The sequence below is a fragment of the Buteo buteo genome, chromosome 7, assembly GCF_964188355.1.
Source record: "Buteo buteo chromosome 7, bButBut1.hap1.1, whole genome shotgun sequence".
In the NCBI taxonomy this organism is placed as follows: Eukaryota; Metazoa; Chordata; class Aves; order Accipitriformes; family Accipitridae; genus Buteo; species Buteo buteo.
The window spans coordinates 5181794-5295563 of NC_134177.1; the positions used below are offsets into that span (position 1 = coordinate 5181794).

At 38.6% G+C, this 113770-nt stretch overlaps 3 protein-coding genes across 5 annotated transcripts; 2 read left to right on the forward strand and 1 right to left on the reverse strand.

The window, feature by feature from the left end:
- Positions 1-12862: 12862 nt before the first annotated feature.
- PDCD10 (programmed cell death 10) lies at positions 12863-25998 on the reverse strand. Of its 3 annotated transcripts, none has more exons than XM_075031346.1 (8): positions 25845-25998; positions 18896-19110; positions 18177-18230; positions 16694-16811; positions 15904-16030; positions 15444-15522; positions 15045-15127; positions 12863-13347 (listed from the first exon to the last, which is right to left on the reverse strand). In XM_075031346.1, the coding sequence occupies exons 2-8, from the start codon at positions 18989-18991 to the stop codon at positions 13266-13268; spliced, it is 639 nt and encodes a 212-aa protein (XP_074887447.1). In that variant the 5' UTR covers positions 18992-19110; positions 25845-25998; the 3' UTR covers positions 12863-13265. The 3 variants fall into 3 exon arrangements, with proteins under 3 accessions (XP_074887447.1, XP_074887449.1, XP_074887448.1); XM_075031348.1 differs by lacking the exon at positions 25845-25998 and adding an exon at positions 25762-25781; XM_075031347.1 differs by lacking the exon at positions 25845-25998 and adding an exon at positions 23936-24093.
- Positions 25999-26202: 204 nt separating this feature from the next.
- Positions 26203-77260, forward strand: SERPINI1 (serpin family I member 1). Its single transcript, XM_075031349.1, has 9 exons — positions 26203-26277; positions 52925-53192; positions 54946-55176; positions 57840-58034; positions 58899-59103; positions 67032-67129; positions 73276-73362; positions 74632-74721; positions 76551-77260. The coding sequence occupies exons 2-9, from the start codon at positions 52943-52945 to the stop codon at positions 76625-76627; spliced, it is 1233 nt and encodes a 410-aa protein (XP_074887450.1). The 5' UTR covers positions 26203-26277; positions 52925-52942; the 3' UTR covers positions 76628-77260.
- Positions 77261-92577: 15317 nt separating this feature from the next.
- On the forward strand, positions 92578-105388 carry LOC142033264 (uncharacterized). Its single transcript, XM_075033145.1, has 9 exons — positions 92578-92616; positions 93165-93334; positions 94846-94890; positions 98678-98828; positions 99881-99974; positions 101024-101142; positions 102059-102201; positions 102891-103088; positions 105089-105388. The coding sequence occupies exons 1-9, from the start codon at positions 92578-92580 to the stop codon at positions 105198-105200; spliced, it is 1071 nt and encodes a 356-aa protein (XP_074889246.1). The 3' UTR covers positions 105201-105388.
- The last annotated feature ends 8382 nt before the right edge of the window (positions 105389-113770 follow it).

The window sequence follows — 113770 nt, forward strand, 5'->3', positions numbered from 1 at the left end:
GCTCTGCCAGGGGGACAGTAGGAGCAGAGACAGAATAACACACGCTGTGTCTTAGTGGCTGAAACCTGAAGTCAAAAGGAAACAAAACAAAATCATTTTTCTCATCATGATGTATAAAATGCCTTCAAGCCAAATCATGAGTTTTCTTCTACTAGAAATGTTTTAATTCAGACTTATAAAATAAATCAATGCCTAAAAATTAAATTTCTAAATGTAACATTTTTTAGAAAGAGTAAAACTTCCTTTTGCAACTGTTGACCTAAGTAATCTTGATTTCTTTTTTCAAGTAATATTGCCTCCATATACACACTTTTATTTTGCTAGTTAAGTACAAACTTGGATCCATTTTTACAGCTAGTTTCAATCATTCCAAAGCAGCACTTTTTATTCCAAAAGAATTTTGTGGTCGAAGAAGCTCACTTAGCTTTACACGAGAACGGAGCTTCAGTACCTCCATTCAATATATCATCACACACTCGAGGTCACAACCCCCTTCCGAGCAATTTACAATTTATAAGACCTCTGTAGAACGATAAAGGGAATTGCCATTGTCTTATACTCCTGGAGTACATCACATACATGTACACAATGAGTTTAGACTATCCAGGTGCTTAAGCATTTACGCCAATAGGACCACCAGCACTATCTCTGGCTGGCTGCAGCCAAATTATTCGCTTAGAAAAATCAGAAAAGCCCAAACATCCCCCCTGCCACAGACATGCACACCAAAAATAAATAAAAAAGAAACTACGGTATTCAAGGAAAAGGAGAAGTGAATTCCTGGCCCAAGCCAGCGACCAGCAGAAGCATGTGATGGGTACAGTGCAAATATTCGTGTGGAAAGCAGTCACTCAATAGCCTTTAACCCTCTTCCCTTAGGTATAGATAAGCCTTGGGTATTTATAGACTTTATCTAATTTCCTGTCCCCAGACTCTCCCGCTCAGTTACACAATGTCTTCCAAGAACTCGAATTCCACGTTAAGGCCATTTAGGTTCCTTTTCCTTTTAAGGTGTTCAGAAGAGCACACGACTTCTTCCTCAAATAAGGAGGAACCCCTACTTTTAGTAGCTAACACAACTGTAGTCATCATAGAGTCATAACAATTTGATCATACAACTGTATCAGCTTCCAGCTGAAGCAATTCTCTTTTTATCTATCCCAAATATTTAAGCAGAGATTCATAATCTCTTTTCTGACCTTGATTAGATTTTGAGCAAGCCAAACCCTTAATCTCTCTTCACAAAAAGATTAATCAATTCCCTTGATCTTCTTAACTGCACTTCTCTGGTTCCATTTCCATTCAAGGCAATCTTTCTGAACAGAGGTAGCCAGAACCACACACACACTCTTCCAAGTCATCTTACCATTGTCCATTATAATTACAAAATACTTCTATGACTCTAAAAGTGTTGGGGATGCCTCATCTACTCTGTTTCAGGAGCATAATCATGGGATGCTTTCTCGCAGCTCTCACACTGGTGACCACAATCATTCTTCAATCAAGATATACCCCTGAGATGTTCTGCATGTAACGAATATGCCTAGACTTACTAAGATATGAAAAAAACCCACCATTCTGCCTCTTTTCCAGCGTGGGACTCTCAAAATGTCATCTTCAGGTCTACCGGTGGTCAAGCTGCTCAGCAGCGTTGCTCTGTAGTAAAGAGGAAAAAAATAGTAATTGTTAGTTACTACAGGCATGCTACATCAAGAAAGTATTAGGGCAATGATTTCCCAAGATATGCACCACAGTTATTTTTTATTTTTAATAGACACAGTTTTTAAGCCTTGATTAAGCAAAACCAAACAACCTGGCATACTGTAAGCACATATTTAACCACAAAGACAGTATGCGCCAAAACATCTTCAGAGCTGGGTCTGTAAATCTAACCTACAAGGCTGCTTAATGTAAAAACTTTTTCTCTAACCCTTCTGACCACCATCTTCCTCTCACTTTCCTCTTTTTCCATTCCATACTTCTCTGGTCAATTTGTCTGAATTACAAAAATGTAATTTCTAAATGAAATTTTTAGATTGATTTGTACAGCAGAATTGCTGCCATCTTCTGCAAACAGCCCCTGAAGCAAAAGATTAGATACGTTGTTTTAACACAGCCAATTTGCCCTGCTCTCCACTGTTTTCACCCTGGTATCAGCATGTAATGCTAGCCAAGGATTAGGAAGAGATATAGTATATGTCCACACCGCAGCTTGAAGTCAAAGGTCAGTCTGTTCCCCACCATCACCACCTTACATCAAGAGATTATTTTTTTATTATTATTTTGATTAAATGTGATACTGCAAGTTATATTACTTTTGTGTGTTTGTCTGTGACATTCTGTCCTATCTTTATCACTGAAATCAAACAATAGGACTTTTTCCTCTTACAAAGGCAGGTTGGTCTATAAAGAAATGACATAACTCAATAGTTTGAACAAAAACAACCTAGTTTCTACTTACGTTAAGCCAGTGATCTTTGGCAACTCTTTCCTTTCCTATTCTGTGAGTCATACTGTTTTGAACTCCAAGCTCTTTCACCCCTAATTTGTCTTGTATCTCTGCACAAAATGAAGCGTAACAAGACCCCACTCAGAACTGACAACTTTCAGTATTACAATACAATAAATACTGTACTTCTGAAATAAGTCTGAAATAGACATCACCTAGGAATAATATTTTGTAAAGATTAAGAGCTCCTACTGTATTCTTAAAATAGAAAAGATGCCAAAGAAGATATTTTGTTCAAGCTCTCTATCCTTAGAAAAAAGACGAAGCTTGGAAATTCTACCTACGACATCAATAAGACCTATTCAACCATACAGGGAGGGTGGGTAAGACCCCCTTTTCGGCTCCCATTCCTCTCTTTGGCAAAAGGGAGCTAGCAGATTATACGGCAGCCCCAGAAGCCTTGCGTGTGGAATAAAGTAGACCTCTCCGCCAGCATTGCCTCGGAGGAGGATGTGTATTGGGGTACTTACTGATGCCACCGCTTGAAGCCAGGAGAGGACGAGCCCACGGGCAGTAGCAATAGGTGGCTGCAAGATGTCCAAATAACCTCAGGGGCCACAGAGCAGCACAGAGCTGCAGGGAACCGTCGATCAGTTCCACCTGGCACCTCCGCAGGTACTGCGGTGAGGAATGAGAAATTTAAGATACCTTCGCATTTTCCTGCTCTGGGAAGAAAACATGCAGTAGACATTTTAATGAGATAGTAAAGATTTTCACCTTCCACACAACCATTTTCTAGAAATTATGACTGTTCTCCCCCAGTTTTTGCTTCTCTGATTTTCTTCTGGCAATATAATCCATGCAGAAAATTATCTGAGCGCTTTAGCTGAAAGATACTGACTTATTTATTTTACCTCAATTCTAAAATATTTAGAGGATACCATCTAGTTTTTGAATGTTCCTGTACTGTAAGTGATTTGCCTTTGCTCACATTAAAATGTTTCTCATTCTAAAGACTATGCGGCACTCTAAAATGTGACAGACTCATTGGCTTGCAAATCTTTCCTTTATGCTTGGGAAGTTTTATTATTATTACAGTAATGTAGCTGAAAGCAGGGCCCCATTGTGTGTACTCCTTAAATAATGAACAGGGAACTGAGGCACAGAGAAATTAAGCACATTGATCGAGGTCAGACAAAGGTTAGGATCACTGGAACCACAGCTCCCATTTGAGACAAGACCCCCCTTGTTCTCCACCAGTCTTTGCTGTGGTGTCAAAACTGCACTGAAACTAGAGACAAAACAACCGATCCCCTGCTTTTAAGAAAAAGGGACCACTTATGCCAGCCGTACAGCAGAAATAATGAGAAAAATGAGACAAATGCATGCACAAGTCCAGTATAGACTGGATACACATGGCCCCACATCCCTGTTCCTCCAGGCTCTGTCCCAGCTATTACTTTATCATGCCAGAACAGGTATGAATTCAAGCCGCCCACTAGGTCCAAGGGATGCTGGCTGGCAATTCACAGCAAACATTTCCAGTTGTGTCACATGGCAACATCATAAGATCTGACTCTATTCATTTAAAATGGGAAATAAATCTTGTGGTGCCACAAATTTGCTGGCAGCGTCAAGAAAAAAAATGTTTGATTTTTGAGAAGAGTTAAGAATAGGGACTAGCTATTCACTGGGTGGTTAAAAGATATTAAAGGAGTTTTATATTTATTTTTCAAGCGCCACACCGATGGCAATTCTGACTTGGGTATTGAATACTGTAGCACAAAAGAGGGGTTCTTCACAATAAGCAAACCGGCCCTCTAACAACAGTGATCCATGGAAAAAGGAAACTGGATCCTCTCTGCACCTGCAATGATACTGGATTTGATCTTCCTTTTCAACTCGAGTTACCTATTGAGTGATGTTCTACACATTGGGAAAAGTTGATATACTTTGGATATACAGTTACATTGTGTTTGCAAAACGAAGATACAGCTTTATTAACTACACGCATACCAAGACTATGTTTAAGCTAGGAAGCAATGGCCGTGAGGTTGTGAAGAAGCAGTAGCAGGAGTTACGGTCATGCTAAAGCCAGTGCAGATTTCCCTACACACCAACACTTCCCTAGAGAAACAGGCTTCCGACTCTGCCACGTCTACAAATCTTTTAATACTGACAAAGGCAGCTCTCAGGAATAATGTTCCATTGTCACACTTTTCATAAGAAAAAATTCAGTCGTTATTTTAATACTTAATTACAGAATTTCAAACATAGTCTTTCTAGTTTTCAAGTTCCATTCCTGATAGCATGAATTCTTTTGTCCAACTTTGAGTTCTTTCACTGAGATGCATCAGCAGAAAAGCAGCCTTTTACTGCAGAGACTGAAAGACAGAAAATTTTAGGTATATCATCTGTGAGAGATGTAGATTGTGTGTTGGCTTTTTGAACTCCTGTATCTCAGGGATAAAATTCACACAAAATTATCTCTTTGCTTTCTGTTGCTAGTTCAGCTACAAAAATCTGAGGTACGCAGCAGCTTTTACAATTCCTTTGCTTCATGGGAAAGAGAGAGAATTCAGCAAAGCAGCGACAGTCTCGCAATTGATCCTAAACATAACCACCCAAAACATGTAAAATCCCCACACATTAAACTGTGCTAATACACTATGGTCTACAATGTGTATACCATATAGTTAGACTCTACCAACGGTACAGTAAAAGGCAATCAGAAGAGAAGCAATGTCATCCCAACAACCAGTAAGTGTATACAGTATATATAACCAAAAATCTTATCCAGCTTCCACTGTGAATAGCCACACATTCATGAACTCAGATGGAAACATCTTTAGACATTATTTAAAGATATAACTTGTAATCATCATCCCCTGACCACCCACCCCTCCCCCTCCAAAGGAAAAAAAAAACCAAACCCCAAATGACTAACACTCACCACTTTGGATAGTTTTCACAGGTTAAGAAAACAAATGTAAAGGCCAAGCTTTTCATTCATTTCTACCACATTGTTCTCCTCCAAATAGCTTTTCAGAAGCATAGAAGCGACAAGAAATTTTGCCTGCAAGGCACACAAGTAGCAGAAGGTACAGGTTTTGAATTAGCTTTTAAGAAGTCAGAAACCCCACAAAGCTGCCAATTCCTAGAATTTAGTTCCAGGTACTTGATTCCAAGAGACAGACAATCTAGAGATGAACAGAAAAAAACCAGTAGTTTGCAGCTGGACCCCTCCCCTAGTAAAATCCATTTACTTTAGGCATTTTTGATGATGAACTTTTCCACTTGTTCCTAAAGTTAGGCTCAAAGGACAGTGACTAATAGCTTAGAAAAGAACTGAAATTGGAGCTTGCAGTCTGAACACACAAAACGAAGCCCAGTGACTGCTGCTATGAAAATAAATGGCAGTGTGTAGGTGCACCTTGTACAAATGAACTCCATCCATTTTAAGCAGCCTCAAAGGCTACAGGAGCAGAAGAGTCTGCAAACAAGTAAGAAGTCTGTGCTGAAAGTTACGTCCCTGAGCTTGTTGCCTCAAGTGCAACCCAAGGGACCCAAGTGCACTCTTTAGCCCACCTGCCCTCAACCCTAGACCCAGAGGCCATGGGTGCTTCCTCGAAACCCAAGAGCTCTACTGAGACGCAAATTTGCAGCCTGTAGAAATACAGAATGATTTTTGTACCAAAATCATTAAATAGTCAGGAAGGTTTGCACCCAATTCTTCTGACATTTTAGAATTGCAATATATATAATGTGGAGGAAGACATGGGAGCTGTTCATTATTTACCCAATTCCTGAAACAAATCAAAGCAACATCAGCTCAGACTGGGGGGGGGGGGGGGGGCTGTTGGTTTCCCTCCCCCAGTAAAGACAGCACAAGAACCCCGAGCATGTCCCGCTGGGCTCAGCGTCCTTGCAGATTAAGCGCTGGTACAAGTTTACACATCACACTTGACACCTCAGTAAATGAGAATTGGCCAAATGGCAGGTTTGATCTCTAATTATTGCAGCACGTCAGCCTTGCTGTTTAATTTGTGTCTAAGAGACATGATTACAACAGGTTTTTTTGCACCTCAGCTGTATTTTGCTTATGCATTACTCTGCTAATGTAAGTTGCTTCCTTATATTGGCAGAGAATTACAGAAGCATTATTGCATGTTCATGAGAAAAAGCTCCAGATAGAAAGAGGTCAACAGGCTGAACTTCACTTACTTTGGCATCATCAGCAGTTGTTATTGCTTGTATTTCATGATATAAAGGTCTCTTATGCTGGACGGAAAAAAAACCAAAACATACTTAGCTTTTGTGTCTTGGTAATGGGGACATTTGTTTTCTTTTTGAAAAAAAAAAAAAAAAAAAAAAATCTCAGTTCTCATTCAGGTATTTCTGATAGAAAATATTGACTTGTACAAAGCTTTACTGTTAAATGTTTGCTTTGGTTTTGATATTTAAAACCACATAAAAAAATGCAACTACAACTCAGCTCCAATTATATTTGCCTTTGCCCCTTAAACATCATAATTCTTATCGAATAGACATAGATAGGATTTCTTCTCCCATTACCTGCAGCCACCAAGGCTCTTTGTGAGGTTTCAGAGGAGCTTGTGTCAAATTTGAGTTTGACAAAACTCGGATAAGCAGCAAAGCTGCCCAAATACTAGTGCTGTGTTAACTGATCACAATTTGTCTACAGCTGTAGTGTCACACGCATGGGAATTTTCCTTAGACACAGTTATTGTAGAGGCTGTCTAGATTCAGAGGAAGCTTACAGCTAAGACTGAGTTTTGCTTCTTAACCTTCATAGGCAATATTTATTATCCTTACTAGATTACATACTTGATAGGAATTTCCAATCTTCCATTCCAAACCACTTAAGAAAATTCTGTTTGTCACTCATTAAGCAGATGTAGAAAACCACACAAAATTATTAATACCACATGGCTACGCAAACAGCAGTGAAAAATGGTTACCACATTTTCCTCGATAAGCAAGGCAAAATCCTTCCAATTAACATTTTAATTAGAAAATTCACTTGCCATGAAAGTGCCCTGCATTTTCTTAAAGGTTATAACTCAGTCTCCTTTCAAATTCTTCCACAGCATTTTTCACTGTGGCTCTATCAGAGATTAGATACCCAGCAGCAAAAAGGGAGTTTAAGTGAATTATATTTGTAGCTCATACTTTATTCTCTTTTCTTTAAAACTTCAGGCACTCAGGCTTCTATTTCACCCATCACTTGTCCTTGGAGACTAGTGCAGCTTTGGGGAAAAAAGCAATTACCTACTGTGAAAAATCTAGTAGTTACAATTATGAAATAATAAAATGTCAAAGACATGTCTAATTTAGATAGAGGTTTTAAACTTTTTAGTTTAGTGAAATACTACAAAATATTCTCTAAAATCATTATATCTGTCAGGTACAATGACCCCTTTGACTGTGATACCAAATGCAAATTCACAAACATTTATACAGCGTATCTGAGTGTGCATTAGAAATCAGCAATTGAAAATCTATTTTGCTTACCTTGTCACCAATAATGGAATTACAGCACTAAAACACATTTCCTTCTTGAATACAGTTAGTAAGTAGAACGCTTTTGTCTCTAGGGCGAGAAAGGTTTAACATTCACAACGCTCAGTCTTTTGCTTCCGTTCCTCTTGGTGCTCACAAGTGTCACAGTCCCTGGCAGTCCCTACAAAAACAACTGAACTTCCCTCCACGGCCACCTTTGGTTACTGGTTAAAAAAGGAAGCACCTATGAATCTTTAATAGCAAGAACCAAATTCCAAAGGAATAGCAACAATAGCAAAGTCTAACCAAAGACAAACTTTTAACTGAAATTCTGACCCAACTAATCTTTACCCAACAATGCATGTTTTCTGGAACGGTAGACTCCTAACTTGCAAATTCTTACTGCATATGCTGCCAGGTAAAGTCTCACTAATCTTAACGCCACTTGACCTGTAATAAGAAGCACTGCAAGATGGCAGAAAAGGGGAAGAGATTAAACCCTTTATCACATAATTGTATACTCTGATAGTCCAGGTATCATTACCACAGTCCGAGCTTTCTACGTGTGCAATGCAGGCACAAACACTTCTCGCACCTCAAATGTTGCGGCACTCCTCATCCTTACAACGGCCATTGGAAAAGCCACGTACTTGCACAGATCTTGCAAAAATAGCTGTGAAGACAACATGCAATATATGCTAAATTAGAGAATTACACATGATCGCCTAGAAATCAATCCTGGTGTAAACGCCTAGTGAAGAGCTTTTCTCCCACACGCTACGCGAGCCCTTGGCACGACAACGTGCTGCCTACAGTCCCTGCAGCACGCGTGTTCTGCATCCTGAGCTGTCACAGCAGCCACGGCTGGACGGGGGTGAAGAAGGACAAGGTGCACAATAAGAACTAATGGAGATGTTTATGCCACACAGCAAACAATTGCTATGCATTGTACCTAGTCAAAAGCATTTTGCATTGTCTCAGAATTCAAGCGCTGTGTCTACAAAATCATAACCAAGCCGTGAGGCAGGAGAGGGACAGAGAATCTAAGAAGGGACATCACCTCCACAGAAATCTCTAGATGAGCCCAATCCTCCTCCTTCAGCTTGGAGGCACCATCTACAGTGAATTTTGTTGCAAGGTTCAAGTTTGTATTACAAGCACAAGAAAAAAAAACCAAAACTGTTTTATCAGCCTCAAAGGAGCAAATTTAGCATTGCCTAATACCTCTGCTCCTTTTAAAGAGAACCAAAAACTTGGGATTATGTATCTTTATAAAGTGAAGCCCGAGATGGTATACAATTCAGCCCAAAACCAAGCGAAGAGGAGGGGAAAAAGACCAATTGGTTGTGGACAAGGTTAGTGAATTCTTCATCATAAATTAAATTTATGCAGCATGTTAAACTTGAATATTTGAAGGTGGTTTTTTTTCCTTTCAGACTGTTTTAAAATGACATCTAGCAAGAGGAATGAGGACAAAGAAGCTGGCTTTAAAATAGACCTTGACAGATTTATGACCAACATTATCTGGTACTTTTTAACTTCTGGAACAGGAAGCCAAACTTGATGACCCAGGAGCATCTTTCCAGTCCTAATTTTTAGTACTAAGTTTGCGGCTAGGAAGTGGTTCTGTTCCTGAAGCATACTTCCTACTAGTCTCTTTTGAAAGCAACATCTGCCCAGAAAAGTATGAAGAAAACCAAAACAGTGGAGTGAAAAATGACAAAGTGAACAAACACATCGAATCATTATGCAAAACTAGAAGAGTTCCCACACCTCACAAGCAGAAACTGCCTGCAATACCTTTTTCAGAAGGCACTGGTTAGTCCTGTGGGAAGATGAGCCAGGCTGAGCGCGGCAAAGCAATATTCTCAAGCAGAACAGCCAGTGCCTACTCCAAAGGTAAGCGATAATCACTGCTGTGCCAAATCCAGTTATTAGTATTGCACATATTAAGCTACATTTATTTTATCTCTCTTTCAAAATGGAATAATCTAAAACTTAGATTTGTGACAAGGCTGTCCAGATAGCCTTCTTTTCATTCCCCACCCAATTCAGAGAAGTGTACGCAGACTCTTTGTAAAATAAAAAGATCAGATAACACCTGCAGAATAAACATGGCATGTCGTCCCTTGACATACAGTGAAAGATCTGAAAAGAACATTAAAAAGGAACACTTCAGTGGTAATCTAGATAAGACCATGTGAAAAGATAATGTTAATCAAGACTGATACTGTCTCATCTTACTGTCTGGATAAGTGGACACCAGAACACCGTCAAATTTCATACTTACCACTTTATGTCAACTGAAGATAAAGCTTACACTGAGCGGGGCACCTGGCACATCTTACAAGACTTGTAAACAAAACTTTTTATCAGTATTAAAATGAGAAGCTTTTAACCAGAAATAAGTCAATCTAAGCTTTTCTTCATTTCTTTATAGGCTGGGGAAGATCAAAACAAGTGATTAAGACATTTCTTTGCTTCATTAACAAATATACAAAGTTTTATTTTATTAGATTGGTTTTCTGTATGTTAACATTATCATATCAGTTATAACCCACATTCACAGCAGAAATTTTCTAATAGCATTTTGTAACACTAACTGCTGTATTAGAAATCCTTAAGAGAAACTTATCTTTAGCTACTCAGGTAACTTGAATAATAAAGTGCAAAACCACAATAAAATTTGACAGACATACGCTCCAGCTCATACTCAGTGGAAAATAAAGTTTGTAAGACCACTAGGTATGGATTCACTGCACACAATAGAAGAGTGTGGCCTGAAGACATCAGTTTTCAAGTTTTCCCATTACCAGTCATTGATTATAATGAATAATTTTCCATTACTTTTAAGGGTAACAAAAAGAAATCACAATAAGATTACAAATAAAACAAAACATTGGCCAGGCTACCTGAAGCTTAGCCCTATACTTGGTACCTTTGACCCAATAAAGGTTTTCAGAAGAACTGATGAACAGGAACAGTTAATTTCTTAATAGCCTCTTTGATTTTAACTTCAATGAATCAATTAGCAGGACATAACACAGCATTTTGTTTGGGACCCGTCATAATTTTTTTCATTTTTTTTTTTTACTGCACCTGCAAACATAAACATGTTATTATTCAACTAATGATTGCCAACACTAGCTACTGTCCCTCTCAATCCAAGAAGATAGAAGAAAAATCTCAGAATTTTATTGGAATTAAGTCCAATTCACGAAGCATAACCCAAGCTTGCGTGTCTCTCCTTACAGCCACTGGTGCAATCTCCCCAGTACCAAGTGCTCTTTTCAAGACAAATGAAGGATCAGAAACTCTGGGTGCCTTTCCTTTTCTTCTACCTGACTAATTAGTTTACATTAAGCCTGCTGGTGCTACCACTTAAGTTAACATCATCAACAAAGACTACTTAACTTTTTTACTTACAGAATTCAAAGATGGAAATTAAGTATAACTCTAATTTAGTCAGACTGCCTCCTTAGTAGCTGCTAACGTTGCTTCTCTTCTACCACTTTCCAAGAAAGGACAGTTTAGCATGCCAAGCTTTAATAAATAACAAAAAGTTTTAACTACAAACTGTATATGCATCCCTTTGTCATGTTACTAAGCTTGATTTGCTAGTAAACACAACACACCACTGTCAAAACAAAAACCAGCCTGAACAGCAAGCTTTAAGGACCATGTCCTGTTTATAGCTTCATGTAACCAAGAAATTCACAACATACATTCCCAATAACTCGTTTTTACATAATACTCTCCTTCACATTGTTGTATTTCACTATAGTCAGTGCTTTCATCAAAGAAACATTTCCACACACAAATATACAGCAGAACATCCAGTGCTATTTTGGAGGGCTGCAGATGGCATTTTCCCCTTTTAGATCATTTAAGCAGATAACCAAATTCAAAGACCCAGCTGTTGTACTCTGGGTAAGGCACTTGCCCCAAATGAGCTATACAGCACCAGGCCAGTGTGCAAGAAAAGTCTGAATGTACCTTTTCTTCATCATCTATACCTAAACAAGGAATAGTTCTGTAGCAATTGTGCTCTCTCAGTCCGAAGTGACCCTCCTGCAACAGCTTGTGCAGCTTTATAAACTGCTTCACATTCTTCCCTAAACTTACTAGTTATGGTCACATAAGTTTTTTGAAAACTTTCAGATGTTTATTCTATAAAGACCCTATTTCAAAATAAAACTCAAGGTGCACTTCAAAGGAGCATGCAAAATATTCATTAGAACTTGTGAAATATAACCATGAAATCACAATGATAAAATTTTATCTGTCTATCAGCAGTTCTTAACCATCTACATAAACAAGTTATTTTTTTAATCGAGGTCTCACATGATTTCAGTCCCTGAAAAAAAAAAAGAAAGTTGCCTTATGGCATGCATAGTATAGACATTACTAGTGCTACCTGGAAGAGTTCTATCTTCTCTCCCCTTCCCTCCCAAAAAGGTACCAATATAAAACCCAGTTATCTTAATTTTTTTAAATTCACCCTTTGCTGCATACTCAGCTGCATATATTTAAAGTAGTTTTCCACTCAAAACCTTAGAATAGTCTAGGAGTAAAAGCCTGTTAACTCACCACCAACAGAAGATTAAGAAAGAAGTGAGATTTAGTTTCTATCAAAACCAAAAGCACATCTCACTTCTGGGGTTCTTCATTATTTTGTCAAAGACATTTTAATAGAATTATTCTGATGTTCTGGTCTAGCATTAGATCACAAACAAAATCTCAGTTTTAAGAAAAAACACTAATTTTATACTAATTTGAACTGCCAGTAGCTTTAAGCACCCACATAATTTTAATTTTTCCATTTAAGGAATGTTCTGCAGTTCTAGAAAGATGAGTTACGCATTTTTGTTCACATACAAAAAGACAGTCTAACAGATGTAAACTATTTATTGAATATTTGCCACCAATATTGTTAAATACATAATCTTGCAGTTTTCCGCTTTCAAGTTAAAATGTCAGAAACAGAACACCAAATATTTACAATTCTTATAAGGAATGTTACATAATGACACATTAAGGCGTAAATTCTTTTGGCTTATAATTCTGAAAAGAATGATAATAGCAAAAAGTGATGCAAAATCTTCATTGTGAGATTATGATTAAGCTACAATGTTTTACAAAAATATGGTGTAAGATGGCAATAATCCCATTCAAAATCCTGCATTAGGCCCCTCAAGGGGGGCTGATAATTTATACAGTCAAAACTTTAAAATTTACATATAAAGGTACCCTATCCACCATTGAAAAGTACAACTCTCAACATATACAGTTTTCAGGCCACAGTTTTGAAGGTCTGGAGTATCAAGTTGGTTTGATGAATTAGTCGGTTGGCACTTATGAACACATTTATTGCCCTGTTAAAAGAGAAAGATACCACTTCAGACACTTTTAGAAACATGCCATTCAATAAATACAGCATTAAGTTTGGGCAACTAAATATACTGGCATCTAGGCTCTATGCAAATTGGAAGCATACTGATATTCTACCATATCGTGATCTACCTGAATCTTACTGCTGGCAAACAGATAGACTTATTTGCATGGCTAATCCCAGAAAGACTATGTTTATTGGCAGGAACTTAAAGACTTGGGCTCTCAATCATCATTGACATTTCAATCATTTAATTCTGGGGTTTTAGCTAACTAAGAGAGAGACTAGAGCAGATGATTGTTAAACACCTGTTCTTTTGAAAGCTGAACACTTCATCCCCTAGTAATTTCAGCATTTGTGACTCCTTCCTCAAGAAACACTAAGCATGCGCACATGGAAGCAACATACTATTTATCTTTTTATTAAGAAAGACGTGTGGGGTCACTGAGTTTTTCAGCTCAGTAATGACATCTGTGACTATTTTGTTTAGTGCTGTTACCTTCTGGTGGGAACTGGGTATCTTATTCAACACGCAGTTCAGACAGATTTAAATTACTTCTGATTTCCACAAGGAAATACAAGCCTTACCTGGTATTTCTTGCAATATCAATAATACCTAACAGACTTTAAGCTTATGCCCACAATACGCAGCACAGTATTCACTTCACATAGAGCTAAACAAAGCTGGTCTCTTCCAGTATAGTTGGGGTATGTCTCAACATATCCAATCCTTTCCTCATTTTTTTCAGTCAAAATTTTTTCTAATTAACTGCGACTGCTGAGACCTAGTTCATGTGAAAACTTATCTACACATCTGTTCAGTAATCATAAAGCTACCAAGGTCTAAAGTTCTCATTTTGGTATCATAACCAAACTTAGCCCCAGTTTCAATAAGGGGGGGGGGGGGTGGGGAATGCTTTGGTAGGAACAAGGTAGTATTCACAGCTCAAGATTTCCCTCTCCTTTATTAATGTACCATCTCCTGGGTGCTCTTACAGTCTTTGCCAAGCTCAACAAGACCAGACATGAAAGTTAGTTCTCATCTTTAAAACCGTAGCACATAGAACACTTTGTCACTGTCAAAATCTGAGAGGGATACAGTCTTCATCCAAAACAGTCTCTACAGTGAAATACAGAAGAACAGTGACTTGAAAACCCAAGGTGAGGACCTGAAAAAAGCCTCGGTTTCAAGGCTAAAATGTTCAAACATAAAAAGATTAATCAGCTGCATAATTCCAAATACTGTGAAGTACTATAAAGAAAGGACAATAAAAATGTAAATCAAAGAAACACTACACAGACGTTTAGCGTTTGCAAATGATACTTCAAATAGGTAGATTACTTTTTTCAATAAAGCATTCATAAGTTTTTGTCCTTGTATATACACTAAGAAAAACCACACAGGGCCATGAAATTTAACTTCACATATTCAAGTTCAAAGATAACACTGTACATGGGTGTTGTACAGTGGTGCAGTTTAGCAAACTTCCCTTTCCTCAAAGGCATTACAAAAGGAATAAAAGTATTTTAAAGCAGCCGTGATGGTCTGAGGACACAGGTGAGGAAAAAATTGGGCAAGTCCTGAATAAGGCAGCTCATGCCCCAAAGCTTGTCCTATTTTCCCCTGTTAGTCAACAGGGCCTTTCATTATGTAAAATGTTAGTACAAAAACATACTTACTTTCCATCTTTAAAATAAGTTTTCAGAGTATCACTGAAACTTTTGGAGTATTTTACAAACTCTTTCTTTTGGTGCTCAAGTGCCTAAGAAAACAAAAACACCAGGAGCAGAGTCTTAGTTCTCATATTGTTGTGTACAGTGAGAATCTCGACATTAAACCGGTAAGAAAGTTGGCTAACGTTACATTAGGTATAGAAATTTTGATTATTTTTTTTTTAGGAGACATGCAGAGAAATTGTCCTTTTCCTATAAAACTGGTGTGACCTAGCATACAACAATCCTGTTGTTAAAGTATTACGTCATTGACCAGTTAAGCTCTCCTATTCATCCTTTCATCAAAACGATATGCTTCCTCTTATACTATTAAAAATATTGTATAAAAAGAGTTACTGCACATACCCGCCGGTTCTGATATTGGTATTTCTTGAAGACATTATTTACTGTGTCAAGAAGTTCCTTTATTGCACTCGCGATGTCCCTATTTGGCAATAAAAAGATAGTTGTAATATGCTTAAGCTATTCTATTTAAATGTTGGAATTTAATCCCCTTCTAATAATCAAATACTTCTTAAAACAGTCTTTACAGAATAAGCATCAGACAGGATGTAGCAAGACCAAATGCAAGGAGCTAGACCAGTGACATGGGAATTCAAACTAGGAATCAGCAAGTTAAGTTCAGTCTAGTACCGTGGGGCTCTCATTAAAAATCCTCAACTCTGTCCGCCCATTTATAAGCAAGGATCAGGCTCCTTTCCAATGGGAACAGTGTTGTTAGCATACCCTACAGCATTTGAACATTCAGATTTAAATAAAAAGTTTGACAACTCAATCTGCAGAAAAATACATACACAATACTTACTTGATTGTCTGAAGAAACCTCACTCTGTCATTGATCTCATCAGGAATCTTACTAAGAATCTGTTTAAGTGCTCGTGCCTTTTCATTAAGATCTTGGAATTCTGGTTCTGGTCTTTCAATCATATACTCTAACAGGAAGAACATATTTAAAGATACCATTAGTTTTTCCTCAAGTCTCTAGCGACAGCTAAAAACACTACTTCCAAGTGCAGCAGTATTGCAATGTTACATTTAAAGGTGAACAGCAGAAAAATAGCCATAAGCAGAAAAATGCAATACGCTCTGCATCAACAGAAACAGAGTACAACATAATCTTTGTCACTGCAAGTTGGAAAAAGAGCCTATCTTTCTTTAAGTGAGACACTGAAGACACTATACTAATCAAATGCAGTATTAAAATAACTTAAAGCCTACTGTATACACCCCTTCTCTGACAGTGTAACTACTGCTTTTACTTTGAAGCAGAGAAAAGGAACGTGAATATTATACTCCATATATGCTTTTTTCTGGTTTTTAGTATTGCAAAAGGTGGACTATGCACCCACATAATATAAACATAATTCTAAACATTAATTTTCTTTCTCTTTTTATTCAAGTATGTTTTTTAGGGAGATTTAACTTCTCCAAAAGAGGTATTCAAAAAATGCAAACATTATTCTACCATGCTGAAGAAAAAAATCTCTATTAAGAAACAAATAACCTCTTCTGAAAACAGGCATAGAGAAAAGCATGTTCCTAGTTAACAGTGTAATTAAAACCACACTTATTCAACATAAGAGGTAAGATATTACCTTCTACATCATCAGCTGCCATACGCAGAAGAGACTCTGTGAAGTTCACATCCACACTTTTTTTCTCCAGAATTTTCATAATGATGTCCTGTGTAAGACCTGGATTTTCTTTTTCAGCCTGTAGGGCAAAGAAAATTTTTATTCTTAAATATGCAAGACATATTTGCAAGCACAAAGGCAGATTTTCATGTAACTTGCTTCATATACTGCAGGAGTTTTGCTAGAAACTTTAAAAGTCTAATGGCTTTAAACTAGCAGATTACATTGAAAACCATTCTTCCACTACAACATCCATTTTTCTTGGATTACATGAGTGGTTTTGTATAAACAACTTTTCAAATAAGCCTTTCCACTCATTTCAACCTGAGTAAGAAAGTTTTCCATGAAATTCTATATTTTTTTTATATTTCCATAAACATTAAGCTTTGAGACAAAGATATTGTATCCATTCGGATCTAATTCACTCAAACACAGGTGCTACTCCCCCGTCTTCCACATGACATTTTATAAATGTGCCTCTTATGAATCACATCATATGCTCAAACATCATCTTGGAATTGCTTCTTCAAAGAAAACAAAAACAAACACAAACCAACCCCCCCCAAAACACCCTTTTGATTGATGACATATTTAAGTAAAGCTAGACTAACACTGGAGGTATTCACACTATCTATGTTGCTATCAAAAAATTATGCTGTGTTGAATGAGGGTGTGTTGTCTTTTTTAGCTAGCACTACCATTTCTACTAATATCTCAATTTGTACATTATTTGCATTCAGCTTAGCTCCTTACCACCAGTCATAAAAACATTTAACTTGTACGAGCTCTAGTTAAGACTTAAGACTGTCTGGGTACACTCAGATTTAAGTGTAGAAACAGGGAAGTATTACTTAGTTGCATAGCTCACATGTTAAGGTATGTCACGTCTACAATTATTTTTGTTTAAAGAATTTAAAAAAATACAGGAATATGTGTATTTTCATTCTTCAGGAATATAACAGAAAAGTTAGAAGAATCTTTTTTTCCATTTACTGCTGGATGCAAACACAAACACTGAACTTATCCTCAGCCACAAAAAAATCCCATTACCATTCACTTTGTAAACCATTTTCAAAGTCTGTTACATGCCTATTTCTCATGAGCACCTATTCTACATAATCTTGACATATTTAGACTAAGTTTATTATCTTATTACCTTCACTGATGATTCTTCATTTAAGCTTTTGTACTACATGGACAAGACAAGATTCTGTTTGTTTAAAACTGCTCAATATGCTTGTATCATTCAGATTTCTACTCATAACATTTGCAGACATCTCAAACTTACAGTCCATGCAATTGTCCACTTTCCTTTTAGGCTATTGGATTAAGGATGCAGTCTTCAAACACAAAGACACAAAGAAACACAACAGCTGGCTTTTTAGCTTCATCATATATGGTTTACCTTTTAAACAATCATTCTTCAATACAAGTTACTTCTCACCTTAATAAAAGCTGCTCTCAGTGTCTGAGCTGCAGATAGATTTACTCTTTCTAGCTGCAATAAAAGTTCAGAATTATTAGCAATTCTAATGTTATCAGAACAAAACAATTGAAGTACTCATGCCTTGCTTTATATAGCATAATGAAAAAGGGAATTGATAGCAGCATTCAAAATTACTGGTCTCATCTGAGGGAGAGATAGTATAAAGTTTACTCCCAAAGGAAAGACTTCCCCTCAAAATAAAAAACATAAAAATCAAACATGACACTGGACAGATTTTGCATTTATCCAGCCTACAGCAGAAGCCTGACAGAAGCTTTTGAGAACATCTTGACAATCTCCGATACTCGCAGAAAAACAAATATCCTATTAAATTATAACCATTAGCAGTAAAACTGAAATGTATCAAGCTGTTCACAGGTACATGTTCAACTGTACATTACTTCCTGCCATAGAATGCCAGACCCAGCATTTTTGTGAAAATCCTCTGTAAAATGTAAAAAAAAAAAAAGATCAGGGCCATGACAACTAGCAGTCTTTGACGAGCATGATATTGTACTCATGGAAAGAAGGGTAAAACAATGAAGGGTAAAACAACGCACAGAAAGAAGATGGTGTTAGACGCAAAGCTTTCCCAATCAAGATGAGCAACCTGTTACCGTGATCATATTTCCCAATGTAAAGGGGATTATTACATTCTAAAGCAAAATGTAGCTTACCTCATTAAAGACAGGGTACATAACAGCATAGAGAGGCATGGAAACCATAGAAGTGGTCTCTGCTTCATTCTTCATCTCTTCCATTGTCATCCTCATTCAAAGACCCACTTCTCAAGGAAAACACTATAGAAGCAAAAAACTCCTCATTCACTGAAACGTTTCTTCTTTTTCCTCGTTGTGCAAGAATACTTGAAGAACTTGAAAAATATATCGTCCTTAGGTTGTGCAAGAAAAAAAACAAACACAAACACACACAATTATGAATGCTCGTGACTGACAGGTTCTAAAAATGAAAAGGCACAGAACAATGTTAGTTTGTTACTGCCTAGAAACTAGGAATTATTTATGACATGAGTTGAGTAAATATGGAATGACTACTTCATGTAACTTAAAACCCTAATTGAAATCTATTACGTGAATAGATATTTTAAAGACTAAGGTACTACCAAAAAAATTTTACTTCAAGTTATTATGGAATTAATTTTCCTGAAAGAAGGGATTTTATTTGATATGTATTACAAAAATCTTGCCACCACTAGTAAGCAGCAGCATAAGATTCCCGACAACTCCTGTACAGAAAAAGCTTGAAAAGTGTTACATGCTGTAAACTCAAAACCCATACAAATGCATTATGACAATTAACATTAAGACTACATATAAATATTCCATATTTTCACATACGCATCAAGCTGTGATTCTGCCAGAGATCACTGCCTACTTTCTACCCATTTGAATTCCAAATACTGCATCTTTAGTTTTACATAAGCAAAAGTCTTAAGTCATGTTTCCACTCAGGGTGTGTCAACAGCTATGTTAACTCAATGGAAAATTATTGTTCCAGTAACTGAACCTAGGTTTTGGAATTTCTCCACCCAGACCAGCTCATCGTATCCAACACGGAGAGATCATTGCTTAGACCCAGAAATTATGTGGAAAAGAAAAAAGGTCACCCCACAGTTCATAAGAAATCCTTGTTACAGCATGCTAAATTTTCTTTTCATAAGATATTTTAAAAATATTTATACAACATAATTGAGTTTAAAGACCTAAAGCCCAAGTTAGGAATAAAGATACACAGAAAGATATTAACGGTTTTAATTTTTAGATTTGCTTGCAGTAATTAATGCACTAGAGGAGTTTTTTTCCTCCTCATAAGCTTCAGACATCAGGCATTTGTATGTTCGTGTACTGATGTTATTGATATTTTAGTAAGAAGTGAAAAAAGTGAAATTTTTAAGAAACAGCAGAAGCTACTACAGTAATCAATATCACTTCCTAATAGTTTGAACAGTTTAAAAAATGCTCAGATATTTCTTCAAGCTGTATTTCTCCTTATGCTCTGCACTGGCTAAAAAAAATCTTCAGGCTCTTTAAATAGAAGAACAGATATCCTTTTTTGCCCACAGCAGATATATAGTAGTTTAGTTATAATTATACAAGTGAAATTTGTTATTGATTACAGTAAGCACAGAGAAGAACTTGGATGACTACAATTACCATGCATGTCTCTGAGTATGTGATTAGGCAGTATGAACATATCCAAAAGTGAGAAAAGTGAAGAACTGGTCACACCACAGAAACAGCCAACAGCTAAAACATGATTTGAAGAAAAACTAAACATGACTATAGTAACAAGCAACAGCTCTTTATACAAGTCTTCTGATATGGACTGCTTATTGCAAAATCTCATCTTTGTTTCTCTTACTGTTCCAACCCTTCAACATGACATACATGAGCAGATTCCTATAACCACAGAACAGGATTACCGAGACTTTAACAAGGGGACTGTATAGATGAGAGATGTGCACGTGGATGGAATGGCAAAAATCAGGACTCTCACATTTTTATCACCTACCCGTAGATATTTTACAGCTGTCAAGCACATGGAAGAATACAAGTGAATATTTTTCATTCCTCAAAAAGTTGAATATCTTTAAAGAACTTGTTTCAGAGTTACATAAATGCATGCAAGGTCTACTGAAGTGGGGGGGAAGGGAACATGTCTGAACAAGTTTTCACTCACAATTGCAAGTACAAGCTGCCCCATTTATTATACATGCATATTCCCTGCACTAAGACTCTGGCACGTAAGGGGCAGAGGGGATGGCGAGCTGTTTGTTTTACTGCTTAATTCTGCGTTTTTGAAAGTTCAGTAAAAATATATATTCACGCAAGATACTACACTAACAAGCAACACTGAACACAACATTCACAGATTAATTTACTGCAAGTTCTTATCTAGGAGTACTGTATTCTCAACAAGAGTAAGTTTTTAAAACAGCAAAATTGGGTCATTGAACATTGTTCTAGTCTACCTGAAAGATTTCTGATCACAGGAAGAAGGGCAAAAAAGGACAAAATAACCATCAGATATAATTACTTTGTTTTTATGGGTTAGCAGTATCCACAAAGAAAAGGAAATACTAACTGAAATGATGGATTTTTATGATGATGAACACCTATTACACTGCGGACTACCATGAAGAACTTGTTTTCTTCTGAAGAGCCATAAGCTATTGTTACTAATCCACAGTACAGTTAAACCCCCCATATAAAAACAACTATACACCATCTATTACCTCTTTACCAGACACTGACATACTTCAAACAAAATACAAAACCTTGGATTTACATTAACACAAAGGATACAACTGTTGCAACTGAAGACAAGAGGTAGATTTAAATATAGACACACACAAGAAATACATGAGAACATCAAATATTTTTGTTGCCAACATATGAAAAGAAATATATTCAATACATCACACTGGTCCTTCATGACTGCAGAAACCTTCCCATGTTCCAGAAGATAAACTAGGTAGTGTCGTGCTGTCATGCAGGTATCTGACTGCTAACGTTGCCACGCTATTTGTCTTTGCAGCTAGGGATCAACCTCTCCACATCTTTCAGATGTAACTTAGATGCACTGCAGTCTTTGCTAGTGTTAAACAGCAGGGATAAAAATCTTCACAAAAAAACCCACGTTTATTTGCATTACAGAAAGATAGTTTGTCGTAGCTGCACTAAACCACATACAAGTAGTACTTTTGAAGAAGGCCTCAATCCTGATTATGGACCAAATCCCCACGAAAACTGAAGTTTCTGTTCTGTTATTCAGATCAATTATTAGGAAGTCCACTAGCCTTCAAAAGTCTACTGGCCTGACTAAACCCAAAGTTTAATGCCCATTATCATGCAGCAACTAGGAACTTTCAGTATTTCTTTTGGTATGTGATCAAAAGCAGCCATCTGTATCACTGCCAAGCTTTATGACAACACTGTCTTCTAAAAGCTTAACTTCAGTTCACTACAATCTCAAGAGAGTCTTTTATGTGAGACAAGCTTACCCTAGTTTCATCTGCCAATTGTTTTTTTGTATTCTCAAAAAAAAAGATGGAATAAGATTCCATGAGAAGGTGATCCATTAGAACAGCACAATGTAGTTGTGCTGTGCAGAAAATCCTGGCAAATTGCTGTAAGATGCAAAAAAGGTGTTACTCTGCTGGCAAACTTGTTAATTGGTCTGAGGGGGAAGACAAGGTGAAGATGGTAGGTTACTGTCAAATATTAATCTGCATGCAAGTCTGATCTTTTTTTCTTACAGTGATCCCACAAATTCAAATCTGTGTATGTGCAATTACAATCATGCATCATGCTACATCAGATGAAATCAACTGTTGGAGAGAATGTACAGAATGATATAGGGAATTTAAAGAGAATCTAAGTTTGAAATCTACGCTAAGATGCCAGTTAATGCAGTCCTGGCTGCTCAGTCTTAAACCATCAAACACATCAAGCTGTATTCTGAGAGGTACTAACATAGAGTATATACTGTCAGTATAAATCTTAGATTCTAACCTTTAAGTTCCAGCACTAAAATATTATCCCAGCTATTCAGCAAACACTGAGAGAACTGGTACATTTTAGATGAGGAATAAATTTGGAAGGATTCTTTGATAGACCTATTCCCCCATATCCATCCAATGACATTTTAAATCACTCAACTGAACTTTATCAGAAAAAAAACTATGTTAAGATAAACTTCCTGTAAGCCAAAAAGGGTAAATAGCAAAACTTACCACACTTCCCAAAACTACGGTTATCAGTGTCTAAGGTGATAATTTGCTTTCTCTAATCTGTGTCATTTACTGACACACTTTTGGTCACGCACCAAAATCAAGTGGCAGAACTGCAGAGCTACTTAAGAACATAATCATCACAGTATCACTACAGAGTGCAGTGATCTTACCCAAACACACATCTGCTCATTGGCCAGTGTGAAAACAAGCAAGGTACCCATGAAAGAAAGGTGGTGGTTTAACACTATCTTTTGAAACAGTGTTTGAAGAGAAGAGAGAAGATTCTCATGATTTCAACAGAAACATTGGGTATCAATTGGCAGGATTTCAATCTTCAGTTAGGTCATCAGTAGATCTACCTATGGCGCTGCGGTTGTCTCTATTCCCTTCCCCAGGCTCCACCTACCTTAGATCTGGAAAACTTTAAGCACCTTGACGTTAATACTCTTTTTTAGAAAAGTACTGAAGAGGAACAAGGCCCAAGGCAGTGACCTACCAGAATGATTATTTCAATGGTTGGCTTCTAGCAAAAATTACAGCTCTATTCCTGTTAGAAAAAATGCTATCCTTACTGCCAAGAAGGTCTGCTCCACTTTTTGCAGTGAGGATTCAGAAGAGGTTTTACCTTTAACCTGATTCAAGACCCCTGAGTTACCAGAAAAACTAATTTAAGTTCAGAAGAAAGAGTGGGGGAAGGGAAATAGCTGCATGAATTCTACCCTGAATTCAGAGGCAAAGAGCTTGGCTCCTATGTGTAAGACCAATGTGCATGGGAGAAGGGAGTTTAGGTAATTTACTAATTACAGTTGCAAATTTCACAGAAGAAAAGAAATTGCAGAGTATGCCCTTTTAACTACACCCATACCCCACACATAGCTTGGTAACTAAGTTTCCCTTATTAATGGTCACTTAAAAGAAATAAAAAAGCCACACTCCTTTTCCTTGTCAGATGGTAACTTACCTGCCAGCACTGTATTTCAATTATAGATGGCAATTATTTCCCATTGTATAACTTAGGCTACATGGTACAAAGTTTAAAGGCTTTGTGCTTCAGATACAGAACTACTTTCCTTCTTTTTTTAAAACTGAGGTGACTTCATGGCAGCGTGGTTGAATTTTCTGGAATTAGCATACAGATCAACTGTTATGATAACAACCTCCATATTTTAAAATCAGTAAAGATAACAAGAAACTTAAAAAGGTACTCTACTGCACTGATTCCATATTCTACTAACTCTTACACCCAGCAGTTTCACTGAAGAGTTAATAAAAGGAATGTCACCACAAAAGAGCATTGAAGTTTTAAAAGTATCTTTAAATGCCTCTCTCTAGAATAGAGATATGCAGTTTTCAAACATCTCCATACACATATAATAGCCACTTACAGTTGAGTTCACTCTGACAAAGCATAACTGCTTATGCATTTTATTATTGGAAGAGCAATCTGTATGACTAATTCGTAAATCACACAAACTTGCAATAAACTCAAGATGTCTATTTTTAGAATCGTATCAACTTAAAAAAACAAAATCCAGGCTTGCTCTGAAGTCAGGCTTACAATTAGTTCACGTTCTTTCACAGTGCTGAACTACAAAATGGAAGTGATTTAGTCTGTCCTAATACACCCAGCTTTTGTGCCTGCCTAGCACATGAGAAACTATAGCCTCCTGCACTGCGCCCCAGTTTCACTAGTTAGCAACATTAAAATCATTATACAGTATAACTGAAACAGGTCACGGCTCTTAGCATATATAATCACAACAACACATCCCTGTTTCTTTTTTTTCCTCTTTGGGAATGTGAAAGTAAAGCTATTACTCTATCAAACACTAACAGGTAATTCAGTTTCAAACATACAAACGCATCCAACGAGTAAACAAATACCAAAGGGCAATTAGTTCCTCTGATAACAGGAACAGCACAAACATGGGCCAGGCTTTCAGCCATCTACCGGTGCCCCAGCATGTGCAAGCTACAGGAAAGGAACCAGCCCAACTCACCAGTTCAGTGAGCAGCTTAATGGGACACCCAAGCACTGAACGTCTCCCCAGACTGCTCGGTTACCGAGCCGAGCACCGCCCGGGGTCCCCGCTGTCCCTGCCCGGCACTCTCGCTGTCCGCCGCGGAGCGGGGGGGGGGGGGGGCCGGAGCCGCCAGGTTTGCGGGAAGGAGCCGAGATATTTTTTCTCTCTCCTCCACCTGAGAGGGCACTGACCGGGCCGCCGGAGCTCACCGCAGCCACCTGACAGCGCTCCGCTCCGACCTTCGGACGAGCTAAAAATAATAACACATCCGGGCCTAGGCTTCCCAGGGCCGGCCGGCCCTCCCGGGGCGGCCCAGGCCGAGGGGCCTCAAGCCGGGGAGCCCCACCACCACCAGCGCCTCCCCGTTCCACCCCCGAAGAGGGGAAGGCCCCAAACCACCGGCGGGGGAACGGCGGGTCGCGGGAAGGACGGGGAGAAGGACAAGCCCTCTCCCCGCCGCACTCCAGCCTCGGGGAGAGAAGTAAACGGGTCAGACGCCCGGCAGGGCCGGACCCTCTCCCCGGCGGGGAGGCGAAGGGACACTCTCCGCCTTTTTCCTCACACGGCGAGGCCCGAGGCCGCGCTCACCTGCGGCGGGACCTACCGGCGGTCCCTGCCCTGCCCTGTCCTCCTCCCCGCCGCCCCTCAAGCCAGGCCCCGATGCTGGAAAGAGTTTTACGCTTCTAACGCGGCGCAGCCCCGAAGGGCGAGCCAGGCCCTGCGCAAACACACTAGCGGACACCACCCCCCCCCCTTCCCTCACCGCCTCCTCCAAACGCGGCCGCTCCTCCGCGGGCACACGCCGAGAAGGGAAAGCCAGCGGCGAGGCACGGCATAGCACCTCACCTCGCCTCGCCCCGACCCACGGAGCCCTCGAGTGGGCTTACACCGCCGCGCAGGAAACGCCTGCGAGAAGGAGGAGGAGAAGGAGGAAGCGTCCGCCGCTGTTACCACACACCAGGCGTTGTCCGGAACTAACCGGCGGCCGCGCGGGCCCCTGGGCTCTGTAGTCCGCCGCCCGCGGACTACAAGCCCCACAATGCCACGCGGCACCCGGGGGGGCGGAGACAGTGGACGGGATGGGGAGGGGGGGAGAAGGAGGCGGGAGGGCCCAATAGGAGCGCGGGGCCGGGTGGAGGAGGGGGCGGAGCCTCGGCGGGGCGGGGCGGGGCGGTGAGACTAACCCAGGCGCTGGCGGCGGGGGGGGAGCACACCCGCGGCGGAGCGCGGAGCGGCGGGTGCGGCGGCGGTGGTGGGCAGCGGTAGCAGCACCGGGCCGGTGAGTGCGCTAGCCTGGTAGTAGTAGGAGGAGGGTGTGAGCGTGTGTTACAGGCGGCGGCTCCGGTTTTATCGCTTAAACGGAGCGAAGCTTTCTATCGCTCTGTTTCGGCACGCCTGTCCGGGTAGTGGCTGTGAGGAGGAGGGGGCGCGTGGCGGGGGGGGGGGACCGCCGGTGGGAGAGGCGGCGGCTCGCGCCGGGCGGGAAGGCGCCGGCGGCGGCGTTGGCGTTCCGTTAGCGCCTGAGGGGAGGGAGGCTGCGGCGGGGAGAGGAGGCGTGTGGGAGCCAGAACTTAAGGCGGGGATGGGGACACACACGCACACGCACATCCCAAACCCCTTGAGGTGTTCAGTCACCCTTTGTCTCTCCACCTGCCGGCCCCGGTGGGGAGGAAACGGCTCCCGTCTCCCGAGGCGCCCTCAGCCCCGCTCACCAGCGTCTGCGCTTCAGCACCGGCACTTTGTTTTTCAAGTTATACTGTGGTAAGTGTCGCAGCAGTAGTTCTCAAAAAGCCGTCCGTGCCGAAGAAGGTGACGTCGCGCAGGTTTGTGTGGCTTTTCTGGTCGCTGCCCAGCCGGAGCCGTGCTTCTGAAGCCCTTTTTTGAGGAGCTTCTTCTCGTCTGTGGCACGCTTGTTCTGTCAGATCGTTCAGTGCTCTGCAGGCTGTGTGTGTATACGGAGTATTTGGGGGTTTGGGCTATTAAAAAAAACTAAGTAAACTTGTGTATTATTTGTCGAGGTAATTGTGTTACTGGTAAGCTTTAAGATTCAAAGTTTTAAATCATATTTAAAATGAGTTCAATTGTTAAAGCATTAACTTGGTTTGGGATTTGTGTCTGCATTTCTGATGCATCAGTATTAAAGCTAGCTGCTTTTTTTTAAGTACTGCTCAGTATTACCTCATGTTAATAAGACACATGAATCCCAATGCAAACATGTGAATGAGTAGCTAAAGTATTAAACTTGTCAAACAATTGGCTGTAACTTCTTGCAGCAGTGAGATGGCAAAGTGGGAAGACTTTGATGTCTGTCTGTGGGAACAGACAGATCATGTGCGTTTATGTGCGTATGTTGCCGGTCTCCATCACCTTCGCGTAGGTGAGCAAGAAGACTGCGTGGGGAAAAAAAAAAGAAAAAAAAAAAAGGCACCTGGATTGTTATACATCACTACATGTACTGAATTTTGTCCTCCTCGCACCACCTTATTTTGTTTTCATCAGACCTATGTATGATGTCTCATATATCAAATACTCCACACATCTTATTATTAAAGGGCTACTTAAAACCTGCATAGTGTGTATGAATTGTATATTATTAATCACCTATGATCTCTGATTCCCCAGTTCTTGTCTCCTCATTGTTTATGTGATCAGTACTTCAGTCTAATGGAAAATGATGCCATTCAGCTTAGGTGAGAGATGTTTACCAAAATGTCATAGCATAGGCTGAGCCAAATGCATGTCTATGGGATTTTATCCTTTAGTAAAATTAGTACGTTTTAAAGTAAGACTACAAAGCTGCAGTCTTACAGGTGCTAAAACTTAAAATAGAGTATGTTATCCCTCCATCAATTTTGTGATACTTTTCCAGATTCTGTCTTTTAAAGCAGCGAGCTCTTGGACCAGATTCATACTTTCCTATTTTGTGTCTACTTTATTTTTAAGAGTTGTTGTGGCTTGGTTGAGTGTGATGAGGAATAACTGCTGAGGGAGGGAGGGAGGAGGAATGGTTCTTGGCTTTTCCTTTCAAGGTATGGGTTGTCTACAGAATTACACAGGGCAGCTAAAGAGGTAATAGAAGGTGAAGGCTTGTGGCGATGTTAAGTTTGCTATTAAAAGCAGTCATGAGTTCCAAAATTTATCTTCACAAGACTGTCTATCTTTTATGTTCACATTCTCAAGTCAAGTTTGAGATGGAGTTTGGGTTTTTAAATTTGCTTTGACTTTGTCTCCCCATCTACCATTTTAAGTGAATGATTTGTTCACAGGTGTGTGAAAGTATTCATGAAGTTGTCACTCATCTACTTTCATATTCATTGTTGAAACCACACAATATGCTGTGTGTCTGTTGGCCTACTGAACACTTTGGCTACAGCGCTGCCAGCTCAAGTTGATTCCAAAAATGGCTTGGGATTAATGCGCCTCTGAGCTGTTAAATGACTCGCTTCCTGCAGGAGCGTGCTGGTGTGGTGTGGTTTTGTGTTCATTCTTAAGACTTGGATCCCTTGTTACCTCCTCTCATCTCTTCCCCTCAGATGGAAGAATGCGTATATGTTCATACGTAGTCTAGCAGAGTCCTAGGGATGCTACATTGTTGTAATAACTCTTTTGAGAATTTATTCTGTAGATGTAAGTGTCATATTTATGCATAGTTTAATTAAACTTCTAATCTTACATATCACAAAATGTAGCAGGGGAGAGGGGTTAGTGCTAGTAGGATTCTTCGCATCAAGATCTAGCTACTCTTATCTCTTTGAAGTCCTCTTCAACTAACATATCTAATGGGGTTTTTTTCTCAAAATTTCAAATTTTATTTTGGGTTGTTCATCATCCATGAAGATGCATATTTGGTGTGGCAGAGAATACCTTTCAAAATAATTTCTAACAATCCATGTTCTGTGTAGGCGATATGTTACTCTGGCTTTGTAAAACACAGGCTGAATATGAATTAATATAGGGTACAGTCTTTAGGCTGTCCTCATCTTGATTATGCTGTGTGTTCAAAATAATGTTAAAAATTGGTATGTAAACATGGCTTTAAAAATTAATGTCTGGTTTTCTTTATTTTATATACACTTGTTTATACCTGATACAGTCAGAATCTCTGGTTACATGTCAGTGTAATGGGCAGATGGTAGGGAAAGATGTTTATGTAGTCAACTGTGATTAGTGATAACTTAGTATTTTTCCTCAAATACATGAAAGACCAGAGTAGTTAACTTCAATTTGGAAATATATTTAAAATTCTTGGCTTTAATTCATGTCTTTAAAGCACTGCTAGTCTTCTGAACTGGGTGACAAAAGGTTAGCAGAACTTGAGGGTAGGGGGAAATAATGTAACACTTATTCCTGCACGAGGAGAGGAAATACTTTCTGAATCTTTAATTATTGACTTGACAGAACAACATATTTTCTCTAAACTTTGTAAAATTGTGCTGGATATAATGAAGCTAGCCACTTCAAGACAAAAAGTTAATCCTACAATTCAATAATAACTGTAAAGTTTTGGACTTATTTTCCCTCTGCACTTGGTATTTAAAGCAGTACAAAGTGACAGAGATTTAAGTAAACTGTATCCATCACATTAGGAATATACTTTTTTTTATACTGTAAATACCTTAGTACAGTCATTAGAAAGGGGGTTTATGTTGGAGAAGGTATCTAAACAACACAGTAATGCAAGAATTCAAGTAGGATGAATTCCTATATGAAATATAGGAAAAAGGTAATTGCATATTGTACTAAACATAAGTGTAGATAGGATAATCTATGCATTTTGCTAATAAGTAAAGCTATCCTACATTGCATTATTTTAAAACTAAAAGCTTCAATTTCTTTTTTTCTGTTAGTCTCATACACATGCACGCATCCCACTTCTTGTTGATCCCTCAGCCCAGCCAAAGTCAGAGGTTCCTGTTGGAAGTTGTCTGGTGATTCTGCATTTAAAAGTATTAACCCGTTAACCACCTTTGTAGTGTGGTCACTGCCTGGCTTCACTTGGCTGTGCAACAGTAGTGCTCTTTTCTGCCTGTTTGTGTTTTGGGTAGTTCTGGAAAGCATCTTGTTTGGTGGCCTTAATAAAGTCTGTATGATAAAGACTTGTTCTTATGTGGTGTGATTAAAATACCAACTGTGAGGTCATGTTCTGCTTTGTTTAATATACTTCAAAGTTAATGATTATGAAAACTGCAGACTGTGGCTAATGTGATAAAAGCTGTGTGTTATCTGCATCCTTTTTGGTCTTTTAGAATCGTTGCAAGGCAGCTGTAGCTATGAGATGGGCGAAGAGAGAATTTCTTATTGATACGAGCAAATGAGTTAAATATGTGTCTGGCTTTTGGGTTAATAAGGTTTGACCTCCTGTGTTGTAAAGGATTTTTGGTTTAGCTGAGTGTTTAAATATTATGATAATTCTTGAGAAATATTTTTTCAGATCTCAAGACTATTTGAGGAAGAATCAATTGTAACAAGTAATACACTGTATAGACGAAGAAAGTTAAAATAATGTGGTTGTATTCATTTTAACAAAATAGCGAGCCTGTTAATCAGAAGATATCTTTCCACTGATGTACTTCAGCCCTGCAGTCTTTTACCGTTACATCTAAACAAATAATTGCTTAATGTAAACTATTTCTATTTTGCTGTGTATGTCTGACAATTCTAAACCCATGATGACTTGATGGGGCTAATGGACAATTGGCTTCTTCCAGGAAGATCAAATCTGTCAGAATTGAAACTGAAACCGTACTTTATGTGCAGTGGAATTTCTTAGATATATGAAAATAAGCACTTGTTGGCTAGGAATGATCTCTCTAAACCTCGGAAGGACTTCAGTTCCTGTGTTCTTCTGTTTTAATCTATTTTTGTCATCCACGTTTCTGTATGCATAGTAAGTTGGGGGGACTTCCTCATCTGAGAAGAGAGAACTATCCTTTCCCTTCTAACTTTTTTGAACAACATATTTAAGGCTTTGCTTTGCTTTTGGAATTCTGACTGAATTCTGAGAATTTTGCTTGGATACCACAGGAAAGCCAAATGCTTTAACTGCCTTCGCAATAAGATAACATGCCCAAACACTTGCTCACTAGTTGCATTTTCATCTGATACTTTTTAAGCAGTGATGCTGTTCCAGCCCTTGATTCTCTTATAGAAGTTTGGAGTAAGCTGGAGAACTTGGACATCTACTTTTCAACATGATTTTTTTAACTGACCTTGTCATGTCAAGGTAATGTTAGGAGCATGGGTACTTTGCCAATGACAGCCTGTCTGAACTCCTCACGATCACTTAGCCACTGGAGATTGCCTCCTTCCTTGGCAGTATAGCAAAACATTGTTTCTCTGCAACTGTTTCTATGTCTGAGGTAATGTTTGCTGCCCCAGTTTTCCCCATACATCTCCGTTATGTAAGTTGTAGTTAGAAAGAAAATAGGTTTAAAGATTTAAGACATCTTTTTTAATTGGTACACTAAAACTGCCCTTTTCAAATGCTTTTCTTTCCACATTTAAATTAAAGCAGTTCTTGGAGCATTTAATGATTGTGTACTTCGCATAGCAATTTGAGTTCACTGAAGCAACTCATGTTTTCTTTCGTGGACATCTTTTTTCAAAAGAAGTGTTTGCTCTAGTTTCTAAACTATTTAAAGCTATTAATCAAGACCTAAGACAACACAAACAGCTTACTGTAATATCAGGTCTTCAACTTGAGATCCTGTTGATGTAGAAGAAAGATGCCTAGGTCCCTACCCAAATTGCTGTAAGTATATGTAAAGCCTGTAGGTTGAACTATAACCTTTTCATCTGCAAAGAGAAATATGAAAAGTGGGAGGAAAAAAACAGGGAAGCCAAGTTATTTTTACTGTAAATATGTCAGTTTATTGACTTGTTAATTTCAGATTTATTCAAAAAAGCAGGAGGAGGAAACAGTAATGTCTGCCAAAAACAAAGTAATTAGTGGGAGTTGAAAGATGTCTAATGATTCTTACAAGTACTAAAGAGGAATAAACTGGTCTCTTATTAAACTGGATATGGACTTTTAAAACACTGTAGTATTCCATTTTGTCTTTAAAAGCATGTGCACTTACATATGGTGAATAAAAACCTCTTTAATAAAGTAACATTGTTTATTCACAGTAATGTTACAGGCAGCAAGTGTTTTTGTTACTAAAAAAAAAAAAGGCAAAAAAACTCAAAGCTGACTCCACACTTCTAAAATCAAGGTTCAGATAACATTTGACAAAGCTGACGTTTGAGTTGAAGATGACAGAAGAGACTTCTAGTTTAATGCTTAATGTGCCTGCTATACTTTCACAGTCTAGCATGAAAAATAAAGTCTTATTTCATGACTGCTTGCACTATGGACTGTTGTCTTTTTTCCTTGTCCTGTGACTCTGGCTGTGATTAGTCTGGTCACAGAATTCAAACACATCTGTTCTCCCAGTTCTCTTCATCCAAAGACGCTATTAGTGAAGGTCTGCAAGTTGAGGAGCTGGGAAGAAGAGGACAGCAGTGTCCAAGAACCTCTTAAGAGAAGTAAGGCAAGGTGTTGAAAAGAGCAACCATCTAGCGCTTACACTGTCAACACAGGAGATGCAGAGCTGAACCCTTTTAATCCAGCACTGGTTTGGTCTTTGATTGCTATGATCTCATTTTCATCCTGCAGCAATGTTGACGTAAGTATTGCAGGGTAGGGATTACGTGTTGTCTGTAACTGGTAGGAGTGAAAGTCTGGAAGGAATGTCTCACCTTTGCCTTAGGTCATTCCTCTGCATCAGAACTGGACCTTCCCTCTTCATCTGCTTGCCTGTTCCATGTGTCTCCCTCAGTGCTCAGGCCTAACTGTAGAGATCTCCCTCTGCATGCTCTAGCACTTCCTCTGCTATGCCTGTGGGGCTCTGTGCTCCTGCGGTGTGTGCATACAAATCTTTGCTTCTTTCAATCTTCAGGAGGCATTGCCCACCCCTCCTTACTTCTGCCATCTGAAAATGCTGTTGCAAGGAAGCAGAACTGTGAGGAGTACTAGCTGTGGCTTTCTCCTTAGAGTAAGCAGGAGTAGTTTCATTACTACCAGTTCAAACAGAAACTAAGTGGTCTGTGAAGTATCCTGCCCCCATGTGAACTTGTTCAGATGTGGGTTGTGTTTTGGGTTTGTGTTTTGTGGTTTTTTTGTTTGTTTGTTTAGCCAGAGACATGAGGTAACAATCTTAATAGAAGGATGATGCCTGATGGGACTAAGCAGCCTGAAACAATGTTTGTGGTGCTTCGTAGCTTTAAGTGTTCTTGTTCTTCCTGGGGTCAGGTTCTGAAGTCTCGGATGCCATGCATGCCTGAATGCAGCTCCTCAATTCACTGTTACATCTGTGGTCACTACATGCTATAACCATCCTTGTTTTCAATTTCCTGTATGAGAGTGCCTTCAGTTAGTCCTCCCCAGCATCTCTGAGGTGTAGCACATGTCATGGTAGCACAAAAATCCATGTGGATTTTACAGCTTTTGGAGTTTCCCCTTGCCCAGAAGCTACTTGGTGTCATCTGTAGCTGGCAGTTTTCACCTGCCGTCCCTACTGTGCATGTGTTGAAATACTAAAGAAAGCAGTGTATTAGATCTCTGAGGAGATAGGAGGAAAAATAAGTGTCAAAAGAACAAGTAAGCCGAAACATAGAATCATCAAAGAATCATAGAATGGTTTGTTTGGGTTGGAAGGGACCTTAAAGATCACCTAGTCCCAACCCCCCTGCCATGGGCAGGGACATCTTCCACCAGACCAGGTTGCTCAAAGCCCTGTCCACCCTGGCCTGGAACACTGCCAGGGATGGGGCATCCATAGCTTCTCTGGGCAATGTCTAATTATGGGGGATAAATGTCTAATTATGGGGGATATGGAGCAGCAGGGTGTATAGAGAAGATATCCATGAACATGAGTAAAACAAATTGACTGTAAGTAGATTTATTTTGAGGAGATGATATGCATGAAGCGAAAAAATGCCATTGGTAGTTTTTCATATATGAACATGAGGGAGGAAAGTGTACATACAATATCAAAACACAGTACACTTGTGAATTTGACATAACTGATACCAGATCTTCATATATGAAACGACAGCAAAATACCGTTTAGCATGAAGAGGACAAACTTTCACTCAATCTCAATGAAAATAAATTATTGAAATGATGGAAGCATATTTTGCAACAAGAACACAAGGATATCTTCTATTTGGAAGGAGAGGAAAGCAACATAAATTCAAATCTGCTTATAAGAATTGTTACAAGGAGCTAGGTCTAATAGGGTGTCATCTTACCTGTAGTGAAAGGCCTGTGGAGGCAGATTTCTGATAATGTGTGTTCCCGCTATTTGTCATTTCAGGATTGGTAGAGACTAATTCAATTGATATGCACCATTCTTTCCTAATCCTTACTTATGTAACCATTCTATATTTGAGTTATTACTTCATTTCTTAAGAAATATAGGGCTTTAGAAGTACCCCCAGAAGTATTGCTGAAGCACCAAGAGAGCAAGGACAGAATTAAATTTTTGCTTTCAAAGGCCCTAGGATTGTCCTGGGTAGGCTCAGAGAATGCTACACCAATGGACAGGATAGTTTTAAAGGAAGAAAAAAAAAAGCTTACTTTGTTTTAGATCCTTTGGTAGTGGACAAGTCATTTAATCTATACATAACCTCTGTTTCTTTAATGTAGAAGGGAAACAGACTCTTCTACTCATAAAATAAAATCCAGTAATGAGTGTGAGGCATCTAGGTATTAGTTTGTTAAAGGGTAAAGGTCTATTTGGATGTGATTAATACTTTTAACAACCTTAATGTATTGTATATAAGCTGTGTAAGCAACTAGGTGGTTATATAATTAATCAGCCATGGTGGTCTTTGCTATCCTAGAGCAGTTTGGTATAGATTTTTAGAGATATTAGATTGTTCGTTTTACTTACTCTAAGGATAAATGGTAACATTTATCATAGACTTCCCATTTTTATTTTGTAAATCTTCCAATACAACGATTGAATAACACTTTGAAAGCTAACAATTGCAAATCCTAGATATTGTTTGACTTGTGCAGGTATTTTGCACTGTTCTGATCAAAGTAACAAATATTGTCAGTAGATTTACACAACACATAAATGTTATCTATGTTCAAGGAGGCTGTTAGAATACAGCATTCATTTGGAAAATATTTGAGATAATGTGTCATTCGCTCTAGAAAAATTCAGTGTTGAGTTGAATTTCAGTCAAGGCTGTGAAAATACTTGATACCCTTTTGAAACAAGAAATTGTGCCATCACTGAAGTCTTGCGAGGCTGTGGATACGACAGGAAACAGCATATTAACATGAAATTTCCATCTTTGTTTCATGCTTAAATGGAGTAGATCTCAAATCAGTTCATTCAAAAAAACAGCAATTTGGAACTACTTTACAGAGCTCACTGAGGCAACGTGCTCTTGCTAGTTCACTTTAAATAAGTATTATGGAGACTACTGCAGACTTATTTAAATTACCACTAGTTTTATTTTCTTACATTTTACCTGGTTGACTAGAGAAATAACATTTTTCTGACTGTCTTCTGGCTTATACAAAATATAGTTAATTAAGACATGCTATACTTTCTCCCCAGAGTCAAAGTGTAGTGTTCAGCTGGCCGACTTGCATGAATAATCCATCACTGTGAATTGTTAATTTAGAAGACAAGCTATGGTAATTGACGTCTTTATGCAAGCTATGGAAATGCTTAGGGAAATCACTTATTTTTCTTGTTGATACATTTTTTTAATTTGTTTTAGAATATTTCTAGGCCTGAGTAGTGTTGGGCTGTAGCCTCTGAGACAGATTCACCTGAGATTAACTGTTTCTGTGGGAATGTGATCTTTTTCTTGGTTTTGAGTAAAAATCTGAATATTCTTATTCTGGAAAACTCTTAAAATTGTAAGACTTAACCTTGGGCTAATCTTGTGCATATATACTGGACGAACCACTGTTTAAGTTCTGCAACTTTCTAGTAAAAAGGCCTGGCACAGTGATATTAGCAGTAGCCTTTATGTGGTAAAAATGCCTTTCAAAAATCAGGACATTGTTATATCTGATAATTCAAACAGGGATTGCAAGCACTAATACATACTGTGTAAGTTGTTATTTAGACCTTCCCATATTCTGATATGTTGGAAGTGATTACCTGATGAGTTGACAGCACATTTCTGCATCAAACTAAGTATATCAAAGGCTGATGATATGTCTATTTTGTCAGAAGACTTACACTTGAAGGTAATTTAGCACACAATTCATAAAGTTTGTTTATATGGTCAATTATACTCTGTCGTGTCTGTATGGCAAGAAAAGTTACCAATTCTGTTTCCTTTGTAGGAATCTCTTAACTTTCACAGATAATTAAAATATTAGGGTTTGCTAGTCTATGGTGATACATACCAATAATTTTGCCTGTCTTCAAAACAAGAAAGATCCAGCCAGGTCAGTATTCGAATGGGAGCTGAGAGCTTGGTGGTAGTAGCACTTATATACAGTAGCAGTTCAGAAGCGGAGTATTGGTAACCCATGATAAAGGTGTCAGGTTGCTCAGGTAAAATCACAGAGTGGCAGTGGGGTTTGTATTATTACAGATCAAGGTAGCTTCATTTCTTCTTTTATTGCCAGTTTCTTATATTTGAAAATAAAAAGTCTATTCCATCTCCAAATTCCTCATGTATCAGCAACCAAAGATGTTTGTCTTCATTTTTTTTGTCTTTCAACTTTGTACATTGTATTGCAGTTGCAGAAAGGTTATGTACTCCTCCTCAAACAAACTTTTAATTTTTCATTACAGAAGAGATTTTTATGAACTTAAAGTTTTTAATGTGTGCATGCAGATTTCATATATGCAAAGAATTGAAGTCTTTCAATTTACTTTAATGGGTCTTGGACTACAAGTACATAGTACTGTTATGTTTTGTATTGTGTAGAGGAAACTTCTTAACTACTTCTCGTGTGCTCAGTAACTGAAATGCAAAGTGGATCCTTTCTACATATAGTCTTTAAAATGTAATGATTCTGAAAACAAGCAAGCATATGGGTTTTTGTGTTCTTTTTTTACCCTGGAATATTTACCTCCCATTTAGGCACCAAAATAGAGGCTTGTTTTATCTCATGTGCTTGGCTCCTCCTGTTTGTTCTCAGCTGAGCCCTGGTGTGCTGCACTCTCAGAAATTCAGGCCTGAGATTTGGCATTATATATGGGAATGAAAAGAGAAAATGTTCACAATAAACCGGCATTTGAGCTTAATTCAAATAGGCTTTGCCACTTTGGTTCAGTTTTATAAAGTATGAGAACTATCATATTGCTGGTAGCTTCAGTTATTGAAAAATGGTAATCACAACTTTTATAAAATGAGATAAATGATGTTTATTAATGCTTCCTGTGAACATACAGTGACTTGGCCCTAGCACATTAAGTACATAATTGGGTTGTGTAATTAACTTTTTTCCCCTATGGATTGAGCAGCTAAACACACAAAACTTACTGAGTAGCTCCAAAATATTTTTATAATATTAGTTCAAGCCAAGGGAAAAAATCTGTAATTTTTCAGGCCTTTTAAATAAAAGCAAAGATGCATAGTGAACAGAACTTTGTTCCTAGTGGGGTTTATATGCCAGCCATAAAAGTCACAAAACAGTGACTAATTCTGTCTTTCCATACCTGACACAGAGATTTGAACCTTACTTGCCCACTTGGCCAAAGAATTCCAAAATAATTGAACCAAAAGAAATTTTGAGCTGTACCTTTCCTCGTTTTCCCTTAACAGTTGTTTCATTTTGCATAGAACATAGATCAAGAGCAGGTTTATATAGTCTTTTTCTCTTGCTTCCCCTCTGATGCATCTTCCATGTGAGATCACTATTCATTAGGTAGATAAAGTCCTTTTCAGCACTGTTTTTCAGTGTGTAAGAGGTACATAGTTTTATGGTTCTTAAAATGGGGCCATAGAATGTATATGGGTGGGGATGTATGTGTGTGCATATGGACGTATATGTGTATGTATATGTATCTTTTTCAGAGTGTGGAGGATGGAAAAAATGTATGCTGTACACAAGAACTTTGAAACTCACTCCTCTAGTTCGTCTGCTTTCCCAAGTAACAGTCAATTGTCTCTCAATTCCTGACGTGCTTGTCTAACCTTCTTAAAGGGATCTGGTGGATATGGGTAGATCTAGAGACCTCCCCAGGCAACCTATTGCAGAGCTTCGTTGTCTTTGCCAGAAAAACGCTATTGTTAAAATCCAGCCTGATGTTTTGCTGCTACAATTTGAGACTCTTCTTGTCCTGTTCACTATCTGTACACAATCAGAATAGTATTTTAATTCCTCTTCTTTTCTTCTCCCTCCATGATTGATATCAAAGATAGAGACTGAAATAAAACATCCCCAAACTGGCAAAATGTGAGCTTTTAAAACCACATTACTTTCATACTTGGCTACCTCAGCTGGCATTTTTGTTAGTCCAATTAAAAAATAAGCACCTGCCTTAAAGAATTCATAGCTGGACTGTTGTCACAGTCAAGCTTAGGAGAAGATTACTTAGACATGGAAGATAGTTCTGGTTTTTGAAAGTTCATAGTAACCAGCTGGACCTCTTTGACAGTTCATTAGCAGTATCATAAACCAAATACACTGAGACATCCACAGTTTGATCAGGACATTGCAGGGAATAATTTCTAGTATGTGTACCTGGATAAAGTGATCTCAGCAATTGTTCGAGGGAGTGGTGAGTTGCTGATGTCAAATAGCAGGTAAGTATGATTGCAGTTCCCTTCTTGAAACAATTCAGCAAAAAGACAGTGGTGAGACCTATGAAAATCTGAACAACCTGAGGACTTTGAGGTAGTTAGTGCTCTAATTTTGTAATGTCATGGTCTGACTCTTTCTATATAAACAGGTTAAACCAGTAGAACCTTTAAAGCAAGTACAAGGAAATGTTTGTTTAATAAGGCCACAGTAAAGATTTTTTTTTTTTCCTAATGCAAACTCATTGAATGAGAGTGTAAGCAGTGTTTGAGGTTAGGGATCAGCTGTGGCTATTCAGGCTTGTAATTACAGCTGTGATAAGTGTGTTTTCAAGTCTTGCTGTGCTGCAAGTTTTCTTAATCCATTATTTTACTAGGCCTTTCATTGCCCCTCCTAGTACATCGTAAGAATTCCTGAAACCCTGTGAATCATGGGAAAACAACTGTTAGGCTATTAATATTTGGCTATATAGAGACATAAATTTAAGTCTTACCTAGGCAAGTGCGTGGTCATGTCTGACATCATTAATATTGTATTTAGTAGCCACAGTAAGCATGTAAATATTACAACTCTATCCGCAGTGAGGACTGGATAGCTTAAAGTCTAGCTTTTTCATTTAGCATTGGGGAAAAAATGCGTAGTGAACTTTTAGTCCATTATTATTAATATGCTCAGTTATTGTGGACTTTTGGAGCGGGAAAAGACATGTTTAAGGTTTGGTGTTTGCTGCAATTGGCTTCCATATATTTTTATGAAAACAAGCATGAAGCTGATGTCTCAGCTGATTACTCTTTGCTCTTTAAGCCATGCAGAAATCCATGCCATTGTCAAACACGATTGGACACTTGATACAGTTGAGCTACTTTCACCTGTACACAAGCAGTTTACTGCTTGAAACAACAAATCTATGAGGGTTGTTCCTCACTTAAAGAGAGCCTATATATTCTGCCTTAGATGACTTTGAACAAAGAAGAAATAAGCTTAAAAAGAACTTTAGGTGGATAATTTCATACCCTAAGTAATGTTCCCTCTTAAATTCTACCACCATACTTGCTTTTCTTCCTCTAAGAGATGAACTAGCTATAATTCTAAACAGTATCTTATGTATCACAGTGATAAACTTTCTGATTATGAGACAGAGGTGGCTGAGGTATACAATCTAGTTTCCACAAGGTGTGAAGTTGATCTGTGTGCTTCTTCAAGGATTAACAGATTCTTTGTGCAATTACATATGAGCTTTTGCCCATTTACACATTGGGGTGTATTTGGATCCGATAGAATAACTGGTCTGTGGTGAGTAACTAAAAAAATGTGCATGCTTTGGGCAACACTTCTCATACAGCTGCACCAACTCCAGGAGGTCTGCATGAGGCAAGGCATTCTGGTTGACTGTTGGCTAATGAGTTTGCTGCTGAGATACATTGATTGAAAAGTAAAATATATTTTCTGCTGTGGCTGTGTTAATGTAACTGGTTGGCACAAACTGGGTCTAAATTCCTTGCTTTGAGGTACAGCTGTCCGCCTTGCCTGTTTAACAACTGAATTTAGACATAACAATCAGATAACATGTGGAAAGCTTGAAAATTGAGATCTTATAAACAGGCACAAGAATTCAGGTTAGCCTATTTAGTTTTCAAAGCCACGCTAATTAAAAAGATTAACCTAATTTTTAATAAGAATGTGTATGCTACCCACCAATGTAAAATATTAGACACGCATGAATCATAGCTTATAATACAAAAAATGGGAGTAGTATTATAGTCTCTCTATCAAAAGGTAGAATTAATATTAACTTGCCACAGGAAATCGTAGAGGAAACACCTAAGACTTGCTGGAAGACAGGTAGTCTATTTTTGGGAGGGGAGGCAATGAGGTTTCAACCCTCATTTCTCATTCTGGGTGTTGGAAAGGACTTGGTTACTTTCTGTAAGGTATTAGAATTTTTGTATTATAAAAACCCATTTAAAAATCTTAAAAGAAAACAAACCTACGAAAACTCGAACACCAACCAAGCAAAAAAAAACCAAACACCCTCTGTACAACATACCACAAATGTGTTCATATAGCCACAGGGAGGTTGTATAGATGTGAGCCAGTGAACAACAGAAGTGGACTGTTTGTTCAGTGCTTCATGATTGCTCTTGTTATTTGAATTGCTTTAGCATTTAGAATCAGATCTAACATGATACAAACTTTTCTGTGTGGGAGAATAAGGAAGATTAAGACAAATACAGCTCCCTATGTGTGTTGCTTAAATGGCTCATCATCGAGAGGATACTTGGAACAGCATCAGTTCTCATAAACACAAACCAATGAGGCTTAAACAGTGTATCCGCAGAAGTGCACTTCAAGGCCAGATTCCACCTTCCAGGCACAGCTTGAATACTGGACTCTGAACTGAGCTGTTTTGTCCATGGTGTGCCAAGAGGGATGTTTCAACAGCTATAGGTCTCCAAGGCCATGATAAACAAAATGATTAGAACAAAAATGTGAATATTTTCCTCATTCCCCCCCCGCCCTGTAAAATGAGTCTTGTTTTTTGCCTCTAACTGAAGAAGCTATATTTCTTGGTTGTTGTACATCTTCTGTTGTGGATAAGATACTTGCACAGCAGGGATTGGGTTTTTTCTTCCCTGTCTTTCCACTTCCAACTTTCCCATTTATCCCTTGAAACTGCTGCTGTTCCAAATATTCTCTCTCAACAATTTCAGTAACACATGCAGGGCACTGAATTTGCTTCTTGTCTTCATATACTCTGCCAGCTCACCCATTTTGAACAGTATGAGGCTACTACTGTTTCCCTTCTCCCCCCCTTTGCCCCCCTCCTTAACCTGGTAAGTTCATGGATGCTCATGAAGAATTAAGAGGGAGGAAGGACTTGAATGATGATGTGGGGAAAAAAGCGAGGATTTTAGTATCTGTCCACTATGCCATGCTAGCTGGTTTTTCCTTCTGTCCAGATATTATGTGAGTCGATCAGTTGCCTGTATTGGTGTCTGTAACCAGACAGATGCCCTGCTTGCTTGCCTTTTTTTTTTTTTTTAAGATATTTACAGAGCTGCTCTCAAGTGGAAGCAATATAAAATTGGAGTTCTGGAGTTGAAGAAATCATGGAGATAAGAGAGAAAAGTGAAAATATTTGAAAATACATGAAAACTACTAGCAGAGCAGATAGCAATGATGCTGAAGCCTAAGAGGCAAGAACTGGAACTGGCCTTAGGGCAGGAGGAAGGAGAAGTTTAATTTTCTTCTGTACGTGGCCTTTCCATGCTTCTCACTCCTTTGGGAAGATCAGTGATCAGCGTCCTTCACATCAAAAAGAAATTCTTATCACATGCCTTTTTGAGTGTTCTACCATGTGAAGTACAGAGTGAAAAATCCTGTTACTAGCTGAATTTTGCATCCAGATTATTCTGCAATTTTTAGAAAAGAAGTCTTTATTTTGTAACATGTTAGAGAAATATTTGAAGTGGTGAAGCTTACATAGTAGGGCTAAATTTTTATATTGGAGTTACTGATTTTTTGATGAAATGTTCTTGTTCATTGATTCCATTTTGCTGGTTTGGAAGTAAACACCTTCTGAGTGACTCTTCTTTCTCACCCTTTTGTCTCTGGAGTTTTTGTGCACGACCAGCTTTACAGGCTGTTTTCATTTTGCCTTTTGTATCAACTGTGGCTCTGTTGGTCAGGCTCAGCACATTTGCCAAAACAGCTCTTCCAACTGGTTTTAAAAACAGGCTTTCGTAGGTCCTGTCCAGCTTCAGCTGCTGTGCCAGGACAGCTCTATTAGCTGGATGGTAATGGCCTGGCCACCTCTGCCAGCACAGTCCCCTGGCTGGCTCCAGAGCAGCTGCCAGCACGGAAGGTGCCAGGGCTGCTGGGGCGGCTGGGGGAGATTTGCTGGCTGTCAGGACTGTGGCTGTCATGACAGTCTGCCTGATATATGCAGTTGCTTTTAAGAGTAATTGTAGCTGGCTGGAAGCTCACCAGTGGCTGAGGCTGCTGCAGTCTTGCATCTTCTGTATAGAAATGGGCCGAGAAGCGTTAGAGAAGCTGTGCCCATGCATTATAAATAACAATCCTTGTCATTATGAGTTTGTAATTAATCAGGGTATAACCTACTTTTAATGCTAGGGTTAACTGCTATTTTTTTTTTTCCTAAAGAAATCTGTATATCTTGTTACTGTCCTGCAAGAAACTAATTCTGATCTAAGTAGTTTTAACATAAGTGAATGACTCCTCTCCTGGCAATAGTGACATTACCTAAATGTAAATGGAGCCCAATGTTGACTGCAAGTCTGAAGCCTTGTTTTGTAGGAAAGCAAGCTGTTTTCTATGTCACACTTGGCATTCAGTTTATGAAGTGATAGACTCCTCTTCTGAAATCCTGATACATTTTAATTAACTTTATTTATCTTCTTGACATAGTTATACCATAGCCTGATCTTTTTTCTTCTGAAGCCCTTGTGAAGGAAGCTGAACAATGTATTGAAGTATGAACTTCTGCTTTGAACTTTTTAAACAGTGTTTCACAGCTAATATATACCTTGTCTATTTAGTTGTTTTGGGATGATTTCAAGACTATCATTCTTCATAATATTTTGTTGAAGGCATTTAAAAATTTTCCTGAGTTGGTTGGTAGGCTTTTGAAATGCATTCAGCAAGTCTTCTAAGAGACACAATTTTAAGGTACCTTTGATGCAGTATTCCCTATTCCTATGAATCACTGAATAGTGAAGGGTTCCTGTTTTGTTTTTGTTTATCCCTAATTAGTTGTCCTTCAGTCCTCCCACTTTTGAAGGTTTAAAATTGGCTGTGAGAGCTTGTATAATGCCAGGCAAAGTATATAGTCTAATGTAACATATCTGAAGTGACTATGCATAAATACAGAGTTGCAAGAAAAAGTGTATGGCACCGGAAACATTGTATTCCAAACTCGCTTGCTGTAAATGCTTTCAGAATATGTATTATTAATATTTTCTGGTTCTGCTGAAGCTGTAATATCGTAATGCATTACAGCAATGTCTGTGACATAAGTGACAGCTTTCATCACTTATAAAACTACGCTCCAGTACATGCAGTAACATCGCCTTTAGACTTAAACTGCAATGATTGCATCTGGCAGTTGCATATGGTGAAACTTAGCTACTGCCCTTTTAATTAAATTATAGTTGGGAGCTTGCTTCTGGGAGCTTGCTGATCAACTGAATTTCACAGTAAAATAACAGAAATGTGACTTATTGTAAGTAAGGGAATTTGCAGGACATGCAAGAGCAGGCAAGAAGTTGTTCTTGCAGCTAAAATAACTGATGGCAGTGCACCGTCTCTGTTGCTTCTGATAGAAAACGACTACTACGGAATCAGGGCACACCCTTCCTCTCCCTTCCTTTCCCAAACAGCCCTAAGGAGATCTGAGGAAGGAAACATAATGCTACTACTGTCTCATTTGGGGTATCTTCCCTAGATGGCTGCACTGTGAGTGGAGTACTATGCTGGCCTCTTCATTCAAAAGAGAAAAAATTCCAAAAGTGGAACTTGTCAGAATTGGTTCTTGAGAGCCTCTAAGACCCAACTTCACCTCCTGTGTCTAGGCATTGTCCCTCCTTCCATAGTAAAATCATGTCAACATCTTCACCAGAAGACCAACACGCATGAGGGTAACCTCATTCAGAGTGGTGTATAGGACTGACAACCATCACGGAAACATTAATATATTAAAAAAAAAAAAAATCAATTTGTGTCTGGTTAAGCTGCTTCTATGGAACTTGACAGGTAGGCCCCCCCCTTTCAGTCTATTGAAAGTAGATGCTATGTAGTATTTCAGTCTCTAGCCTTGAAGGTCTCCCTAGTCAGGCTTTGTTGACTTTCTCAAAAGGGCCACGTGCAGACTCCCAATTCTGAGCCTTTAGAATCTCCAAATTCTCTAATAGTTCAAATTTTTTCCTTCATATAGCTTGTTTGTTTTATGTTTTCTTATTTATAGCTTTTACTTTTGGGGACATATTGTAGCTGTCACAAATAAAAGCACTATGCCAAACAATTTCTAAATTTTTTTTTTCTTCTAGGCAGAAGAAACACAGAAATTGTATGCGGGTCCTCACAATTGCAGGCCTTATAGTAGCTGTTTTTGAAATAAGACCACCTTTTCTTAATTGTCTAGACATGGATTTAGATGGTTGCTTTAGGCTATTCAAATTTAAGTATTTTGGACATGGCTTCTCAGCATCTCTTTTTATTTTTTAATTGGAGCTGAGGGATTATGCTTGAGGAAGCTCAGTTAAGACAACTTTGGCTTGCATAATTGCCTCAGCAGGTTGGTGACTCAGTGCCAAGCTCTATGAAAGTTTAAAAACATTTGGGATTTAATGGTAGAAATAGTAAATATGGAAGTTTTCAGCGTACCATTTTCCTTTCAGGTTTTCGTGAAGCTTCTGGTGTTATGGGGCCATTTAAAAATAAGGAAATAAAGAATCCTGAGGGGCATGCCTTGCTGTGTGTTGGAGAGCAAGATTTTAGTATGGTCCAAACACTTCTTATAGAATGACTCTTCTTTGTCTTAGTCACTATATACTAGAGGTTTAAATACCCCAGTATTTTATCTGTTGTTATTGTGCTGCGTTCTAATGAAATTAACCTCAAGGTTTCCTGCTTCAGAAGGCAGTGACTCTGTAATTGACAGATGGTGATAAAATCCCATAACTTTATTACCAGTGTTTGCACAGATTGATATATGGATGCTGTTGCACATCTCTGAAACAGATTCAAACAAGCTTAATGAATCTAGATGTGTCTGTAGAGTCCCTGTTTGACAAGGTCATATGTTCACGTAAGCTAAGGATAAACATTTTTTAGGGATAAACATTTTTTGCGACACAGAAGATGTAAGCATGTACCCTAATATGAAGCAGTTGACTTGCTGGCTAAATGTAATGCATGTCATAGCTAGCAGTTATGTGCTTGCCCGGTGTCAAGAGGCATGTATGATTTCATGTTATTGTCACCACTTCCAATAACTAAACTACTTCTGGTAACCGAAGTACTTTGTAGATACCTTCATGTACTGCTTGCACTGTCCACGATGGCTGTAACTTCAAACATTTTATGGACATCTAGTTATTCTCCCATTTGCTTGGGTATATATTCTTCTGGCTATAAGCAATAGTACTTCATGAATTGCCTATCTGTTGCTCTGAGAATTGGTACTTTCATTTACCTCCTATCACCTTCAGGCAGGCTGTCCTGTATCTCAACTCCACGTGTAAGCATGCCCTAGTGGATTGTGTAAGCAGAGCCATATAGCACTTGGTAGGATGTAGATTTCCCATTTAGATGCTTGATTACAGCCGTTAGCCTTTGCACTGCTGTCCCCTGTATACCTGACTGTTTTCACTTGTTATATAAAAGAAATTATTTTTCAGGTTAAGCCAACTCAGGTTATAGCCTTGTTTCACAGTACACTGTCTGTCATTCCCCAGTGCTGGAGGGAAAGAGCAGCTGAATGAATGGGAGCAAAAGGACAATGAACAAAGTAAGCAACTGATGGGAGGAAGTGCCACATTACTTCTGTGGGATTTTCTAGAGGTAAAACCACAACATTCCAGGTGTTAGAATACTTTTACTCCAGTAATGCTAGTTGGATATGCAATTTTTGCCCAATCATTAAATAAATAAAAATCTGAAGGGTTGGATTCCTGGACAAAGCAGAAAGGATGGAAAAAACAATTCTTACATTGTTCTGCGGTACAAACTGATAGAGTGGATTTGTAAGAATCTTGAGATTTGTGGTAGCAGCCGGGTTCTCCTGTTGCTGCAGGGCAGCATGCCCGAGGCAAGCCTAAACAAGTCCAGGAGCTCTTCCTTACCACTGTGTACCTCCTTTGCACATCCTTTGGGGTAGCCATGACAACCACCGCCTGGTCCTGGTGAACAGCTAATGATCTTGCTAACTGCTCAGTGCATCTCTGCTCAGCTGGTGTTCACTGGTTTCTTTTTGGAGGGAGAGTTGTGTTGATTTTCTAAATTGTTATTATTACTTATGCAGTACCTCTGTCTTTGATATTGTATTGTTTTATATGATTGCCAACAAGAAATCATGTAGCGTAAAGGTGCCGCCAGCAATTATTGTGTTTACTAACTGGCAAAGCGGTAACGGCTAAATTTCACTAAACTTGCATCCTTTCGTATTTAATCTGTCACAAACATGATACAGTTTTGGTTGGGTTTGAGGGGAAGGAGGAAGTACCCAGCACATAACGTTGGGGTTTTTTTTCCTCTGGCCAGCAGGGCTTGCTCCCCAAGTAAATTCATCTCTCGCTTTGTAAAATTGTTCTGCCAGGCTTCTGTCTGTTCCTGCAGATGCTCTTCTTTGCAGGAGAGAATGTGATCAGTCTTGTTTCCACACTTGCTTTTCTCCCCAAGCTTTTCTTTTATATACTGATCAGAGGGAATCTGCAGTTTTTCTCATTTGTGCTTCCCACACCTTTGGTGTTTAGCTTGCATGTAGCCAAGAGTAATCTTTAAAGCAACTAATCTTTGTTTAGTCTCTGTGTGCTGAGGAGCTAAGGCAATCTATCACAGCTTTATTTTGTAGGTTTTTAAAGCCATTAATGAGTTTATAAAACCCACAGTCTGTAAAGGTGTAAAAGACAAGGAAATTATAACCTCTTTTTTCAACCTGTCTGGCATGTGCAAGGTACTGGAATTCAACCTTTAACTGAATTTTTGGCACCTTCCTAGACCGAGTCCAATTCTCATCATTTCAAAGTTCACGGTACTTCATCGCTGTGAACTCAGTTTGAGTTTGTTGATATGATATCTCTCAAAATATCTTGGCTTACAGAGGATGCTTGCCCCTTTTGCATTTTTCTGAAAGCATATGTAATGAACTGAATAGTTCAGAGTTTGTGGGTGTGAGGGGGCGATGTTGTTCTACTTCCTCTTAGTCATTCCAGCCTTATGCTTGGGGAAAGGCAAGAACTATAGTTAATCAGTCCTGTATTCTAGCCTATGAATGTTTTTCTTCAAACGTTATTAAAACTGGTGTTCCTTCTGCCCGGGCACAGGAGTACATCTGTGCTGGCCAGAGGGCAAACGAACAGGAATGCTGCCCTTAAAGTGAGCTGGTTGTGACCTGTTGTGGAAATGCAGTAGGTTGAATTTCAGGACTGATGAAATCTCTACAGAAGGTTTCTGAAATTTTGAATTAAAAGTTTCCTGGGAATTGAACTTGTCATGACCTCTCAATGCAAGTATCTACTGAATGACATATATCTCAAGACTCTTTTTTATTAACATGTGAGGGAAGTGACAAAAAATAAGAAAAAATCAGAAGGAGGAGTGCCTTTCATTGAAGTTGTCTCCAAGAAACTCTTAAACCCTGTACAGAACAGTGTCCAAAGGCAAAAGACGCCCCCGGACAAAACAGGTGTGTCTATGTACCCGGAACAGGAATGCCAGAAGAATCACATAGGAATGTGAAACTGAGTGGAGTTGGTGTTAAAATAAAGAAGCGTGTGTATGTTAAGAGAAGCTGATTTACATTGAAGTTGTGGTAAAAGTCACCAAATAACACCTGCACAGGCATAACTGTCCAATAAGGTCTCATGGGGAGGTACAGGTGTTTCTCCGGTTTTTGAAGCAGTACTGCACTGTTTATTGTTCTGTTGCTGCTTTTTTTCCCTGAGAACAGTTGCAAGCAAGAGCTAAGCTAATACTCTGACATACCTCTGTAGCAAGCGATGATTTGTGATGCACAATTGTTTTTCAAGAAGAGGCTATTGCAAGGAGAGTGTTTCTCTATTCGCACTGATTCTTTGATTGCCTGGTGGGAGAGAGTGTTGTTCGTGCATCAATTAAGATAAAATAAAACAAAACCTAGATTCTGTCTGAGACTGGCCCTCAAATGGGGAATTCATGTCTTTGGTCTTACTTTCACTCCTCAATCACATAGATGTTAATTTGAAAAGCTTTTTTTCATTTGTATAGGTAGCCAATAAATGCAGAATGCACAGAGTAACATTTGAAACTGATGGTTCTTGATTTTTAAACATTGTTCAGTGTGGACTTGGACTCCTTTTCAGCTGATACAGTATTATTTAACTAGATTTCATTGATGCAGAACAGCAATGACAGCAATGTACTGCTGATGACTCTTCCTCAGAGTCTAAAAAGACTGACTAAAAAGTTTGATGATGCTCATGGGAATTGTTTAACTTCTTGGACATATGTTACATAATGTTCAGCTTAATTTCCTTCACTTAAGATATGTTTGTGAATAAGGTACAGTCAATTTACAAAATGCTCTCTGTACTGCTGCAGAAACAAAACAGAGTGCCCTCGACTCTTACTGAAGAGAGATGCTGAGAACACGCTGCACCATAATAGGTGCTCAGCTGTTCATTGGATCAAGACCTGCTGCATGAAGAGGCATGAGGAAGCATAAAACCAAAAGTAATATAGCCTAAAGTAAGGCAGAATCAGAGAAGCAGTAACTGGTATGACTAGAATGATAATTAAGAACTGGGTTCCCAGTTGTCAGTAGAACAGTGTATGCTTGTACCAGAAGTGCAAGAAGAATTGAACCAAAGAATTTACCACAGACATCTTGGATTAGATGGATAAGATCAGACCATTTTCATATTGGCTGGCAAGGATTAATCAGATGTGTGTTCTGTTTTACAGCCTTCTCCCTGCTGACCGTTACCTACCATCTGACCATCTTCAGTTTGCTTTAAAACATCTTCCCTTGCATTGTACTCTTATTCATACATTGTGAGAAAGCCGTATTTTCACAAGTATCTTAGGAGAATGCTGCCAGCAAAAGAGCTGGTCACATCCTCTGCCTATACCTGGGTGCTCGTTCCCACCTCCCTGGCTCTCTTCCTTTTCCCTGGATGTGTGTATGGGGAACTTCACTGTGAGCTCTGTTGGAAAACCTCTCAAGACTAAAAGTGATGTGGAAGGGGCAGGAGGCAAATCTAAATTGTTTGGCTTTAATTCATTCTGACTGGGAACTTTAATTCTGCACAGCTTAACCTCTTGCATTGCCATCAATAGGATTTAAGCATGTATTTAAAAACTAAGTTTAAGTTTGGTACTTTCTCTTGTAAGAGCATTTCAGTATAAATTTTATTTGTCCCCATCTATGTACTTACTCTATGTTCTGTCCAACTAAATAATTAAAAACATTTTAACTTTTTTATTTCACATGACGAACTTTTCCAGAGTGGTCAGGAAGAAAGATTACTTTGATTTGTATATAATTGGGGGGGGAGGGGGGGGATTTTAGCATTGTCTGATACCAAATATTTTATTAGCATTCAGTAGTCTAACCTACATGTTAAGCACTTCATTAAGATGTAAAAACTTCCTCCCTCCTTCCCCCCTGCGATTATTTAAGCCTGTCTGGCAATAGCACATATGACAAATATCTGTGATGGAGTGCTGAATAGCTGCCTCTGCAAATAAAAGACTGGGGAAATTCTCTTTTTTAAAATTGAAGATTATCTCACATCCATTGTAACCTTGTCAGGTCTCAAAGTGAGCTTAAACAATTCTTGATACGGAGGGGGAAAGCTTAGCTATCTGTATAATTGCATCCGCGTTGAGCAACACAACTTGTTTGCTTAGATTAGGATGTGAGATTCCCCAAATTTGCAGGCCAGTTTAAAAGCTGTGATGATGCTTTGGGTTCATCCTCAACAAAAGAAAGGTGAGCTTCTGCTTATCTAATTTTTTAAGTACCGTTCTTGACACCGCTATAGACCACCTGCGTGACGTAAGTTTATAAGCCTTTCTTGCCTTTTACAGCTTTTAGGATGAGAGAGTAATACCTGGGCTCAGTCTATCACAGTGATGTGCTGAATGAAGTCTTATGTTATGTAACACTGGGAGAGAGGCATGCTCTGTTTTGGGTTTTTTTTCTAAATAAAGAAATCTAGAATGCCCATGATCCCGAAGAAAACAGAGAAATCCAGTTATTTCCTATAACAGAAACTTTAAGATCCTGAAGTCAATAATTAATAAATGGGCAGGTTAAAAAAAAAATTAACTGCTATTAAGAAAAGCGATTATTGGGGATGTTCAGGGTATGTTGATAATGTTTTGGACAATAAAAAGACTGTCTCAGTGTTTATGAAATAAATAGTGATTGTCATGGCTCAGACTGAAGTGTTCTCCGTTGGGCAGCAGTGAAGTGCTGGATGGTTTTATAAGTGTACTGAAATATGTAGTCATCAAGTAATAAGCACAATATGAAGCTGGTGCTTTAGGCTTATATGACTTATTCTGTGCCATTCTTAAATAGAATAAGAGTCTTCGGTGGAGATTTTGATATCTTGCTAAGAATCAGAGAAAGATTGATCAGGTAGTCCAGAGAGAGGAAGTGATGCCAGCATAGAGGAGGACTTTTTAGAAACTGACAAGAGGGGCATATTTCTTACATATATGGAAGCAATCATCAGAAAGGAGATGTGGGGCAGGGGAGAAACAAGGCTCTAGCTACTGTGTCTCACTAAGAGTCTGTCCTTTTCCCCTAAAGCACGTGTGATTGCTGCACTGGTTCATCTATTTAAATTTCTCAGTGAAAAAAAAACAAAAGGCTGATCTGTGGCTAGGGGACAGGAAGAATCTTAACTAGTGACTGCATTAGTTGCTGCCAACGCACGTATGTGCACCCTGTTGCTTTTTATATTTTCTCAGCTATAAAATGTGAGTAATAATGCTTAAATTATGTATCGTTCAGTGTTGTGCAAGTTAATTAGATAATGCTACATAGTCCTTTGAAGATGAAATGCATAATATAAATGTTGTATAAAGCTTACTAAGGGTCTTTGTGTCAGGTAGGTAGAAACCCATGGTAACTGCAGACACAGGAGAACTGAGAAGCATAAGGCAGAGGCACTTGGGCTGGCTGCATGCAAATTGACTTCAGTCGAGCAACAGAATAGCACATTCACACAAATTTGTCCCATGCTGGCAAGGCCTGCAGACTGGCACAACAACATGTAAACACTTCTGGACTAAAGCTTTTAGTCTTGTACTGTCTAACCTACTGCTTCAGGAATCTTTGCTTTGTTATGTGTTAGAAGTACCATAAGTGGCAAAGAGAAGGAATTGAAATGCAAGCTCTGTTGTCTTGATATTTCTGACTTGAGACATTTGGCAGTAGCAGGTCAGATGCTAAGGTAGCATGAAGTTTAAAGGGAAAAACGGAAGGATGGAGACATATGTACACCGCTTCAGGAGCTGGAATTTTAATACCAATAGTTGTGCGATGAACTAAACTGGGATAGAGTGAGAACTGTTGCTTACTGAAGCGTTTTAGCAAAGCTTAGAGGATGGATTAGTCAAAAGCATTAGTGCTAACCTTTTTTCTGTTTAGTTTACTTTCTTGTTTCCCCTGTTGGATCTTTCTCACTGGTGTGTACAGGAACTTTATCCCCTAAAGATCTCTGAGCAGGTGTTGTCTCTTAGCTAGCATAACTACCCAACTTTTCACCGTTATTTACTAGCAAAAGGGATTTCATCTGGTAACTAAAGCATGACTGACTTTTCTTTCAAAGAATTTTTGGCTGCTTGCCATGTGTTTTGCAACTGAGCAACATCATGGTACGTTTCATTTGTCACTGGTGTCAGCAAGCTCTCTTACAGTGCTTGAAATAGTTTTACCAGTTTGGGGCTTAGAGTGACTTAGATGAGTAAGTTGCATCTTACTGGAAGGTCAAATGAAAGAAATGTGGATTTATAGGTCTCCTTGGTGAAAAAGTACAGAAACACATGCCAATTCCAGATCAGCATTGCTTAACAATGACAACAGCAAAATTAAAAAGTAAAAGTAGGAAGGGTGTTGCTATGTCTTTGAGGTCTTTTTCTGTAGAAGCCATGTTTTGTTAATCTATGGCTGAAAGATTTCAAAAACCTATAATTACATAATGAAGTGGGTTATTTTTTCAAATATAGATCATTACTTCACTTTGAACAGTATATGTATTAGTGTCTCCTCCAAATAACTGAACTGTGCCTTGAACTCTGACTAGTTTTTTTTCCACACAGATTTAAGTCTAAAACATTTACTATTCTTTTTTTTCTCAAGTTGAATCTTTTATTACTTAAACAGGGTTAACTTTTATTTTCTCTAAAACTTATCTTGCAGATCTTAGAATCTCAAGACATGTATTTCCTTGGACTGTTGTCTTTGCTCGTTTTGCAAAGCAAAGCCTTCAAGACAAATTTTCCTGATGAAACCATTGCTGAGCTTTCTGTGAATGTTTATAATCAGCTGCGAGCTGCAAGAGAAGATGAGAATATTCTTTTCTCTCCTCTGAGCATTGCAATAGCCATGGGAATGGTAGAGCTCGGAGCCCACGGAACCACTTTGAAAGAAATTCGACATTCCTTGGGTTTTGACAGCTTAAAAAATGGTAAGGCCTTTTAATCATGTTTTACGATGGGGCTTTTTGTCTTAAAGAAACAGATGGCAATGCCTGAACAACGATGGAAGTGGCTCGGTCGTGTCCATGGGTTATTAATCAGTAGGCTTCTTGGCATCCTGTTTGATGGCCTGAGCATGCTGAAGTGTGCTTTGGAGGATTCTGCATAAGCTGAGAGGTGCTAACATACAACCCTGGCTTGGCCACCTGAATCTTAAGCAATTGCAGTTAACTTGATCTTGCTTTCTGTCTGCAAAATAAGCTTGCCTTTGCCTTTAGAGTTATAAGAAGATTTTTAGGAACGTTCTTTTTAGGGATTATAGTGAAACCTGAAAAGGAAAGCAGTGGTTCCAGCAATATTGCTTATAAGAAAGTAAGAAAATCTTAGTAATTTAACTGGAACTGTCTCTTACTTTGACAGAACTTGTTTGGTTCTTGTAGGTAGAACCTGTAGGTTGTTTACCCTAATTCTATGTTGCTAATGTTCTGTCTGCATTGCATAATGTTGCATACAGATATATAAGCTAATTTAAGAAATATGAAAGTCTTGATTGTTTCAGCACAATATGCCATGTGTTCCCATCAGCCTTTCTGAGAAACAGGATTCACTTATTTAGCAGAGAACAATATTACCACACCGTCCTGTTTGTAGTATGGGATGAGCTAAGTCATGCATCTGGATGTACTGCTGTGCTGTGGAGTGCCAGCACACTCTGTTAGTGCAAGCAACTGCAATATGACTGCAAATGGAGGGGTTGAACAAATGGCAAAAAATGACTTTGAAGAGGCAATTTCTATGAATTTTGATATCAAAGTAATTGGTTTAAAACCTGAATGAGATTTCTCATTCATACAATGTACTGGACTTCTAAGTCTTCAGTGAAAGGATCTTGGGGAGGAATTTCTGAATACAAGTGTTTGAAATGTGTTCAACAGTACCACTGTGCAGACAATGTCTCTCTGTGGAGACCACAGCACATATAAAACATTGGTAAATTATCTCTTAGCTATAATTGAAGAAATTATGCAGTTGATTCGAGCTGGGCCGTTCACTGTTCTTGCATATGAGTGATATTCAGTGAAAGTACTCCAATGATTTCTGCATGGAATATATCATTGCATTCAATTTTGAAGTTTTGGCGTTGATTTTTTTTTTTTTTTTAATTAGGAATTTCGGCTTCAGGTAGATGATACAACAGTACAAGCTTCCTATCTTAAAGCAGACTACTTTAATCCTACTCAGGATTCCTCATTACCCAAGCAAATGATTCTGTCTACCCCATGCAGGATCCTGGGAAATTCTAGACCTGTTTTTTGCAGAGAGAAGTCTGTGGGGAAGTCCTTAGCTTCAAAACTTTAAGTTCATTTTTCCTTAAACAGCTGGGTTTTAGGCTGTAACAAAAATTCTGTTAAGGATTTGTGGTGGCAAGACATACAAGTGTGACTCGTAAGAATGATATTTTAATTACTCTTTTAATGTTAAAAGGATTAACATTGATAGCTTTGTCTGTGATGGGATCCAAGTGTGTCGTTAATTGTGCTAATTATAGGTAGTAGAAAAAATAAGCTCTAAATAATATGTTCTGCCTTGTAGATTGTTCTTTCAGCTCTGAAGGTATGTGTAGGTTTAGAAACAAGTTTATTAAAAAAAACCCACAGCTTCTTTTTTTTTCCCCATAAAATGTCTTTGTGAATTTCCAGCAGAAAAAACATGGAAACACTGAAGCTGTTTTTCTTTCCTCAGGTGAGGAGTTTACCTTCCTGAAGGACCTTTCTGATATGGCAACTACTGAAGAAAGTCATTATGTTCTCAATATTGCTAACTCTCTCTATGTGCAGAATGGATTTCATATCAGTGACAAATTTCTACAGTTGGTGAAAAAATACTTTAAAGCTGAAGTAGAGAATATAGATTTCAGCCAAAGTGCAGCTGTAGCTACCCACATCAATAAGTGGGTGGAGAATCATACAAATAGTAAGTCCACGTCATTCTTCTATATACTTTCTGCAGTAAGTGTTTGTGTTTCCAAAGTTATACAGTGTTGTTGAATTGTTGCCTTGGCTTTTATCTGTTCTGTTTGAGACTAAAGTATCTCCTCCCATAAAAAGAACTCTAGCATCAGCTCTTTGTGAAGGTTTTTTTTTTTTTCCTGTGAAGGAATGATCTGTCTTAAGTAATATTAGCTATTGCTAATCATATAGTAGTATCTGTCTGAATATTTTTCCCCATCTTACTATGTTGAAGTACCTGTAACATTTATTGAAGGAGAATGTTTTAATAGTAGGCTTTTTAATAGTATTTTAATATTGATTTTGGTATTAAATTACAAAAAAAGAAAAAGTAGTACTATTGCTAATTGCAGTAAAGTTGTCTACAAAGGGGTTATTAGCCTAGGCTTTGGATGTATGGAGTATTGCTAGTTCCCTGAGGAACTCAAAGTTACAAGGTACTTAGAAATTAGAATACAAAGAAATAAAAAAGATAATTTTGAACCACAAAATCAGACCCTGTAATGTGATCTTTCCAATGTGAGGAAACTAGATAGCATGTTGAGAGAGTAGTTGATTTCAGGAAGACTGTCAACAGAGTTTCACAACAAAAATTTGCAGCAGGGGAGTAAGCACAAAAATCACAGTTGTAAATAAGCATATTCAGATCTGTATGTTATAGTGCTTGCTTTGCTTGTGGAATCCCAAAGATGTGACATTTTCTGAATACATGCAGAGTCTCAAGGTATGGGAGCAAAGTTAGTCCCCTGTTGTATGGATCAAAGCATAATCTTATTCTAGTTCATCTGACACTCTGGAAGTTGGTATTTTAAGAGTAATTCAACTGGGGCCTGACTCTAACATCAGTTGTACCATTGTAGGTTTGAAGGTACCAGAATCCTCTGTAAGGAATTAACATGTCCCCATGTAGTCTGAGCATTTAAGAATCCATAATGCTTTATGGAAATGTATGGCACCAAAGTGGAAAAACACCTCATATAATGCTTTTATTCCATTTTGGAAATGATCTGTTTTTTCTAAGGGAAAATTGCAGCTATTATATTCATAGTAAATTCTGCCCTTTATCTCAAGCTACAGAAATAGAGGCAACGTAAGTGATGCAGCAGATTGCAGTGTTTTCAGAGAAATGTGGTGTCTGTCTGAAGGAAAAGTAAAATTCTTTCTTGTAGAAAGAACAGCAAGTTCTCCCGCTTAACACTTGCCACATGTGCTGACCGAGCTCATAACCATTGCCCTGGAAGGAGCTGTGCAGAACTAACAAAGGTGGCTGTGGGTCTCAGTGTTAGGTTGCAATAGTAATGGTCCCTCAGCCTAGTCTCTGACCACTAGATCTCATTCTCTCCTGCCTGCCAGCTCTGACAGAGGAGGCTCACTTTCTCATTAGGAAAGGGGTACAAGACAGGCAGGTTTCCAATTCCAGCATGTTAAGCATGATGGGAGGCTTGGAGCAGAAAACATAACTGTGAAAGTTTCTCTGGCCAGAAAAATTCTTAACATTACATTAGTGTATTAACAAGATGTGGCTGAAAAATATAAGGGAATATGATGTACCAAATAGGAACAGAAAAACTTTTTAATTTTTCCTTTTTTTTTCCAACCACGGAGAGTGAGTATGGCAGTATTGGTCACATCTCATTTCTAAGAACGTTCTAGATAAAGTGAATTACAAACAGCAACCCAGAAGAAATACCGCCTATGGTACACAAATTTCACACCAGTTTGTTAGTCAGTGTCATATGCTCCAGAAAGCAGAATTAATTTGTGTGTTAAACCATGGATTAAGAAGTAATAATCAGACTGAGGAGTGTGTTTATTTTAACACCTTGCATTGCAGTATCAGTTAAAAATAGAAGTGAGCAAGGAAGCTGTCTGCAGTAGGCTGTAATTCTTCAAGAATAGTGACAAATCTGGTCAGTGCACCAAATTTAACAAACTCAAAATTATTTTGCTGAAAAGCAAGCCATTTAAGATGAGCTAAAGCAGGTAATGTACTGTATTCTGATATAAATGACTTATTTAGGAGTAGGAGCAAAGCAGCTGCCATGCTCAGCTGACATACCTCCCATGAATAGAGCAGATGCTAGATGTTTTTCTCTTTTGCTTTTCAAGAGCTAATGTCAGTGGAACAAATGCTGTGAATTTATGTGGGTTTTTTATGATTACTCCTTACTTTGAAGTCAGTAGGACATTACTGAAACTGAATGCTTCCTTCAAAATTGGCCCAGGTGAGGTTCCAATGAGTATTCTTATACACTTCAAATTAAGCACCCATTTAAGTGCTTCTTTGGATTGGAGCCAAAGTTTGTAGAAGTTCTGACCTTAAGACAATTGTGCTGAACTGTATTATAGCACCAGTGTAAACATTCCTTATGTGACCCCTTTTTCACTTGGTTTCATTGTGGGATATATTTAAGTAGTGATCAAGAAACAGTTGACTAACATGTGCTTGATGGAAGGGTTTATGCACCTACACTGTGATTTTAGGTTTACAAAACACTGGTAGTTTAATTTGAGATTTAATGAAACATCTGAATTGGAAATTACATGTTAGCACAGCTTTTTATTTTCTTGCATTTTTCAAGCTAAGACAGCTTTGACATGCAGACTGACAGTTGGTTTTCTTCTTAGATATGATCAAAGATTTTGTGTCTTCAAGAGATTTTGGTGCTCTAACTCATTTGGCTCTCATCAACGCAATCTACTTTAAAGGCAATTGGAAATCACAGTTCAGACCTGAAAATACAAGAACTTTTTCTTTTACTAAAGATGATGAAAGTGAAGTGCAGATTCCAATGATGTACCAGCAGGGAGAGTTTTACTATGGTGAGTTGGACCTTTAGCAATTTAAAGCTAATAAGTCTTCCCTTAATAGGTTTGTTGCAGTAACGCTCATTTGTACTGTTGTCAGTTCTTTCACCTAGAATTTTAAATGTGGTGTTTGTCCAGTGAAGGGATTCTGATTTTGATGTCTTTTCATAATGTGCATGCTTGTGTATTATAACTAGATAGCAACATTTATAATGACCTCTTTCCTGAATACTTCTTTAGATATGTGTTTGGTGCCACATGGTGGATTTCAGAATGTTTATCTATTATATCTAACCTTTTTACATTTCTTGTGAGCTAGTCCTGCTTCTCACTAAAATATTTTTCTTGTGCTGTGCTAACTATGAAAATGAATAATGTTTGCTCATTACTGTTGTAATATCCTTAGAAAGGTAAAATAGGGGTTCTTTGAACAGTAGAACTAATGATTGTTTTTATCCTGAGCTTGAACTCCAAGTCGGTTCTACAGTGTCTAACGTTGGCAGTATTTCACTCAGTCTCATCATTGAAAAATTGTCTCTGCTGAATAAAAAAACCTCTGCCCATTTCCATGAAACTCTTGGCAGCCTTAACAACTTTTAGACTTCTCTGTCTAACCAGTGGAAGTTAGGTAATAGGTTTAGTAGTGTGATTATCTACAAACTGTGATTGCATAAGCTTGTTTTCTTCAAGAAAGCAGATGTAAGCCTCAAATCTTGTGATGAAGAAACCAATATAAGTTTTATACAGAATAAAGATGGTCATTTCTAGTTCCAGGATCTAGTAAATACTGCCTAATGTTAGCCTTTTATTTTTCCCCTATCTCCAGTGAAGACAAGAAAATACTACTGATAGCTTTTTATTGTTGTTTTTCTCTTTTAGGAGAGTTCAGTGATGGCTCCAATGAAGCAGGTGGTATCTATCAAGTCCTGGAAATACCATATGAGGGAGATGAGATTAGTATGATGATCGTTCTTTCCAGACAGGAAGTTCCACTGGTCACATTGGAACCCCTGGTCAAAGCCTCATTGATTAATGAATGGGCTAATTCTGTAAAGAAGCAAAAAGTGGAAGTGTATTTACCAAGGTGAGAATATGCTCCCATGTCAATAGAAGGGGAAAGACTGCATTCAAATTGATTGGAGTAGCAGAGTAGGTAAAACTTGAACATCTTGATCAAGTCTGCAGTTATGTAGCACCCATGCAAAGGTTGCTTTGACAAGAAAGCCTAGGGGGCATGCAGTACAGGATGATGGTTGTTTGAGCAACAGATGAGCACTGCATTTGCATCCCTTTCATATGTAAGCTCCAGAAAGGAGAATTTCATCATCAGGAATATATCTACCTTGAGTGATGTTCAGAGTATTGCAGGACTCATTACTGCTAAGTTCCGTTTACACAGGAGCCATAGAAATATTGCAAGTCAGAATTAACAAAAGCTAAAATGTATCATTTAGGTCCTAATTAGATTTCTATGTGCTGCTAATTTAAAAAGTTCTAATGGTGTGTGTCTGTGTATATACAAATGGTTGAGTGTTGAGAGGTAATTCCAGTCAATTTGTGTCTTTTGTCTTTTTTCTTAGTTGTAATAAGTGCTGGTTTCTTTTTCCTTAGAGGAGCAATAGAGTAACAAGACATTACTACCAGAAGGGATGAAACTTCTGTCAGTTCATTTATAGATATAACTTGTGTGTGCTCAGTGACATATTTGCTGACATATACCACTTAGTAATCTTTCCTAGAATTCTGTTTCATCTACCTTTGAATATTTTTCATGCTTGCCCTACACTTGACTTAGTAACAGAGTTGTTTACTACTAAATGTCACTAATAATGTATAGTTGGATCATGCTGTCCTTCAAGTGATTCATAACAATTTCACTGAAGTGTTTATATAACAATATGGCACAAGTTTGATGTGGATCACTTCTACTTATTCTACTTTTGTGGCACTGTGCAGCGGGTACATGGCAGCCAAAAAAATAAACTATAGTGAATCCTTTTAATCATTAAAGTAGTTCTTTGTTTTCAGGTGACTTGGAGATTTGAGTTTGTTATATTTCACATGTAAAGAGATGGGCAAGAATCCCTGCAGTTAATCAGCTTCCTTTCCAAAGCAAAGACCACTTTCAAGAAGCTAACTGCAGCTAAGCACAATAAAACAAGGCTAGCCAGGATAAATTAGGTTGAGATGGAGTGGTGCTGTCAGCATGTCCTGATTCCAGCTCGAGATAGAATTCCATTTCTCTTTAAAGCTGTTACACTTGCAGCCAGAGTGGCAAGGCAACGGCAGCATTTTGGGGCTATTTTTCTTTGCCCCACAGTAAGAGTTCCATTTTTTTCTAAGAAGCATTTCCTTTGAAGAAGCATGGAGAGCAGCAAAGAGCTGTGTTGCAGATTTTATACAAACTGAACATACTGAACACTATTCCTGTGGGTTTTGTTTGTTTTTCTCTTGGAGTTTTAGATCCCAGGAGCTTTAGTATTAACAGCCCCTCAGAAATGAGGGGAGGGCTGTTTCTCCTAGGCTATTTCTCCTGCAGGCTTGGGCAAACATTACCTAGATGTTAATGAAAAGTAAAATATGAGGATTTTTCCATCCCTTAAGCTTTCCTTTTATAACTGGAGCATTTCACAGCCTGTGCGTCAGGTGCTAAAGTTGGACATCTTGTCTCAAAGAATTTCTAGAGTGCGAGATCCACAATAGAAGTCTTTCCCCATTGATTGTATAGGGAATCTGTGAAAATTAGCTTCCAAATTTAAGAAGCTTAGGTATCTAAAGTTAAATGCATGAGTGTCATTGAAAACATATTAATTATGTTTATGACTTGACTTAAGTTTATAGGTAGTTTTGGGGTTTAGATTACTTTTAACCAAAAGCAGAGACTCTAGGATTCTCTGTAGCCATGTTCTCAGAAGTGAGTTTGAGGCCTAGGTTTTCTGTGGTCATAATGTCCTTATTTATTCCATACTCAGGCTAGTTGTTATGCCTGTCTCTCATATCCAAGAACCTCAAAGAACTTGGTAAACACTGGTGAGTTAAGGCTGTACAAAGGCAGAACAGTACAATGAGGTGCTATTACCTTCACTATTTTCAGATTATAAAAGATAACTATCATGAGCTTGAAATTCCATGTAGTAATACTGCAGTTTCCTTACAAAAATTCCAAAGATTAATTGCATGTTCCCAAGGTGTTGGATTTCCATTAGGGATTCAGAGGTGATCTACAGGATTTTATCAATGCTCTAAATAAACACTTCATAAATATTTTATGCTCTGACTCAGAAAGGCATGTTATGAAATGTGGCCTGCGGGCTCTGTCCTCTGAGAAATTGAAAGCAGCAGTGGAATAAAATTAAATTTTTATATCCTGAAAGATGCTATCCAATTATAAAGTGAACATTTTTTAAACTTATACATTTGTAATAAGACCTGAATGACTAGCCAAAGCAGAGTTAATCACAGCTTTCCAATTTCTGCCTACATTATCTGTGTGCAAATGAAATTGTGTATTATTCCTCTTAATAGCAAAGGAGAGATTTGTACAGAATTGTTAAATTATACTTTCTCATTTTCATTTTCAAATCATTGTTTCCAGCTTAACCCAGACTAAAGTGATCAACATTTTAATCCACTTTTTGCATAGGAGTGAAACAGACCATGAATCTAATTTACAAAGGTGTCTCTCTAACGTAAATTATTTGAAGAGCATAGGAGGAACTAGTACCTAATAACACTGCTACAGTCTGCAGATCTCCTCTTACGGATTGTTCCAGTATGCCCAGCTCTTTATAAAGACTTTCTTGCTTTTTTGTACTTTTAAAATACCTTAAAAATGCCTTAGATGGCATTGAAATTGTAAGTTGTTTTAGCTGAAGGGGTTTTTTTCTCTGAAAAAAAAAAAAAAGAAAAACCAAAAAAACAAGCCCCCAAACTCCACAAAAACTAAAACAGCAGCAGCAACAAAAACCCCAAACCAAAAAAACCCAGACATTCCCCCTTTTTTTTTTTTTTTTTAACATGCTCTCTTGAGTCCCCTTTTCATGAGGAATAGGCCAGTGCTGATTGTTCTTGAGATAGTCCCGGAAGAGGCATAAAACTGTCCCACTGAAATACTTACTTAGCCAACTTCTGCAGCCCATATTTAGCCCTGGATAGAAGGACCTTGCCAGAAAAAGAACCATAATCTGCCTTGCATCACCTGGTCAGAGCAGTTGTATGGAGTTTTTGATTTGTTTTTGCTGTTGGGGGCAGGGGGCTTTGCTTGCATTGTTTCTTTTCAGGCTATTAAATCATGCAGGCTAGTTCTAGCACCTCAGGACAACCTAGCTGAAATTCCAGCCAAAATGTTGGAATTTTTATCAGTTGGCAGCTTCGTATTGTAGACTGCTTGCTGTGTTAAAATAGTGATTCAGATCCTGAAGGCCTGTTCTCCAAGAAAGAATATTGTTGATTTCAAGCAATGGAGCCATTCCTTTGTTTGCTTTTTTTCTGCAGAATTTAATGTATTAGAGCCAATCTGAAAACTTGGAATTTCTTGCTTTTGCTTATTCAGAACTCTTAGTAATTTTTGAGATTATAGCCTTTGGGATGAATCACACTAGGCTCTAGTTCACTTCTGTTGTATAACTAGGTGTACCCTAATCCTTCTTGATTCTGTGGATCCTGACTGTCTAAGGACTTAATGAAAAATTCAGCATTTCAGAAGGGTTGCACAGCATCACAAAAGATGAAGCCATCTTTTTTTTTTCTGTCTTGAAAGTCTCTAAAATAGAAGATGGCCTGATACGGTATGTTAAAGTTAATGCTCTATACAAAACCTAAAGGTTCAGATATATAACCAAGGAGACTGTCAGTGACATAAATGCATCCTTTTAATCTAATTCTTGTGTAAGTTTTCAATTTCATGAAAGTATCATCATTCTCTGCTAAACTCTCCAGAGAACTGTTTGTTAGTTTCTCAATCTAATTCTACTTCCTAAGCATCTCACTCTGTCCTTCATTTCATGTAGGAGAGATCCAAAGATGGTGGAAGTCAAGAGAATTATTTTTGTTCAGCTATTTGGCCTGCATTTTATGTGTAGGAAGTAGAGAGACTTTACAAGTGAACATTGTAAAAATAAATATAGAGCTAACTCACAGCTTCACTTCTCCTTGACTGTGGCCAACAGCTGATAGGCAGAGTCAGTATCCCTTATTAATATCTTTCTGCTCAGTGCTATCTAAGGTGGTCTGTAGAAGGATATATCCATGAACGTGTGTGTTGGTGAACCTTCTAGAACTGTTTAAATACAGAAGCTCTTCTCTTTACTCAACAGACCAGTTTTTGTGTTCTTGTCCTATGGTGAAAATACCTCATCTTTTCTTCAGTGTCTGTTTCTCAGACTTTCCTTTGTGGTTTTTTAATGCTCCCAGCTGAATTATTCCATGACTTCTGATACTGAAGTATTGAAATTGATTTTTCATAGTATTTTTAGCACCAGAAACACCTAAAAGATTGTGGTAAAAAATATGACCATCTGTTTCGTTATATGCGACAAACACTGTGCATAACCATGTGTCAGGGCTAGTATCATGTGGCTTGGCATTTCCAAAGTCTGGAGGTACAGCAAACGCCTGGCTTGGGAAATGAGACTGAATGTCTCTTCTGTGTTCTAGGTTGTCAGCTTTGATTTTTGAATACCTATATCACTGTCTATAAGGAATGCAAAGAAATCCAAATATGACTGGAGGATAACTCATACCAAATGTTTACGTCTGATTGTGTAGCCTGAAATTAAATTTCAAAGCGTAAAGCAGCCCTATTATTTTTCAAAGGAGGCTAGTTCTGATGCCAGCTAAAATATTTGAAATATCATTAATAGCTTATCTGTAACTCTCACCGTTCTTCAGAGCATGTGAGAAAGGAGGGGAAATACTATTTTGAATACTGGATTAGAGTGGGTTTTTACCATAAGACAAACTAAAAGGGGAGAAGGGAAGTAATTAGTTTTATTTTTGTAAAGGGATAGTTTGGTATTTATACAGCTGATGTGATGTTTTCAGTCTACATTATTTGTCATAAAAAGCAGGAGCTCACTTCTATAGATATTGTAGTGACCCTCACTCATCCACCTGTTCAGTATTTGCCTTTCCAGAGGTTTCAGTCAGGGATAGAGCCTCTGTCCAGTAGTTAAGTGACTGCTGCTATCCTTCATGTAGGTATTCTTTAGCAATATAATCAGTCAACTTGTTTGAATTTTCTTTTTTCAGGCGCATATTCAGTTGAGACTTTATGGTTTGGGTGGGTGTTTTTTTGTTTTGTTTTGTTTTTTCCAAAAACATCTCCCAGACCTCTTCCTTGATTAGTATGCAAAAACATCTTCTGTCATGCTTTTTTTCTGGGTCACAATTCATTGCTTAGCAGATAAGTGTGTTTTCTGTCTAGTGGTCCAGAGACTTAAACCCACCTGATTTCCATTTATATCCTATAGTGATTCTCTGCAGTTGGAAAAAATGCTTTTTTTCAGTTATTTTTCTTATTTGTGACCTCAAATTTTGCTTTTCATGCAGACTTTTCTTGCTACTGTCGTATCCTGATATTCCTTACTAGTTTGACATTGCTAGTTAATAGCTAAATTGTTTTGAAAGCTTGATACGTTTAATACGAACTGTGGTGAAATAAAAGCCAAAAAGGGAAAAATACACCACTCTGACATTTTTATAAAATGCATTTTAACATTAATTTGCCTTTTCTGCATGTTTGTAAGGTACATACAGTTGGATGTATTTTTCAAAATGTTATAGTGTAGTTTTAATATAGAAGAAAATATTTCTGGGTTTATTCACTCTGAATTTATTCAATGTTCACAGACAGGACCTCTGTACTGTTTAACTCTAGCATTAGGAATCAAGCCTCAATTAATCTTTCCTAGGGTTTTTACTGGAGTCTCTAAAATAGATCTGGGCATACTTTAAGTGTGTAGGAGAGTAAAACTGGTCTGTAGTTTTGGAGCCTAGAAGCCAGGGAAATTTGAATGAATGAGAAACTTGTAGATTTGTCCCTTAGCTTAAAGCTAAAATTGTGCATAAGGACTTGCGACCTCCCTCCCTCTGTAGTTTTTGACCAGTCTGAGTGTCCACAGCTTTCTAAGAGGAGAAGAAAGCTAACAGGACCCATTTCCTAAAATTCTGTTGGCTGTTTTCAGGTCATCTCATATGTGTACCTATATCTCCTCATCTCATTCATTAAGATAATGCCACTTACTTTTTTTTTTTAACAAATGCTGCCACACTGACTGCAAAATATGCCAGAACACCATGGGAAGCTTCCTCCAGTACACAGATCTTTGTTGGTCTCTTCTGATTCTTTTGAGAACTACCAAAACAACAAAATCACAAGTATCAGTTCTTGGGTTTTTATTCCAGGCATACCCTGGAATTTGTCTGGACAGGGTACATGAACACTTGTGATGCCACCAGTGATTTATCAATCCTGAACTATCTCCAGATCTTTTATTAACTTGCATAAAATTCTTCTCTGGGTAATGACTAATATCTATTCCATCATAGATTTTTGGCTTCTAATGACATTTTTAGGTTCATTATGAATGTAGATAGTGTATTGGATTTTTCTTATTCTGCGTAAATGTAGTAAGTGAGGAAGATCCACTTGACTCTTATCCAGTTGTCTTTTGATGTCCAGATTATTCTCTTTTAAGCTGCCAAGGCTGGTATGTACCACGGTATCATACATCTCAGCTCTTCATGAGCTGTTTGCTGCTCAGAGTTCTGGGCTATAATTTCTCCTGAAAAGAACATGTTCTTCCATGTAGTTGAGGAAGTTTAATCCTGAAAAAGGAAATTGCACAGAAGCACGTATTTTATTTGGTTCTAGCACAGGTAAAATCCATCACTAAGGACTGCAGGGTAATTGCAGAGTTGTTTCTGACTGAATGGCTTGCTGGAGAAGCTGTAACAGCACCTTATGGACTATCTGTTTTGTGTTGTATAGTTATAACCAGTCACTGTCAGCATAATGTAAATCACTAATAATTTGTTTGGTCATTCTACAGAAAACCCGTAACTCACCCATACCAAACGTTTATAGTCTCTTGTGTTTGTCTGTAGACTTCTGGCATTTTGTGGTTGGGGATACCATTCTTTTTATTATTCTGACATATTTATTTGTTTCTCCAGCTGTCCAGTCTGTTTCTGGACATACATAAAGGACTTGAGTCTTTTTTATGTTACTGATGACAGGCTTAACTCTTATAACATTTGAAAAGCAGTCTTTGTAAATGGAACAAGCTTTTTGCCCAAAATCTTGCCCTCTGGATAAATCGCAATTTGTCCTTCTAGCATAGTAACATAGCCTAGAACATGACTTTGCAAGCTAACACTGAAATCCTGCCAGGTTATACTCATGTGCATTTGCACTAACTATTTATTTTCCCTGTTCTTTACTTACAATTAAAACCCAATTAAAATTTTGCCACCAGAGTAATTAGAAGCTGAGTCAGAAATGCTTTATATTCATGTTCATAACTGATGGTCTTTGCTTATACTGTTTAAATAAAAATGGAGTATCTTTCTTACTTTCTTGCTCCTTCTTTGCCAACAGCTGTCTATGAACTTTGTGCTGTCCTTTTCCTTATTTGATATTCTATTCTACTATGTGTAAAATTAAATTCAGTTTTTATAGTAAACCTTCTGTATAAAAAGTAAGCTTTTACATTAGCTACTGCATAATTTTGCACTGAGGTTTTTTTTGATCAGGGTCTATACATACTATTAGCATATTTTTTGATTGCTTCTGCATTAGAAAAAAAAAAAACTAGCTGTGAGAGTAAACTAATTTGTTTGTAAGCATTTTTTTAGACGGTGTCACTATACCATACTACTACTGCCCAATCTCCTACTTTACGTTATTTACCTTGATGTTTCAATTGTCATTCTCCGGAAATTTTAACCTTCTAATAACAATAAGTACTGCTTACATCTGGGCTTCTTGTAATTTTCTATTATGTTCTCCAGGTTCACAGTAGAACAGGAAATTGATCTGAAAGATGTCTGGAGAGGCCTTGGAATTATGGAGCTGTTCAGCAGTAGTGCTGACCTCACTGCGATGTCTGGTAAGGGGATCTTGTGTTGTCTCTCAAGGTATATGCAGAAGTACTAAAATCACCTAAGGATAACCAACAAGCTCTTCAAAGTGTTTTTATGGAAAAAAACCACCCAACCTGCTAGCAATTTTTTGATCCTTTGTGATTTTTGCATCATGTAAGAGTATGCTTACTATAGAAGCAGTTGGGGCAGGGGAGAAATTAATCAGGGGGTGGGATTTTTGACCTGGGGAGGTCCATTATGAGTATTTCGGAATTGGATCTCGTTACAAATGTAGAGAAAGTGTAACACTATGCAAGAGGCAGGTGCACATTAGAGCAATATATGGCTTCAGTGCCTTGATGGCAAATGGGATTCGCACAACAAGGGGGTTGTCATCTTTTTATCTCCAGAGGCTATTTGTTTGCATCATTAAGCTGTTATACAATTAGTCATCTCCCCAGATACCTGCTGTATAGAAGCAGCAGAGGAAAGAAAGAGTTCTGAGATAAAAGCAATTTAGTCACATATGCTGCTTGCCTATTTCAATATGTTGTCAACACTTTATTTTCAGAAGGTGAAATACCCAATACGTTTAGAAATTGAGGTGGAAATGAGATATTTATGCTTTTAATAACACCTAAAAGGTATTGAAGTGGCACAAAAGGCAGTAGAGACATCTTTGCCTGAGAAGTTTTCATTTTTGCCTGACAAAAGTAGCCACTCAGGCAGTGTATTTAGTATGGTCTGTCTGGAGCTGAATTTTGGCAAACCCATTTGTTCTCTATCTAGAAGCATGTCCCAATGTAACATTGCTGTCATTGTTCTTGTAATTTATGTTTATATACTGCTCCCTGTATGGTGGGTTTTGGGGGTGGGTTTTTTTCCTCTATGGGTTACTGCCTAATCAGCCAGGTAAATCCTTAGCTGATGGGAAATACCAGTTCTTAATTGTCTGTCTCTGGAAACAATCATACCTGTGTGGCTTATTGAGAATAGTGGTAATGAAGGCGAACTCTCTCTAAAAATTTACAGCAGAAATGTTTGTGATTTTTTATATCCTTTTCACTTTTGCTAAATTTGAAATATTGTTTACAGTGTATAACGTAGCTTTTTCCGCTGTTTTGCAGCTTTCACTTTTCCAGTGAAACTGTGAGAAAAGCTAGAGTTAGCTAATGTGAAAAGAATTTGAATAAATGAAAAATCCTTCTTTAAAGAAATAACATTTTTTCTGAAGAAAAACACCTTCAAATTCTCTGCCACCCCAAAGAAAAGGAAGCTTTCCAATAAATTCTGGTCTATATACATAGAAGTATTTACTTGAGGAAAAGTACTAAGGAGAATGGAAAATACATAGGGGAGATTGAACCACAAAGGCAGTGCTTGGCTCTTATTTAATTTCATGTGAAATTCACCTATGTATTGGGGACTAATTCTGTAGTCGAGAGGTTAGCAGAAAGATTGGAACATGCTTGTGTTTTAATCCATGTGAGTAATAATTTGTTCAAAGTTTTACATTTTTGACAATTGTACTGTACAAAATCAAAATGCCATGTTTTGTGCGACTGAATTAACTCCTCTGCCATTTGAAGATTAACTTGTTTATTAAGTAATGTAGAGCAGTGTATAGAGAGAATTCCTGAGTTTTACTGTAACATTCTTGCTTTTCATTTAAGAGGGCATGGGCCACCAGGTGATGAAAAGGTCATTCATAAATTAAGAATAAGAAAACATTTTTGAAGTAATGTCTTTATTGAAAACCCTGCTGTTGATGCTATGGAGATGAAATTTTGAGTAATTAAAATACAGAATATGTTTCCTATTTCCAATTTTCACAATGTAAAACGGGGAGGGAGGAGGAAGGGGAAAAAAAAATCATGAAGAAAATGTTGAAAGCTTGCTTTTACAAATACCTGAATAGTATGTCAGGTAACAGGAAAGTTGAAGCCAGAAGTTTGCATGCTTCTCAGCATCAGCCCTCTGGAAAATTTGACACTTCATAAAGTCTTAAATGCAGATATTTGAACAAAATGTTTGTCTGGACACTTTTAATTTAGGAAGATACAAATCATAAAAGAAATCTTAGGAGATTTTTGAGAAATTCTGTTGCGTTTAAAAATACTCTCCTCCCCCTCTCCTATTACTCTTGCTTTTATATTAGTGTCAAGGAAAGCCTTCTGCAATTTCAACAATGGCCCTAATCTTGTAATCAGATCCAGGCACAGATTGTTGAGTTCAGTAAAATTCTATGTGGGTTTAGTGGATATAAATCAAATGGCAGGATTACAGACTTATTTTTCAATATTTAGAATTTTTTGCTTTTTGCACTCAATCTGAAAAATGGAAATAGATGAGTCAGCTTTACCTTCTGGGATGTCTGGATTGTGAGCAACCAAAGAGAAAGTATTAATCCAAATGCACATTTTAAAGGTTACTCTCTTGCAGAAATTAAGTTCCTTGTCAATTAACACCGGTGAGTAGGAGGACATTCCTATTTGGCTGTCTAGTTGCATGTATTCTGACTCTCATTTTCAGCAAAGACTTTGACAGGTGTTATTTGCATCTCTGATTCCATCAGGTGTTCAAAATAACCTTGAAACAACTTCTAGGTTTGGGGATTTCATAATTCACATAGCACATAAACTTGCTACTTGAGTATTTTCACACCTCTTAGGACTTACCCTTGAACTAATTTCAGTACTAAAATTCTCCTCTTTCAAATGATTATAATATTTCTTAATGTTGTATAATGCTTTAAATGGCAACTGCTTTTAACCTCAGGGTGACGTGCATTTCAGTGAGCACTAAAGTGATCTTAATGACTTACTTTCACAATATAAAGTAGTTAGAAGAGCATCAGTCCAGTAAATAGCTCTTCAAAGTCTTGACTGAGGTAGGTATAATTTTTCTGGGACAACCTAAGCTAGAAATGCCAATAAACCTGCATGCTTTTTTAAAATGAGACTTGCAGAGCAACCAGTTGGTAGCTATGAGTAGGAGTTTGCAAGCATATGGAGTGTGATGACAAACGAAGTGTGATGCTAACGGAGTTATGTACATTAGAAGTAAGCTTCAGATTACTCCCACGCATTAATGAGTATCTAGGCTAGGTCCTGCAGAAAGCTTAAACTTTGATACCAGATCTCCGTGGGACTTTTCTAAGAAGCTAATAATCAAATCATGTTGGCTTTTATGAAAAAAGCTAGAGAAAAATGATGTGATAGTAGATACTCAGGTAAGCCCCACCTTACCCACAGTGATAGCCATAAAGGAAAGGTGTATAATAATGACAAGATGTGCGTGATATTGAAGTATTGCAATCAGTGATTTGACAATCGCAAAATAGAACAAAGAGAAGACTGCCTGAACACTCAGTGACAACATTATGCTTCCATATGAGAACAGATTCATTCACTTTGGGGAGAGATGAATGAGAGGGATGTGATAGTAGCAATATAAAGAGAAGAGTGTAGAGAAAGTAAATTGGGATGTGGAATTGCTCTTTTCACCATCCAAGGACAAAGATATCCAATGAACTAAAAGGCAACAAATTGAAACCAAACAGAAAATATTTCTCTTATGGTAAACTTAATCACAGAGATCTTTGCTGGGTATTCCTTGAGGTCATGAGATTGGTAGGATTAAAAAAAAAAAATGCTTCAGAGCACTCAAAGCTTTCTATACTACATTGAATAAAGGCATTCTGTATATTCTGTGGATTAGAAACTTAGCTTAGGGTATAAGGCACATGCTGGGTGAGAGGGTATTTTTCTCTTGTAACTGGTGCTGTAGTTTTCATCTGTAAGGCTTCTTGTATCTTGTTCTGAAGCAACAATAATACTATAGCTGGCACAGTGGGCTAGACTAATTGGACGTACTGGTCTCATCTGCAGTGGCACTTATAGTCATGTCAACTTAACAAAATATCATTGGATTTTTTTAATACTCAGATCCTGAATACATTTACAAGTAGGCCTACTGTTATACCTGATGGTAAATGTTAGCAGAGTTTATGCTGTCTGAATTAGGGTCTATAAGCTCATCAGGTGGAGACCAGTCTTCTGAGGTGCTAAGTGTTCTGACCAGAAATATACTTTGGAGTGCCATAAGCACCACCAGGCTATGCAAAATAAAGCATTCAGGATGAAAATATGGAGTATTGCTGTGAATATTACAGGTCACAGCAGCAGGCTTAAGTGCTGTAATAAAAAAAAACCCATGATTGAAATATGTGATTAGGCTAAATGGGCATTTCTTTGTCTGTTATAAAACATAAAAATTTATTTGGGTTTAAGATAAGGAACTCCAAATCAGCCTTTTTCTATAAAGGCTACAAAGTTACTGTTTTCTTTTGGTATGTGCTGTATAGCTCAAATGCTCAATAGAGCTTTAAAATGGAATCAAGCAAGGATAGCAAAATACAGTTGCCTAGAAGGTAGAATTTGCAGAACTGACCAATAAATTTGCCAAGAATCCTGTTAACTGACATGTTTACAAAGGCAGCACACACATAATGTGAGACATGCACAACAGGACTTACTGATGTGCATGGATCTGTCACCCTTTTTGCCTTGCATATCTATCCATTATCACTTACGTAAATGTTCTTCTACATCCAGTGTTTGTTCTAAAACGCTTTTTGAAAACTTGAGTCTTAATGGGTCCCTAATGAATGGAAGCTTCAGGGGATGATTATTTAACACTTGACTGTAGTATTTAGTTAGCTTGTGATTTATTTTTTACAGGTAATGCTTGAGGCTTAAAGGTGATGTTAGTGTTGGAATGCAACCACATTGTGTTTTCAGGTGGCCTTTCTGTTAACAGTTACGGAGACAAAAGCTGTGAGAATTGTACTTAGTGTTCAAGATAAGTAGATGCTGCACGTCCCATGTTTTGAAGTAACACGGTGGAAACTTTATCCTAGCTTTCAAGATAGTATTACTGAAGGCTTAGAACTGAAGCCTAGAACTAGTACAGTATTTAGCAATTTAACCTATGTTTTCCTATGCACAATCCCAAGGGGAATGATTTGGGGCTTTTGTTACTGAGTTAAGCAGCTGAACTAGGAGCTTTGCTTCAGTTCTGAGTGTAGGTAGCAGTAATAAGACATGCTGGGGAGAGACATTTTAAACTGCTGTCTTCTATGAGTTTGGCTTGCATTAGTTACTAGAGTTAGTGGCTATCGTTGTCACAGCCAAAATAAATGGGTAACAATTAGATCAATAGTCCCAACCTTTCCCTCCTTATTCAGCCTTCAGTTAGAGTTTTGGTGTTGAACATTTTGTGAAGGATCAGAAATGCAGAAGAGTATAGCTGTCTCACTGGAGTGGTTAGATTAGATTTTCATGGTTGTGTATCTCCCTGTTGAGAAAGCTTTTATTCCTTTCTTAACTGCCAGTTGTGCTCTGTCATTACTGCGGGTTTTATGCAGGTACAATAAATGTATATCTAATCCTTGTTATGTCTTACTGATGAAACTTAGTCAAACAGATTAAATGGTGTTACGTGCCTTGTTTCCTGCAAGGTGCTGAGTATTCCAATAGGTCTGATCGTTTAGCCACTGAAGAAAAGTAATGCAACATCCACTGACTTAAGCAGGAGTAGGCTTGGACCAAAATTAAAAGACTGACAAAGAAGGATGGAAAACAAACAAGACTGAAAAAAAACCTAGTTGCATGGTGGTTTTTGCAATAAATATTTATCTTCAGCTTCTTTCAAATATAATGACAAGAAGAAAGAAAATACCTAATTTTCCTGGAGGAAGTCTATATTGCACCTAATGCAGAAATAAAATTATTTATGTATAAGTATTTGCCATATAACGTCATAACCCTTTTTCCCAATAGTTGCATTTAAAATCTTGTGTTCAAGGATTGTCTTTTACTGTGTCTGGTATACTGGTGCTCTAGGCAGTGCCAAGCTATTTTAATATCCATAGTGTAGGAGAGCACTACAAATTTAAGCGAGGTAAATGGTGCTGTTAAGGTATTGGCAGAAGGTATTTTAATGCAACTCCAATGCACAAAGCTCTTTACCCTTCCCTCTGTGGTATAGAAGGTGGATAATAGCATTGGGGTTTTTTGCAGTGTTTGGGGTTTTTGTTTTGTGTTTGTTTTTTTTTAAATACTGTAGTCTTACTGTTGAGCCACTCAGAATGTTTCCTTTTCCTCTCCAGATAACAAGGAACTTTACCTTGCAAAGGCATTTCACAAGGCATTTCTAGAAGTTAATGAGGAAGGATCAGAAGCTGCTGCTGCCTCAGGTACCTAACTGAAAAGCAGAACTAAATCAAATGTCTGGTTATTCTGTGTTAATTAATTTTTGAAAGCTGACTTGCTGTACAGCCAGGAAAGCTAAATAGCATGTAGCATGAAGACACAGTACTGCTTTTCAGGGAGAATTCTGGAAATGAAAAGTGTTAGCATTTTTTTAACATGGTGTGTTTCACAAAGAATTTTGAGCATTCTGTGGAAAACCTTTTGTTCCTTTTTTTGCTTCTGATTGTCAGGAGGGTACAGACTGCAATTTATGTTTTCTTTATGGAACTTAAGCATTGTAATTTTTTTACCTGCTAATTGAGATGGTCAGAGGTATTCGATCCAGAATAGTTAGAAAGAGTTGAGAGTTGTTGCAATTGCATCTTAGTAAGCTTGTATATAGAGATGCAAGATTGGAAGTACTGAATGCAAAAACATAGCTGGCCCCTCTTAATGCTAGGAGGCCAGGTGGTTGGTTTATTTCATTAGCACATGCTTTTCCTGAAAATAAATTACATTAGTTGCCAATATGTATGGTTAGGTGATTTCTAATTGCCTCTACTTGTACCAGTCTTTGAGGAAAGGAAGAATTACTTCCCTGGTCATGAATATCAGTAACTGGGTTGAATTGTAACATTGATATGGGCAGAAATTACTGTCATGCATGAGGCTTTATTAACAGTGCAGTGAAAATGTAAAAGTAAATGAAACACTGGGAAATAATAATAACATCCTGGAGAAATCCATGTATCTCCAAATAAAAATAAGAAAGAGCCAAATTCTGCCTGATTCCCAGTTAATTTTACTTTCAACCTCTGCATTATTTAAGGACTCAAGCTAAAAGCTGCAAGATCAGCCCATTTAGTTGTTGCATATTCCATAGTTATTAAGGGTTACTTTTTACTATCAGTTGCAGGCTTGGAGCTGTTTAAAACAGGTCAGTAGTGCTGTCTAATGTAATGCATTTTCTTTCTACAAGTGAGCGGGAGTCATAACTCCTCTTAAGGTTCTGGATCTTAAAATTCATAAGCTGCTCCCTCAGCCTGGGAGATTGTGCCACTCTCCATTGTTAATCATTCTTAAAGCATAAATAGGCATGCATTTACTCTGTAGGTCTCTTTCATGTTAGATTTTTCATGCTATTTTTTGCTGATGCTTAGTGCTGAGAGTGTGAGGCTTCAATGTCTGCTCATGAGCTTCACAAGTATCTCTCATGAAGAGCAGGAGAATGTGCAGTGATATTTAACAAGTTGTCTATGTTCTTTTTCCTTTAGGAATGATTGCCATTAGCAGAATGGCAGTGCTGTATCCCCAAGTTATAGTTGACCATCCCTTTTTCTTTTTGGTCAGAAACAGAAGAACAGGTGAGAATATTGTAGACTTCCACATTTTTCATAGTATATCAACAAATATACGAAAGAAAATTGCCTATTTTGGTCAATGAACTGTCCTTGTATTATGAATTTTCCTTAACTTGTCTTAAAATACCTAATATTGAAAGACTTACCTTTTCTATGTCCCTTTAGTGTTTCTCCAAGAAAAACACCAAAATCTGACATAATCCTGAAAAATATTCACAGTTATGTGATTCAAAACCCCGGGGAAGAAAAATTCACCTTTTTTCCTCAGGGAATACAATGTTACTGCCCTGAATATCCATAATCATTGCATTTCGTAAGAGCTTGGCTGTAGTAAGACAGTGAGATACATTCCTGGTACCAAACAATTTGCATAATGGATAGTTATTACAGCTATCATTCTGTTGTGCTCTTGAAGTGTTCTGTGGCAGGCAAGGGATGAAAACAGCACTCGCTAGCAAAATGGGCAATGATTAAGTGATTCCTTAGTTTCATACTTGTAATTTGTCTTAATGATGCAGATGACAAAACATTACTATGCACCTACAGACTGTCATATAGGTCTGTGAGTTGTGGTGTCTTACATGTTCTACAAGCAAACTCTAGTAGATTCAATTTGACCTTTTTTTTCTGTATTTGAGATCCCCATTGTAGATATCAATGTTTATTAAATTATTTAGATTGCAGTAATGCTTACAGTCTAGCTAGGTAGGGTCACTTGTGTGCAAGGCATGATACCAACTCTTAGGGGTTTTCTTTGACCAAAACTAAGTTGAGTATCCTTGCTGTTATAGACATATAATTAGGCAAAAATGTATCTGGAGGAGGGTGTGTGCCCTTTTCTATACTCAACATACAAAAATCTCCCCCAAAAGAAAAGTTTAAATCAGAACAGAGTAGAGCTCGGTAGCTTTGGGCAGTTCTTAATGTTGCATAGGCCTTGTTGTTGCAAGTAGAAAGAAGAATTGCCAACAACTGTAGTTTAAGCCTGAAAGCTTGTTACTAATCTAGAAATCTAAGGTTAGAAACCTTTTGAAAAAAATCTGTGATGGTTACCCTTCTTCTTAAGAATACCCTAAGTGCTCATGATTGATTACTTGTTTATCATGATTGATAACCTGTTTAAACAGGTTAGAAATGTATAAAACAGGGAAGATGTAAATGGTGATTAAATGGTGTAGGGGAGCAGTATTCATATAGAGAATTCCTTGGTGTGGGTTGCATGCTTCTACTGTGGAATATAAATCTGTGAACTCAAAGTATCTGTCTATTAATAATCGTTAACTGATTGGTGTGGAGCTTCTGGAGCTCACTTTTAGTTCTATGAGGAATGTTGTCCAGCAGCTCAGGCATGTGAGAGTCCAAATGATCACGAAGGTTACTCTGATTCAGTGTTTGCACTTCAGTTAAGGTTAGCTGTCACCTTCGGAGCCCCCCAGCCTAGAAACTAGTACTGTGTCATAACCACTTGACATCAGTGGCAGTACTTCATGAGACATCCTCAGAACCACTGAAATGAAAGTGAACCTTTGTGTTGGTTTTTGGTGGGTTTTCAGTCAGGCCTTTAGAATAAGCAGAGGGGCACTGAAATGCAGAAGACTTCACTGTTCTTGTCTGTACTGTATCAGTTCTGAATACAAAGAGGTCCTCTTCTCTAGGGCTATTGATCCATTGCCTTTCATGGCTACCAAGTTCTCTGAGACATATGTTCCTATAAGAATTGTGCACCAGATGCTCTAGAATTCACCATTAGTATTCGTCATCTTACAACCTCAACTTTTCCTTCTGGTTCTGACATCTTTCATTCCCTTCCTCCCTTCCCGCTTTTTCCACAGGTACTGTGTTATTCATGGGAAGGGTAATGCACCCTGAAGCAATGAATACAAGTGGCCATGACTTTGAAGAGCTTTAACTGCCACCAGCTACCAAAAAGAGGAGATAAGCACATAAAGTTTGAAGTTAATATATTTAAGGTTTGCTGTGTTTTCCCCCAAGATATTGTTTAAAATGCTTTCAGATCTAACTGTGTGCAAGTCGGTTTCCAGAGGAAAGCTTACAGTATTAAAGTAATGGTTCTGTTTTTGTCATTGTGATTGCTGTGTCCTTAAAATAAAATTGTGTACATGTCAACAACTGTTTCTTGTTCTAGTGAATTGTAAAGCAAAAAACTGCAAATCCATTATTCGTAATTTTTTTTACAGTCCAAAGACTGACTTAATCAATGAGACAGGAGCGCAAAGTGTGCAGCTCTGAATACTGCAATGGCAAACCTTGATGATAATTTATAGCGTTGAAGGACTACATCTGGAAAATGTGATCTATTCCTGTTCCTGTAAAAGTAGTAAACAGACTGCGATATGCTGTCTCATCAAAGTTAATGGAACAAATTAAGCCTAGTGGATTTTATTCTATAAGATAACTGTGGCAGACTTTGTGTGAACTCTCCCACATGTGATTCTAAAATGTTGCTTTTATGAATGCTCCTGCATGTGACTGCAATTCACCTTCCGTAACTGTTGATGCCAATAAAATTTGATCGCATGAGTATTTGAGTTAGTGTAGAATAGCTATGTATGTGACTGAAGTAAAACAGTTGAATAGTCATGTCATTTGTGTGGACATATTTTTCTCCCCTAAAGTAGTTGTTCTGCTTTAACCTAGGCTTTGCAGTATCTCACTTCAGGAATCTAGAATGATCTTTCTCAAAGAAAGAAAAAAAAAAAAAAAAAAAAAAACACAAACCCTCTTAAGTGTCTAAAAATGTTCTATTCATAAATAAATATCTAAAGGAAGAACATAATCTCTTTATCCCTTTTTATTGAGAGTAAACTGACAGAGAGGAGAATGACGCATACAACAAGTAAATATTAGCAGGGGAATTAGTTGCTGTTTCCATTTGCAAGAGGAGGAGCAGTACCAGTTGTCACCAGAGAGGCATATAATTATTTCCTCCCTCACTGTGCAAAATATAAAAAGAACCAACGTTATTAAAAAGGTAAGAGAGAATAGGAGAAAAGAAGGGAGGAGCTCCTTTGAAACAGATCATAAATACAAACTTCTGGATAATAAGTGGGTTTCATCTCAGTCAATAGGAGTTTTGTCTTTTGAATTCTATGGGAACAAATGTGTATTGGCTGAACTTTAGTTACAGGCTTCTTTGCATTAGTTACTTGCAGCATAGATATTGTTCACAAAGTTATTCGTGCAAGGAGAACTTCCAAAATTTGACACATTGTTCACTTAGTTTTTTTATACTGCTGGTGCACATCATGCAGGTGAAACTGCGAAGTGATGGATGTTCTCCATGGAGGCTGGTTATGCTCCCTGAGAGAAAGGGCATTTGAACACATTTCTAGCCCTGCCTTCTTGAATTGTTTAGTTCTGTTGCACAGAAGAAAAATGGAGGTCCTTAGTCTATTGCTTTCGCTTATTACCCATAGTGTATTATAGTTTGGACTTGGTGAGACATTTTTTATATTTAAATTTAGACAAAAATTGTAATTTTTGGTTCTGTATAGCTAAAAATGTTATGCTTGGGAAAGGGGGAAAAAAGGGGAGTGCTTCTAAGAAGGAGCAGGGGCTAATTTTACCAAGATACAGAACTAGTCTCACTGCAGGTAAAAACCAGCTCCTTTGACATGGGGTTACACAAGACCTGGTTCTTCATGTTTAGATGATTCTATGAACATCACCTAATGTCTGTAAAAGTGACCCAATGCTAAGGATCTCTTGTGGTTTTAACATTATGGGACCCTGATTTTTAAGCTATTACATTTTTTTCAGGCTAATTTTTGAGGTGTTCATTCTGATTCAGAAAGACATGAGAAAGCAGATGACAAACTTCAATCATGTTTATTTTTAGTCCATCAAAATTTCTTCCTGACCAATTTTGTGTTTTCTTTGCATTGGTTCCTTGCAGCGTAGATGCTTCTTACCAAGGGAAGGACTGAAGATAGATTTGAACTAAAGGTATGGAATTATGGAAGGAGAGCTGTCAGTCAGAAGTATTTATAGAGGATATCAGACTTCCCTCGCAGTTAGACTGAGCATAGGTGTAAGTGGAATGGTGCAGAATCATGTATTTCAAATCTGATTCTGATAATTGCCTAAATGACCATATAGGAAAACCAGCAGAAACAAATGCAAACACAAGTTATTTTACTTGATACTCTCCTAGTCCTTACAGATGCAAAAATAGCCATTTCATGTTTCTTGAAAATTGAGAATTATCTGGTTTGCAACAATGTCAGTTGATTTATTACCAAATTATGAAAGATGTTAGTTGTAGACCACAATGAGAACAGCTCTCAAACGATACTGTTTTTCAGTAGTGATAATATCTTAATTATTGTTACTGATTTACTGAGGTATATGAATACAATTCCGTTGTGGTTTTTCATCTAGATTTTGTATAATGTTTCTTTCAAAGATGCTATTGCTTTTTTGAGACCAAACTGGCAAAATAATTTTGTCTTTTTGTTTGGATTTTTTTTTGGTAAGGGGAATTTGTCAGTAGTGGCTCATATGTGAGCTTAGGTGTGTAGTCTTAAAAAAAAAATTAAAAAATGTATTTTGTGTTGGAAGCTATATCAGAAAATAAATTACTGAAACTTCTGTAACTGTGCTGTGTAAGTGACCCCTGATGTGACACTGTCTGCCGAGATCCTTCTGTGATGCAGATGGAGTTTTAAGCATGAGATGCAGCTGCCTAATGCTATCATCTTTTCTCTTTCTTGCATACATGTACTGGAGCCCAGATGGAAATGCTTTTTGGAGCTGCAGTTGGAAAGAGTACTTTCCCTACGAATCCTTTCAGTAGTAGTGCTACCACTGAAAACCGACTTATTTAACTGATAGGATCCCCCTTGTATGTGATCTTGAGCACCAAACAGTTTTTCTAGATTAGTGCTACTTTAAAACAAAAATTTGTCATGTAGGAATGAGAAAGTTTTTGTTGCTGTTCCAAGCACTAATTTTCACTGTCCTTCCACAAGCCTTGATGGCAGCAAAGTAAACTGTTGTCTCAGTTTCTGTGATTCAAGTACATGATATTCCTCAAACAACTAAGATCTTAGTGTTATACCGGAAACAAAAAAAATTCAGTCAAAGCTTTTGTGGCTAATTTTTATTTTTCAGTGATGGACAAAAGAAGAAACCACAAGATGTCACTCTATCCTAAGAAGCTGAGAAGTACTTTCCCCTTGACAGTAATCCTGTGGGAGTGTTAGAAAGCTGAGTACCCTGAATGGGACTCAAGCATATGTAGGTCTTGGTAAAATCAATGAAAGTTTCTTGAGTTTGAGAGCATAATTAGACACAGGTGCCTGAGATTAATAATCGGGGGTGGGGGGGAACAAGCCCAAAAAAAACCTGCTTTGTGTTGCAAACTTTTCTCTGATTCTTGATAAGAGATTGCTGGATTAAGTTCATTGCTCATAGGGGAATTTTCATCCAGTTCATAGCCTGCATGATTGCATTGTATAATTGGTGTGGGATGAAATAAAAGAAAAAGTTTGTTCTTTCAACCCATCTCCATGAACAGCAGTAGAGCTGTACTGTGGTTAATTCAGAGTGTCAGGGCTGCAATAGGAGATGTATTTTCTTGACTACAAGAGAGAAATAACTACGCTTGAAGTCATTGATATGCTGGTCTTATTCTGTTGTTGTTCTCTTTTGCTTACCTCTTTTATTTCCCCCCTTCCTTGCGGCCTTACATACAATCACTAGAATTTTTATGTGAGCAGATTCCCAGTGTGTTCTCCCCTTATACAGTGAGGTCACACCACTGTCAGGTGTTCTGCTCTCTTCTTGGGGAGGAGGCGATACTATTCCTATGAGGATTTTCTAAAAAAACACAAGGCATACTCCAAAAGTGGTGTTTACAAGCTAATTCTTGATTTGTTTCTGTCCCTTTTAATGGGCGATCTTTGCTTTTGTCCCTATAGTGGAAAATGGAAATACATGGATTAAAGAGAGATGGATGATTTACCCCCAAAACCCAGTGCCAGGGAGGAGGAAAACAGTACCTTAGTAACTCAGATAATACCAGCAAGAAGCGAGTTGACTTCCCTTATGAGCTACTCTGCATATACTGACACAGTTGATGAGAAATCTTAGATTAATTTAGCTTGTAAAACTGTCTGCGGTCCCTAAGGATTTTGGATCAAGCTGCACTAGTCACAGGGGTCCAGACAGAATGAAGACTCTGCCTGCCTACTGGGGACCTTTGTTAATTGGTTCAGTAGCTTGTCTTTGGCTTCCAGCTGGCATTGGTTAAGGGCTGTAAAACAAAGTTACACATGAGAAACCATTCGCAATAGACAAATATACTTGGTACTGTAAAACTCATGAACAACACTACATATCTGTTACCTTCAACTACCAGGGATTCTCAAATGACGTTCTCTTTATATAGTACTGCTATTACATGAATGTTTTTCATTTCACAGCACTAATTAGAAGCCTGAGTCATGGACCAGTTGCTCTAGGCATTGGGCAAACTGAATAAGAAAATAGACAAAAGTCATGTAATAAAATGCAGTTTAAATTGCAGTTTATAGATGATAGCACGGTGCAGTTAGTCAAGGCTGTAAGGCTAATGAAGGACATCTGACTTATTCACAGTCACTTTGGCAGGCAGGTAAATGGAGAAAGGTGGTGAAGATAAATATATTATCCGAACAATAGGTGAGTCTCAACTCCACTCACTATTTTAGGAATTGTTCAGATTTTTTCAAAACACCTTACAAATACAGCCTTCAAACTCTGTTAATGGCTGTGTCTGGAAGTCAGGCAGCTGATCATTCTCAGGTGCAACTCCAAAGCAGGAACAGCAAAGCTGAAAATGTTGGCAGCTGTTCCAAAAAAGCATGGTATGCAAATGTCTTCATGGCACTCTCCACTTTAAACTGTGATCAAATAGTCTGAGAGGTTTCTTTCTTAATGATATGTTTGTGACACTGTGTTCTGGAAAATAATCTGGCAGATAGCAGTAGTAAAATTTGAGGTCTACTAGGACCCAGCTGCGGAAAAAGATTGAAGTTGTTCCTGCAGCTAGGGAATTTAGCCCATTGCTTGACTTTTTATCTTTTCAGCCATACTGAATCACAATATGAATGATGTTTCAGATATGACCCATGCTTTACTGATAACAAGTTGTTTTACTATCTGTCTCTCATAAACACACATCTTCTCTTCCCTGTGGAAGAGTCATCTTTTGGACAAACTGAGGGAAGAATTTCTACAGAAAAATTATTCTGTCTTTATATAGAAGTGCTTTTAAGTAAGGAAGAAAAAAACATAGAGGAAATCTGGGTTGTGTCTAAATTGTGTCTTTTGTGTTCTCATTAAGGGATTGGGATTGGCCATGAAAAAATCCTGGTTTTTCTTTAATAACAATTTGTTTGGGTGAGCTTCAGCCATTCCTTCAGGTATTCTGATGCTACCAAAAGAGTTTAGACCAAATCAGAGTTTACTATTTTTACTCTATTTACATATATTTGTTAAGAGTCATGTTTCAAAACCAAGCAATTTGCAATGCTGGAATGTTTGCGGCGGTAAGTGTGTGATAGCATTGCCTGAACAGAATGAAAGAAACATGTCAAAACATACTAAGAAATAAAAGACATCAAGAAGTCCAATCTTGCCCTGAGACCTGTAAAGATCATGGTCTGGACAATGCCAAATCTCACCAGTCGCCAGCAGTCTGATACAAAAAGCTTATTTATTTGAGAGTTTTGTCATTGTCAATATACTTTGTAAATGGCATATTTCTAAAGGTAACAGCCAGAAAGCTGGCATAGTTTGACCCAGGAACTAATAAAATTTTTCAAGTTTATTACAAGAGAAATACTGATCTTAAAATCCATTGTCTCTTCTGGGAAATATTCTCTTTGGGTCAGGCTGCAGCTTGGGCTTACCAGCGTGTAGTGACCAGTCTGTCATTTTGTAGAAGCAAGACCATATAAAACTCCCGCTTCTATTAATGCCCTTGGTGAAATCCACCAAGAGGTAAAAGAGGCCAATTCTAATGTTGCTGCTGCCTGTTTTACCTATGTGTCTCCATTGCTTTTTCCCCTACAGAATTTTCTCCTTGGTCTAAACAAAAAGAGAATCGGGGACAGTGTGCTGCAGTTTATAAGTTCACTTCAGAGTTTTTGAACAGAAATTATTGGCGTATTGTCCCAATGTATCAGAGCTAGTCTTACTGCTACAGTTTCATAGGGTGCAAGTTGAACAAGCTAACCTTGAATACTCTTAATTCATTTGTTTTCCAGTGTCATTCCAAGTTTAATGTGTATACATCTATGGAACGAGGTGTTCTGAGGAGGTGATCTCTTGATTACTGACCTTTTGAATCGTAATACATGTGGGACAGAGAGCTTGGAACCATGAGTAAAATAGCTTGCCTTGTATCGAGCACTTATAAAAGCTGAGGACATTACCAGTTCTTCCTCTTCACTATGACGATTACAGCAAGGTAGGCATAAGCCATCCTAAAGTGCAGTTATTTCTGAGCAGAAATTAGGGAATGTCTAGTTCCATAACCTTAAATGTTTAAATCAAGCAAACAATCGTATAGTGTCCAAAACACCCATAGCAAAGAGCATCATCAGAAAAAACTAAATTTAATCAGAGTCAGCTGGAGCCTGTTCAAAATCCCTTTGTAGTCCATCAAAAAAAAAAAAAAAAAGATTGCCATTAGTTTCAGTCAGTTTTGGACCACATGCAGGTTTCTCTCAGGCTATGCCCTGAAGCATGAGTGCAAAGAACCGGGTGGAAACTGACACACCTGTGATTTTGTGTGATTAGTAAGAACTTGATTTTTGCCCAATTTGCAAAAATTACTTTGGGCCACTTACCTGAAAATATGAAATTGACTTCTAATCACAATGTTTCTACAACAAAAAAAGTCAAGACTATAAGCATTCAAGATGCAGAATTTATAAAGTTGTATTTTGTGTGTGTACACATGTGCAGACACTCCATTAAATGTGGACATACTATGAGAATCACAAACACTGTTACTATTTTACTATTATGTTATAATAAGTAAGCAAAACCTAACCTAAGTATCTTTGCATGAAACCATAAGGTAATGCAGTACAAAATAATGAAGCCGCTCTTTGTTTAGAGACTGGAGGACTTTTCCTTGGTGTAAGATGCCTATAATGGAATAAAAAGGTTGTTTGCCCCTTTTTCTTTCTCAGTAACTGTTTAAAGGAGCCTAGCTTGGCTTAGTCCTTCTCTTTAGGTCCCTGAAGTTAAATGAGATTAATTCAGGTCTCTTGAAACTGTTGGCAGCAGATTCCTCTGCCTACAACCATTGCACAGACAATTCACAAGGTAAATATAAATAGACAGATGAAGGCAGAGAATCCTGGGGAAATAAAGGGATATCAGTGTTTAATATGATGGGCAGCGGCAAAGCTCACTAGCCACCCAGCCACTGTCAACACAGAGGGCCCTGAAGAGGAGCCATGACCCCCATAATAGGAGCTGGCAGAACTCATTCCCTTACATGCTGCCTCTGTATTACTTTGCATATATTTTCTCGATACAGCAACTTGTTAGTAGATTTATTGGCAGTGCACTAAGAAGTATCTTTAAGACAAGTTAATTCAGGCTCTCTTAGCCTTGATAACACCTGCTTAAACTATGCTTCCTTCTATGAATGACAAGAGTACAGAGATTATGTTATGATAGTTCCATGACAAGAGACTTCCAAAAAGCAACATGGAAGGCTATTTTTTGGAAGGCCCATTAACCCTCTGGCAGCCCATTTTCCACCCTTCATTGTAAGCATGATTATCTGAACAGCATTCAAGAAAAAGGCAGGTCCAAGTCTTTGCTGTTTCCCCAGGAACTACATCCTGACAATTCCATAGACAAAGGTTTTCAAGTGGAAAACCTGTTTTACATTTGTATCTCCTTCAGTGCTTTAAAGCCTTGCTTATTTTTTAGAGTTTCTGTACAAAGCCTATTTTTTTTTAAATGGAGCTTGGAGATTATTAATTTTGCAGGTGTGTTCACATTCAGCACAGGCATATGGAAGATACAATCTCCTAATAAACTAAGGGGTATCTATGACAGTGTTGTGCTTTTGTGTGTCATGCTAATTTAAGTATGGCAATAATGCTGCTGGTGACTTAAGCTGCTGGAACACTATCTAAGCCTGCACAGACACAGCAGTTAGGACTCATTTTTCCCCAACACAGTTGGTCAAGCAGTATACTTATTCCTGTCCTCAATCTCAGAACTTACCTAGAACCTTGCAGGTTAAAATTCTGCTTCACATGGGGCAAGGCTATTGTGCAGGAAAATGCTTTTTTACCGGCTTGTCAGCTAAGATCTGAAGAGAGAAGGTGGCTCTGCCTCTGCTGTGAGGCTGGCACTCTTTTTGGCTTCCCCTTGGCTCCTGTGCCTGTAATCACTGACTAGCATATGATACAATCGAGTGGTTTGCATGCCTACGTTTCCTTCCCATGGAGGGGAAGATGCAGAGGGACAGTGGTTTGACTCGTACGGTTTTGCTCTAGTGCGCAGCTGGAGCACTGCCAGGGCACACACGGGACTCGGAACTGGTCTCTGGTCCACCTATTTCACTGTAGCTCAAGTGACTCATTCCACAGAAGACAACATTGCTGGAAGAGAGCAAGTAACCCTCATGCTGAGTGACCAGCAAGTACAGTTGGTCTAATGCCCTTGTGGTAGGGAAGGAAGAATCCTGCTAGTTTGGCACTGGGTTAAGGTCCCTGCCCTTTTAAACTCTCTTTCTAAGGCTGAAAATTGGAACAATATGATGCTGTAAATTGCTGATCATAAAACAAGATGGAGACTGATGTGCAGCTACCCACTGTGTCCCAAGCTACTGTCCAAATCACTGACTCGCCTTGTTGGGCCAAAGTGTCAATGGATTTATGTGGTAGGAAAATCCAGTGAACAATCAAAGCATTTAAAAACAAGCCAACAAAGATGAAGCATTTGTGAGCAGCAGCTGACATTCCCTCAGAGATGTAACACATGATTTCTATAATCATAAAAATATATTTAATTTTGTTTATTTAAACCAGACTGTGCTTTGCTGTGAGCATTAATCATCTGGTGTCACACAACAGCACACTAAATGTCACACATTGAATCACATCTCCTCCGACACTGTTACGAATATTCTGGATGTACGCCACAGCTGTAGAAAGAAGTACTTCATGCCTTGCTAGCTGTAGAGCAAACACACTCTTGCAGCTTCATTTTGTATTCAATAGCTCTACAAAACAGCAAAGGCAGCATGCAAAATGAGGAGGAATACTACTGAAGTTCAGCTGCCAATCTTTCACAATTCAACTGCAAAAACTATGAGGTCTGAAAGAAGACATTAAAGTACAAGTATCAGCAGAAATATTAAACTACCTTAATCAAGAGAATTACACCTGGTCACTTTTTTAATAAGTTTTGTTTGCCTGAAGAAGCAACAACAGCATATAATGTTTCCTGCTGAAGACAGGGCCCTCCTCTTCCCCCAGTATCAGTCAAGGAGAAAAGAAATTTGTATTTCCCATCTGCTGGAATACAGCATGGAGCTGGCAGAGCAAGACAAAGTGGAGCAGCTGAAAGATGGGTATAGTTTATGTCTGAGATTAGTTCAGTGGCAGGCCTGTAACTAGAGAATATAGTAACATAAAGTAGTTTAACGGCACCTTCATAACCCCCCTTTAGGCCAGCAGTGTACTTAGCCTCTTTGAAGTCCAAAGATCAGGATGGACCTGAATAGTATGTTTTTTTAATCTTTTTTTTTTTCTTTCTTTCCTTAAAGAAAACCTGCTGCTTCCATCACCTCATCTCTGTCAAAGCAAAAATGTAAGGGGGTGGTGAAATGGACCTATGAAATAATAAGGATTTGTTTTCAGAGGGGATTTTGGATGAAGAGGGCTAAAGCAGACAGAGGCACTGGATGAAGTCATTCTGTTTCAAGCCAGTGGATTGCCTTTACTGGACCCTGATTGAAACTGATCAGTTGGCAGGAAAGACTAATGCATATTGATGGTGCACTCCCTTATCAGTGATTACAAACAGATGCTCTGGGAAGTCCCGCCAACAGATTTGGTGTCCTACAGTACCAGAACTTGGGTGGAAAGACAGTGTTGTGCAGAGTAAAGGGAAGGTACATTATCCATCTGGAGATACTTTAAGGTCATCTTGTCTTTTGAATGTATATGAGTCAAGAATTCCTTCTCTACTGAAATCAGTAGACCTGATTTAAAATAGATGTATATATCTGTGCCTTGTGAATGCAAAATGCTTGTTACTCCAAAATCCCCACTTGGTGAGGCTAGCACTCACACCTGCTTAGCAGCAGGTACAAATACTTAGCTGAGGGACAAAGCAATGGAAAATCAGTCCCAAGAATGTTTAAATACCTGCAGTACTGCTGAAAGGAGAATGTCGTGTAGCCCTCAGGACACTTATACTGTGATACAGCAAATGCAGTTTCTGACTTTGACCAGAAACACATTTTCATTACATTTAATTTCTTTTGGCAGGACATGCCAGTTTCTAACTTTAAAGGCAGGCATTATGGACAGCTACAGTGCGTCTGTCTCCTTCCTATAAAAGAAGAACTGGAGAGAAACAAGGCTGTTTCTCCTTTCTTGTAACACAAGGCTGCCATTTTTTCAAACTGAAAGCAAGTGGGAGCAAATTACTTGGATTTCCTGACAAAAGCTGCATGAACACAATGCCTTTAATAAAAATAGATGTTTCTCCTCATAGTGTTTCTCTCTTGTCTTCCCCATGGTTATAGGAGGCCCTGCTTTCTGTTTTCAGCTAGAGAACATCTTTAGTATCCTTGCAGGCAGTGAATAACAAGACATTTGTTTGAACTACTTTTTTTTTTTTGGCAATAAGGCTCGAGGAAAGAATAAGGTGAAAAAAAATCAGAGATGTCAGGAGCAACTTCTGCCTGTAAATCCATGTTCATAGTTCTCAGTTCCTTCTTTGGTTGCAATGGGGGCAGGTGTCTCTGAATTTTAAACAACTGAATTATGTTTATCATTCAATTGTATTGCATTTGCATGCTTTCCTATTCTTTCACTCCTTTCTTAGCATATATAGAGCTGGGTAGTTTTTACCATCTTAGCCCAACAATGGAGTAACATCAACCAGAAATGTAGTTCAGTAAAACATACTGTATCATTGAAACAAAAGTAAGAATGGATAGATCTTTGAAAGAGAGTAGATATGTTTTAAAGCACATTTGTACTGAAATGCAATGGTTTTCCATGAAATTTTCGCCTGTATAAGAATATTTACACTCTGTTCCCCTCCCTGTCTTTGCACATTAGTTACATATGTGTATGCATGTAAACATGCACACACGCGTAGACACACACATACACACACAAATACATATACATGTACAAATACATATATCTGTAAATATGCATGTAAAACTGGGTTGCTGTGCGGGTGGAGATTGGTGTATTGTGTGTGCAGGTTTTTCAGTATATGAATGAAACAGATGTACATGTGAGACAGGACGGTACTGGGGAGAAAAGGAGGGAAAGGTGCAAAGTATTTCAGACAAAAGGCTGCCCAGTGTAAAAAATTTGAGAACTGCTGGTATTGATAATGGCAGACTGAATGAGTCAAATGTATTATGAGTAGTTTTCCCGTTTCATACTTAAAGAGATTATGCCTATTTATCTTAAATATCTAACATATGACAACTTCGTAAAGCCAGTTTAATAAAGGAGTGCTCTAGTGACTCCTAAGTATTCCCATATTTGCGAGAGCTGTGTTTCAGGAAGGCAAGGGTTTGATGGATGAAGTGAAACAATTTTTTCAATATAATTCACATAATCAATTCTCTACAAAAAAGGAAACATAACTCTTTAGCAGTTGGCAGCAGTTACATAAATAAATACAGCAATTTATGGAAATATGGTGGCATCTGCAATGACAAAAGTTAGACAGGAGAATAACCAGAGATACTGCTTCAAATGACATGGTGTAAAAGGAAGCTTACAAGACTGCAACAGGAAATTGTTTATCAAAATTAATTTAGAATGATTTTCATATGATTAAAATTACCTGATGCAACTTATGTTCAATAAATTAGGAAGTACTTAATGAATGTTTTATTCTTTCCGGAATTATTAACAATTAACATATGAAAAGATGAAACATGAGATTCATAATAAAGATGCGGATGGAGGCAAATGAGACTGCCCTGAAGTCGGAGTTTTCAACTCTGGGTGGCTTCATCAGATGTCTGATCTTGTTTGTTTTGGCAGCTTTGGATAAGATGTTTCAAATTTTGAGAATTAGACAGAAACGGCATTTGGACAAGTGAAGACTGACAGAAAGCTCATTAAAATGGATGGCAGTTTGCCTATCAATTTCAATGAGCTCTAAACCACGACCTCTGTAAAAGAATGCTTGGTTCAATCTCTTGTGAAGAATCTGGCGGATATCTGGCAGATACCTTTTGGGTTTTTTCTATATGCATATACAAGTTTGATTCTGCTCCAGTTGAATTCAATGGCATTACTCTTAAGGGCTAAGAGGTTAAGCATAAGCTTATGTGCATCTGTGGATTAGGGATGCAATAATTTCATTCAATATAAAAAGCCATGTTTTAAGGTGAAAGGGGAAATATATCTCATCTCAGTGAGACATATAATGGGAGAAATCATTATTGCACATCAATCAACAGGAGTGCTGCATGCCACTGACTTCACTGGGGATACGATTTTGTTTTCTCTTTCATACATGCACAGATAGGTTGCCAAATGCAAGAGAAGGCAAATTATAGCCATTATTTTTTTTGAAAAGAAACTTTTGAGAAAAAAAACTGAAAACATTACTTAATACGTGATCTTTCTTTAGTGTTAGAAAAAGTCTACTTCATCCAGAAATTGTTGACCTACATTTTATGAGAAAAGTAAGATTTGATACTGAAATAAGTCTCTCCTAAGCCAAATAAAAATGCCATTCTTCATTCCATAAACATATCTTTTTATGGCTTGATCCAAAGACCATAAAATCAATGGAAAGACTCAATCTTCAGTGCCAGATATTGTCATTATGACTTGCAAGCCCATTGTTTTTCCAGAAGAGAGAACCAAGTTTCAGTACTTGTTGCTTGGTTACAGCCCCTCTAAACCTCTTGGAATTCATGGGTTTATAACACCTTAGAAAACCAGACATATGTAGTTTTCACTTCAATTATTTATGCAGCTAGTTGTTGATTCCTTTTTGTCTGGTAACCCTGATGAAATGTTTCACTAACTCTGCTCCTCTTCTATCCAAGGCTTTATTCTGCAGTACTTGGCTTTTCCTTGTGAATGCTCTCCAAGTCCTACCAGTGGGAGTCACATAGTTTACTGGAATCCTGAATGGGCAGGACAAAAAGAAATCTGTTGCCTAGGTAACTCAGCAAAATAACCAGTTAGTTTATGCAAGTGTGCCTGCTTATCTGCTGAAGCACAGATGAGCATATATGAGCTTAATATTGTGTTCCTTTTCTAGTGCTTCCTATGAGTATCCATGCAGATTATACTAATGAAATATTCAAAGAAATTCTCTCTCTCTAACTGATTCATCCAACACGAATGCCATGGATTCCTGGATATAGTCAAACCAGGTAAGATCAATATAGAAATTAACTTTCTGCTGTCACTGTAGTGTCATTAAGTTTTTAGATCTGATTTTAGTGGTAGCATCAACCTAATGGTTTGATATCACCAATAAGTATCCAGCTAACACTAAGTAAAGTAAGAATTTTACATAAAGAACATGAAATTACATCAACAAACTGATTTTTACAAGCTTCTGTATTCCTGAATCAGAAAAATTTTATAATAGAGGTATCATTTAAATATTCTTTAACGATGATTAACATAATGTCAGATCAGAAAAACTCAGCCATTTAAATGCATAGACTTTAAAGCCAGATCATTCATCTAGTCTGATCTCAGTGAAGTCAGTCTCTGTGAATCCTGTATGAATGCTGACCTGTAGGGTTCAATTATATGGAACTTAGTTATCAGGCCTGAAAGTAGCTCATGGTCACAAGAGTGTTCCAGACACCTTTAGAAGGCTTTGAACAGACTAAGCAAGAAGATAGAAGAAGAAAGATCCCAATTAGAAAAACATAGGTGCACATTCCACGATAAAGGGAACTTGGCACAAACAACCTCAATTCAGGGACTTATCTCGACCAATTGGACTAAGACAAGTCTTGCATGCTCTAATTAATACGGCCAATTATGTCCTATGTTTATGCGCGTGTATAACTAACCTTTTCTTACGTCTGTGCGCGAGGACAGTACCGATGTAACCAATCACCGTTTATGCTTGTGCGCGTGGACACCAAATGCTTGCATGCAGCAACCAATTAGAATTTCTAAACAACTTATAGAATTGTATAAAAATGATCGGCTAAGCTCAATAAACTATTACTACTTTGATCATCATATTGGTGTTCCATCATCCGGACCCCAGATGGATTAACCCTAAACCCTACACTGACCCTATTCACATTAACAGAATTTTTGCTGTTGACTACTACAGTGCCAGCATTTCATGGTCTGAGCATTTCAGTTATTTCTGTATAAAAGGGGGAGGGATAATATTATTTCTTTTCTCCTACTCTTTGTCTGTCTGCTCTTTTCAACTAGACTACAAACTCTCTGGAGCAAACTCTATTTTACTGGCTTTCTGTGGTTCCCAGAACAGTAGGGCCTCTTGTGGCCTACAGCAGTCATAATAATTTGAATCGTTTCCATCATTAATCAGATCTCAGGATGAGACGTATTCTGCCCAGTTCATATATACTTCACGTACCTGTAGGACATGCAGGGAAACACCCGATCGGTCGAATGTAGATGGGAGAGACACGTGGTTGAGACTGATGCCCACCCTGTTATTTGCCCTGCTCAGCCATTTCAAAGACAAAATTATTGATCAAAATTGGATGAAGTGGGAAAAACTATTTCTTTCTTGCAGGGGTGGGACATGCTGCTGAACATCTTGGCAGAAACACATTTTTACAGGGCAGGTTGTAAAGATATGAAAAATAGTGTTTATAATGGAAAGGCCGACACCATCTTAAATATGTCATTTCACTGAAATAGCACATAGATGCTTTTTCATATGCTTTATGAGGAATGCATTTGCCATAGAAGATCTGAAGCCCATTAGGCTGTAATGTGGTCCAATACCTTTCATTATAGAGAGAGAGAGGAAAAATGGTCAGTAGAAAGGCCGTAAATTACAGTCTTTTTTTAATTTAGAAATAAATGTTATTTTTTGTCTTGGCCCATAGAGAAAAGATATGTTCAAGTGACCTGATGAAACTCTTAACACCCCATCCTCTGCCCATCCTGTAATAAACTCAGTTCATGCCACCTAAAGTTTTAGTGAAACCCGCGTGGAATGACTACTTTGTTAAATTTCAGATAATGATCTGACAATTCAACATTTGGAACCACAAAATACTTTTGCACAGGAGCTGAAATTTTCGGATAAACATTATGCTCCTGTGCTTTACTGGCACAGTGAAGTTTGCCAGCAGCATTTCTGAGAGAATGTTTTGGAGACTTCAGTCACTGTTGGGGAAAGCACATGCCTTTCTATACAGAAAGATTTTATAATGATGAGACCAAGAAGAAGAGAAAAGAGAAATCTGGAGGAACGGGAAGGTAGGGAATATTTTTTCTGTGAAGAAATTGAAAGGTAGTAAGTGAAGCATAGAGGTTTGTGACTATATGGTATTTCCAGTTGAATATCCCTAGGCAGAGGGGTTTACTGTGTACTTTTTTCCACGCTGATCTTAATCTATTTACCCCCTCTTCTTCCAGCATGAAGCCTAGGAGCTCAAGTGAAGAAGGAACTGTACCTGTAATGTGGGAGATGCAGATCAATGGGGAATGATTGACTGCTCTATTATAACCTTACACAGCGCAGCACTGAAACTTGGTTCCCGTAACTACTGTTAGAGTTTAAAAGCCATCTGTAAACTTCAGCAGGGACTAGCCAATGCCCGTAACAATATTGGGCTGCTGCAATTCCATCAGTGGCACACTGCCAATGTCTGCACTTTTGTCTGAGTGAGTGAAACGAATATTATATCACACACATTTTGAAGTGAATAGCTTCACTAGACTTATTCGCAGAACCTATAGCTTTAATGTTTTAAGAAAAATATAATATAAAAGCAGACACAAAACTGACCTGTCAGTTCCCACCAAGAGTAGGGTCTCTTGTTTTCATTCTCAGATGCAAACTCAAAGAAGGAAGCCTGGAAGGAAAATTGTTTATAAAACAGCTGAGCATGTTCAAATGAGGCAAGGACATTCAACAGAGTGAAGAAATGCTCATGAAGAACTTTCATGAATGGTACATAAAATATGACACTCTTTAAGTATCTATTTTCTTTTCATCCAAAGTCCTTGGATAAATCAACAGAGCGTTTAACAGCCATTAATGAAGCAGGGGATCTTTTAAGCAAAGAAAAGATAAACTTCAAGTGGGCAAAACTGAAAGCAATTCAGAAAAGTGAAGTCGCTGGAGTGAGCACACTAGAGATTCATCTGGATGATCACCTATCTTGCTACAGGTATCACCAACCTATCTTTAGCCACCTTCTAGAAAGACGGTTCATTGATACCAGCTGGATCAGCACAGGAATTTGTTTGATGTGCTTAAGAGATTGGTAACAATAGCTCCTAACGTGACTGCGTTGCGAGGTGACAGTGTTTCCTTGGAGACAGTGAATCCATACAGCCCCAGCCAGGATCCTTGCAAGTTACCTCTCTTCAGAGGATGTAGAACTACCTCTCTATGCAGGGGCAAAGGTGGGAAGATAAGCTTTGACTGTAGACAAATGGCCTTATCCAAGATGTGAGGATTTGATGCAACAGCAAGACATGTCTGAAAGGTAGGAGGGTGAAAGAAGAGAAGTAACTGTAGTCATTGCACAGCTGGCTTGACATGCTTTGACAACAAAGATAGTGTTACAGGATTGAGTATCTTTTTGAAATGTACCGACCTGTATTGCTGATGGAGATTGTTGTGCAGTGAAAACAGGAAGAAAAATGGTTTTTTTCTTGGTGCCGTTGGCTGATTACTGAAAGACAAAAGGTGTCTCAAAAAAATGTATAATTTGTTGTAAAAATGTGTGAAAGACACATTGATTGAGATGTAGAATTTGCATCGTTGCAAATTAGATCCATGAAGAGCTGTATGGAATGTTAGTTAATATGCTAGGAATGTATAATTATGGTGATAAGACCTAATTATGTTAATTATGTTTTTTTGGGGGCAATTCTATGATGCATAAAGCAAGATAATTGATGATACAGCTAACAGCAAGGATGCATTGTAACCATAACTTACAGGTGTGTTTGCCACTAACTTATGCTCAAAAGAACTGCTTCAAAATGTTGCATAATGTCTCATAAAACTCCTATAAAAAAATAATTGAAAGGTAATAGACCATGGAAACACTATGTCCAAGTCCTCTACTGTTCTAAGATCAGAGAGTTCTCATAATAAATATTTGCATACAAGCAACAGCTGCTACATAGAAGTAAATTGTGTGCATTTTGAACAAAGCACAGCCTGACTTCTGAGTTTGCTCTCTTTTAAATACCTATACAAATTGCATTTGTAAGTTAACCCTGCAGTTGATTTATGTTGATCAGCTGTGGCATGTGCAATTGACTGAGACGACATAAGTAACTGGGTATTTGTATCATGCAAGCAAACAGCTATTTGTGCAAGTGGTTTGGACAGACCCATGACCAGCTCTCTTAGAGCCTGTGCAAAATCAGCAGCTCTGTCCTAGATATAAGAACTCTTCTCTTTGGGAGGATTTATCACCCCTTTCTTACTTTATTTTGGGGTTTGGTTTTTGTTTTGTTTTGTTTTGTTTCTTAAAGATGATCTTAAAATATGTTAGATTTCGTTCCTTTAGAATGATCCATGTTTTTCACTTCCATAGTAACAGGACTGAAAGAGTTTGGAGCACTTTGCTCTTAAATAGCAATCTGACCTCTGCTGAGATCAACCACACGGGAGTACGGGCCCTTCCATCATATATATTCTGTGATTTGGTGGGATGTGAAGCTGTAGCGAGCCTCATAGGAATTTTGACTCTGAATATGTGAAGAGGTAGTATAAATAGCTCTACTACTTGTTCCCAAATCTTTTATCAAGGGCATTTCAGATCTATGGGGAAAGCAGCCATGGTTCAGTGAAAGCTAAGCCTGCTCGAGGCTGCTGGGGATAAGACTACTGGAAGCTAGACCAGACCCCAAAACTCCTCAAAATACTGGGACAAAAGCCTTTCAAATCCCAACTGCAAGAATTTGCTTAAAACCTTCTTTATCTTTACTCCTCTTCCACTGAGCTTTCCATTTGCCCTTTTTTGTGAGGCAAACTGAACCTGTGCTGTAGAGTCTAAGATGTTTGTTTATCAAGGCTGCCAGTCATATCAGGAGAAAGGAGTCTTTTGACTGACAGTCTTTTCTTAACAGCCAAATATCTAAAATAATACACAGGAGGAATATGTTTCACTCGGAATATCTTTCACTGATGTAGTTTCAGAAGTAGCTCAGCTACAGCTCTTGAAAGTATTTAATGGGCTTTTAATATATTCTACCCTTAATGTCAGCTGGACTCAAATGTACTTGCACTGCAGTTAGGAAATTTACAGCATTTTGTTGTCTATGAAAATTTTGCCAAGATGTCAGTGGGAGGAGAGGCAGACCCATTTCACGGACACACGACTGACACTGACATCTTGATAAAGTGTGACTTTTATCAGTGAACTCTATAGGAGTGCATGATTTTCCAGGATATGGCCTGATATGTCATAAATCTTGTTTTGAAAAATGCAGTGGCTGTTCTATACTCATTCCTTCCAGTTTACAAAATATTTCAGCCACTTAATTCCCCATTGAGACTTTTGCTGAGGAAAATGCATAAAATACATTGGGTTAGTCATGAGTACTTTTGCTTACCCCCACAGTCCATGCTACCTCTATTCAGCTCATATGCAGCACTCTAGATTTCAAGATGCTAGCAAAGAATTGCTTTGTTCAATTTTTTGGTTTCTTTCTTTAATTATTTAGATGAAATGGCTATTTTATGTATTTTAATTATGCTACATGGAACAGAATGATTTCCCTGAGCTTTTTTGAAGTGATGAGAAGTCCACTAATTCAAAGCACTCTTTAGGCAATTGAAGTGGGATCCTCCTCATCAAAATTCAGATGCCCTGAAGTTGTGTCCACTCTCAGGAAAGTCTGTGGGCTTCTCATGTTGACAGTGTGGACCGTGGTTCACTCCAGCTGAAATATAACCACTTGTCTCCACTCTCCCTCTCAAGCCAACAAAATTTGTTAAGCCTGGCTTTGCAGGCTGGCAACTCCAGCTAGGTGGGAGAAATCATACTTTAACCATATGGAGCTTTTAGCTGTTTAAAGTTGACTTGAGTATTCTGAAATTTTGTACGTGGTTTTGATATCAGTTGGCAAAGCTGTGGCCATGATACAAACAAAGACTGAGGGCCCGCCTCAGAAATTAGAATTTGGTCACATGCAAGATTTTTTTCTTCCTTATCATTTTAAGTTTACTTTCCAATCCTCTTTTATAGGATTCTTAAAATATAGTCAAGTATCTCTGCTTAAAAGACATCATATATACCCTCCCCACCCCAAGAAGAGAGAGAATGGAGGAATGCTATTGCCACAGAGGGTTTCCATTAGTGAAATTAATTCCTCTCTCATAAGAATTTAGGCCTATGATTTATGATAACCACCAATTTCTCACTGCAGGCAAAGTAAGAGGAAATGACTCAGCCTGGACAGACATCATGAATCTAATTTTTTTCCCCCCTAATGCTTGACATAATCTAGTGTGCTGCTCCCAGAGGTGTCATTGGAGATTCATATCCAGCCGAAGGGCCTCACAATCAAGGGAGAAAATTTTGTTACTTTCATGTATTGTGTGATCTGTAATTGTTTGGAATTGCATCCTGCCTCATTCATTGCCATTTCTTTTGCATCAGTTTTGCAGCAAAATAGTAAGGAAGACAAAGCAAAGGAGAGAAAAGCAGTGTTGCACTTGCTCCTTCAGAAAAATCTTCTGTGACATAATGTTAGGGTCCAGCTGGTGCTTATTAAACTCAGGCAGTTCTGAGGTGAAAAATGCTTCCTTCTGTCACTCTTTCCAGAAGAAATCTCACTACCCACCTAATTGGAGAAGTCTTATCACATATTGATTCTGGAACTTTATGTTTTATTTTCTATCACCGATACAGAATTTTGTGAGTGGGCTTCTGCCAAAAGATCAGAATAGATATCATGTTAAATGGTTCAGCTAAAATGGTTTATCCCACATTTCAAGGGACTAGGAGTGTATATTCATGTCTCAGCAGAGGAGGTAGTATCTAGCTGAGAGGAAGGTAGGTTTTGAAAAGTCTTGCAGTTATAAATAGTCATATGAATACATCCTAACAAATCGCTTCCAAAACTAAGAATAACAGATCTTTTTCTTAAATATAAAAGAATTTCTACATATTTCTCTGGTATGACCTCATTTAACATACAAGGAAGCAAAACAAATACCAACATAGGGCTAAACAAGAGTTCTCAGCACTTTTTTTTTCTTTTTTTTTATATTGACCTAATGTAAATCCTCTTTTCACAGGGTGGCTCTGTGTGTGTGTGAATGCCTGCTGATCTGTAGCAGCACACACGCATGAAAATGGTCTGTTTGCCTCAAGATGACCTCTAAAAATGCCTAAGTAAATAGCTGTTATTTTCAGAAATGCTGAGCTTGCTCAGCTTCCTTTAAGTCACCTACGGTTTATTGTGGCTGGTTTGATCCCATTAAAAAACCAAACATAAGGCATGAAGGGAGGATTACTTCCCTATGTCAGTACTGTTCTGTGCAGTCTGTATGCACTTTCAGGCAAAAGCCAGGAAAGATGTACTACTGGGTTTTGCTGAGGTTTAAAAAAGGCAAAACAATCTTAGTAAGGTCGACAGTATGTGTCTCTTCATGATTATTTACCAATAATCTGTAATCGTAAGTTTTAACTGATGTTCTATTTAGCTTGTCTGTTACACTCAATATGAAACTTTCATTACCATCCTCACTAGACCATTTTAAAGCTGCATTTTTATTCTCCATTTCTGCTCCTGACTATAATCGTTTTAATGATGCTTACTGACAGCTGATACTTTCTGGCAAGCTCTCACCGAGCTTGTACAGTAAAAGTCAAATTATACTGCTATATGCACTCACTTACTAAATTAAAATTATTTTTTTGAAGTATTCCATGGTAAATTTCTAAATTGCAGCTGCCAGTCTGCAAATTATTCAATCTCTCTGAAGCACAATTGGAGAAATTGCATCATTTGGGGTATATAAAATGTATTTTTGAAAGTGTTCTTAGGCAATGAACTAGGAAAGCATGCAAGCACATGACTTCAAGACTCTACTGAACAAAGTTCAAATCTTCTCTGGAGCCTCGATATTCTACTAAAACATAGTCAAGGAGTTAAAATAAATATGCAATTGAGATATCTTTTCATACAACCTGGATCCATAAAAGCAGGGCTATACAGAATAGAAGGTACATATCATGCTATTGAACAAGTTCAGTTCTTCATTTTATCCAAGACTGAGTTTTTCTAACAAACTGCCAGTAAGTTCCTCTTTCTAATGTTTGGACATATCTGTGAAAGCCTCATACGTGTAAGTAAAAGGTACTTAGGTGAGAGGTCCCATTAAGGGACTAGAGGGGATTACCTATGGTCTGACCTCCGGATCATGTGGCTATTATCTGGTGGTAAGTCCTACCCCTTGCTACTCTGTATTTTCTGTTATTATAAAATAGTTTGCATTTCTTTGAACGGAATCAATTACTGGTTTAACATGTCCTCTCTAGTTCCTCAGGTCAGACTACAAGCAATCAAAAATTCTGTAAATCCTATTCATCCTGCTACTCCATCCTAAGTGATACACACACTATTCCACTGGTTTTATCACAAAACAGAGGAATCATCAGGCAGAACTGTGATTCTGGGCTACCATCCCCAGTAAGTGTTTGACTTACCGGTCTGATTACACGTTTATAGGAGAGAGACACTGACAAAGAGTAACTAAGGCAGAAATCTCTTCCTCAGCTTTGAAGCTGATTATGTTTTGCCTCCTTTTATCTTCCAAAGCTAGGTCAGATTATAAACAAGAGTATATGATATGGTGTCAGCAGTGGCAAGGGATTTGACTCAGCCTTTGAGCACTATGCACAGGACTGGATGCAATGGGCAAGTTTATAATAAGTCCTGAAGAAGCTCTGTACATTTGCTAGAAAATCTCTTAACTGGGAGTGCTATGAAAGGTAACACTACAGATATTCTGTGAGAAGTTCTCTCTCCAGTATTTGAACAAATTCATAGAAATAAACCAAAATGAGCTGTGGTAAAGTACACCTAAACTGTGAATTCCTACAGCATTTACCAGCTTCTGGATGTGGCTTTAACTGGAGGGGGTGAGTCAGAGGCGCGTGCTCCGTCTCTGCTCCCCGCTCAACTCCACCATCATGGTTTCCAGTGAAAGAAATGCTGGATGTTCAAGCAAATGCCAAGCTGCATTGCACTGAGACATTCCCCCACCACAGGCAATCGCGGTGCTGTGTCTGTTGGGCATGACACAAATCACACCTACTCCACCCACTACAGGCAGAGTTAGAGACGTTGTTCCTTGCTCCCTCCTTGGAGACTGATGCCCTGGAAATTTCAGAACATGTTTTAGTGGAAAAGCAGAATGGGTAGAAACCTCATATTCTTGACTGTGGTGGCAGGTTTTCTCTATTTAGATTTAGTGCCACAGTTGCATTCAGGATATATTGTATGTAAGCTTGTCCAGAAATGTGTTTACATACATAAGCGTACACAAACGCATGCCGTGGTATCCTCACTTCCATACATCATTTTGCTATTCACCAGATGGTATTAAGGCAGAAGACATTGTAAACATCTATGAATATTATTTCTACTGTAATAAGGCCAGAAAAATGAGAAAATACAATGCCAGAGACTGAAAAACCTTAACGGATGGTTTTATATCTTTATTTTGCTTTTTTTTAAAGCTTCCTTCAGATTCCTTCAAGTATCTCGGCTGGTGTGACATAGAAGAACATGATGTTCGAGGAAATCAGCTTTATTGTCCCCGAGTGAGAGAAGGTAAAGACCAAAAAGACATATTCACGTTTAAGCCTTAACTCTATTTACTCTATTTAAGTATGTCCTTAAATGTTATGAGCTTAAATCATGAAATCTGCCATTGGTTTGAAAAGGGGCAGGATTTCATCCCATACTGTACATCCTTACTTTTTTTAATCACTAGGAAAATACCCTTCATAATTTTGACAATGGGAAACAAAAGCCAGAACTGTAATTTGAAAATTTTTAGTATTAATGTGGTGTCGATTACTTCTCTCAAAAGTTCATTAACATTTAAATACTGTTCACAATGCAATAGCCATATGCCAAACAAGAAACCAAGAGTGAAATCCAGTCTTGCAAACAGTGGCACATATATTTTATTTTAAGACTGGATTGGCCCAATTACAATCTACAGACACGCTCAGGAACAGAGAATAAAAGGTGGATTTTAAAAGCCAGTGTTTGCATGTTTGGGACTAAACAGTGGAAAAATTCCACACTGTCCTTGCTGTAGTTAGGAATTTGAAGATGTCCATAGCTGTAAGCATTTCAGTAGACCTTAAGAGTTTAAGTCTTCAGCGTGTGTCATTCTTAATACAAATGAGGTTTTGTAGTATGGCTATTGATCCCAGTTGCAGCTGTTGTTAGTGGTCTGGAAGTTACAAACGTATCCCTTTCTGAGGTCAATTAAGGGATAAGTACATAACCGCTATATAAACTCTTAGCATGTGAAAGAATATATAGAAACAGTATTTTAGAACTCAGATGCTTATGCTCAACCATTTAGAAAAAGCTTTTATTCTGAGCTGTAGAAGAAATGTCATTTAGTAACCATGTACCAAATCATCACGACCTTAGATTGCTTGCTGAATTATGAGCCCAGAAATGGTAGAAAAATCTTCACATTAATTTACATCTTAGAAGCCTGGAAACCTACACACACCTATAATATCATATATATTTCTTCATTTCAGATCTCTTCCCAGCCATCTATATAATCTTTCAGCAAGTAACTAGGTGCCAGTTCCATATCACATCCACTATTGTAAAGCTTTTTTTCTGACCAGGGCCCTCAGAAGAAGAGCTGTTTTTCAGAGGAGAAGAACAGACTTTGAAAAAAAGAAAACAAGTAACTGACACAGAGAAGTGGCAAAAGAAACTGCAAGAGAACTGGGAAAACTGCGCTGTAAAACTTTCTCATTAACATTTTGTACTGTAATAGTAAATAAGCCAAATAATAATGTGCTGGCTGCTCATTGCAGTTAGCACTTTTAAAGCTCTGGTTGGCACTATGACATTGTAAACTAGGAGGTTTTTACAAGCTGGAAGAAACACTAGAATATACTGTTATTTGGGTTGTGACGCGAAATAATAAACTCCTGTGTTGTGACAGGTCTTCGTTTGTGCTCAGGCACATAAGAACTAGTGACATTCTTTGCCTGCTTAGTGCCTTCCTCAAAAATTGATGATAAATGAATGGTTAGAGAATGGAGTAGTTTCATTTCAGCTCTTTCACTCTCTCCTCATACCAGCCTGAGCAGTTGTTTTGGCTGGAGATACTACATTATTGCTGGTTCTGATCAGCAGTAAGTTACGACCTCCCTAAGATCAAGGAGGAAGCCAGGTAGTAACTTCAACACTGAGATCCAGTACTGATGATCACATCTCTCCCTGTGCATAAACATATGATACAGACTGGGGAATATTGATGTCTGGCTGCTGCACAGCACTTTTTTTCCAGATGAGTTTCGAATGAGTTTTGAAACCAAACCAATGAGCCGTGATCACTTAGTCCTGCTTTTTCCACCCAGAGCACACACACGCTGGCATCCCCACTCAAAAAAAAGAGGAAGGAGGGGCTGGACAGTAAGATTCACATGCTTAAGAGATGGTTTCTTTCTTCTTTACTTTCAAAGAATTACGTAGTGTATTACTAACATTCTACGGTGATTTTGGCAATTGGCACCATCAATTGTTATAAAAGCAGCAAAATAAAATAGATTCATCTTTTAACTAATTCTGACATTGAAAAGATTTAATGATGTAGTTATTAGAAAGTAAGAAAAAAATGTAAGGGATTTCTTTTGTTTTTCCCTTCCCAGGAGTTGAACCTTTCATTTCAGGACCTGGGTGATCTTTACCAGGTGGAAAACTTTAAAAGGATTCTCCAAAGACTAATTCGGGTGGAAAAACTTTGGCTGGTGGACAATTCTTTGACAGACCTAAGTGCCATAAGGTTGCCAAGGTAGACAAAATGTCCTGTTTCTATTTTTATGCAATATGATAGAAATCAAAATTATAATTTAGCTGGAGCAGTCTCTTGAGAACTGTCAAAATATGATATTTTGGGGGGTATTATATTGAGAATCCATCAGTATATTGCTATTCTGAGTTCATGTCATCCCCAAGTTGAAAATATTCAGCCAGGAGTTCAGATGATGTCCCATTTATTCCTGGTGAATAATTATGAGTCTCGTCAAGTTCAGTAATATTTGTGCTGAAGGGGAACATTGTTCAACACTGAAGGATTCTGTATGAAGAGATGGTGGAACATAACCCAAGCAGAGAGGCCAAGTGTGACCGTGACAACTCTATTTTTACAATCCATCTATTGCTACTGTGTGGTCGTATGTCTAGGTATATGGAAAGTTGTAATACTGAGAACAAGAATAATGATGTATCCATTGTATAATATAAAGAAAGCTGAGAGTATAAAGTGTAGGGATCTGATCTTGCAGTCCATGGGTAGGCAAAAATAGCACAAATGTAAAACTATTGTGAAAGCAGGTCTCGGGGAATCAGATTCTTGTATCTCTCATTGGAAGCCCTAAATTGCCATGACTTCGACTACCTGAAGAGCCATCCCTGTGTTGGCTTACAGGGACGTACTATTACGGATGTGATCAGTGATGTCATACACTTTGTACTTTACAGATGCAGAGAACTAAATGTCAATAAAAACCACTTTACATCCTTCAAACAGCTGCCAAAGATACCTCAGATTCAGCACTTATCACTCGCTGAAAATAACATTGTGACACTAAGTGGAATATCAGACTTCAGACATACTCCACTTGAATCCCTTATACTCAAGAGGAATCCCTGTGAGTTTCAAGAAGGATACAGACAACTGTAAGTCTTACCCTCTCATGGCCAACAAAAGTTGATCAACACAAAGAAACGTTTGTGAGAGAGTTCAAAAGGAATAGGATCTCAAATACAACAAGCTCGCCCAAGCAATCTTTTTATTTTCCTGTAGTCTCAACTACCATAAATGCTCCACGAACATGGGCTGGTGAGCCAGTATCTGACAATAGCCACAAAATATTCAGAAACTGCCTGGGAGGCTTTCTAATCACATGACTAGCAGTTCTTGAACTGAACTAAGTCCATGGATCAAGTTTAGAGACAGTGAGTAGTGCAGATAAATTAGACTCCCTTTTATTAATAGAACCTACCTATTACTCAAACTCTCTTCAATCTCACTGCATCCCTCATGTATTCTGAAGGGAGTCTAAATTGCATTACGTGCCAGAGATGGAATCAGAAGGATGTGTTGAAAGATGGGAACTAAAGCAAGAGAAAACTAAGTTACCTTAATTTGATTTTTCTGGATTCTCTCTCTGTGGCAGCACTGTGGAAGTTCCACTGCCTTGAACACCCCACTCAATATAGGTTTATGTTGCAGGCAGCGCAGTGTGGTGTAGACTTAACAGACCTGCCTCGGACACTGGAAATGATAATTCAAATCCGAGATAGAGAATTCAGGGGAAGAGAATTTATTCTAAGTCTTATGCATGTTTTGACACTCACCCCCCTATTCCATTCTTCCCCAGTTGCTTTGACTCCAAAACCCTGCTGCCATGAAAAAAAATTGCACACAAGTCAGAAAGGGGAACAAAGTGTGTTCCTTCTGAACTCTTCAGAAATCTGCATGGTTGCATGTTTTTCCCCACTACAAACAGAGTCATGTCAGCCATCTACAGAAGGCATTGTTGATATTTCTGAGATAAACCTTACAGCATCTGTCTAAGAAGTCATCTCTTCCTGGGAGGGGAAGTAAAAGAAGTTTAAAAGAAAGTGTTTAATGAAAACCTTTCTGAGTTTCCAGTGCAGTTTTTCCTTCAGTCTAGTAGGCATCCCTTTGACAGTGTGATGGTGATGCTTGTGCTTTCTAAAGGCGGATAGGTAGAGATCAAATGAAAGTTAAAAAGTAAATTTCAAATTATGGATTTCACATTTTATTTGCATATCAAAAGGTCCAGGAGAACAAAAGCTGAAAAGCACTTTTTAACAATTACTAATTATGTTTCTGCTCCCAATCCTACCAGTTCTTAAGGCAATTAAATATTGGTATTACTCTGGTATATACTTTCACTGCCAGTGCTGGAAGACAGAGTGAATCATTTTCAAGCATAGATAAAGCCCTGAGTTATCTGCTGAGATTGAGCACTGGAGTCCGCACTCACCTCAAAAGCCACAGGAGCAAATACCATAGCATGTGGGTTAACACCCAGTACAATGCTTATGGAGGGGCTACGGCTCCATCAAATTCCGAAGAAGAAAACAGCAGTCTTCATGACTGAGGTTAGAGATACTGATGTGCTGTTTAAAAGGGACAGTGTATCAGGAGGTTAGAGCCATTCATTTTTGGTTTGGCATCATGCCCACAAAACAGGATCTTCTTTCCTTTGGGAGAAGCAGAAGTGCAAAAAGGTTTGCAGAGAGCCCAGTTTCTCTGTCACGGAAGGATAAAAGTTGAGTTGCACTTCTTGCAGTCTGAATCTTTGCTTTTCAGCAGTCTAGGAAAGTCAGTCTAGGCTAACACTGTGTCCTCTCTTTTGCGTTAGACAACTGGTTTGTTTCTACTCTATTAAAAATGGATATGCTTGTAGTGCTTTACTGAGTCTGAGGATATAAAACTTGTGCAACAGAGTGAAACCTGAAAATTTTTAATTAGCTCTTTATCAGATAAATTCTGCAACAAATGACAAATCAAGATTTCCAACAATACAAATCTATTCTGGATATGTTTGAATCCACTATTTGTTTTTTATCAATGTCTGTTTTGTTCTCAGTATTTCCCAAGATTATTTATCTCGATTTCTGTTTTTCTTTTGTCTCTCTTTAAGTGTATTCTCCAATTTGCCAAATCTGAAAATGCTGGATGGCATCCCAAAACTGCCAGAGGACTGTTCACCCCCAGATGTCAGGGGTTTTTTCAAAATGTGTACTATACTCTAGCAGTGTATTTTTGTAGGACCACAATTGTGCTAGGACCACCTCACTTAAAAGGTACAGTAAATCCTGTGTATGGAAGTTACTATTTTTTGCTGGTCAAAGAGATACTGAAGCAGAAATATTTATTTTTTTTTAATGCATTTGTGATACCACAGACTTCATGTAAGTATGGAAAAATGATATGTAAATAAGACATAATGTGTATACTGAGTGTCATGAGTTTGGTGTATTAAAAATATTAGGTGACTTTCTTGTCTAGGAACTCTATGTAGACAACAACTCGCGATTATTGACTCCTACTGCATTTACTTAAAACAGGTCAAAGTTCAGACCACATATTCATTGTGGGAAATGGTACAGAGATTAACATCCAGGCTCCAAAGAAAAGGAAAAAAAAATAAACCAAAACCCAAAAACCTGAATAAAAGAACAGGCTATGCAGTTTCCTTCTTTATGTCCCGCTAGTGTCCTAGTGCTCTTTAATGCGCTTTGTAGATGGGAAAGGCAGAGCCACCGCAATCATTTTGACCCTTAGAAATAAAAAAAAAATGCAAAAAGTCCTTGCATGGGAGTTTGGTTTGGCTAGACAGCACTGGGGAGGTAAATCATTAAAAAGGAAAGTCTTTTGACTCATTGCTGGCATTGTTTAGGAACGTCTTGTTTCTTAATAGAGGTTCCTCCAACCAAAGCCACAGTGAGCGAAAAGACCTGTGGAAGCTGAAAAGGGATTTGTAAGGGCTCCCCAGGATATCTGAATGCAATTATCTTTGAGAGGTATCTGTCCTTGTCTTTGACTCATTTGCCATTCAAACTTAGCTTTTTTTTCCAGGCAGCTCATGCTGGCACACAAATAGGAAAAGAATGACAGAGTCCTGGAAAACGAAGACAATTAAGAGAATTGCCTAATTCCAGAGACAGTCAATAAATTCTCTGCTGTGTACTGGCTGCAGGCATGGTTTGGTTTAGTTACACGGGGAGGAGTAACGACTGCTCAGCCCTGTAGAGCTCTGCAGTGCAATGACTTATCAGCAAAAAGGTTGCAGCAGCTCTGTATAATGTCTGTATTGGATCCGGGCAAGAGAAATGACCAGCTGGAAAAGTTTCCAGGCGCTCCCTTAAGACTGTCCTTACCTCTCCCACAGCCTAGCAGTCAAAACAGTTGATCAAAATATTGCATGAACTAGATCACAAGGTTTCGAATGTGTGACAGTATCTTACTCAAACTATTTTTTACAGCTGTGAAAGGAAAGAGACAACGGACCACTGCAAAGAAGTGTCAGGTTGAGGGCTCACACTCAGGAAATATTCTTGCAATTCATTGAAGCAGGTCAGTTCCTTTCCAGTATTTACAGGCTCACAGGGTTTGATAACGAGATACAGTCAGTGTAGTCCACCCCAGCAGTGGGAACAGACCATGCTATGACAAACCCCTCCATAAACATACTACAGAATCAAGAGGGTACAGTTCAACAATACATATCAACAAGTTTTTACAGATTCAGAGAGACATGATGTGGTTTACACAGAAAAAACAAGGCAACTAGAGCTTTGAAACAGTAAAAGCGGAACATGGTGTACTGTACAGCATGGAAAACTGGTCCAGAGGAACAGGAATCTTTCACATGGGGAGAATAAGAACAGAAAAAACTGAAAGCTTTCTGAGGAGTGAGGCTAGTAGTCTACCTCAGATCTAGAAATTAATCCAGACATAGTATAATACAGTAATCAACATAAAAAACCCCCACTGTTCTGTTTGAGAATGAAAAGGGTAAAAACAAAGGATGAAATATAGTCTTCTCAATTGAGGATGTATGTGAGAAAACACCATCTCCTCAGAAGCAAGGCAGACAGCTAAAGCAGAGACAAAACCGAGCCTGAAGGACCACCCTTACTGACCCAGCCAGAGACAGACAGCAGTGAGCAGCTGAATACTGACTGCTGTGAGGCTGTGCATCTGAAGATGGGAAACAGTCTTTTCCCAAGGTATCAGACACTAAGGAGCATTCAAATCAGCAATGCTCAAATCACAACAAAAAGCACTTGAGGACTAGGCTCTCTTCCCAGAATTTGGCATTAGAAAGTGAGACTGAGATGGGAAATTACTCCAGTCCCATGGGTAGACATTTCAATTACAAGCTCCTAGTGAAGTAACCACCCACTTCTTGCACATGTAATTAGGAGCTGGTCAAGTCTCTCCTGGGAATACGCTCAGAGGCTTTGCTCTTTAGACCTGAGTCGTGGGTCAGTCCCAAGAAAGAGGCACAGATAGTGATTTATTCTTTCCGGACGGGAAGTTGGTTCTACTCTCATAATTTTGCCTTTCATTATTTTAATGCTCTGGCTTTGGAGTCCCAGAGAAATACGAGGTAATATCTGGGGAGCCTTGCTGATTTTATTTAAAGTGCATCTTTTGATGCAGCCCAGGATATGGCTCACTTTCTGTGCTGCAAGTGCACATTGCTGGGTCGTGTTGAGATTCTCATCTACCAACACCCCCAAGTCTTTCTCCGCAGGGCTGCTCTCAATCCACTCACCACCCAGCCTGTGTTTTTGCTTGGCATTGCCCTGACCCATGTGCAGGACCTTGCACTTGGCCTTAACTTCATGAGGTTTGCCTGGGCCCACCTCTCAAGCCTGTCAAGGTCCCTCTGGATGGCATCACTTCTCTCCAGCGTGTCGACCACACCACACAGTTTGGTATCATCGGCAAACTTGCTGAGGGTGCACTCAATCCCACTGTCCGTGTCGCCGACAAAGATGTTAAACAGCACCAGTCCCAGTACCGACCCCTGAGGGATACTACTTGTCACTGGTCTCCACTTTGACATCGAGCCATTGACCACCACTCTTTGAATGCGACCATCCAGCCAGTTCCATATCCACCAAGTGGTCCATCCATCAAATCCATGTCTCTCCAATTTAGAGACAAGGATGTCGTGCGAGACAGTGTCAAATGCTTTGCACAAGTCCAGGTAGATGATGTCGGTTGCTCTTCCCTTATCCACCAACATTGTAAGCCCATCACAGAAGGCCACCAAATTTGTCTGGCACAATTTGCCCATAGTGAAACCATGTTGGCTGTCACCAATCACCTCCTTATTTTCCATGTGCCTTAGTATAGATTTCGGGAGGATTTGCTCCACAATCTTGCTGGGCACAGAGGTGAGACTGACTGGCCTGTAGTTACGCGGGTCTTCCTTTTTTTTTTGCTTATGCCCTGCTGTGTTGTCCTTCCAACAAATGACAGGGTGGTTGAAGTCCCCCATGAGGACCAGGGCTTGTGAACATGAGGCTGCTCCTATCTGTCTATAGAGGACCTCATCCACTCGGTCTTCTTGATCAGGCAGCCTGTAGCAGACCCCCACTATAATGTCACCTGTCCCTACCCTCCCCTTAATCCTGACCCATAAGCTCTCGGTCAGCTCCTCATCCATCCCCAGGCAGAGCTCCATGCCCTCCAGCTGGTCATTGACATAGAGGGTGACACCCCCTCCTTGTGTCTCCTGCCTGACCTTCCTAAAAAGCCTGTATCCTTCCATTCCAACACTCCAGTCATAGGAGCCATCCCACCACATCTCTGTGATGCCAATAAGACCATAGCCCTGCAGGCGTGTGCATGTCTCTAACTCCTCTTGTTTGTTCTCCATGCTACATGTGTTTGCATAAAGGCATTTAAGTTGGGCGCCCGATGAAGCTGACTTACTGGCTGGAGGGGCTGGAATTGCTTTGTGCTGCTCTTCAGGTGCTCTCCTGCTGCCCTGTGACCCCTCTCCAGGCTCAGGGCATCTATTGGTGGCACTGGCATCAAACTGGTAGGAGTGGGATGGATTGAGGTTCCCCTTTCCCGGCAACTTTTGTTTAAAGCCCTCTTCACCAGCTTGGCAAGCCCATGACCGAAGATGCTCTTCCCCTTCTCTAACAGATGGACCCCAGCAGCCCCCAGCAGACCAGATTTCTCAAAGCGAGTCCCATGGTCTAACTAGCCAAACCCCTGGCTGTAACACCAGTCCTGTAACCATTCGTTGATTCGCCAGATTCAACTGGTCCTTTCAAACCCTTTCCTTTGACCAGGAGGACGGGTGAAAAAAACCTACCTGTTCTCCAGAGCCCCTTTCCACCGCTCCCAGGGCTCTGAAATTCTTCTTGATGCTCCTCAGACTGCTCCCAGCTGCATCGCTGGTGTCCATGTGAAACAAGAGCAGCAGATAATAGTCAGTGGACTGTAGGAATTTTGGCAGTCTCTCGGTGACATCCCGGTAAGCAGCACGCCTCTAGAGAGTGCGTCAGGTTGGCAAATGGGTGCTCTGTACCTCTCAGAAGAGGGTCACCTACTACCATCACCCATCACCTTTGTAGATGTTCACTATTAGCAATGTCACATGAGAAACTGGGAAAAAAAGACCACGTTCCAGCTGGTTGACTGGACAACAGCCATTAAGACAGAGGAAGCACACTGCATATGTTACACCATTAACGGTCAACTAGAAACCCCAGCAGCAGAAACCTTTTGAAACTGGCCTCACATTCATGCCAAGCCAGGGATAAATTAATATACATTTTGGGTTCTATATTAGATTATTACTATCTAACTTTCTTTTCCTGCCAAACTTACAGTCAGCTTCAATCAAGAAAAAAAAGGCCTGCGGCAATTCAGTCTTGAGTTTTACTCCCCTGCTTTTCCACACTTATGTTATGGGGTGGTCTAATCTAAACCTAATCTATGACTTCAAGAAAATCTGGAAGGAATGGAACAAAAGTAGAGCCTTTATTTTGCTAGAGCTTTTGAGATTTCATCTATTGTGATTGCACTCTGAAATCTAAAATAATAGCTACCACCTGTGAGCTCCGTATCAAAGTATCATGAAATCAATTTCCAATTATTCACAAAGATTCCCTCAAACCTGATATTGCATGAAAATTTAGCAAAGTGTTCCAAAGTCTTGCCTGACATCATGGGACAGGTCCAAGGCTGATAAAGCTCAGTAGTGAGTTTCCAAGTCTCATTTAAACTGTCTCTTCATTTCTCATTATGTCTAAATCTCTCAATACAAAATTAAAAGTGAGCAATATCAAAGCAAAAGACAGATTCCTTAAATGAACACAGAGAAAACAAGACTTTTCATTTAATCCATTTTTTATGATCCCAGGAATTCCAGAGCATGGTTTAAAAAAAATCTGTATTACAGTACATGGGTCGTGGAAGCAAAGTTGTAACAGAAAAAAAATCATCAACTACTGAGGAGCATTTCAAAGACAACTGTTTGTTCATATACACATTACCCTTGCAGAACATGAAGCACAAAACCCCCACGTTCATATTGGTCCAAATTATTTAAATCACTCAGGAAATAAAGACTTTGAGCCAATGTCCTTCTCCAGGACTGTGCATTGCAGCACCAGTATTAGATGTAAATACAGAAGAGGAAGACAGTGGCTTTCCTTGCAAACGGAGACCTTGCAAAAATGTCTTCTTTTAGTTCCTTACACTGAGCTTCAGAGGCTGAGAGTGTGCATCGGAGGCAAATCAGAGCTGATCAGTTAAGCCTGTAATTCATCATCACAAATGTTAATGCAAACGGCTCAAGCCCAAATTTGTACACCTATATAGAGTAAATAACTTGTCAATGATTCCCTAGAGTTTAGCCGGGTAGTGCTGCAGCACAGACGGTTATAAGGACATCACAAGTGACTTCCCGAGGTCCTTGTCAACTCTCAGGTCACTGTATCTGTAAGAAATTTGCCTGGCACGCACTTTGAAACGTGCTGCGGGAAAGGAGACATGGGTGCCGTGGTCGGTGACGGTGCTTGCTGCATCATCACAGACCACGGCGTGGTGGGCACAGAGGGCTGCGCTCTGACAGTTCGACGGCGTCTCGCCGCACGGCAGGATCTGCTTTGGCTGCTGCTGAAGACAGTCTAGCTCTTCCTCCGTGGACCAACTTGCATGTTCCTGTGGCCAGGAAAGGGATTAGTTTTCTTTTGTCTGCCCTGGCCTCTGTTCATGGTAGTTGTGTACTAGTGATGCCGGGACAGCGGTTCTTTCAGTCCTTGCTTATTCCCTCACCGAACACAAGTGACGACCAAAGTCCTTCCTGCATTAAATTCAACAGCAATACTTCCAGTGACTTCCAAGCTGCAGAAGCACAGCTTTATTCTTCTGTGTGGAAGGAAGGAAAGAAACTACTCACAAATCAGGGATCAGGTTACCGAAAAGGGCACTATGAGGCTGTTAACCTTTGAGAAGCGGAACATTCTCCCCTTTCCCTGGAGAACCTCTTTTTGAAGATCAGAGTGTATTTGTTTGTTTTACCATTTCCTTCCTGGCTGATTAAAATCAAATACCTTCTGGTCTATGTAAGGCAGCTTTCGATCGCTGCCACTTAAGTTTTTCTGTTCAATAAAGAACCTTCAGCATTTTTGATTATTTCCTTGCTATCAGCACTAAAAGAAAAAATGAATTTAGTGAATATACTGTCTGATGTTTTGGTCTATTTGGATACATGTATGAGACATGCAGAGGCACATTAGCAGGAAGCATGGGTGGAAATAAGCTATTAAGATGTCCCAGAGCATTCATTTTTCATTTGTAATCTATCATCCAAGATACATTTGCTTTGGAATTGCCAGGTACCATGCTACATTAAGTAATTGAAAGCACTGAAGATAAGGAAAGAAGGCCATTGACAACATATGCTTCGGATAAAAGCAGCTATAACAATAAACGTAATGACCATAACAGGGACAAGACAAGCATGGACAGTAACAAATTGGGAATGACCAGAAAGTTCATGAATAGTCAAGCTACAGGAAACGGTGCAGTCAGCCTTGGGGACTGAAACTCAAGCCTTTTTTTTTTTCCTTTTCACACTGATCATTTTGTTTTTACTATGTGTTAATATATTTCCCATTCCTACTCTACATACAGTCTATTTTGTTTCTAATAGATTGCCATAATTGCTCTTTACAACCTGAGCACTAAACCAGTTTAAGGATGCTCGTATTAAGTGGCATGGATGATGAAGACAGATGTTTCTTTGATGCAATTTTAATTTTCTGTGTAAAATGTACAAAGTTCCATTTTTTTGAACTCAAGAACAAGAGACTGCATCGGTGCCCAGGGCTCCAAGCCCTTTTCCAGTCAGTGCTTAGCTCTCACCTTTTCTCAGCATTACGCAACTTGGAGCTTTTCTCTCCTGGGTTTTATCTTGCTTCTTTTTCTGTGTTAGCTCAGTCACACTCTTGTGGCTGCAAAGACCTTCCCCGTGTTGGGCTAATGCTTCCCATGAGCCTGAAACTCTAGCCCAGGGTGTCTCTGGTCGCTCAGGCTGCTGCAAGCCTTCCGTTGCCTCCCAGACCTAGCTGTTCTTTCCTTGCTCGTGTCTCTGGTCCTGCCCTGCACTTTCTCCCAGTTCCACCTTCAGGTCTACCACTGCATTTGGTATGCTTGGTATCATGTAGGCAAACCAAAATTGTTGGTGGAGCAAGAAGTTCTGTGGGTTTAAATACATCAGTCAAATGACATCCCCTCAGTGTGAGGTATCCCTATTTATCTTTAAAAGGCAGAATTCTTCATGACCACAGATGTCTAAATCAGGGTACATTACAGAGGAATGTGTTCAGCTTGGAGGACATTTGAAATCAGCAGTGCCTAAAAGAGAAAGAATAAGGAGCTTATACCTGCTGCATTTCTTCACTCGGCTTAATGTTTTACCACTGGTTCTAACTTCTAGTATTGGCAGACTGTTTTCCTCTGCTATTTTTTTTTTAATTGTCTTCCTTTAAACATTACAACAAATACAACTATAGTATCACAGCTTAAGCTCAAAAGGGTAGATGTATGACGGTAGAGAAAATGGAATATAATGTTAATTCTATAGAGGGAAGTGCTCAAAGTGCTTATCATGTCCCATGCCACAAAGATGAGATAAAAATGCCTAAGTTTTTTATTGTGACAGTATCACACTCAAGCACTCTGAGCCAAAAACCTCACAGTAACATAGTGCCTAATTATTATATTCGGTGCCTAATATTTGTCGGCTTGAAGGTGCTAGAATAAGTCCAGGACAAATTTCTCTGCAGATATAATCCCATTTATTCTAGTCAGCTTTATTTACACCACAGATGTCTGCCAGTTATTGAAAAGGCCATAATTAAGTCTGCCCAAAATCTGCCTTTAAGCTCTGCAACTTCACATCCCAATTCAGTGCGATGCCAGGATGGCTGAAGTAGTAGTGACGGGCCAGTGCCGAGGCAGGTTTTGTGCCTGGGCAGCCTGAGCGGGAGAGGGCTGGTGAGAGGATTTGTGCTGGAGAGAAACCAGTTGGGCTCTGGGGACACACCAGAGGGGCAGATGGCCAAGGACGGCACAGACTGGGAAGAGAGGACCGAGCCCGGGCAAGGGCTGGAAATGCAGTGTTACAACAAAGCTAAAGAGGCACATTTCAGCAGGAGCTTCACAAGGTAATGCCTCGGTGGTCTAGAAGACGTATTTGCGGTGCCTTTGTTGTGACTGATGCAGTGCTCAGCGCACAGTTATCTTCAAGTTTAGAACTATAAACTTGGCTGGAAAGGTA

Coding starts and splice junctions, on each gene's coding strand:
- PDCD10 (XM_075031346.1), bottom strand. CDS start 18,991: ATGAGGATGACAATGGAAGAGATGAAGAATGAAGCAGAGACCACTTCT. Junction 18,231..18,895: donor TGTACCCTGTCTTTAATGAG/GTAAGCTACATT, acceptor CTTTTATTGCAG/CTAGAAAGAGTAAATCTATC. Junction 15,523..15,903: donor AGGTTTCTTCAGACAATCAA/GTAAGTATTGTG, acceptor ATTGCCAAATAG/GGACATCGCGAGTGCAATAA.
- SERPINI1 (XM_075031349.1), top strand. CDS start 52,943: ATGTATTTCCTTGGACTGTTGTCTTTGCTCGTTTTGCAAAGCAAAGCC. Junction 73,363..74,631: donor AGAAGCTGCTGCTGCCTCAG/GTACCTAACTGA, acceptor TTTTTCCTTTAG/GAATGATTGCCATTAGCAGA. Junction 74,722..76,550: donor GGTCAGAAACAGAAGAACAG/GTGAGAATATTG, acceptor CTTTTTCCACAG/GTACTGTGTTATTCATGGGA.
- LOC142033264 (XM_075033145.1), top strand. CDS start 92,578: ATGAAGCCTAGGAGCTCAAGTGAAGAAGGAACTGTACCT. Junction 98,829..99,880: donor ATTCTGGGCTACCATCCCCA/GTAAGTGTTTGA, acceptor TTTTTTTTAAAG/CTTCCTTCAGATTCCTTCAA. Junction 102,202..102,890: donor AGTGCCATAAGGTTGCCAAG/GTAGACAAAATG, acceptor TGTACTTTACAG/ATGCAGAGAACTAAATGTCA.